The sequence below is a fragment of the Prunus avium genome, chromosome 1, assembly GCF_965620075.1.
Source record: "Prunus avium chromosome 1, drPruAviu1.hap1.1, whole genome shotgun sequence".
Classification (NCBI taxonomy): Eukaryota; Viridiplantae; Streptophyta; class Magnoliopsida; order Rosales; family Rosaceae; genus Prunus; species Prunus avium.
Window position 1 is genome coordinate 58,539,047 of NC_142284.1, and position 120,014 is coordinate 58,659,060.

Sequence of the window (120,014 nt, forward strand, 5' to 3'; positions counted from 1 at the left end):
AGTCACATTCTTTCTAGTGGATTTGCAAGGTGCAACTGACCTAAATCTTCATCATGAACCGTAAGTATTTATTTTGATATTTGTGATCATGCACTTCTATGTATGGTTTGTGTCAATTGATACTGGGTGTGTTCTGTGATCTATTATCCAAAGGGAAAGCTATCTCAAATCAGAGTAGACAATGAGAGGATCCTTGTAATTCTTTAAGAAAGTCGTCGCCATAATGACTTGGTCATTGTAAGGAGTGCAGCTATGCTGAAACATGTCCCTTTCCGAAAATTTAAAGCTGCACCAACATTTTGGAGTCTTTTACTAGTCCCAATCTCAATCACTGTGCCCATGTGGGTAAAAAGGGTTTCCTATCTGGTGGTGGATTCCCAGAGTGTAGACCCTAATCCGAACACCTTTGAGAACACCTTTGAATGTGCAGCCATTAAGTTTTATGGCCAGAGCAATAATGTATATGGAGGTTGTGTTATGTAAGGGTGTGTGGAGGATTTCGTTTTTCGAAGATGAGATTCTTTTTTCCGGAGGATTTTGCAATCTGAACTCCTTTGAATATGCAGCCTATTCCAAATCGTGTAAATTTTTCTAAAGCTGCAAGTGTTAGGGCCAGAGCAATAATGTAAAATGGAGGTTGTAACTTGTATTTATGCAAGGGTGTATGTGAGGATTTCTTTGTTTGAAAGATGAGGATTTTGTTTTCCGGAAGATATAAATATATCAAGAACAAACATGCAGGACCTAGCATTCTACAGAGGACTAAATGCAGATACAATAGAGCCTACAGCCAAAGCTGTGACCATCCCCAAGATCATAAGTCGGAGAGAGATTAGTTGTCGATGTAAAGACTTCAAAGATCAGTCTGCTGCTCATCCCCTATTTCATTCCTATATCATCTCTCTCGACTCTCGAGGCTGTTACATATAAAATCATCACGAAAAGTAAACTTCATGTGTATTGTATGCAATCAAGTAAATAGTTTTATGAACGAATGGATCGGATCGAATTGGAACACCAAAATAGTTACGTATGAGTAATGTCAGGGTCACATTTATTTCTAGAGCAACACAGCTGACATCATCAGCTCTCTTTTGTTGGACTGCATCCAAACCAAAAGCAAGACAGTGCATTAAAGTTTTATAGATCAATATTATTGATGCTCTATTGGACTATATGCTGACTTTAAGCAAGAATGCCTTTTCTATTTTGGCTTTCTGTATTTCATTGTGTACTTTGTGGGTGAGCAGTTTTGTGCACTAATATCAAATCATGGCCCCCTCCACCTAAAGGATTGGAAAATTGTCTCTCAACCCTTTCCCTTAGCACCACAATTTTTGGCCCACCACTTCTGCATAAATGCTCCTAGCTCCTTGGTGCATGGCCTTAATGGAGTTAGTGGCCCAGAAGAAAAAAAAAAACCAAAAAGGAAAAAAGAAATCATCACATCCACTTCTCTCATATAATTTATTATTATTTTTTGTTGAATATATGAATTATTGAAGTGTGAAAATGATATTGGATTCCCCGGTAAGAAATGATCATATGTTGAAGTTTCATCTCGATAGCATAAAAGAAAGAAGTCCGTCAGCACGATTGCAAAGAATCATTGCTTATTTGTGAGTGTTTCCGTGAGAATTTTGAAGAAACTGAGAATAATTACTTGTGATAGAAAAGACTTGAAAGTGCTTTTGAAAGCACATATAACAGAAGCTTCTTCATAAAGTTATTTTAACTTCTTCTTGCCATAAGTTCTTTTGGTTATATGTGAGCATTTCTAGTGGGAACACATAAAGTCGGAGGTATAAAGCTTCTTTTACATTCTTTTATATCTTTGGAAGATGTAAACGTGGATTTTGCTCCAATAAGAAGATATGTAAATTCGAATATGTAACAGTTTGGTTTCTATGTTTTCAAAATTGGCAAAATTAACTTTTGAAGTTAATGAAAATTTACACCATTAGTCTTTCTATATATGTTGAACTATCACTGTCCGTTTGGATGAGGAAAAATAAGTCAGATTTAACTATAAAAGTCGGGAATTTAAGAGGTGAAATTGACAATTCCTTTGTTTGGCAACTGAAGCACGGAATTTATTAAATGACGCGCGGAAAAAATCGTGAAAATTGGGGCATCAAATTCCCGAGTTTAATTTATACCAAAATAGGCTTCATTTCACAATTTCCATAGTGCCATTTACAAAATTCGACATACATAAATTCAAACACTGAAATCTTCAATTGCCAGAAATTGAAATGATGGAAATCTAAATTCCGTCATTTTAGAATTCTATGTAATTTTCAGTTCTTTCATCCAAACAGAGGGTCAAGGTTATTATTTGTTGTCCACGTGAAATCTTGTTAGTGCCTGTTTGGCATTGTTTATTTGGGGTGATAAGTGATTTTAAAAAAAATTTGGAAAGCCCAGCTCGTTTGGTAAACTATGAGAAAATTACTTATTGTTAAAAATTCTTGTGAGAGAAAATTATAAGGGAAAACAACTAATGAGGTGATTTCATTTTCTGATTATGCAAGAATCAGTTTCGAAGAGGCGCTGGGTTTAATGATTATGCGGGAATCATTTTTTGATTATATGAGAATCAATACGAACAACACTTTTAACAAAAAGTTTACCAAACACCAAACTGCTTTATCTCACAGCTGATTTCTCTCACAACAAATTTGACAGCGATTATTTTCACAGTACAGCAATGCCAAACTAACCTCAACTTGGTGTCTCCTCCGTGTACCCTTCATAATTTTTTGACACATGTCCTATAACCTAACCTCAACTTAACATTGTTAACTTTAAAATTAAAAAATTGAAAAATTAAAACAAACAATCAACAACACCATGATGTCTCCACCCACTTAAACCCTGGCAGCCACCCACTCCAACCTCTGTTTATGTATCTGTATCTTTCTCTCCCTCCCTCCCTCCCTTCCTCCTTCTCTATATATCGTTCTTTTCTCTACCAATCTTGATTATTATTTTTTCAATTTGCCTATTTTGATCATTCTGGGTTAATGGGTATGTGTTTCACTTTTGATTTTTGGGTTTAATTTTGTTGTTTTTGCATGTGTTTACAATGAAAGGGACTGCTCATTTGGGTATGATATCGGTGAAGGGTGGTTGATTTTTCTTGGTTGCAGAGCTTTAACCCACTACTAGATCGTGAACCTAGGGCGGCTTACGTTGGGTGGCTGGCCTAGGGTGGGGTAAGAAAGGGAGGTTGCCACCAGTGGGATGGGGTGATTGGGGTGGGTGATTGTTGGTGTTGGCTGGGCGGAGGGACTTGGTAATGGTGGCTGCTATGATTTAGTGTTTTTTTGTTTTTCAATTTTTAGCTTTTTAGTTTTTTATTTTATTAAGTTAACACTGTTATATTAAGGTTAAGTGGCAGGATACTTATCAAACATTTAAAGAGGGGACATGAAATGAAAGGGACACTAAATTGGGGACAGCGAAACCACTCCCAAGTCGGAGTCCATATAAACAAAAAATTAAATGAGTGACATGTCAAAAAAGAAAAGGTTAAATTTTAAAGTTAGACTGGCGGATGAGCAAATGGTTTAATGGTTTAATGGTTTATAATTTTAAAATTGTAAGTGTTAATTTTTTTTCAAAGAAAAAAACAGAGACCAAATTGTCACACACCCAGGGACGGATCTACAGAGGAGCAAGGGTAGTCAAGTGACCCCTGCAACGTCTGAAATCTGCCATGGAAGGGGAGAAAATTGACCCCTGCAAAGTGTTTGATGAAAGTCCCCAAAGAGCCACAATCTGCTTCTCCAGCGCGCAGAGATCTTGCGCGCTTCCCCTTCTTTTTTTTTTAACCTCGACGTCAAAACGACGTCGTTCTACTAATGTTTTTTTTTTTTTTAAAAGGCCAAAACCACATCGTTTTGTCTCACGTTTTGAAAAAAAAAAAAAAAAAAAAGGCGCAGACTCTGTTTAACACAGAGAGCCCGATACCTCCCCTCCCCATATCAGTTTCAGCTCCCATATTTGGGTATTAATTGTAAACGTATCTTGGGAATTTGTTTTCAAGTTATGATCTTTTTAGCTGGGTTTTAGAAATGTAGAAATTTGGAAATTGAATAATCACTATACTTTGCCAATATTCTGGCATAAACATGGTTTTTTGGGGCTTTGTTTTTGTTCAAATTTAAAGTTCATTTCGTTAAATTAATTGTCTGAATCATTGATTTGTGTTTTCTAGTATTGTTTTGTTTAAAATCTGTTTAAATTTGATGACCTTTCTGCCATTTTTTGTTCTAATGGCTAGAACAATAGATTTGATGAATTATTGGGCTCTGTTCTTTTTTCAAGTTTTAACTATGTCATTTGGTTCCAAAAATTGATCTTGTTTCTAGGTTTATCAGTTTCTTGAGGATTTTTGTCAATCTGTCGGCATCAATCTTGTTTTAGGATCTATCAATTTCTTGATGATTTTTGTCGATTTGTTTAAACTTGATGAATTATCTGAATCTTTGCATTCTAAAATCTCCTCCTTATCTAATTTTTCTCGTCTCTTTTTGTTTACAATTTCAGTAAAGCTAGAAACTAGGCAAGTCTTTGCAACTCAATTTCCCATGCTTTCAAGGTACATTCGTCAGATGAATGTACCTAAGCTCCGAAATCAATATCAAGTAGCCGTCGGGACGTTGAACTCTGGAAGGAAAATTCCTGGATCCGTCCCTGCACACACCCTAATTTGAAAGTGTGCAAAGTATAATTTGAACTCTACGCACACGTCTATTATATATCATATCATTTGACTTTTTAAAAACTATAATGTAGATTTCTAGTATTATTTTATACGCATGCAAATCTTATTTAAAACATGAAAAACAGACAAGAATTTTCTTGAATGATTTTATGACCATTCACATGTCTCGAGTTTGTGGAGCATCAAAATCAATTCTAAATATGGTTTGATCGGTCAGGCTCATATTGAATGATACTGATAGAAATCAGAATACATTTGAGTTCCAATTTAATTTTATATCAAATGTGTCCTCTCAGGAATTCTCTCCCACTGCCGACAAAATTTCCATACCCAGTAAAAAATGGTATTGATTTACAGATTAGTGGCCTCATGTTCGAACCCCATAACACCGTAGTAGTGTATGTGCAAGAAACTCCTTTTCCATGTAGTTTAGACTATCGCTTGAACTAAAAAACCAAAAAAACTTAGTTTAAACATAAAATACAAACTTGATTGAGTGATTGAGCTCCTTAGTTTAAATTTTTTAGTCATCAAGTAGAAATTTCATTCACAATGCTCTCTACATCGACAACATTCAAAAGATATTCATTCAATCACAGCCACACAAAAATAAAAATAAATAAATAAATAAAATAAAAATAAAAATTCAGTACATATCTGCCACTGCAACTAAAACGTCAACTACTCAGACTAAACCAAGCACCCTCAACAGAAAAACAAAATTAAAACTACGAGAGACTGCAACTCACTCGCATAATCACATTACCCTTGAGTTCGTGATCACATATTATTTGCTCCATGTAACATGTGCAAGGGAGTAGTCATCCTTACCTTAGATTGGAGTGGGCTCCAGCCCAATGCAAATTTTTGGAAATACAGTAATTTGGAGCTAATTTTTAGGAAATTCATCCTACTAAGTGGAAATTAGCCCACCTCACCTTTGCGAGAATCGGTTCATTGTACTCGAACATCATGTGAGAAGAACTTACATGTAACGGGGATGCCACCGTGAAGGTATCCCAAGTCTAACATGTGTTTCCATGTCGGAAAGTTAAAACACACATGGCAATGGCTCGGAATAGCGCCGCAGTATTATCCTGGTATAGGTAAGTTTTTCTCCTCATTAGCCACTTAGCTAGCCACCCCCACATAATAGACATAAGAAAAGAATTAAAATCCAGTCGTGTGAAAATTTCTGACTCTCCGCCCTCGAACATGTCGACACAGCAAGAACTAGGGTTAACTTTGATACACATGATACACCCCCTCAAGAATATAGCAGTACTAGCCTAGTACAGGCACTATAACTGTGTATGCAAGATTTATTTGCAATGACAAGCTATATGGAAAGGGAATTGTGTACATATAAATAGGCTAGCAAACGAAACGAAACAGCATCAGCATGTGGGGCTTTTGCTTGCCTGCACATCGCAGCATATATTGAAATCACGAGATTCATGCATACAAATGGTATTCCTACTACCACAACCTGCTAAGACTTTTGCACAGACAATGAAATGTGAATGATAGAGAAGCAAAACTCATTCGGGAAAAGCAAAGAAACAAGAATGATGATGCAGTGAGTCATATCAGTCGTCCAAAACCCCTTGTCCTCTTTATGTGAACCACATTTTATTTAAGTTGGCAGTAGACGACAATTTAGATTCCAAAACATGTATTGGGTTATAAGGAGGAGGATAGTGGGAGGATAGTGACATAATATCTCTCTGTCAATAATTTGACGGTATAAGTAATTTCTCTTTAGTACCTATAAGTTTACTGAGTTTAAGTCTAAACGACCTTTTTATCAACTTCGTAAAGTTTGGTTTTCTCACTGTTTTTATATTTATGTTGTTTGGATGAAGGAATTGAAAATTACATAAAATTCTAAAATGACATAATTTAGATTTCCATCATTTCAATTTTTGGCAATTAAAAATTTCAGTGTTTGGATTTATGTATGTCGAATTTTGTAAATGGCACTATGGAAATACCATCCCCGTCCCTGCCCCTATCCTCTATATAAAATTTTCAGAGAATTCCTGTGCCCATACCCATTGAGGGGCTACCTCCCAAGCCCACTCCGAATCCATGATTTTTATTTTAAAAATATATTTATCCTACATTATAGCACTTAAAATTCATCTTAAATAATCATTCAACTCAATTACATTCAATTGAATTAGAAAATTACCAATGGACATTAGTTGGATTGGCTCAGGCCTTTGGTGTGCTCTCAAGTGGTCCTTGGTTCAAACGCACATAGTACCTGTGTATGTGAGTTTTTCCCATTCCCCTTTCCTAATTTTGGCAACAACAAAAAAAGAGAACTACAAAATTCAACTCAAAAATTCAAAACAATCCCAATTCAATTGACAAAACTAAATAAATATATATTATATTACATAGTTGTTGATTATATTATATCATAATCATAAATAGCTATATTGTATTATATATTAACTAAAAGTAAATATATTACTCATTAGGCCAAGTATGAGGATGGGGATAACAATACCATCCCTAGCCCGTCCCTGACTGGAAATTTTTAAAATTTGGGGATCCCCATACCCGACCCCCGATTTTCCCCCAAAATTTCCCCCATTAGACCCGATGGGGATTTATGCCATTCTTATTTGGACAGAGACAGAGAGACAGAGACAGAGAGAGTAAACATTATCATGTTAATGACACAAATAATAAGGGCAAATGTTTGAGATTTTCTGCCCCTAATAGCTTTAGAGGTGCTAGTATCTATGACATATATTTTTTTTCAGGCTTCTTAGATATAGGTTCATTTTCATCAAGATGTAATGGATGTAGTCCATATGCTCTCCCTTTTCAATTGCATTTCACTCTCGCCAAGTAAGCATTTATTATGTCCATAATTTTTAAGGAATTTACAATATATGCTAATATCATAAATGGAATTATATGAAAACACTTTCCTAAAATTCAATGTTTCCTCTTATATATGTGTGTGTATATATATATGTTTCCTTATATATATATAATGTGTTTCCTTGTATAGTACATGCCTTACATGTAATAGTTTTTTTTCTTGAGTTTTCTTAAGCAATCTTTCATGGAGTTTCCTACACACACACCTGCCTTCTTGGAAATAGTTTTTTCTTGGGGTTTCCAAAGCAATTTTAATGGAGTTTGATCTCAATATACTCAATTGTGAGTATACCTGTTGTGGAGGTGTAAGTTTATTTTTTTCCTTTTTCCGTAACCTTTTAGATAAATACTTTTTTACTTAAATTATGAGTTTAAAGATCCATACCAAATGTATTATATGAGTTCAATTACCTGGACTAGAGACAATTTATGAGTATAACTATGTGCACAAGAGCTGTATTTTGGGTTTAATCACCTAGACTATAGGTAACTTATGAATTTAATTACCTGAACTATAGATAATTTATGGGTTTAATTACCTGCACAAGAGGTGTGCACCTTACCTATTGTTAAGGTATGAAGTTTCCATGAACTCTGATTACAAATTTTGAGGTTGGTTACCTTGGGAAAATTTCAAAATTCAATAAATAGTTTGCAATTAAATTCAAATAAAATATGATAAGTAATGTCCTACAAATCAATACTTACCGGTTTTACAAATCCATAATTTACCTTATTTATGTTTTAGGGGTATAATTAGAATAATAAATAAATAAATAAAATAAAATAAAATGTAAACATCAATAAATCAAAAAAAGGCATTTAATTTTATGTGGAGCAAAAGTCAAAGGACTTGGATCAACAACAACTTCTACATGGATTGCACCCAACATCTCTCATAAGAATTGAACTTATGTCAAATATTTTATTTTCTTTCCCTTGCATTAGAGGCATTTTTTCAAGATATCTGCCTCTAGAAGTTCTTTTAGAGGCGAATATTAAATATCCTTATTGCTAAAAAAAATTGGTAGTGCTACTTGAATTGGGACAAGATCACCTTGTCCATTCTGGCCTTGAGGTAGACGACTCGAACCCCTTTTCGAAGAACATTTTGGTCATTATTGACAGACACATTAACATTTAAACCTACCGTCATTTTGTCCATTCTGGCATCAAGAAGATTAGTCTGTTGTCTGGAAACACGGGATTGAGCATGAGACTGCTCAGCATGAGTCTCAATTCCCTTCTTGTTCTGCTTGTCGAAAAACCATAACAAAGCAAGGTGTGGCAATCTTCAATGGGTTGAAATCTCTTAGGAAAATTTCTAAAATCTTCAGAATCATTTTTAATTAGTTGACGACGGGTGGGAGGTGGGGGAGGGAGGGGAGTTTCCTAATGGCTTAAACTTTAGAACTTTACGAATCTTGACCTAACTTTATGAAAATCCTTCTCATTGAAGGTTTGAATTACTTGGAGTAGAATTTTGACTAATTACCTAATCTAAACACTACTGAATTTTTTTAATCAAATCAGGTCGAATTGCCTGCCAGTGCCATTAGGCAATCCAACACCTAAAAAAAATATTCTTTCAAGTTTCAATATTCTATATTGGATCAACAAATCATTACTCCTCATCATTCATTAAATCACTGACACGTAGAATACACATTTTTTTCAATAAGCTCAAATCAAATAAGAATTTAGTTTCAAACCCAAACAATATGATATTCACAAACATGTTTACATCCTTGCAAATAAAAAATGCTTAAAAAACAAAGGATCTATTAATATAGTGGTTTGAAGCAATTGCTTCTTCAGAAAAGGTCTTTTGTTCGAGTCCTATAGCATCCGTATATTGTGTGAGAATTTAATATGCTATCGTTCTTCTCGATAAGAAAGATCTTTAAAAGAAAAAAAAAACTTAAAAAAATTGCATGCATGGTTTGGTTTGGTCGGCCACTGAGGAACACAGATGAAGATATATCTTTGTCATTTAAAAGGAAACGAATACCTAGCTAGCTATTGCCTACGGGTGGCTAAGTCTCACCCAAAGATAAGATTCAATCAAGAAATATGTGGACCTCAGATACTTTCCCACAGATGCTTCAAAAAAAGAAAAAAAAACTAATACCACCATGGCTAAATCTGAATATAATAAGAAGAATTTAATAATGTGCAATGCTTATCCAGACTCCATTCATTCTCTATCTCCAACAATTGACCTCATGACATCACTATGTGTCATGTCATGTCAAGAGTCATGACGTTGCTCCTTCAGAAGATTATTGAACCTCCCAATTGTTTGCAAGTATACAGGTCATTCTCTATCTCCAAATAGATTGACCTAAATTAACCACATATGTCATGTCATGGCCGTGCTCCAGGAAAATAACAAATTTACACTTCGAAACTCCATTATAGTCAAAGTGTGAGTAAGTTAGAAATCCGATACTTTACTTTGGCACGTTTATTTATAGATAATGGAAATGAGAAGAAACGTTTCCTTCGTTTACTTACACATAATCATTTAATATGCGGTTCTATTTAAAAATACTTAATCAAATACCACAAGAAAATGGGAATCGGATCATGGATTCTTTTTCTTTTTCTCTTCTCACTCGAAGGGCAGAATTATAAATTTTGCAATGGGTGAGCTAGCTAAAGTTATTAGCTTAAAATCTAATGACTAATTTTATTTGGATACTTACTATTTTTATAATTTTTCTAGAAATAAAAGTATATATTGAGATAAAATAGTAAAAGGTAGAGAGTTAAAATCATGAGTGTTTATTAAGAGATTATGTTTTTTAATTGAGCAGACAAATTAAATATAAGATGATTATAGGCATACAAAATTGAGTGAATAATAGGTTATAAGGCTTCATTTGGGTAAGCTACTAAGCTTTTATGGGATGAATAACATTAAAATACATGTAATATATTTTAATTTTTTTTTAAAAAGGCTACTAGGCTAGAGTCCATAGTAGCCCTCTACTTAGTTCCGCCAATGCTCTCTACACACCGGCAAAGAGAGAGAAAGAGAGATAGATAGAGGGTGTTTTTAGAAATATGATGTGTTTTTGGACTATTTTATACTTTGTTATATTAAATTTCACATATTTAATATAACAAAGTATTAATAGTAAGACCAATAAGACCCACTGTTTTTAGTATGGGTTTGGTTGTAAAAGAACCCACTGTTTGCTAATTTGCTAGAGGTTAGGTGGATTTTCCTCCGAAATGGCCAAAAGCACTTCCTTTTGAATAAGGGCAAATGGTGAATTTTGATACTGATTAAAATTTGAATAACTTGATTTGTGGGATTAAACTTTGATTTGTGGTTTGATTCATATACCTAATTTGATTTAGCTCTTGATTTAAATGAAATACATTGATTCAAGGAATTAATCCAAAGGTTGATCTGTATCATTTATGATGACATATTTTGTCTTGAACTTATTTTATGTGAGACTCACAACTTATACTTGTATACTTTTATTTCTAAAATTTAAATGCCTACACATATATTGTCACCTCTACAAATTTGGGTGAAAATTAAATGATCCACATTATTACTTTTGTAATAAATACCTCTTCTGTCCCTGTTTAGAGTGACACCTTTATTAAAGAAAAGAAAAACAAACATAATAAAAGGCAAACAAGTATTTAGAATTTATTTCAATAAAATAAAAAATAAAATCTCATTACATTTTCTTATCACTTCCTCTTCTATCACTCTACCACGTGGTATTATCAATCAACGTGTAATAATATAATAAATTATCACGTTGTATTATCAATCAACCAATAATAATATAATAAATTTATCGTAGATAAGAAATATAAATATGCTTATTTAGTATTATCATTTTTTTTGGGTCGAAACTTATTTTGTATTATCATTATTCCTCTTTTGGTATTTTTTACATTGTTTTAATAAATATAAAATACATATTTTGTCTTTTTTTTTTGTTGAGATTTTCTATTTAAACCCCGCACTTCTCTTTGTTCACCCCGATACTTAAATCATTAAGCTGTGAGTTTATTATTGTGTAAAAAGATAAAAAAGGTCATCCAACTTAATAATTAACCCTAGTACATCTATACACACACCCCACACACCCCACCACTCTTCATATTAATTAAGTTTTAGAAAAATACAAACTCCTCTACATCCTATTTAAATTGGTTCAGGACAGAGGTAAAGTATAAATTGGATCAGATCAGGACAAACTCCTCTACTTGGAGAGAGGTAAAGTTGTTCTCTTTCTCTAGAAAGTATTAAATTTCAGGTTTGGGGTTCCATTTGTTTGTGTTTTTTTTTTCTGCTGGGAACAAAGAAATTTGTGGGATTTAAATAGAAAATCTCTTTTATTTCTTATTTTTTCAGTTTGGGTTTATTTAAGGGTAGTTTGGGAAGATAGTGGGGTTTTCTTAGGGCCCGTTCGGTAGAGCGTTTTCAGCATATTCTCTGTTTTCATTCTCTGAAAACAGTCGAAATATGTGTTCGGTGGCAAGAGTTTGAAAACATGAAAAATAACTTTCAGAAAACAGATTCAAACTCATGTACAAAAATTGAAAACGCCAAATTATCGTTTTCAATTTATGTTTTCATTTTCTACACAGCAAAACAGAAACGATAATCAAACCCACCACGGCCACTACTACCAAACCTCACAGACCCAGTCCCCACATCACCACCACCTATCAAACCCAGTCGACACCAACACCACCACCATCCCAATGGAATCACCACCAAACACCCAATCAAACCCACCACGGCCACTACTACCAAACCTCACAGACCCAATCCCCACATCACCACCACCTATCAAACCCAGTCGACACCAACACCACCACCAAACACCCAATCGAACCCAATACACATCATCGCCACCTAGTAAAAAGCAATCGACCCCAGCACCTCCACCACCCATGCCCAATCAAAGCACCATTACCGCCATCACCACCTGATCAGGAGGAGAGAGAGAGAGAGAGAGAGAGAGAGAGAGAGAGAGAGAGAGAGAGAGAGAGAGAGAGACAGAGAGACAGAGAGGTTGGCTGCGGCATGAAGAGATAGTAAAAAAAAGGGAAGGAAGAAGAAAAGAGAAAGGAGGGGAAGAACGAAAGAAACGGGGCTAGGAAGGAGTTTTTATCTAGCCAAAATTTTTTAATTAATGAATATAGAATATAGAATATATATTTCAATAAACCAATAGGAAACAATTCATGATTTTCTTGGTTGACCAAGAAACATATGGAAATTGTTTTTTTATGTGTTCTCCCTTATTTGTTTTTTTTTATCTTTTATTTTCGTAGTTCTACCTGTTTCGGAGAAGAAAATTCCACATTTTTATTTATCATTTTCACTTATTATTAAAGATAATTCTAGGTTTTTATAACATTAGAAATTTTTTATTTTTTATAGAACATACATTAGCAAAAATATACTTGAAAAATAACTTACATATTATTATTCTCAAATTGTACTACCAGACACGTTTTCACTGTTTTTATTTTCTGAATATGTTTTCTAATTAATATACCAGACGCATTCTTGAATCCTGAAAATGCAAATTCGTTTTCTCGTTTTCATTATCTGAAAATATTCTCTGAAAACGTTACCAGACAGGGCCTTAGAAATTGTGAAAATTTAAATTAAAAGATGGGGTGAACTTAGAACATGGGGTAAACTAAGACAAATGTGGGGTTTAAATAGAATTTTTTTTATTTTTTATAAGGGAAATAATTACGTTGTCTTTTTCTGCCAGAAGAATAAAATAAAAGATAGACCCTAAAAAATAGAATAAGAGAAAGGGGCGACCACAACAAAACGCGTGTGGTGGGGGCATTCAAATTCCTAATTACTTTTTCCACCCAAGCAAATCTTATTTATACCCCCTCGCCTATTTCATATTTTATCTCAGATACTCTGTTTCTCTCTCTCTCTCTCTCTCTCTCTCTCTCTCTCCCACACGCACCTACACAAAACACAACCCAATATCATCATCTTCACTTCTATCTCTTTCTCTCTCTCTCTCTCTCTCTCTCTCTCTCTGTGTCGTAGCAGACCCCAATAAATCTATCAGATCTTCAATACCCAGGTGAAGAATTGCTTTAGAAAGTAGGGAAATGAGGGAGGAAATGCCGTACGGAACCGAAGAAGGTGAGGGGGAGGAAGTTGGGTTTCCTAATAACACTCATAAGAGATTAGTGGTGGTGGGTTATGCTCTTACGTCTAAGAAGACGAAGAGCTTTTTGCAGCCAAAGCTTGAAGGTTTAGCTAGGTAATTTGGCTAATATATTATGTGTTAATGGACCTTAATCGAAATGATTAATCTCCCAAGGTTCTGTTTTTGTTTTCTGTTGTTCCCACGGGGATTGATTTGTGGACCGAATTTGTTCTGATATGGGATTTTCCTTCGGCTTTTGGTTTTCGAATATTGTTCCAGTACTACTGTCATTTTCGTTTGGCTGGCGAGAAAATGAAAGAAACTTGCGGAATTTTCTACCTATCAATTATTGCCGATCGAAGTCCTACGATTTTTTTTTCCTTTGGAGTTAAAAGCATACACAAGTTGTGTGCTTTTAAGTCCTTTTCACTGACCCTTTTAAAAATGTAATTACTTTTGTATTCTGAGTTTATTCCAAAACGAAAATTGTAAATATGTTGTAAGAAAATCGCTAATCTGTTTTCACATGTATTTGCGAGAATTTGAATTCCTAACAAGTTTTAACGTTTATGACTATGCTTGATCAATGGCTGAATGTTGAATCTTTGGTATTCAATACTATTAAAATAGTTTTTTTTTCCTCTGAATTTTTCCTTGTGCTGAATGGCTTTGATTCAGAGTTACCGTGACAGATTTATATCTCTGTTTTTTCAAGTAAAGGTTTGCTCATTGTGTACTTACCAAGTGTAAAATGTTGTTTGTTTAATGCAGAAACAAGGGGATTTTATTTGTTGCTATCGATCATAACAGGTCCCTTTCGGATCAAGGTCCTTTTGACATTGTGCTGCATAAGGTTGGGGAATTTCCTTTTATCATTTGACACACTTAATTTTGATTTCAATCTAGATGATGAGGATTCAATAAAATTATGTTCCCTGTAGTCTCCATTCCTACATGCACACACCTACTATTGATAGTTACCTCTTGCATCTGTAAAAGGGTTGTTATGATAAATGGGGTAGAAAACCTGACACATTTTTATCCTTTCTCCGTGCAGTTGTCAGGAAAAGAGTGGCGCCAGATTCTTGAGGTTGGTTTGTGTAAATTTTTTTCTTTCTTTCTAGTATTTAGAAAATAATACTCTGGACTGATTTTTCTTGAGACCACACTTGTTGCATAAATGCATATGCTAATCATCTGTCCAATGCCATTTATACTTCACACGGGGTAAAATAATCACTGGCATTGCTGGTCGGCAACCAGAATGTTAATGCTTAGAACTTATTCCTGTCTGACTAAATGTGCAGAGTGCTTCACTTTCCTTCATCATGAATTATGACTCAATAGTTGAGGTCGAGGCCTCAAGCCAGCAAGTGACGATGTTTCTACTTCCATGGCCATCTAGCTGAGTTTTTCAGGTTTTCTAAGCATTTTCCGTAAAAGATTCTTGATTCTCTTGAACGGGTTCATATTTCCAGGGTATAAATAATTACCCGCATTGTCAGCTGAATGGGAGATAGCTAACTTGATCTGAGCGAATTTAGAGTTGATATACCTGCCTTTGAGTGTCTACGGCGCTATACTTCTAGGATAAGGTCTGCAAAACACCCTTCCTCATCCTCTTTCAGATGCTGGTTGTGATGGCTGGTTGAACATCGGGTACCTTTAGATTTCTGTCCATCCATTATACCCTGGTAGGATTATAGCTGCAAAGTTTCCTATATTGGCTGGATTAGTTTTTTTATGTTCTACATTGTCGTTGGTTGTGCTTATGGGAGAGCTTACTAGTAATTATAAACTTAGTGTGTTGGGTTATGGATTGAATTGTTAAGCATCTCAGTGTGAACCATATACAAAATATATGTTAATTTCTGTTATTTACTTTTACATCCATGAAATGTAAGCCATAAGGGCCCGTTTAGTTCGCGGATTGAACTTCTTGGGAATAAACTTCCCATGTCTAATCCCACGAGATGGGAATAGAGGATGTTCATTCCCATGTTTGGGAACGGTGGGAAATGATGACTAGGAAATGTAACCATCTCCCATTCCCATGTTTGGACCAGTCATAATTATAGTGATTTTTGTGGGTTCTGTGATATTCATTTTGATAGCGGGTGATGTGTCCAAACACATGCTGTTTTGGCTTATGATTGTTATGGAGCAGTCATTCAATAACTACATTTTATCGTTTGTAGTGGTGACTTTCCAAAAATCCAATTTCATTTCAGTATTTAGTCTCTCTTATGTACAGCGGAGATGCAACTTCATAACAAATACTTTTTGTGAAAAAAAAAAAAAAGCTTTACAGTGGCAAAGTTTTTGTTTTTGTTTGGTTTTTTTATTTGAAAGAAACAAAACTAATGTGCTCCGACTCCCATGGAGACCTCTAATTTGTTTGATTCTCAGAACTCTCCAAAAGGTATCATAAAGAGTTTGTATGTGTCCCATGAAATTAATTTCTACTGTCAATGAGCTGTTGGTCCTCTTTTTTGGGTTTCCTTTTAGGTTTGCAGGTTTATTATAAAAGATGTTTCTTTGAAATAGTTTGTCAATCCAATTTCTACAGTTAGTGTTGTTTTCGATGCTACCAATGGTACTTTGGGATGTAGGGGTTGATAATTGTTTGCTGCAAGAGCAAAGTTTAAGTTGTTAAGGACTTGATATGGTAGAAAAAGGTATGGCATACACAATAGTATCTTCCCTCACATGTGGGTCACTTAACAACCTTGAGCTAACCAATGTTTGAGGGACAACTATACTTGCATTTGGCATATTCTGATCAGTGACCATGATTTGCTAATCAGTTTTGCTCTTTCTGAATAACTTTTCTCTGCAGTATCTAGTCTTTGGTTGATCTGTTATATTGTTTTAATAACTTGTCGAAAGAATTGTACATATTTAGCTTAGGCTTTTCTGTTCTTTATTTCTTAGGAATAAGAGGAAGAAGATAACAGTTATCATAAGCTGTAATTTATGCACTTGCATTCTACAATTTGTTAAGTTTTATTTTCTATTCATTTTTCATCAGTTCAAAAGTTTTACTAAGTGTTTGTGAGATTGTACATGGATATCCACCTTCACATGGTTCTCTGAGTAATTAGATCCTTATCTGGAAAAAAAATGGTACATTGTTTAGTACAGGACTTTTCATTGGAAAAAAAAAAGAGAGAAGAAATTAAACTAGTCTTCTTTAAGTTGTAATTTATGCACTTGCTTTCTACATTTTGTTAAGTTTCATTTTGTTTTCATTTCTTTTCTTAGGATTGTTAGATTGTACATACACCATATCTACATTCATGTGGTTTTTCAGAGACATGGTATATTGCAAAACTTTCTCAATCTATAATGCTCTTTGATCATAACTGTGGATATTGAATGGCTTCTGACAATTATGGACAGATGATCAAAGTTATCATGACTTTGAGACTTCAAACCTAAAGGAAAATGCTCATGACTGTAATCAAGAGTTTTCACTCTGTGTTGTTAGGCCATTTAGGTGTTTCACTCTTTCTAATTTGAGCATGTGTAAGCTTCATAGTATATCATAAATGTATATTATCTTTTGTTTTAGTTTTGAAAGGCCAATTGGGTTCTTCACATGTTCGACAAATTTGTCCACTTTTGAGAGTAGAAGTATTTATACAAAAACACTGGAAACTCCTGACGGTGTTCTCTTGATGAAAAAATTCAGGCTTTTGAATATTTTTTTTGGTCCACATGAAACAAGATTGGTAATCAGGTCCTGTTTTAAGTGGGTTGCTCACATCCTTTTTTCTTTTCGATTCTTACGTGTAAGTGTAGTTTAGTAACAGAAACAACTAAAAGTTGGTTAAAAAAAAGAGATACAATGATTTTAAGCGATCTTCAAATGTAACATGATTTTGATTGTAACTGATTGACAGTAACGATCGGACAGTTTTCTAAATCGGGACAAGAATGACTCTGTTGCTCCATGTCGTCCTTTTTTTGTCCATTGGTGCTCCGCTTTGTCCTTGTATGTTCTGTAAAAGACCCGACTATTAAAACCTAGCAGTGGTTTTCTTTGGGTTCCTCTCAATAGATGTGTTTTTGGAATTAAAGATGCAATTGCCATGCTTGCATTTTGAAATTTGACAATTTTGTAGTCATGCAATTTGTAGAGAAATTAGATGGACTGGAATTACATGTTTGCTTCAAATAAGAAAAAGTGATAGACATCACCTTGTACACTTTTCTTCGAAAAAAAAAACGAAAAAGGAAAAGAAAAGAGTTGTGATATATTTTGGTGGGGATCATCAGAAATGTCTCCTTTTTTCGCTGTTTTTGTTTTATGTCTTGCTAATTGCCAGCTTCCTTTCTTTTTTCTTTGAGGGGTACTCTTACTGAAATTTGGTTTAGCGATTGCATATTGTTTAGTAAATTATTTGTTCAGTAGATATACAATTTTGGTTATACTCACATCACACTCCTTTTCTCCTAATTGTAGGACTATAGGCAAACACATCCTGAAGTCACTGTTCTTGATCCACCTGATGCCATACAACATTTACACAATCGTCAATCCATGCTCCAGGCTGTTGCTGATATGAACTTGTCTGATTCCTATGGTATGCTCTGTGCTTTATGTCCTAAATGTTGGATTACCTGTGAATAGTATCTTGTTTGAAGTTTGGCTCACTTGGTTTACGCTGAGTGTCAGGTTAAACTATAAGTGTGGTGACTGAATTTTTGTCCTCAGTGATGCTGATTAACGTATTCATGCAGGCAAAGTTGGTGTTCCCAGACAGTTGGTTGTCAAAAGAGATGCATCGTCCATACCTGATGCTGTTGCAAATAGTGGGCTGACACTACCCATTGGTATGCGTATGTTGTTTTAGTAATTAGTATCATGAAACTATCAGGACCATATGCTTTAACTGTATACGTTGGTATTATGTAATATCAGTAGTTGGTATCATGTAATATCAGTAGTTGGTTTTATGAAAATATCGGGACCATAGGTGTACTTTTTTGGCTATTCATCTTTGGGAGATGTATTGACATTTTATGTTTCAGTTGCAAAGCCACTGGTCAATGATGGAAGTGCAAAGTCACATGAATTATCACTTGCTTTTGATCGATACTCTCTTCAAAAGCTTGAACCTCCGCTTGTTCTTCAGGAGTTCGTAAACCATGGTATGAAACTAAGATCCATGTAGTTTCTTATCATTGATTTCCTTAATATAACTGCAAGCATATCATAATTCTTGATTTCACTTCTCTTCTGATTATAGGAGGTGTTCTTTTTAAAGTCTATATTGTGGGTGAAGCTATAAAAGTGGTCAGGCGTTTCTCTTTACCTGATGTCAGTAAACGTGAGCTCTCCAAAACGGCTGGTGTATATCGTTTCCCCAGGGTTTCTTGTGCTGCAGCTTCTGCAGATGATGCAGATCTGGACCCAGGCATTGCTGGTGAGTTTTCCTGTCTAGGAATTGGGTTTCTTCTGTTGCATCTTGATAAACTTTGCATTGTAACTGTCTTTTCAAACATAAAGCTTGTGTTTCATTGCTGGACTTGGTTTTCATTTGTGAGCTTAAAATGTAAGTTGCCATTTGTAATATAAAAATAAAATCATGTTGGCTGGTTGTTGGTATTTTGAAGGGTTGAACCATCAACTGAGGTGTCAAATGCATGGAAGTAACAGTGAAATTTAACTAGTTATTTTTTTTTTGTTATGCATCATAACTGTAATATGGGTCTTGAAAAATTTGCTAAGCAATTACTGTTTTGCATGCAGAACTTCCTCCACGACCGTTACTTGAGAGACTTGCCAAGGAACTTCGCCGTAGACTGGTAGCTCATGCTTTTCACTATGTGGTTTGTGCCATGCCCGTGTTGATGCATGGAATTCATATAAACTTGTCCTATCTTTGTAGGGTCTGCGGCTGTTCAACTTGGATATGATCAGAGAGCATGGGACCAGAGATCGGTTTTATGTCATTGACATTAACTATTTCCCTGGCAAGTGATCTCTCTCTCTCTCTCTCTCTCTCTGTTTTGAGTTAATTCTTGTCCATTAACAATTAACTGAGTTCAGCATCTTTTTTAGATACTATGTTGATTCTATCTATTGCACTATCAGAAGTCATTTTGTATGGCTGTTAAACTGCCCTTGAATCTTGTTGCAGGGTATGGGAAAATGCCGGAGTATGAGCACATATTTACGGACTTCCTCTTGAGCCTGGTGCAGGCCAAGTACAAAAAAAGATCTGGCTGAAAAACTTTTAATTGACTCTCCTTGAGAACAAAGTGGGAGTCTGATCACAGATATAGCAGAGCACCTCAATAAGATTCTGCAGGGTAAGGTTCCTTGCTTCGGTCCCACGTACAGTGACATGTGTGGATCCCTGCTGATGGCCGAAGGAAGATGTTCGGCCGTACAGTCAATTGCTAATAGGAGATGTTCCCCCGAGAAGAATGCATCATGTACAGAGTTCTCAGAAGTCTAACTTGGCTCTGTTGATTCTTTTTCTTTCTACCTGTTTCTGTCGTTGGTAGATCATGTAAGCAGCTGCTAATTACAGAATCTAAAAAATTTATTGGGTTAATTTTTGATTTTATAATATTTATGTTTCTTTTAACATTTAGGTTGGAAAGATGCAAAATCTGATGTCATTTTCAATTTTATAATTGATGCCTCTTACATTTTTTTTTTGGGTTACAATTGAACCCTACTTTTTCGTAGGTATGAACCACTGGAATTTTTATCCATGGTTCCATCTTCTCCATTGAAATGAAGTAACTTTTTGGAAAATGAGAAATTTGCCCTTGGTAATTCATGGGCTCCTCTGGTTCTCTGTGTCCCTTTGATGTGTTTGGATTGTAATGTTCTGGTTGTGTGCTGAGGCCAGCTTTAAACTCAATGCACCCCATACCATAAAAATCTACTGGTACTTCACGAACCAAAAATTGTATCATTTTGGTAGATGGTAGAGCAAATCGTAATAAGTTAATGAAAAGGGTAAAGGACATCCTTCATTCCAGGGAATTTGTTTCTCTATCAACATGAAGCCATTAAATAGAATTCCCGAAGGAAGCAAATGGCATGACTGAACTTCAATATTGCTCTGTGATGGATTAGGTTGAGAGGTAGCCAATGGGATTGAAACATTGACCAAATGACTACAAATCCAGTACCAAGATTTGAGGCGAGGGAGAGGTGGTGAGGCAAACCCCATTACACTCTGATACTGGTTTAATTCAAGACAAAGAAAAGGTCTAAATTACTTTATATTAATTTAATCTAAACAACCCCAGACCAACTTGCCTAACCCACATAAGTTATTTCCTCATTTTTATACTAGCATGAGTTGAAAATTGAGAATAGTACATAAACAATTAATTTTAAAATCTGATAGTTCATTTTAAACCAAATCAAAATGGGGCAAGCAATGCCACCCAAACCCAACCCAAATTACATAGGCAGATAGATAAAGAAGCAGGATGAAGCAAAATGATAATAATTGGTCAAACAGAACCCAACATGCACAGAAGCTTCAAATGTCCAAAGCTCCAAAAACAAAACCAAAACAAAACATAATAATAACAACCGAAATTGGGTAAACCAAGTTCTATTCAGTGGTGGGTGGCTCTTGTGGGGAAGAAGATGAAGCTTCATCTGCAGAAGAGACCAATGTCCAGTCGGCAGGGAGAGGAGGCAGAGGAGTGTACACAGTGGGCTTGCGTTTCACGTCCCATGGCTGCGTTTTACGAGGCCGAGTCTTCCTGTGATGCGCAGTGGCCTTCTTCTGTGGCCTCGACGAACACTCAATCATCAACCCAGTACCTCCACCAACTGAGCCACGCCATGGGGATGTCTTTGGGACCCCAAACGACGCCGTCGCAGATGGGTTCTTCACAGCCACACCCACAGCCACCAATTGAGGCCCCAACACAGCTGAAACTGACATCTTCGGTTTTCACAGTGAGAAAAAGACGATGGAGTTGGGTTTTCTAGTTTCTGTACCTCTTTTGGGGATAATGTTTTGCACACATTATCTTTTAGTTTTGATTTGTCCTGGTGGGTGTGACCTTTGGTGTTTTATTTTTTGGGCCTTTTGCTTGGTTATTGGATTTGGGTCCAATTGTCTCCTTTAGGCCTTATGACAAATATTATTTATTTTTTTTTATAGAGAAAAACAATAATTGTATTAATAAATCAAGCACAAAAATCATCAGCCATTATGGTAATACAAATACATACGAAGGGGTAATACAAATATGTGAGCAAGCAAGCCCAATTGAAGTTGATTGCAAGCATTTGTTGTTAATGATGAGGAGCCCAGTGTAAGACCCTTAACAACTGAGATATGCCAAGGCATGGTGAGTGTCTTGCACCATGCTAAGGCAAGGAAGTTGTGCAACGAGTTGTGCACATGAAGGCAAGACAAAGTGGGATGAGGAGTGTCCTGAGATGAGAAAAGGCAGCAAAGGTTTTGGCATGACATAGGTAGCTAGGGCTCATCATGCGCAGTAAGTGTCAACATATGTTGACAATTGCCTTCGGAACATGTTGATAGAATTGAGAAGAAATTGTAGACAAATTGTGGAAACTCTCATCAGGTTGGCTTGGAAGCTCTCGGCTGGTGCTGTCGACAAATGTTGAAGGTTGTTGACAGATGTCGAAGGCTGTCGACATGCGATAGCAGATTATGGCACGTGCTGGGCAGCTTCTGGAAAACTCACCAAAGGACTCCTCCCACTATATTATGATTGAATTTCAATAAAAACTCACCAAAAGCCTTATCCGACTATATTATGATGTTTTCCAAGTTTTGAGCTCGATCCTAAATTAATTGGTCAAAGAAGTGGGTCACATGAAATCTCTACACTAAATGGGAGTGGTAGGAACATTGCATTGTTTTATTTATTAGATTTCAGTAAAAACTCACCAAATGATTCCTCCCACTATATTATGATGTTTCTCAGGTTTTGGACTCGATCCGAAATTAATTGGTCAAAGAAGTGAGACACATTAAGTTTCTAGACTAAATGGGAGTGGTAGGAACATTGGATAGTTCATTTGCTTAGATTTCTGTAAAAATTGAACAAATGAATCCTCGCACTATATTATGATGTTTCCCAAGTTTTGGGTCCTATCCGAAATCAATTGGTCAAAGAAGTGAGTCACATTAAGTATATACACTAAACGGGAGTCGTAGGAACATTGCATAGTTCCTTTGATTGGATTTCAGTAAAAACTCACTAACTTAATTTTTTTTCGTTACCAATATATGAGTAACATAAAAAATACACAATACATTGCGGTTTCTATTTTATAAGCCTAAAAAATACCAATACAAGAGTTACATAAAAATACAAAATGTTGGCAAAGGACCCATTAGTGTAGTGGTTTGGAGTATTTACTCCCTTAGGCAAGGACCTGGGTTCGAGTCCTAGCATCTGTGTAGTGTGTGTGAGTTTAGTATGCTATCGCCCCTCTCAATAGGAAAGGTCTTCAAAACAAACAAAAAAAAAAAAAATGTTGCATTTTCTAATCTATAAGTCTAAAAAAAACTAATATAAGAGTAACATAAAAATACGCATCACAAATGAAATATTGAAATTATGAAAATTAATTTGAGTGGCAATTCTTGTAATTTACGGGATTTATTAGCTGTAATTTGAGGTTCATTTATTGGTCATTGATCTGATCCAGATCAGGTGAAATTAGATTACCATCTATCACAACAGTAAACTAACCAAATCTCCCAAAAAAAAAAAAAAAAAAAAAAAAACCTAGGAAGATAAACTTTTAATTTATTCCCCTAGTTTTTGTAAAATTTTCCAAGCCGCCAAATATTCAAACTCACGCGTAATAACTTGTAGCCCAAGGCTCAAAAAAGAAAAAAGAAGTTAACGGTCAAAAAATCCAAAGAACAAGTTAGACGGTTATGGACTGACCCTTCTCCTCTCTCCGCACTTCTCTCTCCGTTCTCCAAACAAAAAATCAAGAAATTCTCATTTTCAAGAACCCATAAACTGTTTGATCATAGGTCGCTTAGGAAATTCAATGCAATCAACATGGGAGTTCACAGAACAATAAGCACATCAGGGCCTCGATGGGTTACCCGTGATCTTCTCCCCGGAGTCGTTTCAGCTGCAACGGTCGTCTTTCTGCGCATGTCAATCTCATCATTCTCATCACCAATTTGCAAGCCTATAATAGACCGAGTGGGTTTGATATCTTTTTTTCTAATACTACTTGTACTCGCTGCGTTGCATGTTCTTGAACCCATTGGCCAACTTTCAAGACACCTCTTTGGGATCGAAACCCCAATTGGTTATGACCCCTTTGAATCTTTAAAGAATCATCTGCAGCCTTTGGGTTTGGGTGCTCTGGTTGTGGCGTTGTTCTTCTTGGGGAATTACCAGTCTTCCGTTCATGCCACCTATTGGGGGATTTAATTTGTTCAAGGCACCCACTAAGATTTTGTCTTCAATTATCGGTTTACACGTCTTTAGTTCGTTTGGGTACAGGAAGATTTGTGATTGTTGTACATATTCTTCATTGTTGTAACTTGTAATTAATGACATACTAGTAGTGTTACCGAGGAAATGGAAACACTTACTGTGTGAATTATAAACTACAGTCTACATATAATTCATTATTATTTGCTCAATCAAGTGTCCTGTTTTCATTGTCATTGATCATCCATTTAGATACACGTTTGGTAAATCGCTGATCCGGAAGAGAGTAGGACGTTACTCGGCTTCATACCAAAATTGAACCTTCAGAGAACAAGAAGAGGGAACAAGCAACCAGTGAAGCTGAAGAGGAATTAATCCCACAATATTTCTTCCTTTAAAAAGGTAGTTTCTTCCCTCTAATGATGAACATAATCTTGCTCTTCCATTGCCTCATCCCGGCTCTATGAAAAAGCAATTCATGAATCGACATATGGGTACGTATATTTGTTTAATACAAAATTTAGATATAAGGAAAAAAAGGAAATAACTATTCTTTGATGAGTTAAAAAGTTAATAGTTAATAAATTAAATTAATGAAGCAGCACTGCACTTTATTTATAAAAAACCAACTCAGTAAGAGCACGGTCATGCAAAACCAAAGAGATTATTTTCAACACCAACTTAAGGGAGTCCTCAAAGAATATATGAGTAACTTTGGCAGTTGTAAAGTTTGGTCAAGGAAGCAGGACTGGGCTGGAGGTTGGGTTCGGGATGGGAGAGAAGAGAGGGGTAGAGGGATAGAGGGATAGAGGGATAAAGAAGTGAGAAGATAAAGAGCTAAAATTACTAGAATGCCATGCTACGTTATCACACTTAAAGATTTTGTGGATGGAAGTGGTAAAGTGAGAAAATTTCAGTTTAGGGGGTAAAGTGAGACCAAGCGTCTATTTCAGGGGGTAAAACAGTAAATAAGCCTAATGTTGTTTTCTTTCCAGTTATGTAATTTTTAAAGATTCGATTATTTGTAAACTTAAAAAAAATCAATGTGACTTTTTTAATAGAGATTTGGATGGAAATTGCCAAAAACTGACGGTATGGGCTAAATTGGAGATAAAATTTAGTATGAGGGCTAAATTGGCAGGAAAAAAAAATTCACGATGGACATTTAGACAAGCGTGATAGTTCATGGTGGTTTTCGGTAGATAACCCTTCTAATAACAGAAACATTATTGAAATATATGTACGTAAGCGTATAATATAAGTATTAAATGGGAAAATGTCAACCTAATTTCATGGAGAGAAATGTACATAATCTTTCCAAATTCAACCTAAATGTTAATTAGGGGTATTTTTGGAATCCAAAAGGTGCAACAAATTAAAATTTGAGCTTAATTAAGTAACAAGTTGATGAGTTGTATCTAGTCATGGGATTTTAAGAAGAAAAAAAAAGGTTTTTATTTTTAATTTTTAATTAATTTATTTAAAATTTATAGAAAAATAAGGTGATGGGTTGGATGTAAGAAGAAATTAATTTAAAGAGGAAAAGCTAAATTTACTATTTAAAAAAATGGATGTTACAATGGCGACAAATTTGGGAGGATTACCTAATTGATGGTGTCATCGGAGTTTAAGTTTGAAACGCACACTATGCTAGGGAGACAAAAGGGATTTGCCAAATGACTTTAATTTGATCTGTTTGCGCTGGCATATGATGAATTGTTAACTTTCTGGAGAACGAAAGAAAACGTTTCAAGTAAGTTGGATACATGTATGCATGGTTTTGGATTGGACTAAAGTGCAATTGCATATTATTCTTCCTGTCGCAAGCAATTACGTTCCCTTCCTTCCCACCAGTACTGTGAAGCCAGTCAAGAATCGCGGCCTCAACAGTGGAAGTAAGTGACCCCAATCCAATCCAATCCTACTATAAATACGACCGCCTCTGGTACCCAGCAGTAGACAAGAAAAAGAGAATTATCGAGGCCTGAGAGAAATAATAATAATGGCAAAATTGGTGAGCAACAAGCAGGTGATTTTGAGAGACTACGTCTCTGGCAGGTATCCGACCGAGTCGGACATGTATGTGAAGACAAGTAACATAAGCTTGAAGGTTCCACTTGTACAAGGACAAGGAGAAGGGCCTCGTAATGTTGTGTTGGTCAAGAACCTCTACTTGTCCTGCGATCCAATGATGCGATTTCTCATCATGGATACTTCTCATTACAAAATGAGCAAATACGATTATTGTACCCCTGGCTCTGTAAGTTATCTTTTAAATCTATCACAATTTTGTTGGTTTAATTCTTTTGGGGGTGGAAATTAATTAACATATAGGCATGAATGTTTAATATAATATCCTCTCTCTCTCTCTCTCTCTCTCTCTCTCTCTCTCTATATATATATATATATATATATATATATGCAGCCAATTTGTGGGTATGGTGTGGCCAAAGTTTTGGACTCCAGTAATCCAGAATTTAAAGAAGGTGACTTAGTATGGGGACTAACTAGATGGGAAGAGTATAGCTTCATCACAAACACTGAAAGCCTCATCAAAATCCAGCACACTGATGTACCCCTTTCCTACTATACTGGAATTCTGGGTAAGTACTAATGATACTAATTTTTTCATGCATATCCATACATATAACTAATTTGATCAAATCTCTGCTTGTCTCTCTCTAAACTATTCAAACTCTCATGTGATTATGGATCAGTCGTCGTAACTACTTTTACATTTCTTTCTTTGTGATCTGATACGACCCAATCCAATCCAATCCACTCCAATGCTGTAGGTATGCCCGGTAAGAGTGCTTATGCTGGTTTCTTTGAAGTATGCACTCCGAAGAAAGGGGACTACGTGTTCGTGTCTGCAGCATCCGGAGCAGTTGGGCAGCTTGTGGGACAATTTGCAAAATTGGCTGGTTGTTATGTTGTTGGAAGTGCTGGAAGTAAAGAAAAGGTAAACTTCTTATTGGCTTCAAATTCATTATTGCATAAGAGTAACTCCTGCCTAGTTTTTCATTTTATTTTATGGTCTTTGTTTATGAATCTTGGGTTAATTAAACTAGGTTGACCTGCTGAAGAATAACTTGGGGTTCGATGAGGCCTTCAACTACAAGGAGGAGCATGATTTAAACGCAGCTCTGAAAAGGTATTTTCCTCAAGGCATTGATGTCTACTTTGAGAATGTTGGTGGGGATATGCTGGAGGCTGTGCTGCTCAACATGAGAGAACACGGTCGCATTGCAATATGCGGAATGATTTCACAATACAATCTTCCCGAGCCTCAAGGAATTAAAAACTTGCTGCAAATTGCATTTAAGAGACTGCATATACACGGATTTACACATCGCGATTACGATCACATCGTGCCCAAATACTTAGACTTTGTGCTGCCTTACATCCGCCAAGGCAAAGTAGTGTATGTGGAAGACATAGTTGAAGGCCTTGAGAATGGTCCAGCAGCCCTGGTTGGGCTCTTCACTGGCCGCAACTTTGGCAAACAAGTCATTGCACTTGCTCACCAATGAATCATCAAATCAAAGTTAGTTCTTGTATGATCTCTGCTTGTAATTCTCTGTCTGTCCTTTGAGAAAGCAAGGGTCAGGTTGGTTTGGTGGGATTCCTCAAGCACATTATTGTAATTTGAATAAAAAAAATGTAGCAGGCCGGTGCATTGATTTAGGAGGCCCTGGACAGAAATAAAAATTGAGGTATTTTATGTTCAATATTTACCTTATTTTGAACAAAAATTAAAATTAAAGTGTCAAACTTAAGTTTGTTAATTTATATAAAAGAGGACCACTACATGAAAAGTTAAAAAAAAAAGCCCACAAAAATTTAGAATAATTTTGCTATTTTATCTCTTGGGCTAAAAGGTGTTACATGAAGCCCCATTTTTTTGGGGCCCTGTGCAGTCGCCCAGCCTACACAACCTGTGGGCGGGCCTGAAATGTAGCATGTAGCAATTGAAAGATTGTTATTATTATTTTTAATACGAACGTTCAAGAGAAGGGTGAAGTCAAGTAATGGGCCGCCAACCAAGGTGGTTGGTGTGAGTGGTTCGGCACTCTCATTCCTTAAGAGAGGTCACGGGTTCGATCCCTGCTCTCGTACGGAGTCACCACTTTGGCCAACACTTTACCCCTTACGGGCCGACCCGGTGTGAGTGGGGATTAGTCTGGGTTGTGGTTAAGGCTTAAAGGTGCCACCCATAGTTGGGGCCCATCCAGAACCACCTCATGGTTTAGACAAAAAAAAAAAAGTAATGGGCCGCCCATTTCATAGTAGCCTTGTACGAAAGGCCCAATTCTTCTTGTTCAGTTCTGTTTTATTTTAAAAATACCCTGAGTATAGCCACTCGGCTATACTATTTATAATTAAAAAAAGACCACACCTGGAGCCTTGAGCCTGTTTCGCAACGTGTCAAAAACAGTATAGCCGAGCGGCTATACGATTTTTAATTATTAAAAGGTAGTATAGCAAACAGTATAGCCGAGCGGCTATACGATTTTTAATTATTAAAAGGTAGTATAGCCGCGCGGCTATAATATTATTTAAAAAATAAATAGATCCGCCTTGCAGTGCCACATGTCCAAAATCGTATAGCCGCCCGGCTATACTATTTTTAAAGAAATAAAAGAAGTAAACACACACTGAAATCATTTTGAAATGTGTATGTCAACTATCAAACCTTTGGAAAATTTAAAATTAGAAACCTGAAATTCTTGCAATTGTTTTGACAGCATTAATAGATTAATAGGAGTATAGCCAAACGGCTATACGATTTATTAAGTGAAAATAAAAGAAAATGACCCTTCTAGTTGCATTTGTTTATACTTCATAAATATTAATTTGCTAGTATCGACATCTCCAAAGGAGATATTGAAGAGAGAAATTTCACAGTAAATCAATTTGAGAGTTCAATTTTTTCTACTAAATTATGTTATTGCACACATTATTTGTTGTAGAGAATTGCATGCTGAGGTGGAGTGTTAGGTAATTGCCTCACATTTCAAACAACACTTTATATATGAATCTTTGACCAGAGCTTCCTAAAATAATTGACATTGGTTCAAATGTTGGATCATATCAGTAAAGTTGAAAAAGTAGTGCATAATCCAGAAGCAGACACCTTTAGAGCACCTCCAGCCTTTACCCAAGACTGGGCAAAAGGCCCCCCAAGGCAGCCCAAGACAGCTCCAGCGGAAGAAAAATGGCCCGGGCAAATGGTGGGTCCCATCGAACTGGGCAAGCCCAAGGGCAGATCTTGCCTGGGCTACAGCCCGAAGGCGCTGACGTCAGCGCTGATGTTACGCTGACGTCAGCGAGTAAAAAAAATTCAAAAAAATCCAAAAAAATTTCAATTTTTTTTAAAAAAAAAATACCAAAAAATTATAGATATTTTCCCTATAAATACATAACAATTTTATTCACTTTCTAAATTGTTTATATTTTGTTGCATAATCTTTTTTTTTTTCTCGCCCTTGCCCTAGCCTTCCAAGGGTGGAACCAACTAAGGCAAGGCTGGCACTATTCATGTGAATAGTGGCAGCCCTTGCCTTGCCTTAGCCTTGCCTTTAGCCTACATGGGTGGAGGTGCTCTTAAGGCTATCGGACATGCGTCAAGATTCGAGACTCTAAAATTTCTCGAAAGCAACTTTTCCCGGAACTAACATCCCATTGTCCTATGTCTCCAACACAAGTTCCAACTGAAGAATCACATTAGCATGATTCATGAGTGAACTATCAAAAGTAGTTGCCGCACACAATCATCCTAAAAAGACAGGAAATTTATATATGATGGGAGAAAAAAAAGAGAACATAGTTTCTCATTACTTAACATAGAAGAAGAGTTTGCCAAGCGGGATGAAAATCCATGCTCATTGGAGATGAGCTCTCATTTAGTGCCAGGGCAACAGTAGTGGGCAAACCTTTGGGTATGACAACCGCGGACGTGTGACTTTGGCCAGGATCAGTGACAGTTGATTTTACCTAAACAAATGAAAGAAAACCAAGGTCAAGAAACACAAGTGCTATTATGTAATTCTGTACATAAATTTGATTCAGATTACCTCATCCAAAATAGGAAAGAACATTGTTTTGGACAAGCATGGAGAGTCAATAACCTCTATAGCTGTAGCCACAAAAATTTAATCAAAAGTTAATAACAACAACTATGCAATGTGTAAAATGACGACACACTTCAAACATAAATTAGAGGGTACCGGTACCCAACAACATCACTTGAAGAACTAAAATAAAATACCTGGGCTCTTTGCAGCATTGAGAGATACTGCTCCCGGAGAGAGCGCATCTTGTGTTACATATAAATTTTTGGCTCAGCAGAAGAAGTTGGAAGTGGATTTGATGTTGCTTGTGAAGGCTAAATACATAAGGTTAGAGCAATCTTAGAAGAAACCAGAAAGACTAAACAAAATCTTCTTTAAAAATAGAAAAAGAAAATCAGCTAGTATGGCTGATGAGCAGGAAAAATTGGTTAATGAGGACCAATACAAAAAGAATTTCAGTTTACCAGAACATATCTTACTTGCAAACTGTTCCCAGTCGATAGAGACAAAGACAAACAGTCCTGCCATTCACAAACATGATCAATGAAAAGGGTTTTAATAACTGGATTTGGACAAAAATCAGTAAGTGTAGACACCGAGCAGGATCATTGGTTAATGAGGACAAATACTTAGGAAAAATAAATTTATGTCACCAGAACATATCTTACTTAAAAATAGTTTTCAATTGGTAGAGGCAAAGGAACATTTTCCTGTGGTTCACAAACATGATCAACGAAAAGAGTCTTAATGACTGGATTTGGACGAGGGTCTTTACACTGTTACTGCTGCCAATTCAAGCTGTCAAGTTAAACACACAAGTCAGTGTCTCTCCCAATTACAAAAAACAGAAAGTGACTAAATCTTTTACTAAATATGAGAATAACAAGTACTCTCTCCCTCTCACACACAAACGCGCACAGGCATATGTATGAACATATGCAATCACAAAATAGAAAGGAAGACCAAAACTAGAGAGGAAGCATATTACCTTTGGTTGATGAGTTTATGTAATCTGTGACTTTTGATGCTAAGATACTTCAGTTTGCCACGGAAAACTGGATTTGCCTCAATTATTTGCCTGAGTTCTTTCATCATATTCTTCCTCATAAACATTATATCTCCACACATAGAGAGTGCCTTATGATCCCTGTTGGATTGAACCCATACACATGTGATGCATTTCTTTGAACAGCTCCTCATTACCTTTGGCAAAAACTTTGAAATCCTTCATGAGGATATCTAATGCCTCGGCGCAACAATTGCTGTCAAGAATGAACCAAAAACATGCAGAACATGGTATTTTTTTTATAGAGATTGTTTATGTATAGATTATAAGAAGCTTAAAAAAAATGATGTTCTCACTTGTCAATGGCCTCAAGGAAATTTTGCTTTCTGATCCGGAAATAGATCTTCGTCGAGTAGCGATTGTTATTTCTATTTCATATAGACATATTGGAAACATCAAATCAGGTTGAGAGGAAAAATGGAACTTCGTATATTATTTAGAGGTACAGCCGCGCGGCCATACGTTTTAAATATATTATTTCACGGTTACAGCCGCGCGGCTATACTATTTATAAAATAAAATAAAAAGGACCCGCCTAGCCCGCCTAGCCCGCCTAGCCCGCCTAGGCGGCCGATTTTTGGAAAACTTGAATGGCGTGTTTTTTTTCTTCAGATTTCTTTTTTCCTGGCGGGTCTGGCATCTCTGCAAATACATCAAGCTAGGGTTTTAGCGACTCAAGTTTTTCAACAACGTAAAGGCATCTCTGAAGCTCAGTATTTTCCATTTTCTGTTTTGGTTTATGTTATGTTTGGTTGCTAGGAAGCTGATGATGAACAAATATTCTCTTACCTGAATATTCAGTTTCGTGTTTCTTTTGTTGTATTGATGAGTTTAGTTACAAACTGAGATGGTCTGGTTAACTGACCCAATTGTTGAGTCATCTCTTCTCTTGAATTTTTGTTTTTAAATTTCATTTTTGTCAATTCTCAGTAATGTAATCTGGGTGAAATGCAGCTTTTGGATCCGTAAGATGGGCAAAAAGAGTAAATCAAAAACTCCCAGAGAGATGCAAGATAATACAGCTGCAGTAGAAGAGGAAAAACCCTCATCTTCGGCCAAAAAATTGCTGAATCATTGGTTGAGATTCAGTTCAGGTTTACCACTGGGCATATGAAGTCTCATCTGATCCTACTTTCTGCAACAGGAACACTTGGAGAGCAATGAGGGTGATCCTGAGTTACTTGTTTACATTCTGTGAGCATCCACTTTTGTTGTTTTATGTGTTATCTGCAGGATTTATGCACATCCATTAATATCAAACCAGCCCGTTTGGTTGAACTCATCTTCCAACAGAGAGTCAAGTGCCATGGCAGTGAGCTCAAGTTCCCATTTTTCCTAGCTAGTTCCAAAAGAAAGTCCTTTTCTGAACATAAATTATTAAATGTAACTGTATATTTCTACTTACACTTTGCAGGAAAGAGATGGGACCAGAGTTTTGGTTCCAAGTGCAGAAGGTTGATTGAGCTGTTTGTCTCCAAAGATGTATGATATTTTATGATGCTTCACTCAAACCTTGCTTTAATTTCTTATGTTAGATTTGAAATTTTATTTTGGTCACATCTCTCACAAATAGTTTTTTTTTGGTAACTGTCAAATTCATAGGTCTCTGAAGACCAACAAGTGATTGATTATATCACAGCCCAATGCAACATTTCACTGGAGCAAGACACCCTGCTTGGTGCTGGCTGCAATACAAGCTTCCCTGTCAATATAAATGACATGAGCACTGAAATACAGCCACAGCCCTTTCTAGGCAAAGAGAGTGAAGGAAACGACCATCTAAACAGTAATCATCTAGCAGCCACCTGTTGTTTCCCTAGTGGATCATGATTCGAATGTGCCATACGACATATCAGTTGATTGAATCCTTCTTTGCAGCACTTCTCCAGTGAATGTCCTGCTACATGTCACTTACAAGTTACAACTCAGAGAACAACATGAAGAATGTCCTTGTTTTTGTGAGAATTGATAATGCCCTTGTATTTGATATAGGTTATGTGTTGAGCTGAACACAAATGATCATAAAAAATTTCATCTTTTCTATATGCTTTTGCATGTATAGTGATGTCTTGTGTGATTCTTAATTGTAAATAAAGGATGGGATTCATTGCTTAAAACCAACAGATGGCAAGACCTTCGAGGTCGATGATAAGAGCAGTGATTTTTTGAATTTTGAATTTAGTATTTTTCTGATGTGAAAATATAGTAGCTAATAGTACTATAGAATGTTATGTAATAATATTTCTTCAATTCTTATACAAGTTGTTGTACGAGGATCATTGGCAAACATATCAACATATACTGAAGAGATACATATATGGTGCTTGTTGTACCTTATTTATATGATAATGAATAATGATCTAGCATTTTCCTTTATCATAGTCTTCATCATAGACATTATATCTCCACACATAGAGAGTGCCTTATGATCCCTGTTGGATTGAACCCATACACATTTGATGCATTTCTTTGAACAGCTCCTCATTACCTTCGGCAAAAACTTTGAGATCCTTCATGAGGATATCTAACACCTTGGAGCGACAATTGCTGTAAAGAATGAACCAAAAACATGCAGAACATGGTATTTTTTTTAAAGATTGATTATGTATAGATTATAAGAAGCTTAAAAAAAATGATGTTCTCACTTGTCAATGGCCTCAAGGGAATTTTGCTTTTTGATCTGGAAATAGATCTTCTTCGAGTAGCGATTGTTATTTCTATTTCATGTAGACATATTGGAAACATCAAATCAGGTTGAGAGGAAAAATAGATCTTCATCATCGACATATTGACATATAGGGTTCAAGGGTATAGCCGCGCAGCTATACCTTTTAAATATATTATTTAAGAAGTAGAGCCGCACGGCCATACGTTTTAAATATATTATTTCAAGAGTATCGCCGCCCGGCTATACTATTTATAAAATAAAATAAAAAGGACCCGCCTAGCCCGCCTAGGCGGCCGATGTTTGGAAAACTTCAATGGCGGTTTTTTTTTTCAGATTTCTTTTTTCCTAGCGGGTCTGAAATCTTTGCAAATACATCAAGCTAGGGTTTTAGCGACTCACGTTTATCAACAACGTAAAGGTTAGCTCTTCCCAACAATTCACTCTGTTTTTTCTGTGCATTCTTTAAACTGTGGCTTAGAGTGCGTTCATTTGAAATTTCTCAAATTGTCGATAGCTCTGAACAAGTAGTCGAGTTGAGGCTTTGGACAGGATGGGAAAGGATTTAATAGAAACTGGAAATCCAGATGCATTCAAACAGTATCTGTCGGAGTTTGATAACACCATTCATTTGTGGGCGACACCCAATTAGCGTCTTTCTGCATGTAAGTTCCTTCAGTATTGCCTGAAGTGTCTGAAAAGGAAGAAGTTCAAATATTTTTCCTTAAATTTGGCAAAGAAATTTCTACATATTATAACTGATCATGTGAGAATATGACACCCTAGGATGAAACAGGGTAAAGGCCTGAAGCTTCAAAGGCTATTGGTCAGTGAAATGCATCACACTACTGTTGGAAAAATGGCTCACATTTAGTATGCAAGTGAAGGAGTGAGCGACCGGTCGCAAGGTTTGGGCGACCGGTCGTTTTTACACAGATTCGAAGGCTGGAGAAATCGCAGAAAGCGACCGGTCGCAAGGTATCCGCGACCGGTCGCAATGTATCTGCGACCGGTCGCCAGTGTTGCTGTGCTGTTTTTTCCATGCGTTTTTCAAGGTGTCTTCACATGTGTCGGTTTCCTACCTAATCCCTCGAGCTTCCAAGGAGTTTTATGGGTTCTAGGATGTCTAGCAAGGTGCTGGAAAAGCTGGAGCACCATTGAATGAGGATAGTTGACTTGTTTCAAAGAGTACCTACCCTATAGCTCTAGATAGGGTGGCTGAAGTTGCAGCTATCTATGCCTAGCCTTTGTTCTGCCCAAGTTGTGGTCCAAGTCTGGAAACCAAGGGGAGAACGTGGGAGGAAAAGATGGAGCCTTCTCCTAAGTCCAAAGGCTTGTGTATTAAAGGGAAGAGGAAGCAAGACAGCAAGTGTGGTTTTACTTCTCAAGGAGTGGACAAGTAGCTGGGAGCTAGTGTGTCCAAGAGTGGTTTAACTTACCAAGGGAGGAAGAGAGAGAGGGCAATAAGTTCAAGAGAGAGCTGAGTTGAGTCTTGAGTAGTCTAGACACCAAAGGGGGGAAACACCAAGAGTTGTGAGAGTGTTCACAAGTGTATCAAAGTGTTGAGCAAGGGGTGAGAGAGAAAAGAGAGCTTGGGAGAGAATAGAGTTCTAAGGGGGTTTCTTTGTAAACCAAAGTTGTAACTTATTCTTTCATTAGTGAATTTTTCAAGAGGATCACCAAGAGGATGTAGGCAATTGCTGAACCTCTAAAATACTTGTGTCACTTTGTGCTTGGTTGGTTTCTCAAGTGTGTGTGTGTGTGATTCATCCATCCTTGTGTGTGTCACAAAAGTCCATCAACAACAAGATCATTAGGGGAGTGAGTGAAAGTGTTTGTCCATTTTCACAACAACTACTGTGTCTGGATTGTGGAGACAAATTTCAGGCATTTGCTAACAAACATGCGGGGGATGCAGTTATCAAAAGGAGCATAAAATATAATGGAAGGAACCTATCCTTGTTTTTTCTATTTCATATTGACATATTGAAGACATCAAATCAGGTTGACAGGAAAAATGTGACTGCAAAATTGTTTTTTTTTCATTGCTCAAAACTTCGACACCAGTTCTTCACTTAACTGCATCTAAAATATTGGTTTTGATCATTATTTCATCCCTTTCAATCATATTTCAATGCATTCAGATGCTGAAGAACTGTTCAACGAGCATAAAGATCAATTTTCTCTGATATGAGTAGTCGAGGTCAGTGCAAATCTATGAGGGACATCAGCGTAAGTTATGCATTTGCGGCAACAAAGGTAGATGCTTGAAGATGTATTCTCCTTTGAGACATCCAGAGGTTAGCTAAGCATATTGACAAACAAGATTTGGGAAGTTTTGGCTAGGAATAGAAAATTTCAAGAATACTATTTTTGTTGGGTTTACCTTAAATGTTGTCATGTCAAAAATGGAGATCTTCCCTCCTTTTGCTGATATGAGATAGGAATCATTCTTGGACAAATCAAAGCAGGACATAGAGTCTTCAAGGTTGGTGCTGGGAAGGTCATTGTTCATCATCTCTAAGCCACTCTTTGGTTTCCATAAATTAGGGTGAACCTTGGGAGTTGCCTGTATTCAATCAATATCATCATAATCAAATGACCAACTGTCGCTTCGGATCGAAAGGAAAGAGAGGAGAAATCTAATAGGAAAGAATTATAAAGCATGTCATTCTTTAGCACTCCACTATAATTAAGGTCATGTGGCCATTTCCAGAGAAAATGAATGCCATTTGATGCTAACACCAAAATGGCATCACCTCCATTTGTTTAGACCAGCCTTGATGTAATGAGAAGCTACCAAAACATTTTAATGGCGAAATCTGAAACTTAAATATTAGATATTCCCATGCTTATAGGCTCCCAGTGCATAGGCAGAGAAAAACTATAAATCAGTCTCGGAATTGAGAGACCTCATATTGAATTATTTATTTTTCTTTTTCTGAAGATAGACTACCTTTAGATAGAATTGCAATTACAAAACTTAAATATAGTATAGCCGCTCGGCTACACTATTTATTTTTTTTTAAAAAAAGGGAACCACCTAGCCCACCTAGGCGGCCGATTTTTCGAAAACTTGAACGGCGTTTTTTTTTCTTTCCAGATTTCTTTTTTACTAGCGGGTCTATTGCAATCTTTAAACTTAAATATAGCCCTATTTATTTAATAATAAAAAAACAAGGAACCGCCTAGCCCGCCTAGGCGGCCGATTTTTGGAAAACTTGAATGGCGTTTTTTTTGGCAGATTTCTTTTTTCCTGGCGGGTCTGGCATCTCTGCAAATACATCAAGCTAGGGTTTTAGCGACTCACGTTTATCAACAACGTAAAGGCATCTCTGAAAATCAGCAACGTGCCACGCCTGAAACCTTGGAAATTGGCAGAGGTGGGGTTGGCCCGTTCATAACTAGTGTCTTGTGGGGGAAAGGGATTGGGTGAATATAGTGTTGTCTAATTAATGTTGTCTATGCCACAATGCAGGCTGCATCCCTCAAAGAAAAGATTAACCGAATGTTGGTGGAGAGCATGGCCCATAAAGAGTGGCAGTATTCCGTTTCTGAAAAATATTTGTGGCATATAATTTTTTTATTATTATCAGAGGATCGATGATTCGGGTCTAAGGGTAATCTAATAATTTATTTTCCTCTGTATATATGCAGTCTTGCAAACGTTGATCCTATTGATGTTGCCAGAAATATTGCAGGGTTAAACCCAGAAACTACCCTAGGTAAGCATTTAGTTTATTTATATCACTAAATATTGACTGTTGTAATCTAAGTTCTATGTGGGGTTTCTTATCGTTCATTCATATTCTTTTGATATTTGCAGTTGTGGTAGTTTTGAAGACCTTTACAACAGCTGAAACTATGTTGAATGTTCAAACCCTTCGGGAATGGATTTCATCTTCTCTCGGGTCAGTGCACTGCTAGCACTTCTTCAAGTATATGAACACGTTGTTTCAGTTTAGGATTTGCTTAATAATCTTTGGGTTAATTTAAACAAACGTGAATGAGCTTGGGAGTGGGCGGAATGAATCATATTTGGAATAGCTTAATAATTTTATAATTGAATAATTTAGTCCTCAAGATGGTATGATGGAGTGAAGGTTTATTATGTCTTTGTAGTTAATCATTGATTTTGTCAGATCGATAAAATGTAAGTTTTGAAGATCTGCCTGCCCCTCTCTCTTTCTCATGATTGAGCGTAACAATTTCAGGCCTGATGCAGTTGCAAAGCATATGGAATGGTAGCAGTCATCACTAATCTTACAGTATGGCAATTTCCTTTGTTCTCTTGCCTTTAGTTGATTAAACATTCAGATTATCACTAAATTTAATTAACAATTTTTCATTATCCGTTGGTGATTCTGAATTTATGTGTTTTTTTCTCTTCGATTTTGATGGTGATGCTATTTATTGAGTTCATCAGGACGAAGGTCCTAAAGATATCCTTGTTATTTCTATTTCATATTGAGTTGATGGTGATGCTATTTAATGTTTAACTCAAGTAAATATGCATTTCATGAACCCTCATAGGGTTCCTCCTGCTTGTAGATTGCCACTAATAATATGGATACCCTCTGATTTCTTATATTTAGTTGTAGATCAGATCATGTATTGTTTATCTTTAATTTTTCTTAGAGATTCAATCCCACTTGAGCCCAAACTTATAACTAGTGATCCCGATCAATCGTCCCGACCCTTTTCTTCTTTGTCAAAGAGAGATTGGTGAGTTTTGGCTCAAGTGACAAGGTTGAAATGTGATCAAGATCATCTGGACTCAATCTAGACCCATCCTAATTGTGTAATAATCCTGTCAATATATTCATACAAAAAGGTGGCTCTTGGTGAGAGGTGGCAAAGCGAAATAAAAGTTGCACCCCATCCTTGACAGAGTTTGGGGTATGGAGCTTAGATTTTAAGTGCACTCCATTCTTAACAGAGTTGATATGTTAGGATATTGAGCTTAGATTTTAAGTTTTAATTGCAAGTTTCTGGCCATGTTCCTAAACCAGAGAGTGAACCTAAAGCGTAGGTGAGAAACAGGTGTTGATCGAAATTTACACAAGTCGCGATTGGGCAACAACACTGATTGGCAGCCAGGCACATCCGTTCCATAAGAAAGAACGAACCTTGGGCAGGAATTTTTATTTTTTTAAAAGAAAGAGTATAGCCGGGCGGCTATACGTTTAAATATATTATTTAAGGAGTATAGCCGCTCGGCCATACTATTTATTATTAAAAAAATAAAAAAGCCCCGCCTAGCCCGCCTAGGCGGGCCATTTTTGGAAAACATGAATGGCGTTTTTTTTTTAAAGATTTCTTTTTTCCTGGCGGGTCTGGCATCTCAGCAATCACATCAAGCTGGGGTTTAGCGACTCATGTTTATCAACAACGTAAAGGTAATTAGCTCTTCCCAATGAATGGTCTGATTGTGAATTTGCTACAATGTTATGAATGTGGGGTCGAAACTTGGCTCATTTACTTGATAGTATTTTCTAATTTTCATGCCATATCGTTAAGGAGTACCATTTTGACTCAGTTACTGTGGATTTCATATATGTCAATATTAAAGATCTGGGAATGGGCTTGCAGTTGCATTATAATCTGTTGTTTTTTTGTGTCACTACTGGTTGGTGTCATTTGAGGAAAGTGTTTGATCTGAATTGTTTTTCTTCTTGTTTTGCATGTGGGTAGTTTAATTAAGTGGTTGGATTCTACTTTTTACTCTGGAATCATTAGATTAGCATGTTGCCAAACAAAGTGTAGAGATTTGTGTAGAGATAAGCTAGAATATGAGAATGTGAGAATGAGAGAAGATAATTTTCTGGTTTTAGAATTCTTTCTTATATCTCACATTACTTACAATCAACACATATATATACAAGTTCCTAAGCCCCCCAAGTTAGGCAACCAACCTAGTTAGGCAACCAACCTAGTCAAGCCCCCCAAATATTGTAGGTGCCAAACATAGTAGGTGCCAAACATTAATTGACTACATAATCAACACATTAATTGACTACATAATTAACACTCCCCCTCAAGTTGGTGCAAAGATGTCACGCATGCCCAACTTGTCAATAGACTCATTGAAAACTCTACTTGACACTGCCTTTGTCAGAATATCAGCCAGTTGATTTTCTGAGTTTACGAACGGAAACTTAATCATCTTTTTTTCCAATTTTTCTTTGATGAAGTGTCGATCGACTTCCACATGTTTAGTACGGTCGTGTTGTACTGGATTATGTGCTATCTCGATGGCAGCTTTATTGTCACAATATAGGTTTGTGGCATTCACTTGTTTAATGCCAAGATTCTTTAGTAATCTCCGCAACCAAAGCAATTCACATACTCCTTGAGCCATTCCTCTAAACTCGGCTTCAGCACTGGATCTTGCTACAACTCTTTGTTTCTTACTCCTCCAAGTAACTAAGTTACCACCCACAAATGTAAAATATCCAGAAGTTGAACGTCTATCCGTGATACACCCTGCCCAATCAGCATCAGTGTATCCTTCAAGATCCATGTGTGTATGTTTGGAGAACATCAATCCTTTTCCAGGGGCAGTCTTCAAGTATCGCATTATCCGTATTACTCCATTCATGTGAGCTTCACTTGGTTGATGCATGAATTGGCTTACCATACTCACAGCATAAGCTATGTCAGGGCGTGTGTGGGATAGATAAATCAATCGCCCAACTAACCTTTGATACCTTTCTTTATCAGTAGGAGCTTGATCTGGATACATTCCCAATTTGTGATTCTGTTCAATAGGTGTGTCAGCTGGCTTGCAATCCAGCATTCCTGTTTCTGTCAACAAATCTAACACATACTTTCTTTGGGATAGAAATATGCCATGTTTAGATCTAGCAACCTCAATGCCAAGAAAGTATTGTAACTCACCCAGTTCCTTCATCTCAAATTCACTTCCAAGGAGCTTCTGTAGATTCTGCATCTCTTCATTGTCATTACCAGTAACCACCATATCATCTACATAGATGATCAGGGCCGTAAGCTTTCCACCACGACGCTTTAAGAACAATGTGTGATCTGAGCTACTCGGAGTGTACCCAAATCGCTTCATGGAATCAGTAAATCTCCCAAACCAGGCTCGGGGTGATTGCTTTAGCCCATACAGAGATTTTCTTAGCTTGCATACGGTATTAGGACCGGATGTCATAGGAATCCCTGGTGGTGGATCCATATATACTTCTTCTTGTAAGTCCCCATGAAGAAATGCATTTTTTACATCATATTGCAGCAGTGGCCAGTCAAGATTTGCAGCCAAGGATATGAGAACACGTACAGTATTGATTTTGGCAACTGGTGCAAACGTCTCCTGGTAGTCAATTCCATATGTTTGTGTATATCCCTTGGCCACTAATCGAGCTTTGTATCGGTCTATGGATCCATCAGCTTTGTATTTAACAGTGTATATCCACCGACATCCAACTGGTTTCTTCCCATGTGGTAAAGGAATCATTTCCCATGTAGAATTCTTTTTCAAAGCTTCCATTTCAATTTCCATTGCTTCAGTCCATCTAGAATCTGTCACAGCATCCTGCCACTTACTTGGAACACATACAGTAGATAATTGATTGACAAATGATGCATATGACTTTGACAATCTATGAGTGGACACATGGTTATTGATGGGATATTTAGATTTAGCATTAAGGTCAGGGCAATATTGAGGTTTAGGTTTTCCCCTAGTGGATCTAGGTGGAAGTGTATATGGTGCAACATTAGGTGGTTCAGTGATTACCTCAAGTACTTCTTCATCACTAGACGAATGATGCGATGACAGGGCAGGAAGGGTTGTATTTTGTAGTTGATCATCAGGGGCATGTGGATCACCTTCTGGTTCCATAGTCTCAAGGTCTTCACTGAGGTCAGGACTGAACAAATCATGATTTTCTTCAGAATTTTCAACTCTATGAAAAAACAACCGGTCACTAGATTCTTCACGACCGGTTGCATGGGGTACTTCGTGACTGGTTGTCAATGGGTCACGACCGGTCGCCTGGGGCACTTCGTGAGAATCTTCAACGTTTTTTTCAGCATTTGTTTCGATCTTCTCTTCAAATGACAAGTCCTTCTCTTCACTCCCCCTCTCCCCCTGAAGAGAAGGGGTCTTGGAAACCATAAAGTAAGCCAAATCTTCATGAAAAGTGGTATCCATAGTGACAAAGAGTTTTTGAGTAGGAGGATGGTAACACTTGTATCCTTTTTGATTCAAGCCATATCCAACGAACACACATCGGAGGGCACATGGATCCAGCTTACTCCGTTGATGAGAAGGAACATGAGCATAAACAACACAACCGAACACACGAGGAGGCAACTTGAGGATGGTAGGAAGAGAGATGTGATGAGCCAAGGTATCTAGTGGAGTTTGGAAATTCAAAACGCTACTAGGTACCCGATTAATCACATAGACTGCAGAGAGAAGAGCATGACCCCATAAGTGGTGAGGAACAGATTTATCAAGCATGTAGGCACGGGCAACTTCAAGTAATTGGCGATTCTTCCGTTCGGCGACACCATTTTGTTGTGGAGTGAAGGGTGTGGAGGTTTGATGGATGATGCCTTGGTCCTTGAAGAATTGAGCCAAGGCACCATTTACATACTCCCCACCATTGTCGGACCGGAACACTTTGATGGATGCTTGGAACTGAGTGGTGATCATAGCATGGAATTCACGAATTGTGGTAGTAACATCACTTTTATGGGTGAGCAAGTACACCCATGTCATGCGGGTGCAGTCATCTATAAATGTAACAAACCACCTCTTGCCAGTAGAAGAGACTTTAGCAGGGCCCCAAACATCGGAGTGAATCAACTCAAAAGGAAATTCTGTTTTACTATCACTTGATGGAAATACAGTGCGATGGCTCTTGGCCAACACACAGGTTTCACACTGAAACTGAGAATCAACTAAACCTCGGAATAAAGATGGAAACAGTCGTCGAAGGTAGCCAAATGATGGATGTCCTAAGCGACGATGCCATAGCCAAATCTGTTGTTGAGCACGTGAGTTTTGAACATGGACAGCTCGTGGTGGTGATGAGACCGTCAAGGTATACAACCCCCCTCTCCGTTTACCATGCCCAATCGTCTCGTGAGTCGTAAGGTCCTGAAACTTACAATGAGAAGGATAGAATGTGGCATAACAATTATGTGAGTCAAGGAATTTCCCAACAGACAACAAATTGCATTTAATAGAGGGGACAAGTAGTGTATGAGATAAAGATAATTTAGGGGAAAGTGATATAGTCCCTTCTCCAGCAACATTAGAAGAAGCCCCATTGGCACTAGTGATGTAAGGATAATGAGATTTATGAGATAAGGTGGAAAAAACAGTGGAGTCAAAAGTCATATGATCAGTGGCACCAGTATCAATTATCCATGTAGTAGAGCGTGTACCTGAGTCGGGGTTGGAGTCGGAGAGTAAGGCAGGAGATGGAGACTCACCGGTAGTCATGACATAAGCAGCCTTGGGTGCCATGTTGCGGGTCTTGTGTGAAAGTATGGATACGTAAATGTAGCGGAAGATTTAAAGAACACAATAGGGGTACAACAGAACAAAGTAACCAAAGGGACACGAGTTTGAATTATGTAGGGACAAGGTTATGGAAGATAAGGTTATGCATAGGCACAGCAAGGCAAGGACAAGATTTAAGCAAAGGCAAAGCAATGGCAAGGATAAGGGAAAAACAAAATTACGTAGGGATAAGTATATGCAGCGGAAGGATAAAACAACAAAGGGAACTCAACACAAATTTTGTGTTGGAACAATATAGGAGCAAAGAAGTAAGGGCAAGATTAAGTAGAGGCAAGGTAAGGCAAGAACAAGATAAGAGCAAGGTAAAACAAGGTTATGCAGAGGCAACCAAAATCGATTGCTCTGATACCATGCCAAACAAAGTGTAGAGATTTGTGTAGAGATAAGCTAGAATATGAGAATGTGAGAATGAGAGAAGATAATTTTCTGGTTTTAGAATTCTTTCTTATATCTCACATTACTTACAATCAACACATATATATACAAGTTCCTAAGCCCCCCAAGTTAGGCAACCAACCTAGTTAGGCAACCAACCTAGTTAGGCAACCAACCTAGTCAAGCCCCCCAAATATTGTAGGTGCCAAACATAGTAGGTGCCAAACATTAATTGACTACATAATCAACACATTAATTGACTACATAATTAACACATTAATTGACTACATAATTAACAGGCTAGCTGTAATCGGTTATTGTTTTCACTTATATCTGTTACAAATTGTCTTACTTTTATGCCTTTTGGTTTCTGTTTATACAGATGGCTGGAACTTTTGGTTTTGGCCGTGACGGCTGGGTGAAGGAGCTTTTGAGGAATTATTGTAACAAGAATTTCAGAAATTGAGGTCTCTTGTGGCTTTTGGCAGGTTATTCTCCCTCCATATTATGAGATTCAATAGATTGTTCTTTAAAGAAATATCCATTATTGAATAAATTCTCTGTAGATATGCCATCCTTATGCAAAATCTGACTGAGAGGCTTAGGCCCCTTGTGGGTTTGAAAGGCTGCGATTATTGTGTTATTTGGAAATTGAGTGAAGACCAAATGTTAAGAGGAACTTTTTAATTAACAGTTACTAATTCATGTTTCTTTTTGTGACTAATTTTTAGATTGGTTATTTTTTTATTTTTTTTATTTTAGGTTTATTGAGTTGATGGAATGTTGTTTTTCTGGGGCTGATGAGAACACTCAGACTAATGGAGGAAATGAACTTATTTTCCAGTTTATCCAGTCCTTCCATGCACAGATACAATGCAGCACTCAAGAACAAATTCCTGTGATCTTCTTGCCCAGCTTCCTTCTTCTCTGTCCTTAGACTCTGGGCACCTATATATCCTTTTCATTTTAGCATTTTTGTTTACTCATTCAATCATAATTACCAATTACCACCATACATATCTTGACAAAAGAAATTAATTAGTTTTTTTTTATATCCTTAACCATGGCTGCTCATGAGCAGGATTTATGCACATCCATTAATATCAAACCAGCCCATTTGGTTGAACTCATCTTCTAACAGAGATTCAAGTGCCATGGCAGTGAGCTCACAAGTTCCCATTTTCCCTAGCTAGTTCCAAAAGAAAGTCCTTTTCTGAACATATAATTAAATGTAACTGTGTATTTCTACTTACATTTTGCAGGAAAGAGATGGGACCAGAGTTTTGGTTCCAAGTGCAGAAGGTTGATTGAGCTGTTTGTCTCCAAAGATGTATGATATTTTATGATGCTTCACTCAAACCTTGCTTTAATTTCTTATGTTAGATTTGAAATTTTATTTTGGTCACATCTCTCACAAATAGTTTTTTTTTTTTTTTTTGGTAACTGTCAAATTCACAGGTCTCTGAAGACCAACAATTGATTGATTATATCACATCCCAATGTGCAACATTTCACTGGAGCAAGACACCCTGCTTGGTGCTGGCTGCAATACAAGCTTCCCTGTCAAGATAAATGACATGACACTGAAATACAACCACAACCCTTTCTAGGCAATGAGAATGAAGGAAATGATTATCTAAACAGTAATCATTTCCAGCAGCCGCCTGTTCTTTCCCCAGTGGATCATGATTCAAATGTGCCATACAACATATCAGTTGATCGAATCCTTCTCTGCAGCACTTCTCAGATGAATGTCCTGCAACATGTCACTTACAACTAAGAGAACAGCATGAAGAATGTCCTTTGTTTTTGTGAGAATTGATAATGCCCTTGTATTTGATAGAGGTCATGTGTTGAGCTGAACACGAATTATTGTCAAAAATTTCATCCTTTCTATATGGTTGATGTCTTGTATGATTCTTAATTGTAGATAAAGGATAGGATTCATTGCTTAATACCAACAGATGGCAAGACGCTCGAGGTCAATGATAAGAGCAGTGATTTTTTGAATTTTGAATTTAGTATTTTTCTGATGTGAAAATGTAGTAGCTAATAGTACTATAGAATGTTATGTAATAATATTTCTTCAATTCTTATACAAGTTGTTGTACGAGGATCATTGGCAAATATATCAATCATATTGAAGAGATACATATATGGTGCTTGTTGTACCTTATTTATATGATAATGAATAATGATCTAGCATTTTCCTTCATCATAGTCTTCATCATAGACATTATATCTCCACGCATAGAGAGTGCCTTATGATCCCTGTTGGATTGAACCCATACACATTTGATGCATTTCTTGGAACAGCTCCTCATTACCTTCGGCAAAAACTTTGAGATCCTTCAAGAGGATATCTAACGCCTTGGAGTGACAATTGCTGTCAAGAATGAACCAAAAACATGCAGAACATGGTATTTTTTTTAAAGATTGTTTATGTATAGATTATAAGAAGCTTCAAAAATGTTCTCACTTGTCAATGGCCTCAAGGAAATTTTGCTTTTTGATCTGGAAATAGATATTCGTCGCGTAGCGATTGTTATTTCTATTTCATATTGACATATTGGAGACATCAAATCAGGTTGAGAGGAAAAATGTGAGGGTCTTTTTTTGAAGAATTAAACTTAGTTTACCTCGACTGCAAAATGGTTCTTTTTCATTGCTCGTTAGTTTGGCTCCAGCTCTTCAGTTAACTGCATCTAGAATATTGGGTTTGATCATTATTTCATCCCTTTCAATTTGCTTCTCTGTTTTTCCCACCCAGCAGCACCCCACACAAAAATTTGCAGGGCCAAAATGACGTCGTTAAATAACAGAAGTCACATTAGAGTAGAAGCCATGTCTGAAAGCAATTGTAGTTTCCAATATGCATCAGCACCAGAAGAAACTAGCACATTCACAGTGTTCAAGAAGGCAAGGCTAGTGGCTCTTTTGGCGTGACCCTCAAGCTTCCTTGTAACCTGCAAAATATATAAATCAAGGCAATGACAAACTTTTCGGGTTTGCTTCATCACAACATCGAGCATGATTTGTTTTTTTTTTTTTTACAATAATAAACAAACTACCTCATTTGAGTGGAGATTGTATCGGTTGGTGCCACAGGAAAAGCCCAGAAATCACAATAACTTATATTTGATAGCTTTATAGGATTTATGGTAAATATGAGACCAGCTTATTTCTGAAGACATTATCATGTGATTCTTTTGCATTCTGTTTTTCTTTTTCTGGGTGGTGCCTTCAGATAAACAGCACAGAAAATAGATCAGTGCTTCATGTAGCTCTTCATGCTCCAAGGGATGCAGTTATACAGAGTGATGGGAAAAATGTGGTCCTTGATGTTTGGGAAGTTCTGGACAAGATCCATTTCTGAGAGTTTTCGAAGTGGATTTTGGGTAATCACTACAATTTTTTTTAGTGTCCATATTGCCTGAATTGTGAAGTAATTGGCAATTCTGGTAGGTTGGTGCCACAGGAAAAGCCCTGAAGGATGTCATTGCTGTTGGTATCGGTGGCAGCTTCTTAGGTCCTCTTTAAAAAATAAAAATAAAAATAAAAATAAAAAGGTATAGCCGCCCGGCTTTACCGTTTAAATATATTATTTAAGGAGTTTAGGTTACTTAAACGCTGAAATTCTTGGGTTAAAGGTTTTTTAAAACAGGAGTATTTACTTAAACACTGAAACCTTTGCTTGCTTATTGTTAATTAGCGTAGAGTTTATATTAAAGTACAGGCTGTTTCTAACAGAAGTTATTCATTGGTCATATAGATTACACATCGGAGACATTTCCCTTCAATGAGTAAATCAAAAGCTTTGTTGATTTCTTCAAACCTGATCTCGTGTGTCACAAACTCATCAAGTTGTAGTTCCTGATAGAATGAAAAAACCAAAAATATATATTAAAAGGATATATGTCCAAGGTATATAAGTTAGGCAAACCACCCCTACATAAACAGTTAGATGCTATAAATTACCTTGTCCTTGTATCGATTGATGAGGACAGCGATATCAGATTTAGGTTTGAGTCCTCCAAATAAGGATCCCGTGAGGGTTTTGCCAAAAATGATGTCAAGAGAGGGAAGGGTCACCTGTGAGCCCGGCTTGTCCATGCCTAAAACAACTGTTTTTCCCCAACCCTGAAGTTGAAAAGAAATGTTCAGATATTGTTTTTACCAAAATTTAAACTTGTAGCTATTTTGGCCAAAGTAGGTGGTCTAGGATGGGAATTTCCTCCTTGCGCATATATACCAAGTACATGCAGAATTTTCAAAGTGAAAGTATATTTTCATGATTTTGCTTGGAGATCAAGTTAACATTTCAAGGAAGGGCAAACAGTAGTCTAAGTAGGGATGACAATAGGTCGAATAGGGGGTGAGTATGCCATTCCCATCTCCATCCCCGTCTAAGCTCAAAACTCTTATATAAGCACATCGAACAAACTTTCCAACAGACTTCAACAAATTCCTGAAACACGTTTCTGACATATGTTTCAAAATTACTACCTAGGATGATCGTTCAATGTAAAATAATGCTCAGCATAGACTTCACAAATTATGATATATGTGGTATAGAAACTTCTGATCGATTTATTAATACATACGCGTCACTCTCTCTTCTCCGCCTCTTAATTTTAGTAACCTTGTTGAAATTTCCACTTTGCTAAGTTTTTTATTTTAAAACATAATGATAATTTCTTCTTTTGGGGTCAACTTTGCTAACTTAATTATGTCCCATATGTCAAACTTTCTTGAAAAGGAACAATCTGGTTCTAGTAGTGTTTCTTCAATTAAGTTTATGTAGTTGTACTCTTTTGTTTTTCCGTTTTCCTAATGAGGTTATTGTAGTTAGATTTCAATTACAATCAATGATAAATTTCCTAATTTATTGATGAAAATATCACACGATTCAAGCATGTGATGTAAAGATAGGAACTTAATTGAAATGGAAATCAAACTTTAGAAACATATTTGACGTAAAGATAAAACAAATCAAAAACAGTCGTTCAAATGATAAATTGACATTGAAAGATGTTGCAAATTGGTTCAAAAATCGTGAATTGCCAACCGGGTTTAGACCAGTGAAAAAGAGACATACATAACACTTTCTTGACAGGACCAAATATGTGAGAGAGAGAGAGAGAGAGAGAGAGAGAGAGAGGGGCAGACCTTTCGGCAGCAAGCGTAAGCTTCTTGCACCAGTGATATCAGCCCAACACATTCAAAGCAATAGTCTGCACCCCCGCCAGTCATTTCCTTGATCACCTGCTTCATACATGTAAAAAAAAAACTGTAAATCCTTAGCAAAATAACCAAAAATCAATCAGAAATGAAAGCCGAAGCCACAAAAGCATATCAACATCCAGTAATATAATCTTTTAATTTCAAGAATAAGTGTGCATATGAATACAAAAACAAGTAATGAAATTTCCAAAGTTTGGTGCATAGTTGTAGAGAACCTCGCTCACAGAATTATTCTCACTATTCGCAGGGTCGACAAAGTCAGTGAGCCCAAACTTTTTTCCTGTGTCAATAAGAAAAAGAACAAGTCTGCATTGATCAGATTCAGATTAAGCACATCATACATCAATTCACAGGCACAGCATAAAGTATAATCAAGCTAAGATCCAATTACCAATTTCAAATTTGTCTCGGTTCACATCCACGCCAATAATTCTAGCTGCTCCACAAAGTCTTGCTCCCTCCGCGACCTGGATAATTCAACCATGGATATGAGCCTAGAGTGAGTCAAATATGGACAACGAGGAAAAGAAGTAAAAAGAAAACAAGTTCTGCAAATGCATACAGCTAATCCAATTGAACCCAACCCAAATATAGCAACAGTTGATCCCTTCTCCACCTCTGCTGTTCTCCAAGCAGCACCAACTCCTGAAATCGAATTGAAGAAATAACAATTCAAGTCTAAATTTTGCAAACACCGCCACATCAAGTCAAGAAGAATGTCTACAAGATTAGGAATTTCAAGTCTACCGGTCGATACTCCACAGCTCAGGAGGCAGGCCCTGCTTGGTGGTATTGCAGGGTCAATTTTTGTGATATGGGCTATGTCTACCACTGTATACTCAGTAAAACTAGACACGGAGAGGAAATGGTATAAAACCTCCCCACTGAGGTCTGTGAATCTGCTCGTCCCGTATCTTGGCATAAAAATTGAGGGCCTGGGGAATTTTGTACATAGGTTGCTCCTTGTCGATTTACAATCTGCACACTCTCCACATTCTGACATGAATGTTGGGATGACGGTATCTCCCTCAGTCACCTCATTGACATCCTCCCCAACACTCTCCACAACCCTACAAGGAAATGTATATATCTCCTTCAGTTACCTCATTGACATGAATATGTTGGTATTTTTAATTGCTGTTGATTGAGTCAGATATGAAAGGGCAGATCTAGGAATTTATTGCAGGAGAAGAAAAAGTGGTGGAAGAAGAGAAAACCCATAATTTGACAAAGCATCTTCTCTTAAATAATAGCATAAATCAATGAAAAAGAAAGAGAAAACACATCATTTCACATCCTGAAAGTAATAGAGAAATAGACAATTACTAAAGAGATAGCGGTCTTTCTTTAACAATAATATGGTTTGAAAGATGAACACTGAAGATCACAAAATTCTTGGAGCTCACCCAATAGCTTCGTGACCAAGAATTCTTGGGAAAATTGCAGGGAAGTCCTGGAAAAACAAGAAGCTATGGATAAGCATCAACTCTTAATTATTGTAAATAGTAGCATACAAAAAAACAAAAAAGAGATGCTAAACAAGAACCTTCATTTTCCAGAAGGAGAGATCGCTGTGACACAGAGAGGTACATATAATTCGAATACGGACTTCATGAGGCATCGGGGGTGCCACCATGATCTCTTCGATCACTAGAGGCTCACCTGGTTTGCGACTCACAGCAGCTGCCATTTGTATTACATATTTACATGCAACGTGATCAGTTTCAGAGTCTCAGACTATTCAAAAACAATATATGCAACAAATTTAAACTAACAATTAAGCTTATCAATAATAAGAACCTCTGCATCGAATAGGCTTCCCTCGGCTTTCACTTGGCAATTTCTCATCATCCATAGTGGCCACAAGAACACAGACACACTCTCTCTCTCCTCCGGACTAATCTGTCACTCTTCCTGTGAGTGTGTATTGTGCATAGGACATGCTTGAACGGCGGAGACTTTGGTGTCCAAGGAGTAGTTTTTAACGAAAAATAAATACAATAAAAAATGACCCAATTTTAAGTTGAGTTAGGTAAAGGAAAGAGACAATGCAAAGACAATTAGGAATGAAGGAACATAAGTTTTCCAATGATGAGAATCTTACCAGCAATGAATCAAACAAACGATATAAGACATGTCACATGTGTTAATAAAGTTAAAGAAGAAAAACTGTTTGTCTTTCCAGCCGTGTTTGATATACGTTTTGGTAACTCGCGTGAATGGCATGGGTTGCATTGTGCAATAAAAAATAATGAAACTATATTGAATCAAAATAGAAAAAGAAAAAGGACATCAAGCCATATAAATGACATTGGAGATTGAAATTCACCCAGCATGACAGAGCAGATACAAAGCAAAGGAGGGAAAATTCAAAACTCTACCCAGAATGACAGAGCTGCAGCAGGTAAGTGTCAAGTTTGAGGTGGGATCAAGCTACAACTTATATGATATACAAATCGCTAATGGGATTCTGAAAATCCCAAAAATAATAAAATTAATAAAAGAATATAAAGTTGGTATATATTGTGACAAAGAAGAGTATGGACTAGTTTGTCATTTCATGTGTGCATGATGATACAAAAGAAAAGGCACAATTAATTAGGAAGAAGCTGATTTGTAGTCGAAATTTAGCGTCTAAATTCATAAACGTTAGTTTTTATAAAAACTTTCAAACTTATTTGACTCATATACCTCAAAATCAAAAACCAAACAAAGCTGAAAACCTTATCACCTGATTATCATACTAAAATAATATAAATAGTTTGTCATTACCAGATCACTTTCATTTGGGTATGAATTGGTCTATACTGTCCATCCCCTCTTGAGTACTTGTCCCCTCCGAAATAAAACAGTTGGTGTCATTTATGACTCGCACCAACCAGCACAAGTGGATGTACCAAAGAATATACCAACTTATAAGCTTAACTATGGAAAAAGTAGTATATACAAAATATTAAGACCAACTTGTTAATTATAATAAAAATTATGAATGTCCAACCATCTAGTTTTAATTTGGCATTTGGATTTTTTTTATATTTTTTTCGTCAATGGGAAAGGGGATTCAAACTAGGACCTCTTCGAACATTGGAAAGAGATGTACCACTAAACTAAGAGTTACTCATTTTGGAATGAATGTACTTCTAATAAGTTTTTGTTAACAAAAATGCTAGTCATATATAATACATATATACTACATTGTGTACCACCTCTCTAATAAAGGTGAGCCCCATTGTATTGGTGGCTCCACCCCTATTAGAGAGTTGGTACACAAGGTGGTATGCAATGTGGTATCTCTCGCATTGCTCTTTTGTTAATAGCATTTGTAAAATTAATAACGAAAGATTTGGTTAGTTGCGGTGCAGTGATCTCGATTAATCACCATTGCAATCATCTATTACAGTCACAACAACAACTTACACATTAGGAGCTGGAAATGGAAGAAAGCAATCTAACTACTCCAAATGACACAGAAACCCCATACATTGAATTAGCAACATCGATTAGAAAGGAATTGGATAGCTTATCTCCCCCGGGATATGATCGTTGTATCTACAGGGTTCCTGAGCATCTACGGTGTATAAATGAAAAGGCCTACACACCACAGGCAGTCTCTATAGTCCCATTTCACCATGGTAAGGATAAGGAAAGCCTAAAAGCCATGGAAGAACAGAAAATAAGGTACCTACAAGATTTTCTATGTCATAGTAAGTTAAACTTGGAGGTTTTTATTATCATAACAAAGGACCACGAAGCACGTTTGCGTGGTTGTTATGCTGAAACCATTGAGTTTTGCAGTGATGAATTTGTAAGAATCATTCTAGTAGATGCTGCCTTCATCATTGAGGTCTTATTGAGGTGGAGTTTCCGCGAATTGCTGGATAAGAATGACTGGGCATTTTACAGACCAGTTACAATGGCAGTTATAAATTTAGACATGCAGATGCTCAACTGCCATTCTTCATTCTTGTGGACCTTTTTAACCCAGACAAAGACAAACTCCCTACGTGTGATGAGAGTCTTTCAATACTTGATCTTTCTGTCAAGTTCTTACAGGATCCCATGTTTCGAGAGGAAACTGACGATTGGTTTGAAGTAGAACATTTTGTTGGTTTAGTAAGAGCTTTATGTCGACCGAATTTTGAACTTTCAGCAGAACTCAAAACCATCACCAAACTAAGCACGACAGAGCTACATCAAGCAGGAGTCACATTTATGGTGGGGTCAAGCAAAAATTTATTCGACATACGATTCACCAATGGGATTTTGGAAATTCCGAAATTGAAAATATCCCCGGCAATAGAGCTTGTAATTAGAAATCTCCTTGCATTTGAACAATGCCATTATGATAAAAATTACATAAATGATTATGTTGTCATCATGGATCGTTTTGTGAACACCCCAAAGGATGTGGAGTTGCTTTTTGAGCATGGAATAGTTGAAAATCTGCTAGGTGACAGCACCGGAGCTGAACAAGTACTCAGGGCCGGCCCTGGGTGATTGAAGGCCCAGGGCAAAACTCTAAGTGTGTGCCCTTTATTTATAAATTATTATTATTTTTAATTAAATAATTAATTGAGTGCTGCTATTTCCATAATCTTGTCCTATTTTCCCACCCACCATATCGTTAAAATTTTAAAGACAAGTTTATCTTTTTGTAAAATAACTTATAAGGACTTATGTAACTCATCTTAAGTGTAAATCCAGCATGGATGTTAACAATTTTAAAAAATTATTTTAGAATATTAAAAAAACATTAAAAACTTCATCACTTCCTTCCCAGGCCGCACCAAACAAGCCACCACCCAAACACCACCAGCCACCTAGCAACCACCATCTACCACAAGCCCAATAGCACCCACCCGCCCAGCTAGCTCTCAAGACACGTAATCCCCATCAAACCAAATTATCCATAACCCAGCTAGCAATTTGCAAGTATGAGAATCGATTGAAATAGCCTTCCTCACTATTTGAGACAAAAACCAAAAGCCTGATAAGAAAATCCTTGTTTAGAGAAACCCAGGGAGGAGATGCGTGCTTTGGGTGAGAAAGAGAGAGAATTCTTATGTATGCCACCATTGGCGGACCCATAATTTTTTTAGCGGATGTGCAATATTGACTAAGTATGAAAAATGGTTTTTTTGGAATAATCATTTTCTCAAGATAATTTTTGGCGGCTTTTATTCCTTATACATCAAATAAGAAAACTTGATTTTATGGGATTTTAGTATGAAGTATATATTGACTTAATGAGCCATCATTTTTAGCATAAATCGTATTTTGCACTAAAACCGATTTTTCATATTTTTATTTGGTGGGAATTTGATTTTCTAGTAGTTTTATTTGAATCCAAATGGGGGGTACTTCCTTATTTACATTGTAAACTTAAGTAAATGGAGTAATATAAAAATAAATGAAAGTAAAAGGACAAAGACATTTACTTAAATGTTGGAAATGGAAATAAGGTAATCTGTACACCAGTTGAGCAAAGGGGCAATATAATGTAGCCATACCCATTACTTTTACTTATTTTATTTTTTTATGAGCACTTATAATTTTGTTTTGCATATACATATATTTTTTTTTGTCTGATCATATACATATATATAAGCTAATATAAATTTTTTTTGGGCCCTTCTCAATCGTGGGCCCCGGGCGGTGGCCCTGGTTGCCCTGGCCAAGGGCCGGCCCTGCAAGTACTGCAGAACGCCCTGGCACAGATGGAAGGCAAATTTGAGGCAAAACTATTTCAACACACCTTGGTCAACTATTTCTGTCATTGCAGCTGTTGTTCTCCATCTCTTGAGTGTCATTATTTTACATGGAATAAAATCTTTACCTTTTTTTTTCTTTTGATAAATATAAGCGTTACTTTTAGTAGGCATGTCGCACATTTATTCCAAGAGGAAGATAATATACCTTCTCCAACACCCGAAGATTACCAAAAATCATACGGCCAACTAATCAGCACATTTATTCCAACAGGAAGAGATGATAGACATAACAAGATAACTAGGTGAACCATCCAAGGATGGAGATGTTGGGGCACATATCCAACTTTTAATACCAAAAGAAATCACCTTCTACGTCATTATTTATCAAGATTTCGACTGATGTTACTGTAAATAAAGATCACTTCTACTTTGCCACTCTTTGCGAGGACCTGATCAAGATTTGTAACTCTATTTTCTTCTCCATTTTTGTATGAAGATATTCAACCATGGTGTCTGAGAAACCTCCTCATTGTGTTCTATGAGTTCAAGATTTTTCATATGGAATATTATAAGAACAGATTCTGCAATTTGCTCCCTTTATGACGATTAGGGACAGGCACGGTCCGGATTGGATCGGTTTTATCTCAAAACTACGGCCGAACTAATTACAATATAACGGTTTGGTTTGGTTCAATTTTGACAAAAGTCATGAAGACGGTTTGGTTCGGCCGGTTTGGGCCTAAGCCCAATTCTCTTTCCTTTTTGCATTTTTCCAACATTGTTAGAGCAATTACAACCAAGAAATTCACAACTTGCTCCATACTTAAATAATTTTCCAAGTATGAAACTATCATAAAGCTCAACATGCTATAAAACTTCAAATTTCAATAACTACTACAGCTCAATTCAAATATCCATACATAGTTATTGCCTAATTAGAGTATTACACATGTAAAATATAATATAAATAAATAAATATACACATAAACGGTTCAGTTTGGTTTAGATCGGCTTACAAAAGCTCAAAATCAAACCAAACCAAACCATATACGGTCTGATTCGATTTTTAAACCGTTTGACTTTTTCTTGGTCAAAACCAAACCAAACTGGTTATTACAATTTGGATCAGCCAGTTTCATTAGTTCGCCCGAATTTATGCCCACCCCTAATGACGACTTATATATTATTAGTTTTCAAAGTGAAATTGTTTTGACTAAAAGATAGTTAAAGCTAACAAAAAAAAATGGACAGTTGAAGAAGCCTTGCAATTGGAATAGACTTCGGTTGCACATGCCAAAATGATCTCCGCCACCTCTGGTGTGGCTATTCCGCCTCCTTTTGTGTAATTTTTTTATTATTTTTACTTTCTATTTTTCATTTTGAAAGCCCTTCCTCTCTTGTATTCTCTAATGCTGGCCCATAAATCTTCTACTTCTTCCTCTAAACTTCCTCCCCCTTTGTTCTACAGCCCTCACATCTCCCTCATCTCTCTTTCCTTTCATCCCTCCACCACTCCGTCGACCCGTATCTCTTCTCCCACCAAATCTCAAATCCAAAAGTCCTCTATCCCTAAGATTTACTTGGTTTGCCACTGGATTGCTGTAGTTGTTTTACTCCATCAACCCATTCTCAGATCTAATACTTGGATCTGCACTTGTGGGCTCTGTAAATATGTGGTCAATCTTGACCACAAATCGATAGATCGCTTGAGTATGATGCTTGGGGCTTGCTAACCCAAATCCACACTCTACATATCTCCTCTCTTAGTTCCCATGGCCCTTTCTTTTCTTGTGACAGTGGCGACTTGTTTTGTTTAGGGTTAGATTTTAGGGTTTTTGCACATTTTGTGGGCTTTTGTTGTTTTGGGCCTACTATTTTGGCACTTTAGGTTGGGTTTTTATTTTGTTCAGTTTGAGCCTAGGCAGTAGTCTTCTGTTTAGAGACGAACACGCTCCCCTGGAAGGTGTCGATACTCTGATATCTAACCTGATTACTTGTTCTTGGTGTTTGTTTGTGTTTAGTTGGCTTTGTTTTTGGGCTGTTGGTAGCCTTGTGGTGTTTGCTCTTTGTTTGCTATGTCTGGCTGTTAGTAGTCGTGTTTCACCTTCTGATGTACTCTCTTTTGTTTAATGGAAAGTACATTTGACCAAAAAATAAATCCCTAATCAACAAGCAAAATGTGCTATTATTTTCAAATTGGGTTACACAAATTCAATGGGTTACGTAATTATGCATGTATTGGGTTACACGAATTGTTGTTTCCTCACTTATATCAAATTCAATACATCCATATGATCTACTAAAGTAGATCGGTATAATGAAAGCATATCTTGGTCAACGGAGTCCCAAGAAGGTAAGAACTCCAACTTGTTCGATGCGATATACAAGTGGGACTTGCACTCTATGAGCAAGCTGTGGGAAAACCGATGTAACCCAAATTGTTAATTGCTACAACACCCGTCTGCTTTTCAATTCAGTAACAAAATTTGTTTTTTCTCATTTTCTTTTAGGGATAGAGTACTCTTTGTTATTCTTATTCACATACTATTGAACACAGCGGCAGTGATGTGCGGCTGGGTTGGGGAGCCACAATGGCCGGCGACAAGACGAAAGGAGGATTTATGGTGGTAAAACATGGGTGTTGTGCAGTAGCAGGGTCGGTCTTGACTTTTGGTTGACCCAGGACCAGAAATTAAAATGAGGCCCTTTTATGTTTCATCCTCTTGAATATAGTAAACTAAAAAAGAAAAATAAGGTTTAGGGAGAAGGTTATAATGCCCTTTTTCTTTTTTGGTCAACAAAGCTTCATTAGGCAACCACAAAAGGCAAACAAAACAAGAACAATAGAGCCAAAAACCAAAGAAAAACAGAAAGAAAAAAAAAACAGAGCAACAACGAATAGGTTTCAATCAAATTATAAGAATTTGTTGCAGCATCTGGTTTTTGGAAAAAGATTTTATAAATAACATCTTCACAAAGAGAATATCTAGTATGAAATTGCAGGAACATAAAACAAAAGTAAATAAATTAAAGGATATGAATAAGAAATCTGATTGTCTTTTGAGAACTTATAGAAACCAAGAGTGGAAAATAATAAATAAATGGTGGGTTTTTGGCTGAGAGATCGAAGAAGAGTACTAATGAGTTCGAGAATATTTTTGTTATGGAGATAAGTGCCACTGGTATGAGAGGAACAGAGAAGAGGGAGTAAATAAAAATAAAAATATGTTTGTTGGTTGCTCTATAAAAGATTTGCTTGTTTTGGAAGACTTTAAATTGTAATGTTGTACTATTGAAATCACTATGTGGAAATGGAAGTGCGTAAACATATTTGAGAATTTGATCTGATAATCTTGCAAATTCTAGTAGTTCTAATTGAGCAAGTTAATGACTGTGACTTAATTGTTCTTTTCGTGAATTTGGAATATGACAAATAATTTGTAGTTGAATGGAAGTGTTAATAGTTTGAAATCCTACCTTATGTGGAAGAATAACGACCACTTTAAGTAAGTGGATATGTATTTAGAGTGGCAAAATATGATAAAATGGCAACCACCTCCTCCTGCTTGGTTTAAACTCAATTTTTTTTTTTTTTTAATGTTGAAATTGAGTTGTTTTCCAGTACTAACTACAATGAGTAATGACATCAATATGACATAAATATGACATAAAGGGTCAAAGTCAAGCATCCAAAGGAAGAATTATAGTCATCCTTCTGCAACGTGTCATGACAGGGATCCATAACCACTGACTTAACAGAATTGGTGCTAAAACGAAACAGACAGATAAACAAAATAAAAGAGGCAAAACCAATTTGAAGCCCAAATCAATGAGCGGGCCCCACGTGGTCCGTGGCTCTGCGGTGCAGGGGGAAGTCCACGTGAGGGAAGAGGAGGAGACGGGAAAGAAGAAAGCACGCAGATTTGACAAGTGTGTGCGCCGGGGTTTTGCATAGAGAGCCGGAGATTCCTTCTATAGCTGGAAGGGACCGGGGCCGAATTCGTCATTTCACAAAGCGTAAAAAAACATTTGAAAATTAAAAGAGGCAGTGCTGTAGAGACAGTGGACCTGGACCAGTGTAGGTGGGTTGGGTTAGAGAGTTGGTCAGACTCAGGAGGAGGAGAGGTGTGGGGCCCACTACATACACAGAGAGAGAAAACTTCCCATTCATCCACAATCCTCAATATGGCGTCAACTTCTATCTGAGCTGGCAGTCATGCCAGCCTGTACCCAGCTGTCTCCCAACCTCCCCCAAACAAAAATCACAATTAAAAATTCATCTCTTTCTCTCTCCTCTAGCCCTTTACACTTTCCAATTTAGAAACTCAATAAACAAACACACAGAGCACAAAACCAGAGCATCGATGGCATTGCCCTAGACTGAGGGAGAGGAGCTTCTGCTTTGCATTTACTTTGCTTTCTGCAATGGATCCCTGCCCATTCGTGCGGGTCACAGTGGGCAATCTCGCTCTCAAGATCCCAGTCGCTTCCAAGCCCGCCCGCTCCGTCGTCCACCCTTCGTCATCACCATGCTTCTGCAAGATCAAGCTCAACAACCTACCCCCTCAAAACGCCGTCGTTCCCTGTCTCCCGCCGGAGGCCCAAACCCTCGACAGCGCCGCTCAGGCAAACGGCGTCGCCGCTACTTTCCACCTTAGCAAGTCGGATCTGGACCGGGTCGGGTCCAAGTCCATATTCGCCCCCAAGCTCTGCCTCAAAATCTCGATATACACGGGTCGCAGAGGCAGCACCTGCGGCGTCAATTCCGGAAGGCTGTTGGGTCGGGTTTCCGTGCCGCTGGATCTGGCGGGAACCGAGTCCAAGCCCAGTGTGTTCCACAACGGGTGGGTCTCCGTAGGGAAAGGCGTTCTCAAAGGCGTGTTCTCGGGCCAGACCCAGTTCCATTTGAATGTGAAGGCCGAACCCGACCCGAGATTCGTTTTCCAGTTCGACGGAGAACCCGAATGTAGTCCACAAGTATTTCAGATCCAAGGCAACATTCGGCAGCCCGTCTTCACCTGCAAGTTCAGCTTCAGAAGCACCGGCGACCGAGGCACTCAAAGATCCAGGTATTATTCATTTCCCTCTTCTTCTTTTTTCCCAAATTATCTTCGTCTGTGTTAGGGTTTCGGTATGATTATTATTATTATTTTATTTTTTGCAAAGAAAAAAAGTAGATTCTGTGTTTGATTCGAGATTGTGAATGCGAATGTTTTGTGTAAAAGTTTGATACTATAATTAAATTAGAGTAGTGAAGCTCACAATTTTGTTCGCTTTACGACGGCGTTTTGCAATTGAATCCTTCAAGCGGACTCTGATCCCATTAAAGCTCTTTACGTTGATTCTAGGCCCATTTTTTATTAACCAGGTCCCTGTTTCATTCCGGAGCTTTTACAAAGTTTGTTTACTGTCGATTAATTTTTATTCTCATTTTGCCCCTTTCATCTTCTTAATTTACTTTTTTTTATATAAATATTTTATTATATTAGATTCTCTGTGTTTGATGCGTTGTTTACCAGTTGCATTCTAAATTGAATCCTTCCCATTAAAGCCTTATACGCAGATTCTGAATTGATTTTTTTATTCCCATTTTGCCCCTCTGTTCACAGGTCTTTACATTTGGACCACGGCAACTCTCGAAGCTGGTTAGGCTCGTTTGGGAGCGAGAGAGAGCGACCGGGGAAGGAGCGAAAGGGCTGGTCCATAACGGTCCACGACCTCTCCGGCTCGCCCGTAGCCGCAGCCTCGATGGTCACGCCCTTCGTGGCCTCACCCGGTTCGGACCGGGTCAGTCGGTCCAATCCGGGATCATGGCTCATCCTCCGACCCGGCGACAACACGTGGAAACCGTGGGGTCGCCTCGAGGCCTGGCGCGAAAGAGGCGGCTCCGATGGCCTCGGGTACCGCTTCGAACTCATTCCCGACACCAGCGGTGCCGGCATTGTATTGGCCGAGTCCACTCTCAGCTTAAACAAGGGCGGGAAATTCGTACTGGATCTGGGTTCGGGTTCGAGTTCCGGTACCCGACCCGGCCCAAACTCTCCGGGTTGCAGCCCGCGGGGCAGCGGGGATTTCGGGTACGGGTTGTGGCCCTATTGCTTGTACAGAGGTTTTGTGATGTCGGCAAAGGTTGAGGGTGAGGGCAGGTGCAGCAAGCCTGCGGTGGAGGTGAGCGTGCAGCACGTGAACTGTACGGAGGACGCCGCGGCTTACGTGGCGTTGGCCGCAGCCGTTGATCTGAGCATGGATGCCTGCAGGCTTTTCTCTCAACGGCTGAGGAAGGAGCTATGTCCGGACTCGGAGCTGCTCCGATGACTCGGATAGGGCTACGTCGTCGTTTTAATGGGATTTGGTCCTTTCTTTTTTTAATTTTTTATGTTATTCTGAGTTTGGTTGCTGGAGAACAAAAAACTATTTTTAATTACTACTAACAAACAGAGAGAGAGGAGAGAGGAGAGAGGAGAGAGAGAGAGCTGTGTAGTGTGTACAGTGAGAGGAGAGAGAGAGAGAGATTAGGCAGGGCACGCTTTGTTTTTGCTCGTGTGACTTGTGTTTAATTTTCCCTTTTAGTTTTTTAAATGAAGGGCTTGCTTTAGTTGGAATTTTTGTAGTCGCTGACTTGAACAATATTTTATGTTACTTTAATTTGGATTAATTAAATAGAGGAAGTGTGGATTAGCTGTAATCTAATTGATGGCAGCTAAGCACGTTAATTAATTTTTAATTAGTTCCATCTGTGTGTTTGTAAATTGTAGTATATAGCATAAAGTAGTAGTTAAATGATTAATGCGGGGAAGGGAAGGGCGTGCACGTTATGTGCTGATTCGATTTCTGTTTATTTTTAGGTACACGAATTAATTAATATTTTGTGTAATGGCTTTTAAGGAAAGAAAATTAATTTGAAATTAATATGGAAGATAGCTGTAATGCGCTTTTGATGAAGGTGGGGATTGCTTGGGGTTTGTTTGTGTTGGAGCTGGCAGGCACCATTACTCTTGTTTAAAATATTGTTGGGGGTGGTGTTTGGGTTTCGGCTGACTTCTAGAATTTGAGATATGGGTAAAAGAGCGAGCAGGTATTTGTTGGTGGAGAATCGTGAGAAATATATAAAGTGTTGAGCATAATAAAACAATTAATGGTATTATTAAATAATGGTAGGCCTAGCCTTGGGGTTAGGACAAGTACCATTGGGTTGGTGGCGTGGGTGCCATGGCTCATATGAATTTCTGTTATGCAATTTGGTTTGAAGGGGGGACCATTGATTCCAACTTTTCTTTGTTCATAAAATAATGGAGGGTTCTTGATTTGCATATCACCGATCTCATGTTTGAAATTCCATGACACATTGATATTGTGTGAGAAAACCCCCTCCTCATTTATAACTTTCAGCAACACACAAAAAAGCAACATAGAAGAAAGGGGACTACGACCTTTTCTTTATAGCTTATTATTCTATATTCTATTTTTTATTATTTCCGTTTTACAATGTTGTATGATAATCGAAATTCTGAGTAACGACTTGTTTGTCTTCTGCCTTCTATTATTTCGTTTCCTTCAAAGAAAATTGATGTTTGTTTGTTTGTTTTTTTCGTCAAAGAATTGATGTTTGTTTTATACATTTAAAAAACTGATACATGTTAAATCCTTTGGGTTAGCCCAAGTAGGAGAGAAAGGGTGGCGTATAGGTTAATTATGATATGTTCAAAGTTCGATTCCCTCCTATGTAACCGAAAAAAGAACTAACACATATTAGACCTAAAAGGATCATAATGAGGTTGCAAATGTCCTATATTTATGTTTTTAAAAAGAATCACAATGAGGTCCCTTGAATAGGAGACGTTTATCCCAAAATATCCTACATCAAAATCAAATGTCCCTTGATAAACCTCCAAAAATTTAGTTTCCTTTCTCCCAAAAAACACTCTTAGAGCTGTTTTCACTTTGAGGGGGGAGTAAACCATAGTTCTTCCTCCCCTCTCCCCTCTTCTCTTTCTCCCTTCACCTCTTTCTCCATTTTCATAGACAAATAATCGTTTTGTTATGATTTTCATCCAACCATCACAAGCGGCTACGTCTCGACGTCAAATCTCCACCTGCATTTTGACGTCGGATCTCCACCACCATCTTTTTTTGCAGTTTCTTTATGTTTGGAATAAGTTGCAAAGACTCTTCGGGTTCTCTGTGTACTATTTTATCTGTATTTTTACTTTATTTTCCTACAATTTACACCCCATTCATTTCTTCAATCAAACTCGTTTTCAGAAAAGAATCCTACGCACAGCCTCGAAATATATGTCTCTGTATTTCTTGTAAAACAGAGTTCCCTTTTAATAACTATCATTTTATTTGATTTCGCTGGTGCTGCGTTTGCTGTTCCTTCAGGTAATAGACATGGTAGCTCACTCTTTAGAATTTGAAAAATATTCTTGTTTGAGATGAGGAACATAATGAGCTAGAGATGTTGGTGCGATCATCGTGCCCATCAGAAGTTAAGGGGGGTCCTCAATGTTGAAACAAGTTTATGAGTAGACTTTTTACAAAATAAATTTTTTAGCAATTACCAAATGAGGGAATAAGCAGACCAAACACTCATCAAAAAGTAGGCAGGAATAACCAGCAATAACTTTTGGACCTCCAACTAAAGGAAAGAACTCTAACCCAGCAGTAAGTACAAAATCTTTGAAATTTGCATGAGTTGCTAGCCTAACCCTATGGCCATATTACTGCAAGTAAAGTAACGCATCCATCCATCCACATAAAATAAGGGATACAATTCCAGGATCACGCAGAAATATATGTCTAAATTTTGCCCTTGTTGATTTTTCTTATTCCTTGATATGATACGTGGGCAGTACAATGAAATGGGCCCCTTTTATCACTACACACCATGGAGCCGAAAGCTAGTTTAAGGATGTATGACCTATGGGCCTATCTATTTATTGTGACTGGCCCTTAAGGTTGGTCCACTAAGGTGAGCTGTTCAAATATGGAGTTCAAGCAAATCATAGTGCATAATTGGAGCTTAATAAGGGTTAATGTTGATTGTCCGATAAATTATGAATATGAAACGTTGATTAAATGGGATAGATCATAGATGTGTTCTTTCCATGATAGAATGTAAATAAAATTCAAGGTATTATTAGGAGAAAAATGGTCAACAATTTGTCCATGGTCAAATAACCTAAATTAGTGCAAAAGGGCCCACTAGTATAGTGGTTTGGAGCAAATGCTCCCTCCAAGAAAGGTTCTGAGTTCAAGTCATAGCATTCATGTAGTGTGTGTGAGTTTGGAAAAGTTGGCTTAAAAGTTAGCCCTGATTATTTTTGAATCATGGATCCATACCTGGTTAGCGCCATATTAAATTACCAACTAGTTAGTTATGATTGGAAAAGTTGGCTTAAAAGTTAGCCCTAGTTATTTTTGAATCATGGTTGTATTAATTACCAATTGGTTAACACTTCAGCGCTACTATATACATGTTTGTGTATATATATATATATATATATCTTATCCGGATGTTCGTACGTTATTATCATGTGGATGTCATTGTAAACATGCAAGACAGCAGGGAAAACATGCAAGAAAGCAAGGAGGGGTAGTACAACATACATAATGTCCGTAAGATAATAACGTCTGAATGTCTGCATAGGAGAATTTCTTATATATATATATATATATATATACTCATTTTTAGATTCCACTTGTTACTGCAGAAAGATATTCAATTTACAATGCATACAGCTAAAAGATTAATGCCAAACCCTTTTCATAAAGGGTAAATGGCGGAAAACCCCCCTGGACTATTTCGACTGTTGAAATGTCCACCCTGGAATTTTTTTTTTCAGCCAATTTAGCTTTCGTATTAAATTTAATCGCCAATTTCACCCATACCGTTAGGTTTTCCCCAATTCCATCCAAATGGCCGTAAAAAAAACCACGTGTTATCATCATCATCGTCTTCATCCTCACCGTTATCATCTCCATCATTGTCGCCGTCAGCACCCCCAGTGGTATCAAGCGACTCGAGGGCTCTCTGGCACTGCTCGAGCATAGCCTGCAGAGTCTTCCGCTTCATGCGAAGCTTATCCTTCTGTGAATCCGCTCTCCTCAATTTCGCATCGGCCGAGGGATTCGAACCGGAGACCTCGACCTCCATCCCCAGAACAGAAAGCAAGATCTGAAAGCCTTAAAATTTGTTATGCGATCGCCGACGAAGAAGGCCTGAGAAGGATTGGGCATTTTTCGAAGAGAAGAATTATTGGGGTGGGTTTTCTTCTGCTTCTGCTTCTGCTGATGTTGTTGCTGAAATGCAACATGTGATTGATTAATGGTGTTATTTTATTTTTGTTTTGTTGGGGAGCTATAGAGCGACGGGTTAAAAGGGATTTGAAGTCCTTGAGAGAAATTTTAGGGGTTGGCATAAGCCATCGACGAGGTACGTCTGGACTCTGTGAAGGTTTCCTCTGTACTATACCTTTTAAATATATTATATTACATTTTCCTTATTTTTCTTAATGCATTACCTTGTAAAATGTCAAATTTACCCTTATATTTGACAGGCATTTGGATGGAATTGGGGAAAATCTATCGGCAGGGGTGAAATTGGCGATTAAATTTAATACGAAGGCTAAATTGGTTGAAAAAAATTTCCAAGGTGGACATTTCAACAGTCGAAATAATCCAGGGGGGTTTTCCGCCATTTACCCTTTCATAAATTTAGGCCCGCAACAAGGATGGATATGCCTGCCATATTATCATTGATTTAGTGTTTTGCTCATTTTCAAACGAGTTTTTATCAAAAATAGCCAAAATTTACCCCTTACTTTCAAAAATGTCAGTTTTTATAAAATCTTTCAAATATAGCCAAAAACTCACATAAATAGACACAAATGCCCTTAAAAATTAAAACCCATGTAAACTTAAAAAGAAAGCTCATGTACAAGTCAGCAGTTTGCTATTGGACCTTTCAGCAGTAGGGACCATGAAGAAGATGATATTTCCTATACTTATGCAATTTACTATTGGATATTAGAAGTAATTGTTCTTTTCTCTAATGATTTTAAACAGGATGTTGAGTTTGAATATGCTAATGGAAAAAAACAAGTCTGAGGATCAACATCTACAAAGACATCCCGTGCTGTCGAGGTCCACAATCTCTCTGAGAGGGTCTGTACTTTAGCTTGAACTATAGCTTCGCTGATAAAACAAGTTGTTCACCTTCCTTCTCAGATGACGTTATTTCTCTTGAAAATGGCTAAGTATTGAATCTATGTGCAGAGACGTCGAGATAGGATAAATGAAAAGATATGTTATCAAAGTATTGAATCTATGTGCAAAGACTTTATCCTCACATGGGCCAAACCAAAAGCGTTGCATCGCTACTATATATCATCTCAAATCTACAAAAATTGTGAGGGAAAGCATGCTTTATTCCTCATCTTCAAAAGTTTACACCATAAAGTTTAAGAAAATTATAAAATTAAATATTCATCCATTGTTCATACTAATTCATAAATTTAAATAGTAAAATATTACACCTATCTACGAGGTAGGATGAAGTGCAATCGGATTCTTGCAAGTTTGTCGATAATGACCAGTTGAACCACATCTTGAACACTTATGAGTTGATGGCTCTTCTCCGCGTGATGGGATTCTCTTTTCCTTGCGCCTGCCGTACCTTTTTCGTGTAATTGGTGGTAGGACAATTCTATTTCGTACGTCATTAGGTACCACCCAATCTGTCTGATCCCCAACTGGCCAAATAGGTTTTGCATACACAATGACCAATTAATGAGTTTGTAGTATAATATTGTGTACACATTGGGTAACATGAAATTTGTCGATGCCTACATGCAGCACAAGCATGTGCACATGGTAGTTGGTCAAGATCAAACTCTCGGCATGTGCAACACTTCCTCTCTAAATTTACAACTTCAACATGACATCCATCATATACATGAAATGAGTAAACCTCAATGGGAGAAACCTGCATATTTAAGAAACAAGAAATATATTTATAATACTCCGCAATTATTTTATTTGAAATATCTTCAAAAGATCTATAGAATATTATCATGCATGTATTCCTTAAATAAAATAACAAATAAAAATATCAGCAAAATCTACAAAATAAAATGTCTGCCCACTCTGTCAAATGTCTGCATATATTCCTTACTTGCAACAAAATAAAATTTAATGAATTTAAAGTACCTGCAACGGCAACCCTTTCTTGTTGTTTTCTTGCACCAAATTTTATGCCCACTCTGTCAAATGTGAATCCATTTTGGCTGCCTCAGTTCGACGGTCATGGAACCACTTTTGAAGTATATTCATTCTTAAATACTCCATAAAATTGGTAATACGTAGTTTACGAGCATCTCTGGTGATTGAGTTGAGACATTCAGCAATATTTGTTGTCATTAGGTTGTACCGCTTCCCATTGAAGTGTGCACGAGCCCACTTTTCATATCCAGCCACATTAAGATAATCACCCACTTTGGAATCAACATTAAATATTTGCACCATAAGACGATCAAATTCATGAACAAGATATGCTTTAGTAGCTCTAAAATACAGTGAATGCGCTCTCTCATGCTTAAAATGGTTCTTAAGATTCTGACTTATATGGAATATGCATGCCCCATGATGAGCATCCGGAAATATAGTGGAGATAGCCTTACGAATGTTTTCATGTCTATCAGAAATGAAAACTAAGTCATTAATATCCCTAATAGCTCCTCGTAATTTTGTCAAAAACCAATTCCAAGATGCATCATTCTCTGAATCTCCAACTCCGAATGCAACAGGGTATGTTTGGTTATTTCCGTCCTTGCATGTGGCAACAAACAATGTCCCATGATATTTACCTTTTAAAAATGTTGCGTCAAGTGCAATTACTGCCCTGATAATAGTGCGAAATCCTCTGATGCAAGGTCCAAGTGACATGAAAAAATACATAAAATGATTATTACTGTCAGTTTCAATATGAGTTATCGTACCAGGATTTTTGGCTTCTAACATAGCACAATATGATGGAAGCATCGCATAAGATTCCTCTGGCGATCCCCTAACCAACTCCAGTGCATGTTCCCTAGCTCTCCAAGCCTTCACATAACTTATACTCACACCCATGTCCTTTCGCATATCCTCCATGATGTCATGGGGTCTATGTACTCGTGATACACTCTCGTACTTAGATTTTATGCATTGGCCAATAAGAGAACTACTTGCCTGTCGATGATGGCGATGGATAGCATCCAATGAGCACGAGTGTTTTGTAAAATATTTTTTCACCATGAAATATGAGGATTTTTGTACCTTGGATGCACGCAGTTTCCACATGCATCAATCATCAACACAACTAACTTCAAATCTTTCTTTATTGGATCTCTTCACTTTGAACTCATAATTTTTCGTCATAGCATCAAGACCCAACTTCGTTTTTATATCCTCAGTCTCATACACTTGATCTACAATTATATCTCCACTTGCATTGCATAGCTCTGTCATGTCTGATCCATGTACATTGTTTTTATCCTTGTTCCGAGCATTTGGTTTGTTGGACTTGGGCTCATCAGAGTGCACATTGATAGTTGGAACATCATCACATATATATATATAAAATACTATAAGATATTAATTAAATTAAAGAAGTTGGGGAAAAAACAAAAGTAATGAAACTAATTTTATATTTGTATTAAAAAAAAATTAAAAAAAAAAACATGAACACTTCTCCCGAATAATTAGGATTAAATATGTTAATTAACGTCATGAATTATATTACTTAATAAATAGTAATTCAATTTTTCTTTTTCTTTTTTTCCTTCAATATTCACTAAGTAAATAATAACTAAAACATAATTACTAATCAAAGTAATTAAAAAAGAGAAATACATATTATGCTACTTAAGGGGTTTGTAAAATGGTATAGCCGTGCGGCTATACTGTTTTAAAACAAATTAAAAAACTAAGTATAGCCGTGCGGCTGTACTATTTTCACATGTAAAAAAAAGGAGCCCAGTCATTAGGCGACACGTGTCAAGACAACTCTACTTTTAAAAAAAATTAAACGCACAGAGTATAGCCGCGCGGCTGTACTCATTTTTTTATTTTTTTATTTAAAAAAAAGAGGACCCTCCAGCCATTAGACGCCACGTGTCACTATACTATTTTTGAAGGAAAAAAATCGTAGTATAGCCGAACGGCTATACTATTCTAGAAGGTCTATCTATACTATTTAATACATAAATTAAAAAAAGAAAAGAGAACCCTCCAAGTTTCATTAGTTTGTACTTTATTGATATTAATTTGCTAGTTTCAACATATCCAAAGTAGATACTAATAAGCCACTGTATAATGTTTTAGTATAACTTTTATAACATATATTATTGGTATTCAATAATATACGAGAATTATTTGTATAATATGTGAACATTGTGTGAATTATTGAAAATTTTCTAAAAAATACGGGTATTAAGCATTATAAATGCGTATGTACATGTACAATACGACTATTGTACGTTTGTTTTTTCAAAACTAGTAGACATGTATAGAATACGAATGTATTATTGAAAAATACATACGTACATATATATGTATAAAAGACTATAAGATATTAATTAAATTAAAGAAGTTGGGGAAAAAACAAAAGTAATGAAACTAATTTTATATTTGTATTAAAAAAAATTAACATAAACACTTCTCCGGACGAAATTTCATCGGCATTGGTCTATGCCGGCAAATATCCGTCGGATTATGTTTATCCCGACCAAAAAACCTCTGCCGACGAAACTTCGTCGGGAGAGGTCTTTTTAAAAAATATATATATAAACTTAGGATGTTTAGGTTAATTAATTTTTTAAAATTTTATTTTTAGTAAGTAAATAATATATTTGACTGATTTGATTAGTTAAATTAGTAATTATATTTGAATTATTATTTATTTAGTGAATAATTAGTATTAAATATGTTAATTAACGTCATGAATTATATTACTTAATAAATAGTAATTCAAATTTTCTTTTTCTTTTTTTCCTTCAATGTTCACTAAGTAAATCTATATATATAAAGCAAAAGACAGAGAATGGTGAAACATTCAAAATACCAGAAAATGCCCTTGGTGAATGCAAACATTAAGAATTAAAATTATTAATTACATGAGGATAATATGGTAAATTCACACTTTTTCATATTAAAAAAAATTAAAATTAAAAGAAAAACCAAATAATGGATCCTCCTTTTAAGGAACACAACTACCCATTATCTTTTTTTAATTCTAAAATAAATTTTTTTTTTTTTTTTATAAAAAAAGCCTCTTGCAGATGCGGAAGCGCATGCAGAGAGGCTAGTAATAACTAAAACATAATTACTAATCAAAGTAATTAAAAAAGAGAAATACATATTATGCTACTTAAAGAGTTTGCAAAATAGTGAAGCCGTGCGGCTATACCGTTTTTAAAAAAAAAATTAAAAAACTGAGTATAGCCGTGCGGCGGTACTATTTTCACATGTAAAAAAAGAGGATCCCAATCATTAGGCGCCGCGTGTCAAGACAACTCTACTTTTTAAAAAAAATTAAACGCACAGAGTATAGCCGCGCGGCTGTACTCATTTTTAATATATATTTTTTTAAAAAAGAGGACCCTCCAGCGATTTGACGCCACGTGTCACTATACTATTTTTGAAGAAAAAAAATCGTAGTATAGCCGCACGGCTATACTATTCTAGAAGGTCTATCTATACTATTTAATACATAAATAAAAAAATAAAAAAAGAGGACCCTCCAAGTTTCATTAGTTTGTACTTTATTGATATTAATTTGCTCGTTTCAACATATCCAAAGTAGATACTAATAAGCCACTGTATAATGTTTTAGTATAACTTTTATAACATATATTATTGGTATGCAATAATATACGAGAATTATTTGTATAATACGTGAACTTTGTGTGAATTATTGAAAATTTTCTAAAAAATACGGGTATTAAGCATTATAAATGCGTATGTACATGTACAATACGACTATTGTACGTTTGTTTTTTCAAAACTAGTAGACACGTATAGAATACGAATGTATTATTGAAAAATACATACGTACGTATATATATATATATATATATATATATATATATATATATATGTATAAAAGACTATAAGATATTAATTAAATTAAAGAAGTTGGGGAAAAATCAAAAGTAATGAAACTAATTTTATATTTGTATTAAAAAAAAATTAACATAAACACTTCTCCCGACGACATTTCGTCGGCATAGGTCTATGCCGGCAAATATCCGTCGGATTAGGTTTATCCCGACAAATAAACCTTTGCCGACGAAATTTCGTCGGGAGAGGTCTTTTTAAAAAATATATATATAAACTTAGGATGTTTAGGTCAATTAATTTTTTAAAATTTTACTTTTAGTAAGTAAATAATATATTTGACTGATTTGATTTGTTAAATTAGTAATTATATTTGAATTATTATTTATTTAGTGAATAATTAATATTAAATATGTTAATTAACGTCATGAATTATATTACTTAGTAAATAGTAATTCAATTTTTCTTTTTCTTTTTTTCCTTCAATGTTCACTAAGTAAATAATAACTAAAACACAATTACTAATCAAAGTAATTAAAAAGAGAAATACATATTATGCTACTTAAAGGGTTTGTAAAATCGTATAGCCGTGCGGCTATACTGTTTTTAAAAAAAATTACAAAACTGAGTATAGCCGGGCGGCTGTACTATTCCCACATGTAAGCCCAGTCATTAGGCGCCACGTGTCAAGACAACTCTGCTTTTTTAAAAAAAAAATTAAACGCACAGAGTATAGCCGCGCGGCTGTACTCATTTTTTAATATATTTTTTTTTTAAAAAAGAGGACCCTCCAGCGATTTGACGCCACGTGTCACTATACTATTTTTGAAGAAAAAAAATCGTAGTATAGCCGCACGGCGATACTATTCTAGAAGGTCTATCTATACTATTTAATACATAAATAAAAAAAAGAAAAGAGGACCCTCCAAGTTTCATTAGTTTGTACTTTATTGATATTAATTTGCTCGTTTCAACATATCCAAAGTAGATACTAATAAGCCACTATATAATGTTTTAGTATAACTTTTATAACATATATTATTGGTATGCAATAATATACGAGAATTATTTGTATAATACGTGAACTTTGTGTGAATTATTGAAAATTTTCTAAAAAATACGGGTATTAAGCATTATAAATGCGTATGTACATGTACAATACGACTATTGTACGTTTGTTTTTTCAAAACTAGTAGACACGAATAGAATACGAATGTATTATTGAAAAATACATACGTACGTATATATATATATATATATATACATATATGTATAAAAGACTATAAGATATTAATTAAATTAAAGAAGTTGGGGAAAAATCAAAAGTAATGAAACTAATTTTATATTTGTATTAAAAAAAATTAATATAAACACTTCTCCCGACGAAATTTCGTCGGCATAGGTCTATGCCGGCAAATATCCGTCGGATTAGGTTTATCCCGACAAATAAACCTTTGCCGACGAAATTTCGTCGGGAGAGGTCTTTTTAAAAAATATATATATAAACTTAGGATGTTTAGGTCAATTAATTTTTTTAAATTTTACTTTTAGTAAGTAAATAATATATTTGACTGATTTGATTTGTTAAATTAGTAATTATATTTAAATTATTATTTATTTAGTGAATAATTGGTATTAAATATGTTAATTAACGTCATGAATTATATTACTTAGTAAATAGTAATTCAATTTTTCTTTTTCTTTTTTTCCTTCAATGTTCACTAAGCAAATAATAACTAAAACACAATTACTAATCAAAGTAATTAAAAAAGAGAAATACATATTATGCTACTTAAAGGGTTTGTAAAATAGTATAGCCGTGCGGCTATACTGTTTTTAAAAAAAATTACAAAACTGAGTATAGCCGTGCGGCTGTACTATTTCCACATGTAAGCCCAGTCATTAGGCGCCACGTGTCAAGACAACTCTGCTTTTAAAAAAAAAAAATAAACGCACAGAGTATAGCCGCGCGGCCGTACTCATTTTTTAATATATTTTTTTTAAAAAAAGAGGACCCTCCACCGATTTGACGCCACGTGTCACTATACTATTTTTGAAGAAAAAAAATCGTAGTATAGCCGCACGGCTATACTATTCTAGAAGTTCTATCTATACTATTTAATACATAAATAAAAAAAAGAAAAGAGGACCCTCCAAGTTTCATTAGTTTGTACTTTATTGATATTAATTTGCTCGTTTCAACATATCCAAAGTAGATACTAATAAGCCACTGTATAATGTTTTAGTATAACTTTTATAACATATATTATTGGTATGCAATAATATACGAGAATTATTTGTATAATACGTGAACTTTGTGTGAATTATTGAAAATTTTCTAAAAAATACGGATATTAAGCATTATAAATGCGTATGTACATGTACAATACGACTATTGTACGTTTGTTTTTTCAAAACTAGTAGACACGTATATAATACGAATGTATTATTGAAAAATACATACGTACGTATATATATATATATATATATATATATGTACAAAAGACTATAAGATATTAATTAAATTAAAGAAGTTGGGGAAAAATCAAAAGTAATGAAACTAATTTTATATTTGTATTAAAAAAAAATTAACATAAACACTTCTCCCGACGAAATTTCGTCGGCATACGTCTATGCCGGCAAATATCCGTCGGATTAGGTTTATCCCGACAAATAAACCTTTGCCGACGAAATTTCGTCGGGAGAGGTCTTTTAAAAAAAAATATATATAAACTTAGGATGTTTAGGTCAATTAATTTTTTAAAATTTTACTTTTAGTAAGTAAATAATATATTTGACTGATTTGATTTGTTAAATTAGTAATTATATTTGAATTATTATTTATTTAGTGAATAATTAGTATTAAATATGTTAATTAACGTCATGAATTATATTACTTAGTAAATAGTAATTCAATTTTTCTTTTTCTTTTTTTCCTTCAATGTTCACTAAGCAAATAATAACTAAAACACAATTACTAATCAAAGTAATTAAAAAAGAGAAATACATATTATGCTACATAAAGGGTTTGTAAAATAGTATAGCCGTGCGGCTATACTGTTTTTAAAAAAAATTACAAAACTGAGTATAGCCGTGCGGCTGTACTATTTCCACATGTAAGCCCAGTCATTAGGCGCCACGTGTCAAGACAACTCTGCTTTTTAAAAAAAAAATTAAACGCACAGAGTATAGCCGGTCGGCTGTACTCATTTTTTAATATATTTTTTTTAAAAAAAGAGGACCCTCCAGCGATTTGACGCCACGTGTCACTATACTATTTTTGAAGAAAAAAAATCGTAGTATAGCCGCACGGCTATACTATTCTAGAAGTTCTATCTATACTATTTAATACATAAATAAAAAAAAGAAAAGAGGACCCTCCAAGTTTCATTAGTTTGTACTTTATTGATATTAATTTGCTCGTTTCAACATATCCAAAGTAGATACTAATAAGCCACTGTATAATGTTTTAGTATAACTTTTATAACATATATTACTGGTATGCAATAATATACGAGAATTATTTGTATAATACGTGAACTTTGTGTGAATTATTTAAAATTTTCTAAAAAATACGGATATTAAGCATTATAAATGCGTATGTACATGTACAATACGACTATTGTACGTTTGTTTTTTCAAAACTAGTAGACACGTATAGAATACGAATGTATTATTGAAAAATACATACGTACGTATATATATATATATATATATATATATATATATATGTATAAAAGACTATAAGATATTAATTAAATTAAAGAAGTTGGGGAAAAATCAAAAGTAATGAAACTAATTTTATATTTGTATTAAAAAAAAATTAACATAAACACTTCTCCCGACGAAATTTCGTCGGCATAGGTCTATGCCGGCAAATATCCGTCGGATTAGGTTTATCCCGACAAAGAAACCTTTGCCGACGAAAGTCCGTCGGGAGAGGTCTTTTAAAAAAATATATATATAAACTTAGGATGTTTAGGTCAATTAATTTTTTAAAATTTTACTTTTAGTAAGTAAATAATATATTTGACTGATTTGATTTGTTAAATTAGTAATTATATTTGAATTATTATTTATTTAGTGAATAATTAGTATTAAATATGTTAATTAACGTCATGAATTATATTACTTAGTAAATAGTAATTCAATTTTTCTTTTTCTTTTTTTCCTTCAATGTTCACTAAGCAAATAATAACTAAAACACAATTACTAATCAAAGTAATTAAAAAAGAGAAATACATATTATGCTACTTAAAGGGTTTGTAAAATAGTATAGCCGTACGGCTATACTGTTTTTAAAAAAAATTACAAAACTGAGTCTAGCCGTGCGGCTGTACTATTTCCACATGTAAGCCCAGTCATTAGGCGCCACGTGTCAAGACAACTCTGCTTTTTAAAAAAAAATTAAACGCACAGAGTATAGCCGGGCGGCCGTACTCATTTTTTAATATATTTTTTTTAAAAAAAGAGGACCCTCCACCGATTTGACGCCACGTGTCACTATACTATTTTTGAAGAAAAAAATCGTAGTATAGCCGCACGGCTATACTATTCTAGAAGGTCTATCTATACTATTTAATACATAAATAAAAAAAAGAAAAGAGGACCCTCCAAGTTTCATTAGTTTGTACTTTATTGATATTAATTTGCACGTTTCAACATATCCAAAGTAGATACTAATAAGCCACTGTATAATGTTTTAGTATAACTTTTATAACATATATTATTGGTATGCAATAATATACGAGAATTATTTGTATAATACGTGAACTTTGTGTGAATTATTGAAAATTTTCTAAAAAATACGGGTATTAAGCATTATAAATGCGTATGTACATGTACAATACGACTATTGTACGTTTGTTTTTTCAAAACTAGTAGACACGTATATAATACGAATGTATTATTGAAAAATACATACGTATGTATATATATATATATATATATATATATATATATATATATATATATATATATATGTACAAAAGACTATAAGATATTAATTAAATTAAAGAAGTTGGGGAAAAATCAAAAGTAATGAAACTAATTTTATATTTGTATTAAAAAAAAATTAACATAAACACTTCTCCCGACGAAATTTCGTCGGCATACGTCTATGCCGGCAAATATCCGTCGGATTAGGTTTATCCCGACAAATAAACCTTTGCCGACGAAATTTCGTCGGGAGAGGTCTTTTAAAAAAAAATATATATAAACTTAGGATGTTTAGGTCAATTAATTTTTTTAAATTTTACTTTTAGTAAGTAAATAATATATTTGACTGATTTGATTTGTTAAATTAGTAATTATATTTGAATTATTATTTATTTAGTGAATAATTAGTATTAAATATGTTAATTAACGTCATGAATTATATTACTTAGTAAATAGTAATTCAATTTTTCTTTTCCTTTTTTTCCTTCAATGTTCACTAAGCAAATAATAACTAAAACACAATTACTAATCAAAGTAATTAAAAAAGAGAAATACATATTATGCTACTTAAAGGGTTTGTAAAATAGTATAGCCGTGCGGCTATACTGTTTTTAAAAAAAATTACAAAACTGAGTATAGCCGTGCGGCTGTACTATTTCCACATGTAAGCCCAGTAATTAGGCGCCACGTGTCAAGACAACTCTGCTTTTAAAAAAAAAAAATAAACGCACAGAGTCTAGCCGCGCGGCCGTACTCATTTTTTAATATATTTTTTTTAAAAAAAGAGGACCCTCCACCGATTTGACGCCACGTGTCACTATACTATTTTTGAAGAAAAAAAATCGTAGTATAGCCGCACGGCTATACTATTCTAGAAGTTCTATCTATACTATTTAATACATAAATAAAAAAAAGAAAAGAGGACCCTCCAAGTTTCATTAGTTTGTACTTTATTGATATTAATTTGCTCGTTTCAACATATCCAAAGTAGATACTAATAAGCCACTGTATAATGTTTTAGTATAACTTTTATAACATATATTATTGGTATGCAATAATATACGAGAATTATTTGTATAATACGTGAACTTTGTGTGAATTATTGAAAATTTTCTAAAAAATACGGGTATTAAGCATTATAAATGCGTATGTACATGTACAATACGACTATTGTACGTTTGTTTTTTCAAAACTAGTAGACACGTATATAATACGAATGTATTATTGAAAAATACATACATACGTATATATATATATATATATATATATATATATATATATATATATGTACAAAAGACTATAAGATATTAATTAAATTAAAGAAGTTGGGGAAAAATCAAAAGTAATGAAACTAATTTTATATTTGTATTAAAAAAAAATTAACATAAACACTTCTCCCGACGAAATTTCGTCGGCATACGTCTATGCCGGCAAATATCCGTCGGATTAGGTTTATCCCGACAAATAAACCTTTGCCGACGAAATTTCGTCGGGAGAGGTCTTTTAAAAAAAAATATATATAAACTTAGGATGTTTAGGTCAATTAATTTTTTAAAATTTTACTTTTGGTAAGTAAATAATATATTTGACTGATTTGATTTGTTAAATTAGTAATTATATTTGAATTATTATTTATTTAGTGAATAATTAGTATTAAATATGTTAATTAACGTCATGAATTATATTACTTAGTAAATAGTAATTCAATTTTTCTTTTTCTTTTTTTCCTTCAATGTTCACTAAGCAAATAATAACTAAAACACAATTACTAATCAAAGTAATTAAAAAAGAGAAATACATATTATGCTACTTAAAGGGTTTGTAAAATAGTATAGCCGTGCGGCTATACTGTTTTTAAAAAAAATTACAAAACTGAGTATAGCCGTGCGGCTGTACTATTTCCACATGTAAGCCCAGTCATTAGGCGCCACGTGTCAAGACAACTCTGCTTTTTATAAAAAAAAATTAAACGCACAGAGTATAGCCGGTCGGCTGTACTCATTTTTTAATATATTTTTTTTAAAAAAAGAGGACCCTCCAGCGATTTGACGCCACGTGTCACTATACTATTTTTGAAGAAAAAAAATCGTAGTATAGCCGCACGGCTATACTATTCTAGAAGGTCTATCTATACTATTTAATACATAAATAAAAAAAAGAAAAGAGGACCCTCCAAGTTTCATTACTTTGTACTTTATTGATATTAATTTGCTCGTTTCAACATATCCAAAGTAGATACTAATAAGCCACTGTATAATGTTTTAGTATAACTTTTATAACATATATTATTGGTATGCAATAATATACGAGAATTATTTGTATAATACGTGAACTTTGTGTGAATTATTGAAAATTTTCTAAAAAATACGGGTATTAAGCATTATAAATGCGTATGTACATGTACAATACGACTATTGTACGTTTGTTTTTTCAAAACTAGTAGACACGTATAGAATACGAATGTATTATTGAAAAATACATACGTACGTATGTATATATATATATATATGTATAAAAGACTATAAGATATTAATTAAATTAAAGAAGTTGGGGAAAAATCAAAAGTAATGAAACTAATTTTATATTTGTATTAAAAAAAAATTAACATAAACACTTCTCCCGACGAAATTTCGTCGGCATAGGTCTATGCCGGCAAATATCCGTCGGATTAGGTTTATCCCGACAAATAAACCTTTGCCGACGAAATTTCGTCGGGAGAGGTCTTTTAAAAAAAAATATATATAAACTTAGGATGTTTAGGTCAATTAATTTTTTAAAATTTTACTTTTAGTAAGTAAATAATATATTTGACTGATTTGATTTGTTAAATTAGTAATTATATTTGAATTATTATTTATTTAGTGAATAATTAGTATTAAATATGTTAATTAACGTCATGAATTATATTACTTAGTAAATAGTAATTCAATTTTTCTTTTCCTTTTTTTCCTTCAATGTTCACTAAGCAAATAATAACTAAAACACAATTACTAATCAAAGTAATTAAAAAAGAGAAATACATATTATGCTACTTAAAGGGTTTGTAAAATAGTATAGCCGTGCGGCTATACTGTTTTTAAAAAAAATTTCAAAACTGAGTATAGCCGTCCGGCTGTACTATTTCCACATGTAAGCCCAGTCATTAGGCGCCACGTGTCAAGACAACTCTGCTTTTTAAAAAAAAAATTAAACGCACAGAGTATAGCCGGGCGGCTGTACTCATTTTTTAATATATATTTTTTAAAAAAAGAGGACCCTCCAGCGATTTGACGCCACGTGTCACTATACTATTTTTGAAGAAAAAAATCGTAGTATAGCCGCACGGCTATACTATTCTAGAAGGTCTATCTATACTATTTAATACATAAATAAAAAAAAGAAAAGAGGACCCTCCAAGTTTCATTAGTTTGTACTTTATTGATATTAATTTGCTCGTTTCAACATATCCAAAGTAGATACTAATAAGCCACTGTATAATGTTTTAGTATAACTTTTATAACATATATTATTGGTATGCAATAATATACGAGAATTATTTGTATAATACGTGAACTTTGTGTGAATTATTGAAAATTTTCTAAAAAATACGGGTATTAAGCATTATAAATGCGTATGTACATGTACAATACGACTATTGTACGTTTGTTTTTTCAAAACTAGTAGACACGTATAGAATACGAATGTATTATTGAAAAATACATACGTACGTATGTATATATATATATATATGTATAAAAGACTATAAGATATTAATTAAATTAAAGAAGTTGGGGAAAAATCAAAAGTAATGAAACTAATTTTATATTTGTATTAAAAAAAAATTAACATAAACACTTCTCCCGACGAAATTTCGTCGGCATAGGTCTATGCCGGCAAATATCCGTCGGATTAGGTTTATCCCGACAAATAAACCTTTGCCGACGAAATTTCGTCGGGAGAGGTCTTTTAAAAAAAAAAATATATAAACTTAGGATGTTTAGGTCAATTAATTTTTTAAAATTTTACTTTTAGTAAGTAAATAATATATTTGACTGATTTGATTTGTTAAATTAGTAATTATATTTGAATTATTATTTATTTAGTGAATAATTAGTATTAAATATGTTAATTAACGTCATGAATTATATTACTTAGTAAATAGTAATTCAATTTTTCTTTTCCTTTTTTTCCTTCAATGTTCACTAAGCAAATAATAACTAAAACACAATTACTAATCAAAGTAATTAAAAAAGAGAAATACATATTATGCTACTTAAAGGGTTTGTAAAATAGTATAGCCGTGCGGCTATACTGTTTTTAAAAAAAATTTCAAAACTGAGTATAGCCGTCCGGCTGTACTATTTCCACATGTAAGCCCAGTCATTAGGCGCCACGTGTCAAGACAACTCTGCTTTTTAAAAAAAAAATTAAACGCACAGAGTATAGCCGGGCGGCTGTACTCATTTTTTAATATATATTTTTTAAAAAAAGAGGACCCTCCAGCGATTTGACGCCACGTGTCACTATACTATTTTTGAAGAAAAAAATCGTAGTATAGCCGCACGGCTATACTATTCTAGAAGGTCTATCTATACTATTTAATACATAAATAAAAAAAAGAAAAGAGGACCCTCCAAGTTTCATTAGTTTGTACTTTATTGATATTAATTTGCTCGTTTCAACATATCCAAAGTAGATACTAATAAGCCACTGTATAATGTTTTAGTATAACTTTTATAACATATATTATTGGTATGCAATAATATACGAGAATTATTTGTATAATACGTGAACTTTGTGTGAATTATTGAAAATTTTCTAAAAAATACGGGTATTAAGCATTATAAATGCGTATGTACATGTACAATACGACTATTGTACGTTTGTTTTTTCAAAACTAGTAGACACGTATAGAATACGAATGTATTATTGAAAAATACATACGTACGTATGTATATATATATATATATGTATAAAAGACTATAAGATATTAATTAAATTAAAGAAGTTGGGGAAAAATCAAAAGTAATGAAACTAATTTTATATTTGTATTAAAAAAAAATTAACATAAACACTTCTCCCGACGAAATTTCGTCGGCATAGGTCTATGCCGGCAAATATCCGTCGGATTAGGTTTATCCCGACAAATAAACCTTTGCCGACGAAATTTCGTCGGGAGAGGTCTTTTAAAAAAAAATATATATAAACTTAGGATGTTTAGGTCAATTAATTTTTTAAAATTTTACTTTTAGTAAGTAAATAATATATTTGACTGATTTGATTTGTTAAATTAGTAATTATATTTGAATTATTATTTATTTAGTGAATAATTAGTATTAAATATGTTAATTAACGTCATGAATTATATTACTTAGTAAATAGTAATTCAATTTTTCTTTTCCTTTTTTTCCTTCAATGTTCACTAAGCAAATAATAACTAAAACACAATTACTAATCAAAGTAATTAAAAAAGAGAAATACATATTATGCTACTTAAAGGGTTTGTAAAATAGTATAGCCGTGCGGCTATACTGTTTTTAAAAAAAATTTCAAAACTGAGTATAGCCGTCCGGCTGTACTATTTCCACATGTAAGCCCAGTCATTAGGCGCCACGTGTCAAGACAACTCTGCTTTTTAAAAAAAAAATTAAACGCACAGAGTATAGCCGGGCGGCTGTACTCATTTTTTAATATATATTTTTTAAAAAAAGAGGACCCTCCAGCGATTTGACGCCACGTGTCACTATACTATTTTTGAAGAAAAAAATCGTAGTATAGCCGCACGGCTATACTATTCTAGAAGGTCTATCTATACTATTTAATACATAAATAAAAAAAAGAAAAGAGGACCCTCCAAGTTTCATTAGTTTGTACTTTATTGATATTAATTTGCTCGTTTCAACATATCCAAAGTAGATACTAATAAGCCACTGTATAATGTTTTAGTATAACTTTTATAACATATATTATTGGTATGCAATAATATACGAGAATTATTTGTATAATACGTGAACTTTGTGTGAATTATTGAAAATTTTCTAAAAAATACGGGTATTAAGCATTATAAATGCGTATGTACATGTACAATACGACTATTGTACGTTTGTTTTTTCAAAACTAGTAGACACGTATAGAATACGAATGTATTATTGAAAAATACATACGTACGTATGTATATATATATATATATGTATAAAAGACTATAAGATATTAATTAAATTAAAGAAGTTGGGGAAAAATCAAAAGTAATGAAACTAATTTTATATTTGTATTAAAAAAAAATTAACATAAACACTTCTCCCGACGAAATTTCGTCGGCATAGGTCTATGCCGGCAAATATCCGTCGGATTAGGTTTATCCCGACAAATAAACCTTTGCCGACGAAATTTCGTCGGGAGAGGTCTTTTAAAAAAATATATATATAAACTTAGGATGTTTAGGTCAATTAATTTTTTAAAATTTTACTTTTAGTAAGTAAATAATATATTTGACTGATTTGATTTGTTAAATTAGTAATTATATTTGAATTATTATTTATTTAGTGAATAGTTAGTATTAAATATGTTAATTAACGTCATGAATTATATTACTTAGTAAATAGTAATTCAATTTTTCTTTTTCTTTTTTTCCTTCAATGTTCACTAAGCAAATAATAACTAAAACACATTTACTAATCAAAGTAATTAAAAAAGAGAAATACATATTATGCTACTTAAAGGGTTTGTAAAATAGTATAGCCGTGCGGCTATACTGTTTTTAAAAAAAATTACAAAACTGCGTATAGCCGCGCGGCTGTACTATTTCCACATGTAGGCCTAGTCATTAGGCGCCACGTGTCAAGACAACTCTACTTTTTTTAAAAAAAATTAAACGCACAGAGTATAGCCGCGCGGCTGTACTCATTTTTTAATATATATTTTTTTTAAAAAGAGGACCCTCCAGCGATTTGACGCCACGTGTGACTATACTATTGTTGAAGAAAAAAAATCGTAGTATAGCCGCACGGCTATACTATTCTAGAAGGTCTATCTATACTATTTAATACATAAATAAAAAAAAGAAAAGAGGACCCTCCAAGTTTCATTAGTTTGTACTTTATTGATATTAATTTGCTCGTTTCAACATATCCAAAGTAGATACTAATAAGCCACTGTATAATGTTTTAGTATAACTTTTATAACATATATTATTGGTATGCAATAATATACGAGAATTATTTGTATAATACGTGAACTTTGTGTGAATTATTGAAAATTTTCTAAAAAATACGGGTATTAAGCATTATAAATGCGTATGTACATGTACAATACGACTATTGTACGTTTGTTTTTTCAAAACTAGTAGACACGTATAGAATACGAATGTATTATTGAAAAATACATACGTACGTATGTATATATATATATATATGTATAAAAGACTATAAGATATTAATTAAATTAAAGAAGTTGGGGAAAAATCAAAAGTAATGAAACTAATTTTATATTTGTATTAAAAAAAAATTAACATAAACACTTCTCCCGACGAAATTTCGTCGGCATAGGTCTATGCCGGCAAATATCCGTCGGATTAGGTTTATCCCGACAAATAAACCTTTGCCGACGAAATTTCGTCGGGAGAGGTCTTTTAAAAAAATATATATATAAACTTAGGATGTTTAGGTCAATTAATTTTTTAAAATTTTACTTTTAGTAAGTAAATAATATATTTGACTGATTTGATTTGTTAAATTAGTAATTATATTTGAATTATTATTTATTTAGTGAATAGTTAGTATTAAATATGTTAATTAACGTCATGAATTATATTACTTAGTAAATAGTAATTCAATTTTTCTTTTTCTTTTTTTCCTTCAATGTTCACTAAGCAAATAATAACTAAAACACATTTACTAATCAAAGTAATTAAAAAAGAGAAATACATATTATGCTACTTAAAGGGTTTGTAAAATAGTATAGCCGTGCGGCTATACTGTTTTTAAAAAAAATTACAAAACTGCGTATAGCCGCGCGGCTGTACTATTTCCACATGTAGGCCTAGTCATTAGGCGCCACGTGTCAAGACAACTCTACTTTTTTTAAAAAAAATTAAACGCACAGAGTATAGCCGCGCGGCTGTACTCATTTTTTAATATATATTTTTTTTAAAAAGAGGACCCTCCAGCGATTTGACGCCACGTGTGACTATACTATTGTTGAAGAAAAAAAATCGTAGTATAGCCGCACGGCTATACTATTCTAGAAGGTCTATCTATACTATTTAATACATAAATAAAAAAAAGAAAAGAGGACCCTCCAAGTTTCATTAGTTTGTACTTTATTGATATTAATTTGCTCGTTTCAACATATCCAAAGTAGATACTAATAAGCCACTGTATAATGTTTTAGTATAACTTTTATAACATATATTATTGGTATGCAATAATATACGAGAATTATTTGTATAATACGTGAACTTTGTGTGAATTATTGAAAATTTAATAAAAAATACGGGTATTAAGCATTATAAATGCGTATGTACATGTACAATACGACTATTGTACGTTTGTTTTTTCAAAACTAGTAGACACGTATAGAATACGAATGTATTATTGAAAAATACATACGTACGTATGTATATATATATATATGTATAAAAGACTATAAGATATTAATTAAATTAAAGAAGTTGGGGAAAAATCAAAAGTAATGAAACTAATTTTATATTTGTATTAAAAAAAAATTAACATAAACACTTCTCCCGACGAAATTTCGTCGGCATAGGTCTATGCCGGCAAATATCCGTCGGATTAGGTTTATCCCGACAAATAAACCTTTGCCGACGAAATTTCGTCGGGAGAGGTCTTTTAAAAAAATATATATATAAACTTAGGATGTTTAGGTCAATTAATTTTTTAAAATTTTACTTTTAGTAAGTAAATAATATATTTGACTGATTTGATTTGTTAAATTAGTAATTATATTTGAATTATTATTTATTTAGTGAATAATTAGTATTAAATATGTTAATTAACGTCATGAATTATATTACTTAGTAAATAGTAATTCAATTTTTCTTTTTCTTTTTTTCCTTCAATGTTCACTAAGCAAATAATAACTAAAACACAATTACTAATCAAAGTTATTAAAAAAGAGAAATACATATTATGCTACTTAAAGGGTTTGTAAAATAGTATAGCCGTGCGGCTATACTGTTTTTAAAAAAAAATTACAAAACTGAGTATAGCCGCCCGGCTGTACTATTTCCACATGTAAGCCCAGTCATTAGGCGCCACGTGTCAAGACAACTCTGCTTTTTAAAAAAAAAATTAAACGCACAGAGTATAGCCGGGCGGCTGTACTCATTTTTAAATATATTTTTTTAAAAAAAAGAGGACCCTCCAGCGATTTGACGCCACGTGTCACTATACTATTTTTGAAGAAAAAAAATCGTAGTATAGCCGCACGGCTATACTATTCTAGAAGGTCTATCTATACTATTTAATACATAAATAAAAAAAAGAAAAGAGGACCCTCCAAGTTTTATTAGTTTGTACTTTATTGATATTAATTTGCTCGTTTCAACATATCCAAAGTAGATACTAATAAGCCACTGTATAATGTTTTAGTATAACTTTTATAACATATATTATTGGTATGCAATAATATACGAGAATTATTTGTATAATACGTGAACTTTGTGTGAATTATTGAAAATTTTCTAAAAAATACGGGTATTAAGCATTATAAATGCGTATGTACTTGTACAATACGACTATTGTACGTTTGTTTTTTCAAAACTAGTAGACACGTATAGAATACGAATGTATTATTGAAAAATACATACGTACGTATGTATATATATATATATATATATATATATATATATATATATATATATATATATATATATATATATATATATGTATAAAAGACTATAAGATATTAATTATATTAAAGAAGTTGGGGAAAAATCAAAAGTAATGAAACTAATTTTATATTTGTATTAAAAAAAAATTAACATAAACACTTCTCCCGACGAAATTTCATCGGCATAGGTCTATGCCGGCAAATATCCGTCGGATTAGGTTTATCCCGACAAATAAACCTTGGCCGACGAAATTTCGTCGGGAGAGGTCTTTTAAAAAAATATATATATAAACTTAGGATGTTTAGGTCAATTAATTTTTTAAAATTTTACTTTTAGTAAGTAAATAATATATTTGACTGATTTGATTTGTTAAATTAGTAATTATATTTGAATTATTATTTATTTAGTGAATAATTAGTATTAAATATGTTAATTAACGTCATGAATTATATTACTTAGTAAATAGTAATTCAATTTTTCTTTTTCTTTTTTTCCTTCAATGTTCACTAAGGAAATAATAACTAAAACACAATTACTAATCAAAGTAATTAAAAAAGAGAAATACATATTATGCTACTTAAAGAGTTTGTAAAATAGTATCGCCGTGCGGCTATACTGTTTTTAAAAAAAAATTACAAAACTGAGTATAGCCGTCCGGCTGTACTATTTCCACATGTAAGCCCAGTCATTAGGCGCCACGTGTCAAGACATCTCTGCTTTTTTAAAAAAAAAATTAAACGCACAGAGTATAGCCGCGCGGCGGTACTCATTTTTTAATATATTTTTTTTTAAAAAGAGGACCCTCCAGCGATTTGACGCCACGTGTCACTATACTATTTTTGAAGAAAAAAAATCGTAGTATAGCCGCACGGCTATACTATTCTAGAAGGTCTATCTATACTATTTAATACATAAATAAAAAAAAGAAAAGAGGACCCTCCAAGTTTCATTAGTTTGTACTTTATTGATATTAATTTGCTCGTTTCAACATATCCAAAGTAGATACTAATAAGCCACTGTGTAATGTTTTAGTATAACTTTTATAACATATATTATTGGTATGCAATAATATACGAGAATTATTTGTATAATACGTGAACTTTGTGTGAATTATTGAAAATTTTCTAAAAAATACGGGTATTAAGCATTATAAATGCGTATGTACATGTACAATACGACTATTGTACGTTTGTTTTTTCAAAACTAGTAGACACGTATAGAATACGAATGTATTATTGAAAAATACATACGTACGTATATATATATATATATATATATATATATATATATATATATATATATGTATAAAAGACTATAAGATATTAATTAAATTAAAGAAGTTGGGGAAAAAACAAAAGTAATGAAACTAATTTTATATTTGTATTAAACAAAAATTAACATAAACACTTCTCCCGACGAAATTTCGTCGGTATAGGTCTATGCCGGCAAATATCCGTCGGATTAGGTTTATCCCGACAAAAAAACCTCTGCCGACGAAATTTCGTCGGGAGAGATCTTTTAAAAAAATATATATATATAAACTTAGGATGTTTAGGTTAATTAATTTTTAAAAATTTTATTTTTAGTAAGTAAATAATATATTTGACTGATTTGATTAGTTAAATTAGTAATTATATTTGAATTATTATTTATTTAATGAATAATTAGTGTTAATTAACGTCATGAATTATATTACTTAATAAATAGTAATTCAATTTTTCTTCTTCTTTTTTTCCTTCAATGTTCACTAAGTAAATAATAACTAAAACATAATTACTAATCAAAGTAATTAAAAAAGAGAAATACATATTATGCTACTTAAAGGGTATGTAAAATAGTATAGCCGTGCGGCTATACTGTTTTTAAAAAGAATTACAAAACTGCGTATGGCCGTGCGGCTGTACTATTTGCACGTGTAAAAAAAGAAGAGCCCAGTCATTAGGCGCCACGTGTCAAGACAACTCTTCTTTTTTAAAAAAAATTAAACGCACAGAGTATAGCCGAGCGGCTGTACTCATTTTATATATAATTTTTTTTTAAAAGAGGACCCTCCAGCGATTTGACGCCACGTGTCACTATACTATTTTTGAAGAAAAAAAAATCGTAGTATAGCCGCACGGCTATACTATTCTAGAAGGTCTATCTATACTATTTAATACATAAATTAAAAAAAAAAAAGAGGACCCTCCAAGTTTCATTAGTTTGTACTTTATTGATATTAATTTGCTAGTTTCAACATATCCAAAGTAGATACTAATAAGCCACTGTATAATGTTTTAGTATAACTTTTATAACATATATTATTGGTATTCAATAATATACGAGAATTATTTGTATAATACATGAACTTTGTGTGAATTATTGAAAATTTTCTAAAAAAATACGGGTATTAAGCATTATAAATGCGTATGTACATGTACAATACGACTAGTGTATGTTTGTTTTTTCAAAACTAGTAGACATGTATAGAATACGAATGTATTATTGAAAAATACATACGTACATATATATATATATATATATATATATATATATATATGTATAAAAGACTATAAGATATTAATTAAATTAAAGAAGTTGGTGAAAAAACAAAAGTAATGAAACTAATTTTATATTTGTATTAAAAAAAATTAACATAAACACTTCTCCCGACGAAATGTCGTCGGCACAGGTCTATGCCGGCAAATATCCGTCGGATTAGGTTTATCCCGACAAACAAACCCCTGCCGACGAAATTTCGTCGGGAGAGGTCTTTTTAAAAAATATATATATTAACTTAGGATGTTTAGGTTAATTAATTTTTTAAAATTTTATTTTTAGTAAGTAAATAATATATTTGACTGATTTGATTAGTTAAATTTGTAATTATATTTGAATTATTATTTATTTAGTGAATAATTAGTATTAAATATGTTAATTAACGTCATGAATTATTTTACTAAATAAATAGTAATTCAATTTTTCTTTTTCTTTTTTTCCTTCAATGTTCACTAAGGAAATAATAACTAAAACATAATTACTAATCAAACTAATTAAAAAAGAGAAATACATATTATGCTACTTAAAGGGTTTGTAAAATCGTATAGCCGTGCGGCTATACTGTTTTTAAAAAAAAATTAAAAAACTGAGTATAGCCGTGCGGCTGTACTATTTTCACATGTAAAAAAAGAAGAGCCCAGTCATTAGGCGCCACGTGTCAAGACAACTCTTCTTTTTTAAAAAAAATTAAACGCACAGAGTATAGCCGAGCGGCTGTACTCATTTTATATATATATATTTTTAAAAAGAGGACCCTCCAGCTATTAGACTTCACGTGTCACTATACTATTTTTGAAGAAAAGAAATCGTAGTATAGCCGCATGGCTATACTATTCTAGAAGGTCTATCTATACTATTTAATACATAAATTAAAAAAAGAAAAGAGGACCCTCCAAGTTTCATTAGTTTGTACTTTATTGATATTAATTTGCTCGTTTGTACTTTATTGATATTAATGCCGGCAAATATCCGTCGGATAAAAGACATGTGTATATATATATATATATATATATACAGAAATTCTCTTATGCGGACATCCAGACGTTATTATCGTGCGAACGCTGTGTATTTTGTACTACCCCTTTCTGTTTTCCTGCATGTTTACAATAGGATCCGCACGATAATAATGTGCGGACATCCGGATAAGAGAATAACTGTATATATATATATATATATATATATATATATATATATATATATATATATATATATATATATATATATGTGTGTGTGTGTGTGTGTGTGTGTGTGTGTGTGCGTGTGTTTGTATAAAAGACTATAAGATATTAATTAAATTAAAGAAGTTGGGGAAAAAACAAAAGTAATGAAACTAATTTTGTATTTGTATAAAAAAAAAATTAAAAAAAATAACATAAACACTTCTCCCGACGAAATTTCGTCAGCATAGTTCGATGCCGGCAAATATCCATCGGATTAGGTTTATCCCGACAAAAAAACCTCTGTCGACGAAATTTCATCAGGAGAGGTCTTTTTAAAAAATATATATATATATAAACTTACGATGTTTAGGTTAATTAATTTTTAAAAAATTTATTTTTTGTAATTAAATAATATATTTGACTGATTTGATTAGTTAAATTAGTGATTATATTTTAATTATTATTTATTTATTGAATAATTAGTATTAAATATGTTAATTAACGTCATGAATTATATTACTTAATAAATAGTAATTCAAATTTTCTTTTTCTTTTTTTCCTTTAATATTCACTATGTAAATAATAACTAAAACATAATTACTATTCAAAGTAATTAAAAAGAGAAATACATATTATGCTACTTAAAGGGTTTGTAAAATGGTATAGCCGGGCGGCTATACTGTTTTTTAAAAAAATTACAAAACTGAGTATAGCCGTGCGGCCGTACTATTTCCACATGTAAAAAAAGAGGAGCCCAGTCATTAGGCGCCACGTGTCAAGACAACTCTACTTTAAAAAAAAAATTAAAAACACAGCGTATAGCCGCGCGGCTGTACTCATTTTTATTTTTATTTTTTAAAAAGACCCTTCAGCGATTAGATGCCACGTGTCACTATACTATTTTTGAAGAAAAAAAATCGTAGTATAGCCGCACGGCTATACTATTCTAGAAGGTCTATCTATACTATTTAATATATAAATTAAAAAAAGAAAAGAGGACCCTCCAAGTTTCATTAGTTTGTACTTTATTGATATTAATTTGCTAGTTTCAACATATCCAAAGTAGATATTAATAAGCCATTGTATAATGTTTTAGTATAACTTTTATAACATATATTATTGGTATTCAATAATATACGAGAATTATTTGTATAATACGTGAACTTTGTGTGAATTATTGAAAATTTTGTAAAAAATATGGGTATTAAGCATTAGAAATGCGTATGTACATGTACAATACGACTATTGTACGTTTGCTTTTTAAAAACTAGTAGACATGTATAGAATACGAATGTATTATTGAAAAATACATACGTACATATATACTTATATATATATCCCATGTTTTCACGAGGCAAGTCATTGAATTCAACATTATCTTGGAACACGTTATCAACCTCTGCATGTGGCATATCCTCAAATTGCATGTTCTCACAAAGCAACTCATCTAGTTGTGTTGTATTGTTTTCCTCTTCATATTTTGAGTCCTCAATTTCTGCATTTCCCAAGTCATTTTCTGAATCATGATATTGATCATTGTCTTCTAAATCAGCTTGAGTACCCAAGTTGAGGTCCGTTGGCATTGGTTGATTGCTTCCACTTCCATAAGAAAATATTTTACGCTTCAATGTAATGCACAGTGGAATCTTGTAAGTCCTTGAAAGACTTTCAAAAATAAAAGCTTGTTGCGTCGATTCAGTTGCATCAAAATGGATTCAGCTGCATCCTCAACTTGTGATACTCGCAAGTGCACGAGCCGTTCGGTAGTATAGCATATGTAAGTGCGAGGTCGATTCCACAGGGATTGGTGATTGAATAATCCAATTCAATTTTCCTACACAAAACAGAAAAAACAAGAAAGAAAGAAAAGAAAATAACTCAAGCAGATAAGTTCCCAAGTTCAATTAGATTAACGGATTGATTCTAGCTAAAGTATGATTAAGCCATGGTGTTTGGTCCTAACCTTGTATTCCTAATTTGATCATCTGTTGTCTAACATAAACTAAGCATTAGGAATCCATTAAGCAAAGAAGAACATTTTAAACAACCAAGTATGTATCTAATCCCTGTTGTCGAATGTCCATACATACTCTTCCTATTCATAGTTCAATTCGAATTAAAGCATGGTGTCTACTCTTAATTCAAACCAAGATAGCTAACATGCAAGCCTAAATGGTGATCAATCATTCAAACTAGCATATTAACTTATAAGCATAATGAATAAGAACAAAAACCATAATTGAAACTTGGAAACTAATCAAACTTGAAACTAAAGAAAAGAATTTACATAGCAATGAAAATTAAAGTGGAACTAAGAAAAACTTAAGGAGAATTTTAGCACAAAGATTTCATTACAACGATTGAAAACTAGAAAGAGCAACTAAGAGAATTTGAGGGAGAGAAAGGAGGGGAGCTCTAGAGAAATGTTTGAGAGCTCCCCCCCTTGGAGATGTTTTTTGAGGCTTGAAGACTTCTCTATTTATAGGGCTAAGAGGGAGGAACATCATGATGAATTCCAACACCACCATTCCTCTTTTAATACAATCCATAACTCTCACTTCATATTATCTATGTTAGTGTGGTTGGAATCAATTCCATCCCATACTTCTTTTGCTGCATCTCAAGCTTTCTTCACATAGGATTTCAAAGGTGATCAATTGTGGCTGCCTTTTGCTGCCAACCCATGTGGGTTTTCTTTTGATTGCTGGAAAAAACGATTCTTCTTAACCAGGCTTGGTGTAGGAAGGCCTGAGATTTCAATATGTTTCCAATGGGGCTCAAATTTGGATATGTCATAATAGACACCCATTGGAACAACTTTTATGAAGAATGTATTCCCATCTGAGTAGTACAAGTGTACGTTTTGGGCCTTGCAAGTTGACTGCTGAAAATAGACTGAAATTGACAATGCATTGCAGTCAGGTTGTGGGCTTGTTTTGGGCTTGATCTTCCCTCCTAAAAAATCTGGAAAAATCTGGATCTTCAAACCCTTTTAATTATCTTTCCAAGCATATGCAGCCCAACTCAAGAAAAAATCGAAAAGACCTTCAAATGTCATTTTTGGCCCAGTAACGTAGATGCTGCCGAATTTGACCTTAAGCTGCCAAAACTTGCATAACTTCCTCTAGGAGACTCGGAATCATGAACCGTAAAATGTTCCAGAAACTAGACTTCTGCATCTTTCCAATGATATAGGGCTCAGCATCTGGTTCATCCTGAGCAAGTACAGTCCAGTTCGTGAAGTTGACTGATCTGCAGACACCGTTTTGAGCTAACTTGTCTCCAAAATGCATTTAATGAGTCTCAAACTTATTACACTGAAACAAACACAAAATTTATTAAAATCACAAGTTTAACTCAAAAACATAATCAAATCATAAGTTAGAAGGGTACAAAATGATATATAAATATGCACCGATCAAATACCCCCAAACCTAGATTTTGCTAGTCCTCGAGCAAAACAATGGAAAACAAAGTTAAAAATAAAACAAGAAGTTAATTAGACCACTTTCGTAGGTAACTCGATTGCATTGAGCGTATGCAACAAGCCTTTAAACCTCTAGGCATCCCTAGTAGGAGGAGTTGTGTCTCCTGAGGGTTTAACAGATACGATACCCACAAACGTTTGACTGACTCTGTAAAACAAAGTAATTAGAAAATTTAAAAAAATTGTGTTAGTCCTTTAAGAAAAACAACAAAAAACAAAAACAAAAACAAAAACAAAACAAAAATAAGACTCAAAACAATCTTCCCGAACATTTTCTGAAGAGAAATGACTCATGCACATGACTCAAAAGTTTTAACAATAGAAGCTCAGTTTTGGTCAATATTTACAGGGTGGCAAAGTTCAAAACACAACATGCTCAAAGTGTAGTAGTGTGATAGCCAAATGCAACAAATTCCCCAATCTTAGTTTTCACACAATTTCAAAAACCATACAAAGCACAAGTTCAACTTCAAATCTCACCAAAGTTGTCCTCTCACAAATGAATCACTCAGAACAAGGCTACAATGCATCACTCAGTTATAAACATGAGATTAGAGTTAAACCATAAAGGACTTAACTCAAAATAGGAAGATGAAGAACTTGCATTAATATGATCTCAAGAAGGATGCCAAACACTTTAAAGTAAGAAAATGCATGCAATTCAACCACATGACATTTAAGATCAATTTAGGTCTTTAATATAGGTTGTAATGGGGCCAAGGGTATAAGGTGAATAAGAAATGAAAGGTATGGATAATACAAAGTCCAAGGAACTCGCAATATAAGAGCATAAAATAATTGTTTTTTAAAGGACTAACACAATTTTTTTAAGTTTGGTATAGGGCATTACAACCTAAACCCTAAACCAGATATGTCTATTATGACATATCTGGTTTTTCCAATGATATAGGGCTCAGCATCTGGTTCATCTGGTTCAATATAAGAGCATAATTGTTTTTTGGGTCTACCATAGGAGAAACACTCACAACACCCACGAAACACAAGAAATCGATTTACAGAGAGGAAATTTCCAATTATTTTTGCTAGGGGATGGATTTGCCTGGATCATTGTAAGGTACTTTCTACTCTCTTGCCAATCCCAATGGGCAACACGTCTGTATAGCCTCAACACTCCCTAATTCAACTTACAATGATCCAAGCAGACCCAAATTGAAAATATTTTATTCATCCAAATCGAAAAAGAAATACAATTAATAAGTTCTTTATCTTCAAATCAAATCCAACAAACAAAATTAATAAGTTGAATAAACTATTTCAAGTGGCCAACAAAAACCATGGAATTAAAACAAAGATGGAAGGAGAGAGAGAAAGAAAAACAAACCTGGGATTACATGGATTACAGATCAGTAAGTTGAATTTGGGACTGTTGGAATTGCTTCAGACCAAGGATACAGACGTGCGTGCTCAACAGTAGTTCGACCAAAGGATATAGACGTGCGTGTGAATCCAAAATTTGTGTAGTAGGGTTTTGCTTTTTAGGTTTATGTGGGTTTTAATTTTTAAGGGCATTTGTGTCTATTTATGTGAGTTTTTGGCTATATTTGAAAGATTTTATAAAAATTGACATTTTTGAAAGTGGGGGGTAAATTTTGGCTATTTTTTATAGAACTCTTTTCAAACAACATCAATGCCTCTACTCATTCCTTGACTAAGTACCTAATAGTGATCACGTGATGGCAATTGCATATCTAACAAACAGTGAGCATGTCTAGAGTTATGAAATGTCTGCCATCAAACTGTTTGTTCTCTTCCCTTTCGGATAAAATTGAAGAAGTCTTCTGGGTTTTGTTTGCTGTCGTTACCTTCTTGTTACATATCTCAGTGTTGTCTATTAATGAGTTGGACTGGGAATCATATGTTAATTCAAGATAGCAATAATTAACCCTTCAAAAACCCACAAAAATCTTTCAAAAGATACTGCCAAGTTGAAGTAACAAAATAAGCCCGCAGTGTGCAGTAGGCCTTGGTCATTTTGGGTCAATCGTGGCCTTCTTTTAGTAGGCTGGGTTGATTTCCTTCTTGTGCAAATTGGACATGATGCTCCAGATCATCTGATCAAAATCTATGGACAACAGCTATGAACAGGTGAATTGTTGAAACTCGAAGCAATCAGAGGTTCAAATTCCTAGCTAGATGCTAAGTCTAATTTCTGTCTCACATCAAACCTCTGGAAGGTAATAGGTAGAACTCTTGATTCTACAGATCAGTTTGATACTTCAAAAATTATTAGGTACATTACACTTGAGTACATGTTCGAATTTTCTAATTTGCATAAACTTATTGCCAGGGCTAATTGATAGCATCACATCATCTAGGCATCAGAGAAAAAGATATATACAGTTGATCATCTACCTTACTATCATGTATGCTATAGAACATCCAAGGGAAAACCCAACATGGTCACCGGAAATGATCACTCAGCTACACCTCCAATGTCGTTTGCTCCGGGTGTGACAATCGTAGGTAAAAATCTCCAAGATTGGCTAATCATCTCTATGAGGAACCCAAAGAACATGATTCATTTTGTACAGCATCTCCATTTTCATTGGTTGTCAATAGCATTGAACTTTCCACTGCTCTGTTCACCCTACCATATGCATGAAACTTCACATTAGCAACTTCCTGGTCATTCTCATTGGTGGTTTTAGGAGCAGAGCTTTTCTCAAGATCTGCAATTGCTTCTGATACAACAACACTTTCTGTTTCAGAACCAATAGAAACTTTCATTTCTTGCTTGGGTGCATCTAAATTCTCAGTTGCAGATAATGTCATACTGCAACCTGATTGCATATCCTTGGATTTGGGGTTTTCGTTCTCCTTCCCCAAAACAGCTTCCAAGTATGAGTGCCTTTGGCTAGAAGTTAGACTTGCATCCTTGTATAACTTTGCTAACATCTCTGTTCCATCAAGAGAATCAGCGAATTCAACCAGCGCCACTGTCGAATCATTGCTCATTTTTGCTTGTTCAATCGTGTTGATTGATGAATTAGTATATGCCTGAACATCTAAGTTGGACGAACCAAAATGATTACCTCTTTCTTCACCATACACAGCATTGTCAACAGCAGCATTTTTAGCTGTGCCAATATTACCAAATTTAGGGCCTGAATCATTTGTATCAACTCTAACATCTAGGATACCATTGGTCTTATTCTCTTTATCTACCTCTTCTTCCTTCACTTTTCTCAAGCTTCCGACTTCAATTTCACTGCTTAGTTTTTGGGTGTTCTGTTTCACAGCACTGGATGCATCATCACCCTTGTACTGTTCCTCTCTGGCCTCCTGGGTGTTCCTTGTATCTTCATTTTGGGCTTGATCCTCTAGCAATCTGGGAATCTCTAAATCATTTCCCTTCTCTTCATTTTCCTCTTCCCTCTCCGTATCTTCTTCATCAATCAAATCCTCTACCCCCTCAGACTCTTCCTCAGATCTCTCTTGATCATGCCCGTCTATTTCATCATCTTCAGCACCTCTTCCTTCCTCCTCACTTTCTTCATCTTTACTCTCATCTACCTCTTCTTCAGATTCTTCTTCTTTTTCCCTATCCCTTCCAATATCCAAGGAAGTTTCCTCCACCCGAGGATGGAGGCTACGCCTCCCAAGTTTTATTGTTTCATGCCCATTCTGCATCTTTCCCGAAATCTTTGCAGAGCTCTCTTCATATGCTTTCTTATCGTGGGAGTGCTTGAGCTGGTAAAGCAACCAGATGCAAATAGCAAGCAGCAGAAACATCTGAAGAGCATGCTTCACCTTGAAGCCTTTTGACCTCTGGTTCCTACTTGGTGATTGCTTCAACATGGTAAATACTTAAATACGTGTTAACTCTACCAATTAGCAGCAGCAAGTGGTAACCCAATCTGCACAAAGGGAAGTAAGAACCATATGTGAATAACCATCAAACAATCTAAACTAAACCGGATATCGGAAATGTTATTTATCATACATCCAAATTTCTACTTTAGAAACTCAACAATGCACAGAATAAAATAACCATATTCCGCAGGATCAAATTGCTGAAACTGCCTATTTGGTGAGAATGGAAAGGGTTATAAAATCTGGAATTGGTTATGGGTTGCACACAATGAAAAATATTGCACTAATTGAGTGGTGAGTTGAGTTTGGAGATTCAAAATCGTATCTTTGCATTGTTAGTCTTCCCAAACCAAGCCAGCTGATTGAAAAAAACCAACTCGAAGTCTTTGCCGACAGTGACAAGGGAAACAATAATAGGGAAAGGAAATAAACTCCATTGGAATGTATTTATGCCTGTGCAGGCTGTGTCAAAATGCATAAATAATCAAATTATCCAGAAGAATTTACCTTATAAGCAACACTCTTTTTCACCCTTAGAATGAATGTATCATCCAGCTAACTGAGGACAGCATTAAAGAATGTTAATACTACTCTTATGAAAATATTCAACAGTGAAATGAGTTGTACATGCAGCAAGTTAGAGAAGATATCAAATTTGCAGATAGAAAACAGAACACAGCTGAAACTTGAAGAACCAAATCCAGCATATACTTTTACCAGTGAACGCAAACAGAAGCAGCATCATTTCTTAGAAATTGAAATCAACCCATTGGTAAGAAAACAGCAGATGAGAATTTATCCCACACCTAACTTCAAGTTCTATGCTCACAGCGACAAGAATCCCAAAACCCACATGAAAATTTGTCATTTCTAGCTTGAAAAGGCCAAAATCCTCCCTTGAATACACTATCCAAGTGTTTATGCAAATTTTGGAAGTATAAACAAGTACTTGTACAAAATAAAAACTAGAAAAAATTAATGTTACAGGAAAAAAGAAAAGAAAAAACCAAACACGGAATGAATAAAAGAAGCTAAGATAGCGTACCAGTGACTCAGTGGAAAAGCTGAGTATCAGAACTTGAGATAAAAGGAGATGGGATTAGAGTTTTGGGCATTTGGCTTCATCTTTCATGTATACATGTATGTATGTATGAACAAGTAGCAAAATTTACCCCAACAAGAAATATTCTTCTTTTAATTACTACCCTTTTCTTCTTCTATTCAAATATGTGGTTAGAAAGGAGAGGAGGACAGTGAGTAGTTGAGGGGTGTGAATAATGTATAATCTCTCTCTCTCTCTCTCTCTCTCTCTCTCACAGGTGAAGCAATAAAAAGGCAAAACGCAATGTCACATCTGCAGGTGAGATTTTACTGAGAGTGAGAGAAGTGTAACTGTGAGAGTGTGACAGAGAGGACAAAGCATTAAAATCAAGTTGGCTTCTTTTTGGGGGCTATGGACCATGACGACTCCACACTGCCAATGCCAAATACGACATTCTACACGTATTCTGATAATGTTAATTTCTTTTGTTACTAAAATCCAAACCAATTTTTTTTTTTTTTTTTCATTTAAGAAAAGGAGGGGTGTTAGATACTTCGAGAAAAGTAATGATCTTGTTGATCAGATTGGCATCAAGTCTTACCAATGAGGGGAGATTTTGAAAGATAATTAATCAAATGTTCGACTTGTTGAAAAACTTTTACGCCAGCTTTTAAGAAATTTTAACCATTGGAGAGGGATTCGAGTAGTATCTGTGTGGAGTTCAAACATTGCTCGAGGGGTCTCAAATGGCTATGTTATTTCTAAATATGAAAAGAAAAAACCTACAGTTTTATGTTTCAAGAAAAGGAGTATACTGTATTATCTATATTGATAGTGTCAATTTATCACTTAGATTTTTTCTTTTTAAACCAATTTTCCTCATGAACTATACAAAAATGGTCAATCTATCCCCATCGTCAAATTCCTAGCAATTCTATTAAAGATACCGTCAAATAAAGTTACATTCACACCTTCGAGCGTCTCTTTCTTTACATCCTTGACGAATATGAGGTGAATGGGGTTTCAAGTCATAAAGAATATGACGTAAGAGTTCTAAAAAATGAAAGGATCAACTCCATAAAACCCCTTGAACTTTGGTGTGCTTCCAAATAATCCTAAATCCCCTTAGTACCTGTGTATATGAGTCTCCCCATTCCTAACTTCGGCCGAAAAAATAAAAATATATTTGGATATAAATAAGTCAAATAACACAACCGATTTGGTTCGCTTAATTTGGACCAATCTAAAACAGTTCGGTTTGGTTTTTAGCTGAAGTTAGACTTTTTTAGTCAGTCAACAAATTTTTTTCGGTTATTTTTAATCCGGTTCGGCTCCGTTTACCTGTTCATCGTTTTTTTGCCCACCCCTACGTTGAATCATTGCAAGGCTTATTGATGATAACAACTTCTTTTCAAACAACATTTGAGTTAGTGAGGGTGAGACCACCCAAAAGGGAGCGAAGTCCCAGTCGCAGAGGACCATCAAGCTAGACTACTCCTCACCCAACAAGAAAAGCAATAACCACAAACAAGAGGCGCGACAACAAAACAATAGAAATCAACAAACCCTAGGCCTAAGACCAGATGCACAGTTTCCACATTTATTTCATGGCACACATAACTTGAACCTTGTTTCTTTGTAAAAATCGAAGACATCCTAGTTCTAACATACGACCCAAAATCACGGTAACAATAACCAATTGTAAAATGCACTTCTTACGACCTGCAGAGCTGTCTCATGGAGTGACAGAAGTAGTAGATATTTTAAACATGCTTCAAATGGAACAATAGCAGCTACTGCTTGCTTCTAGGTAGCCCAAAATTTGACCTTGGTTTAGCAGATGCGACTTGAAAATCTACAACAATTCAAATTGTTAAGTAAATAATCAGAATAGTAGGGGAAATAAGGAAAAACAAACGTTGAAAAGCTTGCTAGGGTGAATAAAACCCACGCACATGAAACGAAATCACTGAAACTCAAGAAAGATATCATTGCTTGCACATATACCTTGAATTTGGTTGTTTTGGATTTACTGACCGCAAAAACATAAGAAACTTCTCTGCAGATACTTCTCTTAACTCTCTTCATCTACAAGAATGGTTGATTCATTGCCAATCCCAAGGTCCGTTAAAGTTGCCATTTCATCATCAAGCAACATTGGCAAAGGAGAACCCTGAAAATTTAGGAAAAAATATATTTACTGCAGCAGAAAGTGTAGGAAAAAAAATATACTGGCAAGAGTCCTTCCTTTCTACGTTCTGGGAGCAAGCAATTCTTTAGCTTATAGAATTAAAGTACTGGAGGTAGCAACTGGTGCATTTGTATTACTTTTAAAATGTTATTCCACGGAGAGGTCAAAGACATGCTATATTAGAATTAGAATTATGTATTAAGGGTAGTTTAGGGTTTTCCTCTCTTTTGGTTTTCAATAAGTTTGACATATTTTTCTCAATCAAAAGCAACCAGTGGGAATGGCAGTATAATGACACACTATTCTCAACAACACGAACTTATTGATATTGTTTAAATCAACAATAACAAATGATATCTTGTGTAACAGGGAGGGCAAACCTCTTCTTGAAGAAACAATTTCAGCTTGATAGACTTCAGCTTGAAAAAGCTTTCACAAAGAATTTTTAGCTTACCAACCTAAAAAACAAATAGAATGTAGAGTTTTTAAGATACATCCAACAAGACTTGTAATTTAGAGAAAGAGAGTGGGACTATAACCGTTGTGGCGCCTGGGAGTTTCTTCGTCAGTGACGGCTTCTCACCAATAGATGCTCCCACACATTTCAGAGTAATAGCTGAACAAAATTGTAGATTGGATTGATAGTCCTTGAAAGAAGCTAATTTTAAATATATAAAAAACAATTTGAAGTTCCTACATAGAAGTCCTGAAGCCATTTTCTGAGGGCCTGCTGCTCCAACTAATGGCTTTTCATCTTCAATTCCATGAAAAACCTTAAGCTCCGCAAACCTGTAACGAAGCAAAGGTTCATGAGATGGAAGTATTTGATTCCTTCCACTATCAACAGATGTCATTTTTGGTGGCAAACACTAGTGGAATTAATGTCCCAAACCCAGGTCACCCAAGGCGCTTGAATGTGTATTCAAGGGAACAAGGAAAATCTGAAAGGAAGTTTAGGAAAGGTAAATTATTTATTTATCCCAGCTCTTATTACAGCCCTCATAAATTTTGTGTTTCAAAAAGCGCAGTGATATGCTAAGCTGTCAATGAACATCTGCTATTAATTCAAAGCTGTGTGAATTCACAATGTCAAAAGACATCTGAAAGTAGTCAGTTTTGGTAATCTAGAGCACTGAAACTCATGATGCAAGCAACAAAGCTCTTGCACAACAAAGTAATCCAAGTTGATTAAAACAAAATGAACAAATAAACACCACACAATTTGATATAACCATTTCCAAAATAATAACACAATTCTTCAATGAGCCAAGGCTCTCAGGAACAACATAGAACAAAATAAAACTACATGGGAATCCCCTCATGATCTTTTTCTTTTTAAACAAAAAGATATAAAAGATTAACTTGAAAAAGACAGATACCTAGGATGAAGCCACTGGAGTTCTTTGCTATTTCCTTGCATTTTTGACATAACTAATCGGACATACCTGCAAACAAAAATAATTACAGTTCGGAGAGAAAAACTAACTCCTTTTTTTCTTTTGGCAAAAGACTCAGAAAGTAATTCATACATGAATAAGAATAACTTCCCTGAACCAGAATTTTAGGGAATGCTACCTTCCAATAACAACTTATTGCACTCAGCTTAAAATCATAACTGTTAGTCATGCATTTATGATCCCTTGTCACCAATCAGTGAAGAGCACAACCAATGACTTGGTCAACTATTATGCAAACCCAAAAGTTTGATTGAAAAAGGAGACAGGAAACTAAACCTACAAAAGTAGACTTAGAAGATTATCAAACACTACAAACGTGGTTTCGAGCTGAAGCATAAAAATGTTTTGATCTCTTTATGAGCCGCCTCCAGGAATACTTAAGGGCCAGCTGAGCCCTTAAAAAAATATGTGTATATATACACACATATCCATCAATTCTGATGGAAAGAGCAAGTGATGTTCAACATCTCTATTGTAGAAGTGGGTGATATGAAACTGAAACATTCTTTGTTTTGTTTTACTAAACTGTATGCTATTGAGCCAGATCAGATTCAGTAGGGGGGGGGGGGGAATCATATGCCATTCAAGCAATGGTGTGCACTGGATGAAAAAAAAGAAGAGAAATCCATGCCTTTATGACAAAGGAAAATACTCAGTTTGGGGCTCTCAGCAAAGCAGTGATCACTAAATATAATAAATAGAATTGCCATATTGAGAGCCTGAGGCTGAGACTAACAGGTCCTGACAATTAAAGAAGCAATCTTGGGCTACAGAAACCTAAAAGCCCTACATAAAAGTGTGCACTCATGGTGGTAAACTAAGCTGAAGGATGAACATGAGAAGAAAGAGGCATACCGAATCTCTGACTCTTTTCTTTCACGAGAACTAACCTGAAAGATATGTTAGACAAAACTATATCAGATTTATTATATAAGTGAAAGAAGCAAATTTGGAGTACATAGGACCTCAAGGTTTACCTCACTCCCATTCAACATTTCAACTTTAGCTAAACGGGCAACCAAAACAAATCTTGGGATTCCACCTTGTCCAGGGTCAGCCACTGGATTCTCAGAAAGCCTGATATCCTTTAATAACAAAAGAAGAATGAGCAAGCCAGAAACTAGAAAACTAGGAGAGATCTATGTGATTTATTTATGCGAAAACTAAAGAGTAAAAGCAGATTGATTTTATTAACACATAAAATCCAAAAAATAAATAAAAAAATAAAAGATTAATTGTGTCAACTAAAAATTTATCCATGTTGAAATGCCAGCCCTTCTAGCAGTCATACCTCTCCCCTTTGTTAAATGGGATCATGAGTACGACTCCTCAAAGAACAGGTAGTTGAACCCAAAATAAAGGAAGTATGATGGAGTGAATGATTTGATCAATGAACATTGTCATGTTGTTCCAAGCATTGGTAATAAAAATAATAATATAAAAACAATCCATGTCAAAAACAATTTTTTTTGTTGTACCCAATTTCATATATCCAAGGGGTGTTTGAGGAGCAAGGGAAGGAAGAGTCCTAATATGGCAAAGTTCAGACATCTACTTTCCTCTTCTTTCTTTGTCCTTTTTTGTTTTGGCCTGGTGAAGACAGCCCTTTAGTATAAATAAAGTACCGATGAAAATAAATAAATAATGAAACCAACATCTGTACAAGACATTTACAAGATCTCAGAGGACATCGAACGAGAAGTATATGTATGCACGATCTACCATTTGCACATTTTTTATTTAATATACTTAGCACAGGCAGACCAGGTTCAATTTATATTGCAGAAAAACTACAGCATGCATCAATAGAGGCCAGATCCTCAATGTTGAAAGTCACCAGGTCTAATAACACAAATTTCAGACAAAATCTTACCACTAGTTGTGGGAATGAGTTTAGCGAATCAATAGAGGCCAGATCCTCAATGTTGTTGCCACCTGGAGCATGTTATGAGTAACCAATAAGTCACTGGACTCATGACACAAATAGCAAATGAAGGTTGCATGAGTGCTAATACAAGAGTTGTGATAAGTTACCAAGAAGAAGGCAACGCAAATTCTGAAATGGCTTATGGCTTTCCTCACATGAGTCATAACCATTTAGCAGTTCATGCATCATTCCATCATCAGGATAAAAGACTCGAATCAAACTGTTATTGCTCAAATGAAGCTGCTCCAAGCTGAATGCAGAGGCCATTTTTTAAAAAATTTAAAGAAAATATGGCAACCTCAGAGACATTTATACTTGCAGATATTTTTCTACTTAAAGCGCTACCGATCAATCTAACTAGCATCCTATGATTTTTGTACCAGAGGTCAATAACCCAAAAGTAAGTACTTGCATCTCCTACCAATACCAACAGGTGTAACATAGAGGTTTAAAGCTCTCTTGGCAGCATCTACACTACGCCAGGTTCGCTATTTTCATGTAAAGCGCTGTACCCACTCAACCACTATAAGAGGGATCATGCCATGGAGAGAGTAACTAGCACGGCTAACCAATAAGTCACTCATGTGCAATTCTTACTAAGCCAAGCAAAGGATGGAGATGAATCTATATCCGTTGGTCACAAAGTGAAGACATCCCCCAAACCTATCTTTTTTTATTGAATGGAAACATTTTGTATTCAAAATTAGAAACGATCAAAAGAGAGGACAATTAGAACACAGACAAAAAGAAAGAAGCAATAGCCAATGAAACAAACACAAGGCCACACAACACAGAAAACATAACAGCCAATCAAAAAGACAACCCCTTAAGACACTATAGACAGCAGATCCCCCAAACCTATCTTAAGTTCTATGCTTTTCATTTCAATCATTTGTCAGGACTCAGGACCAACCCAAGATTCGTTCCAACCCCACCCCCTCTCCAATTTCAAAGTAATTACTGTAGTGGAAGGAACATAAAATTGTTACTAACCTTCTTAGCTGTGAAAGTTTCAAGATTTCATTCCAATCAGCTATACAATTGTCTTCCAAATTCAGAAGGCGCAAATAATCAAATCCCTGAACTGCAAAAGATGATGCAGGCTGGAAAAGAAGGCAGACCAAAAGCAGAGCTATACAGTCAAGATGCATTTGTTTAAGAATTTATATAAAGACAACGAAAAAAATTATATAACTAAGGAAAAAAAAAATTGAAACTCCGAAACATTTTCATTGAGAAGAAACAAAATGATTTACTGGTTTTCGATGAACCAACCATTGCATCTTTTTCTTTGCCATTTACGGGTTAACCTAGTGATCCATAATTTACCATTTCTGTTTGGTGAAGGGTTTGCCAAGTGTTAGATGTTCAGATTTTACAAACCTAAAGTGAGCTAGCTATTAATGTGATACTCTATTCTATTTATATACTTTCTGAAAGTATCCAAGTGTCACATCTTACACTATTCTCAGCTAGCTATTAATGTGACACACTATTCTATTTATATACACAAACACACAAAATCACCTACAAGGCGCTGTGGATGTCTCAATCGCATTGATCACATTGACCACATGGTGGAATCAGTGGATCAATGGCATTGAAGAGCATTGTACATCCCAGACATTACACAGGCGAAAATCCTCTTACACACACATATATGGCACAATGAAACACAAGATAATAAAATCTACTGTTAAAAGTAATATATTTCTCGTGGAAATATACAACCACCAAGAATTTCAGATAGCATACCTCTATTGTGCTTATTTTATTCCCCATCAGATGTAGTTCTTCAATTTCTGGCAAAGACTGTTTGAGTATTTCAACCTGCCACATCAAACAGACAATATCGAGCTATTTGGTATAGAAAAGCAAATAGTAAAAAGAATAAAGAATAAAACTAAAATGGTGTAGGAGAAAAAAAAAAAATTAAAAGGCACCTGGGTCCAATTTATGCCAATATTGTTTAGCACTAAAATGCGGATGCGTTTTAAATGTGGCAACCCAACCATATCATGTGCCATTAAGTTGTAAGATAAATTGAGGGCAAAAAGATCTGCCAATTGTTCACAGATTGTGCTGACATCCTGCAAGCAAAGATTAATTCAAATACAGTAAAGGTCAGCCCCCAGCACTTAAGAAACAAAGCCATTAAAAAATAAATTAGTGCATGCAAACATGTATGCCAAGAAAAGCTCTATTTAGTGAGACTAGAAGAGTGCACTAACAAGTTAACAAACACACATGAGATCACCAAATTGGCTGATTATAGTACGAAATTAACAATAAGTCAATCAAATTATTTTAATTGTATTAAATGTGTCCGTTCAAAGCAAAAGGACAGATAGACAGATTGAAATTTATATGGTTAAAATCTTCAGGGAAGTTGGTATTCCCCACATTTCATCCTTCTTTGCTGAAATTGGAAGCTACAGAACCTTGCCTTGCAAGGTTCAAGTTTTTGCTTGGTTAGTTGCCTATAGAAAGGTTAACACCTGCTATATGATTCAAAGTAGGAGACCAAATGCTTTGTTTTTCTTATCAGTGGTGTTAAAGTTTGTAGAGCTGGTAGAAAAAGTACAGATCACCTGATTCTTCACTGTCCAATAGCTTTAAATCTGTGGCTGAGATTGTTTAGAGAAGGACATGTAAGTTGGGTAATTCCAGCTGGTTGTGCTTCATTATTTTGTGAGCTTTTCGGGGTGGTAAGCAGGTAAAAGTTCTGAGCGGCTGTAGGGTGCTAGCAGTTTTTCGAGTAGTTTAGTAAGAAAGCAAACAAAACTCTTTTTAAGATCTCAATCTATGATGAAGAAATGATAGGTAGTTCTTTGGTTATAGCTTTACAGGAGTAGTTGCACAGTGCATTCAAGAATTAGCAATGTCTCTTAAAATCATCACGTTAAACTTCAAGAAACTGCTATTATTCACCATTTTCATCATGGATGCTAACATTCTAACAAGTTCCAGAGGAAAAGTCAAATATGTAACCATCCTTTAAAAAATGCCAGTGGCAGACTGAAATTTTCTAATAGTAGAAAGTAACAAATACCAGTATCTCCTTTGAGCATTAAATTATAAGTGAAACAAGGGAAAAAGCACTAGTCCATAAAACAACAGGTAAGAACCAGACGAGTAAATGCACAGAAAATGATAATGCAAAAGCAGTAACAAAACACAATGTATCCTGTTTTTCAAGAATGTGCTAACACACTACAACTACTTCCTAGTACGGGAAACAAAGTGGATTTCGATGGCATTTGCATGTACCTTCCATTCTGAAATTAGATTTCCAGTCAAGTCAAGCTCCTTTAAATCTGCAATAAAAGCATCATCATTGTTTTGGATGAGTATATATATTAGTTTACACATGCGCACAGACAAGTGTGCAGTCTGATTGTGTAATAGATTCTATTAATATTAAGAGCGAACTATTCATGAAGATTGGACTAGACTTGAACAAGAATACACATGACATGGTAGTAAGTATATATAGAAATGAACGCACACTATCTTGTTTCTAGCTTATTCTAAGAGAACCACTCATGAGTCCTGAAGATGGGATGGAGCTAGGGTGGAACTGGAATAACAGGAAATAATGTACTTAGTTGTTTGGACCCTACCGGGATCCAATTTCAAACCTAAAAACTGATGCATATACTTTTGTGGAGGACAGGATCTCAATTGTAAAAAATTAAAAACTCAGCCATTTGATTTCATAAGGACTTGAAACCTTGAACAGAAAATGAGGAGAAACATCTGCACATTTGCAGAAAGACAAAGCTCAGCACACAATTTTCAGGATTAGTAACTTCTTATCTGACAGATAAAAGCATAAACCAATTCATGCATACAATAAAATAAAAAATAAAAAAATAAAAAAATGGCTAAGCATTTAAATCCTTGGCCTTAAGCCTTATTATGACTAGAAAATTAGTCAATCAGTTAAAATAAATTTTTGAGCTTCAAGGTTCCACTATCTAATGCATTTGGATAAAGCATAGTTCTTCCTTCATTGAATTGTTAAGTTCATAATGGAGACGAATAAAACTTACTAGGCACATTAGTACTGATATCACATGGGACTCCAGGAGAGCTAACACCCAAATAAGATACCGATGCACTTGTCAACTCCTCTAATCGACTTAGCTTGTCTTGAATTTTGTCTTTGCCAACAAGTTGAACATTTACACGCTTGTTGCTCGCTGAAAGGACATACATTTCATCTACGACACAAGAAGGAACGTAATAATAAGACAGTATTTCACAGTTTCTATGAATGTTACCCATTTCAAGCAAAATGCACATACCAAGCATTATCTTATTAGCCATTATACCAACTGGAAATTCATATTTGCAAAATGAACCAAATATTCAAGCTAAATTCACATTTAAAATAATTTCCATTTATGACTAAAATCTGAGAAATGCTATACAAGTTAACAACTAAATATAGCATCATTATACAATACCAAGTTTCACACAGAACGTTTCAGTAAATTTCAAAAAAAAAAAATTCTATAAAAAAAAATGCAGTTCATTTCCTGCAGTTTGCAACATTTGCCACTGTTTTCCTTTTTTTTGTCTGAAATTTGCCACTGTTTTCAGAGCAACTAACTGAGCAAAAATGAAACTGATAAAACAGAGACATACCCTCTTCTTCTTTAGTCGTGTCACCTCGGTATCTGAGCTGGAGAGCTTGCAACAACGAAATGCCAGAGCTGAGATTCTGGGACCGGACAAAAGACCCGGATCGTTCAGACCTTGCCTGGAAGTATCGAACCCCATTGATGGTCCCATCGTGCTTGCCCTCTCCATTGTCCCAATCAACTCCGACCCATGTGCCCGAATAGCCTTGGACAGGTCCCACATACCTCACCGTCCCAATTCGACATGGATCACCTGATGAGTGGACCCGCTGCCCAATTCTGAAGTCAGGCTTTGACTCGGATGATTCTTGCATTTTCTTCTCTTTCTTTTGCAATGTAGTCTTCTGGTTATGTTGTGTATATCTGAAGCAAATAACTAATTGAGGAGGATGATTGAATGTAAAGCTCGATGGTGAGTGAATGTTATCTTGTTACCTAAGCTAAATTAGGCAGAGCAATGACTGACGCTAATCATCCCCTTTTAAGTTCGGCGTGAATTTTTAACTGATGGATTGGCCAGGTTGGGCTTGGATACGGATATAGACAATACTATGAAGAGATCTGAATGAAAACCCATCATAAATAAATAAAACTTGATACACCTTGAGCAAAGTTGTAAAACTTTTGTAGACAGAATGTGAATGAAAACCCATAAAAAAATCAACCCAGATCATAAATTAAAAAAACTTGATAAACCAGCATTCTTTTGTAGAAAATCAGCATTCTTCATAAACTTCTGTAATACCCAATTCATAAATAAATAAAAAAGACAAAAATTCTATAAGACCCATCAACATAAAATTCATCCTACAAAATCAATGACTATGAAAATACATAAATCAAAACAACTAAAATTGGGAGTATTGACCTGAACCCAATGAACAGTGTGGTCCCTAAATGCCATGAACCCATTCAACAAGATAAAATTAATTAATGAAAAAACTAAATCAATAAACAAGGATGTACCTGATGCAGATGAGATTACAAGAAGCAGAAGATGCTGGAGGAGCACAGGAGGCGCCTTGACGCCGCTGCAAGATGGTGAGAGGTGAGAGACTGAGACTGAGACTGAGAGAAAGGGCGTGCTGGGGTTTTTTTTATTTTTTTTTTAAAGTTGTTTGAAGTGAGGCACGTCAATGGCATACAAGGGTGAAACTGTAAAAACGGAGAAAATCAACAGTGACCGGGGGTTGGGTTTTGCCTCTGGCTTTCGTTTCGTTTCATTTCCTCTCTCTCTCTCTCTCTCTCTCTCAGTGACCTGAGCAACAGCATATTTACTCTGTATCAGCGATCGAATCGATCTTCGCATTCATGGATACTTCAAACCTCACTTCGCTTCCAGAGGACACTCTCGAAGACAATGAACAACGAGCACCACAGCAACCCCGACCTCTCTCGGCCTTTGACTCCCGCCCCGATCGCCCTCCCACTCAGTGAGTTGTTGTTCTCAACTCGCCCCCATGCACTTGAAGTTTCAACTTTTGGGGCTTACTCATCGCAATGCAATGTTTTTGTAGGACTTCTTCACAAAAATACTCGGCTTTAGATTGGAAGGGGTTTTTCGACCAAGAAGAAGATATTAGAATTCCGGACTCGGATGATGTGAGTCTGTTTAGAATTTTGAACTGTCTGATTCTGCTACAATTTCATGATCTTCTAATGTGCTTTTCCATTTCAGGTTTTTCATGTATACACTGCAGGAACAGAGGGCCCAGTTGTTTTCTGTCTGCATGGAGGTGGTTACTCAGGGTATGTTCAAGTTTTGGTTTTTTTGTGTTCTTTTATTCTTGTTAAGCTGAAACATCTTCTATTTGTTTCTGGGTTTAATTTTACATGGAAAGCAATCACTTTCTGATGTGATAAATTATATTTGCTCAAGTGATATATAGTTCACACTGCCCTCCATCTATAAGCTGATGATGCCTTTGCAACTAAGAATATATGTGTTGTGACATTGCTAGACTGTAGAACTTGTGAAAATGGTGAAAATAGCCTTTCCTTTTCGAACCTCCTAATGTACCCAACACAAAGAAAATCAACGAACAGCATAGTACTGAAGTTTATGCTTTGCACATATATGTACCATGTCTCATGACTCAGTTATAATGATCAGAGAGTGCTTGCATACATTACATGTTTTATTTGTGTTATCTATTGTATATGTGAAGTACTGTCAAACAAATGTCACGAAAAAATCTCTTTTAGTGGTCATTATTGATTGCATGCAGCTTCTTTTTTCTCCTGTTTTAGTTTTAGTTTTTTTTTAAAATATTTATTGTCAAAAGAAGCATAAGTTTGTTGATACTCTTTACTTCTTTTGGGTCCCTTGTTTATATCTTTAGTTGAATTACTTATCTGAGGTAATCAGAGGAAGCAATAAATAGATTATTTCCCATAGGCAGCCTTGACATATTCTTCAAAATTTCAAATTGTTCTAGTGGTTTCACCATACTCCAAATGTCTTTGGTAAGGTTCATATTTACACATGTGACATTGTAGGCTCCATGTATATTATTTATCTTTAGATGATTAATTATTGGTAGCAAGTTACTATAGATTTGGTTATCTCGTCTTTATTGTTTTTGTTGTTATGTCTAATTACGGTCAATGAGTTTGGATGACACACTGTTAAATATCAGAAAGTGTTCATATCCTTAGGTAAGAAACTGAACTCTTTCGATTTGTTCTATTTTGGGGGAGAGTAAACTGTTTTTTGGTTTAGTTTATTTTGAATTATCCCATAGTTTTACCAAGAAATGCATGGTATCTTTGATGTTAACTATTTTCAGCATATCTGCTTTAGTTTTTCTGGCACTTTTTTTTTTCTTCTCCTTTTATGCTTGGGTACTTCAAAAATCTGGTATGCTGTGGTAGATTACACAGTTTATTTTCCCAGGCTCTCTTTTGCCTTGTCAGCAAGTAAGATTAAGGAGAAAGCTCGGGTAGTTGCCATGGACTTGAGAGGACATGGAAAGTCAACCACAGAAAATGAGAACGATCTTTCTGTTGAGGTAAAAGTACATTCAAAAGAGGTTTGCTCTACTTGATTTATTCTTGTTAGATCTTCTAGGATATAGTTCCTATATAGGTAGGCTTATCTGTCATGCTATCCACTCAACTAAATTGTAGTTCTTTATTTGCAGACCATGTGCAATGATGTTCTGGCTGTTGTGAAAGCAATTTATGGAGATTCACCTCCTGCAATTGTGCTTGTCGGCCACAGGTTGTGCTTTTTTAATAATTACCTTTGAAGTATTCATTGTAAATCATCTTCAGTTGTGACGTGTTTCCAGAAACAAAAGGAAATTCTAACACCTAATGGGTGTATCAAAGAAGCTAGTAATCAACTCTGTGGGTTTTCTCCTTTTAATGACATGCATGATCATATTTATGAAGCAATTTAGAGTTTCTGGGTTAGAAAGCATATAATCTCTCTTGATCATCAATAATGTGTAGCTTATTTTGATGATAGTGATATCAGGTACAGGAATAGACAATTTGATATTATTGATAGTTAAAAAATTCAAATTTTCATTTTCTCAAGCTCTATATATTACAAAAAAAAATTGCCACTTCGAAGGATCTCTAAGGATTCCTTGTGTTCCTAACTTTCACGTGAATTGTTGTCAACTCATGTCACTGTCATACAGTATGGGAGGGTCAGTTGCTGTGCATATTGCTGCAAAGAGAGCATTGTCTAGCTTGGCTGGGCTGGTTGTTGTCGATGTTGTAGAGGTTTGGGTTTTGCAAAATAATTATCTCAGCTTTGTTTGTGATTATTTATCTATGGTGGCATAATGGCAGTCAACTTACGCTGAAATTTGCGAATATTTCAGGGAACAGCTTTGGCTTCATTGATTCACATGCAGAAAATCCTATCAAGCAGGGTGCACCATTTTTCAAGCATTGAAAAAGCGGTACCTACGATATCTTCAAATCCTAATATTTCCTAACTTCTATTTACCTTGACTTGAAGCACAATTTTTGTTCAAAGAGTGCACTGCAATTAGGGCATCAGATTAGAGGGATGAAAAAATTAATACAAAGATTCTTAATGTCCAGATGGACTTATTTTATGAGATCAAGGCTTTTATGGCTATCTAGGGAAAATATCAAAGTGCATCCTTGAACTTTGGGGCCATGCCAATTTCCTCCTTAACTTCCAATTTGATCAATGTAGATGCTGAAAAATCAACCAAATCCATTACTAAAGTACAGCCGTGTGATTTCATGTTATGACTGATTATTCTGAACTTGAGAGTTTATCTCCTTTCAGATTGAATGGAGTGTAAGGGGAGGCTCTTTGAGAAACATTGAGTCTGCTCGGGTGTCAGTACCTACGACATTAAAGTATGATGATTCAAAGAAATGGTAAGTATTCAAAATTTTCCGCTCCCATGACCCATTGTTGTCTTGTTTTCGTCAAGTTTCTGTTAATCCTAGTCTTGCACATAACAGGCACAGTTTTGGTATTATTCTGCAGTTACATTTATAGAGCACGATTGGAAGAAACAGAACAATATTGGAAAAGCTGGTATGTAGAAATTTTTTTGTTAATATTCTCATATAAAATTTGGCATTATGGTCAGGGTCATGTCACTACTCGTGGATATTTCAATTAAAACCAAACTCATCTGCAATTTATGTACCATCTATGAGTTAGAACATTCATTCTGCATACTAGTACACAATTTTCTTGTTGAATTGTTTGGTTGCTGAGTCCACAGAGCGTAGCATGGCTTGCTTGTTATTACAACCTGCTCATATAACTGATTCATGCTCTGTTTGGTACTCATAAGCGCTAAAGCACTTCTTTTAGAAGCAAATCATGGAAATGCAGTTGGAAGCGATTCCTAAGGAAGCACCTTTGATGTGCGTCTTCTACAAGCACTAAAAGGTGCTCCTAGCTCAGAAAGCTTTTTAACTATTTGTGCAACTACCAGAAACGCTTTTGGTTATCTGAAAGCGCTTTTATCACTTATAGAAGCACTGCCAAAGATTCCTGTATTTTCAGATTCACGCTAGTTGGATAGAGGGGCTAGAGTTCTAAATGAAACACATCACTCAAACCTATCATTTGTCTTATAATATTTTCTAACCATGGAAGCATTTAGGTACCACATATGGAGATGCTTTTATTTATTTGTTTGTTTGTTATGTTTACCTTTATTCTTTGTGCTAGGCATTGTGTCACAACTTATTTCCTATTGAAATCAGTAAATATACTTACTCAAATGCAGGTATGAAGGTCTTTCAGAAAAGTTTTTGTCATGTCCCGTTCCAAAGCTCCTGCTGTTAGCTGGAACAGACCGACTGGACAGGTTCTTTTAATTTAACTTGCAGGATAACCTGTCTATTTTATGTAAATGGAATCGTTTTCTTTTGGGAAAAGAAAAAAAAAAAAAAAAAAAAAAAAAACCTATCATTGTGATGCTGTTTAATCAGATTGATTTGTGATGACACAATTTAGTGATGTTTTTTTGTTACCCCAACCCTGAATGTTTGCATAGGGTACCCATGTTGGCACATTATAATTTACGAAATGCGTAAAGGTTTAGGATTTGTGTTCTTCTCACAGATTAAATTTGAGACATGACAAACTAGGAAAGGAATTCTCGATAACGGAAGCTATCTGTCTTTAGGGTTTATCCATTTCATGCATGTGGTTAGATTGGAAAGCTTGGTATTGTTTGGTTATGTTTGTGATTTAAGAGAACTTTTGTTTCTCTGTTTTTTGTGTTTGCTTTCCACATTGTGGCTATCTTGTCCACTTCGTTTGTAATTTTATTTTTTTCAGCTATAAAATTTGTTTCTTTTAAAAATTTTAAAAAGAATATATATATCTTTAATTCTTGGCCATGAATTTAGACTAAAACTTTGTAAGGACACACTGCAGTACAAAAACATCTTAAACGGCTGATGTTAAAATCGCAAATTGTTCGAGTTTCCTATCCTGAGAGTTATCTGATTGTTTGTCACAGAGCTCTGACAATTGGTCAAATGCAAGGCAAGTTCCAAATGGTTGTTGTAAGACATACTGGGCATGCCATACAAGTATGCGTTCTGCCATCTTCAGTGGAAATTGTTTTGTTTTTTTAAAATACTTTTTCTTTGTATAAAGTATAAAGGTGATTAAAACTGTGATGTCCCAAACTTTTGCAGGAAGATGTACCCGATGAATTCGCGACACTAGTAACTAATTTTATATCTCGTAACCGCATAGGCCCTCGCGGAGTTGAGGTTGGTATCCACATCCTCATTTAAACTAGTTTGTATAATATCAGGAGATTTTCTTTGTTTGTGATACTTTTGAGTCATAAAACTTTTCTGTTTCCTTCAAAATTCAGTATCATACCTTTAAATATGTGCATCCATTGCCATGTTCCTCACAAACAGTGATTTGATGAACTGGATAGGGATAGGGATGGGCAATGGGTATTAGGTGTTAGGGATGTGGTAATTGGGGTGGTGGTGGTTGTGTAACGGACCAGCGCAGCCCATCTCATAGTCCAAACCAGCACTGGTATTCTCCAACCTAACCACCTAGGTCCAATAAATTGGGTGAGATGAGGTCAAATGGACCCATTTGTGGGGTTTTAACTCAAAAGGTCTCTGTAAAAGTAGTAGTTAACTACTCACTTTTAACTTGTAGCTTATTGTAGTACTTCTCAGATGTAGGATTATGCCTATCCACGTCTTTGACTTGTAACCCCAACAGTGGTAATGGTGGGGGTACCCATGGGTACACATTTCCCATCCCTGGATATGGATGCTCCAATTGACAAAAAATTTCTATAATCTTGGGTTCAATTCAGGAGCCATCTATAAAGACTTTTTTTTTTACACATTTATAGCCCCCTTAAATAAATAAATACCGACTCTACTCCATCTGTACGTCTCCTTCCTCTCCTCCACTCAACTCTCTTCTCTTCCTCCGATATCCTCTCCCTTTTTCTTCTCTCTTCAACTCTTCTCCATCATAACCAGCCAGGAAACATAAATTTTAATACGATATGGTGCATAAAACTATGAACATGAGTAATTGTTAACAGGTTCATATCTATTTTGAGTTTAACAATGATCAACTGCTGTTTAGGTCTTCTCATGGTACTGAAATGTGCCATGTACTTTCATGTATAAATTTATGGGTCCTCCTTGCCTCCTTTTACATCTCTAATTATATGATACATTTTGTTGCAGATTCCAGGACTCCGTCGGCCATCCCAGACCAACCCTTGAATCAGTTGTTCGGAGAATAATCAATGACGTGTGTCTTCATACTAACACAGAGAAATCGCATATTTGGATTTTATTTGGAATTCTCTTCTTCTTGGTTGGTGAATGTGGTGGGCAAGCATTTAAATTGATAAAATGATAATTGCCATTAGGTTAAATATGTATATCAGTTAAAGAAATGTTGGAGTGTGTTTAGAAATAAAGATATTACAATCTATTATCCTTCTGGTTACGTAAATAGCCTGAGATTAATCCGCCTGCTAATTTTGCTTTCTTCATTCGGTTCAGGCAAACTCAAATTTAGATTAAACCCCTTGAGTTTATATGGAAACAGAGGCATGCATTTCATCTTTTAATTGTACACAAATTGAGTGGTTCGTTTTGGCATTATGAATTACATTCACTAGATGACAAATTTTCAATTACCAAGTTCTCCCCTACATTACTGAACGTTCACATTTTTAACATTTAAAATTGGAAGGTGTTGCAACAAAATCATTTCTTCTAGGCTGTATCAATGGTAGGATAACAAAACCAAACATAATCGCTGAGAGGGGAAAAAGGACCATTTATTAACTGCTGCAATTTGCAAGCAGCACCAGAGCAATCAAACATAAAATTTCACTACACAAATCACCAGAAAAATGTTTAAAACCCGTAATTTTAAGTTGCTACATACAAGAACGTAGCAGTAAATTTATCATTTGTAAAAATGGTATATCACCGAATTCATGAAATCTAGTCACAGAAACTAAATTGAATTGAATTTACGTTTGCCAATTACAGCAACCTCTTCCTAGAAAAGCAAAAGCAAGCTCGACATGCAAACGAGAATTGCAGACCTAGACAGTCCAATTTATTGGCAAAAAAATATAGTACTATCCGCCTTGTTTGAAGGGACCTCCAATTACTGCAAAAAGGAAAGGTGGAACTAGTAAAATGAAAAACTGCTTATGCAGTAGATTGCTTCAAATATGCAATAAGGTCAGCACGATCTTGTGGCTTCTTCAATCCAGGGAACACCATCTTGGTACCGGGGATGTACTGCACAAAGAGATTTCACAAGGATCAGGTTGACTGTATAATAAATATAGAACTAAATATGTCTAAAAAACAAACACTGAAATTGTCAATATCCCAACCCACTCATGCAAGGGAAGCTTACAGCCCCTCAACGAAACACGAAATATCATTAAGAGTTCTGAATGCTTGAGTGAAAACTAATTTAGATAAAATAATAAAATATGATATCTTTGTAGTATTTTTCCTGTCAGTCTGCCAACCCGGCTTCCAATCTCATTCATTCAGAGGAACTGTTTTACCAGAGCAAAGAGGAAATCTCTGCTTTTCCATCCTCACTTATAAATCAAATGGTGATTAAAAAAACTTTTAAACACAAACCTCATCCCCCTTTCAATAACACTCAATTTCTTTCACTTTCTGCAATTTGTACAATGTGATATCCATTAAGTAAGAGTTCTCATAGACTCTACATGGTTACCATATGTAACCCAAAATGCTTGAATGAAATTGGAGGGAATATGTACCACTCTAAGACTACACCAAACATCATGCGTGTAAGACTACAGCACAAAAAGAGGGAAAAAGAAGTGTGATTTTGTTGCAACTACAGCTAGTATGTACCTAACAAATTACTGTGTTTTAGGCTGTGGCTATGAGCACCCCATGAATCCCATGAGCCATGAGATAGACGAGGTGGATTAAGTAAATTCATACCTTCTTGGGGTTCAGCAAGTAATCATACAATGTCTTTTCTTCCCAATTCACGGCCATGTTTTTGTTAGCAGCAGAATAGGAGTATCCAGGAGTTGTACCAGACTGCCTCCCGAAAAGGCCATTCAGATTGGGTCCTGAAAGTTTTAATAATCTTAATTAGACAACTTTAATAATAATCTTTAATTGAACTGAGAACGAGCAAAACTGTATGAGTACAAATTCCCCATTGATAGAGAAACTGAACAATCAAGTGCATCCACATACATGTCAAATTATAAATGCAAGTTTATACAAATGACAATCCAGGATTCCGGATGCAACATATTTGTATACAATCACTAAGACAGCCACTTAAAAATTAAATTCATAAAAGGAAAGTATCAATGGTGCGCACCCAAATTTCATCAAAATGTTGAAAACAAAGCTCACCCATCCATCAAACCAACAAAACATCTATAGCTTGCCAAACTGTATACAGTTGCTAAGACAGTAATTCAAAATTTAATGTCAGCTAAGCATTAAGCAAAGAATCAACGGTGCAACCAATTTTCATTAATCCGGCGCGACGTATCTAGTTCCTTAACAGACCACTAGCCCTAAAACTTTCTTAAAAGTAATTTACAGAAATAACCTCATACATAGCAATAAACTACAGTAGCAACCAAAGAGACAAGCACAATCAGGTGTTGCATAATATACATAGCTGCTTAGTTTAATATAGCTTTCATTTCTCACTAAGATGGAAAATCATAAAGAACCATTCATATTCTAAGACAAACACGAAAATCTCGATAGTTTTCTCACGCTTTCTCAGCTACCAAACAGGAAAATTATAAATCAAAACAAAACGACGAGTAACCTGATAAAGAAGCCGATCAGATCTAAAATTACACACAGAGATCAAACAATCCATAAAAAAAAATAGAAACTAAAGCGAAAATCTATGATCAGGGCAACGCGTACAAAAAAAGGCTTATAATTGTCAGATCCAAACAAGGCACAATCAATTATTAAAATCAATCACCAAAAAAATACACGAAATCTGAGATTTTGCGAAGGATAGATGACAAGATTACCCTGCTTGTGACCGGCGCCTTTCTCGACAGTGTGGCACTGAGCGCACTTCATCTTGAAGATCTTCTCCCCGGCCTTTGCATCACCGGGTGGTGCTTCAGCAAACGACGCCATTTCTGAAGAGAGAAAGTGAGAGGGTGAGAGCGAGAGATTTAGGGTTTGCAGACGAGAGAGTTTTGATTTGCGAGAGACGCACCGCAGCGAGCTTTCTAGGAAGCAATTCTCAATTTATTTATTTTTAGGGCACAAGAATACTCTAGACGAACAAGCAAGGAGGGAACGTGGTGTGCCGCAGGCCCTAGGTTTTGATTACGTGGCGCATTTTTAGTGGCCCATATTTTTTATTGTTAATTTTGTAGCGTGATGCGCGTGTAGATCGTTCGTGTGGAGGCCTTTTTTATATTCAGCGAAAAAGGGTAAGTCTTCGGACGAAAATGCGGCCTTTCCACAACGATAAATTCGACGTGTACTATTCTCTTTCTTTTTTTTTTAGGAAAATTAGACGTGTGCCATTGCAAATCGCAATCATGCCATGGGTGCAAGTTGCGTTGAGGCCTTTTTATTTTGTATTACTGAAAAATAATGATGAACAAATTGGAGTATAAAGAATCTCATTGCTAATATTTTCAATAGAAGACCCACATTATGATTAATTAGTGTTCAATTAATAAAGCAACATTTTCCATATGATTAGTCGCCTTTTTCATCATGTAATACAATGTCCATGGGGAAGTCTCTTTGTCCGTATTGGGTTGCAGGTTTAGGGTTTAGGATGCAGGTGGCGACGCCTGGGACCCGATGAACCAGGTCATCCCTTACTAAGTATGAAGGGCTAGAGTTATCTCTTGTTAAGCGAAAAGGACTCGGGTCACCCTTCTCATTCTTGTCATGGTCCGGTGAGTGCCTACAACAAACAGAAAGGGTCAGCATATGTTATCAAATCTTAATCGAGTCCTAGACTTCCACTCATAATTGGGTAACGACTTCGGGAGTTCGGAGCAGTCGGATGACCATACTGGTGAACTGGATGAAGAACCCCAACCAGAGCAATTCTCAATTACCCTAACACTTCTTTTCTTGGAAGAACAACCATTCTTGGGAATGTCAGAGTATAGGTGGAAGTGAAGTTTCAACCTACACTTGTGAGCCATGGGATCCAGGTACTCGAAACTCATTCTTAAAGTTTCTTTTTATAGTATCATTCAAGATAACTCAGTCAGTTCGGATAATAATGCAAAGTTTCAAATTTAAAAAGTAGTCTTATGTGAGGAACTAAAACTCCAAGCCTCATTCAATTTTTGAAAATGGATAATGATATCCCCCACGAAGTTAGCCTATAATGCAAGATGGGATCGGGATTGATTTTGCCCGAAAAACAAAGTCATAACCTATGCATTTCACAGAACTCGAAGTTGAGGTGGCTTTACTCACCCAAGTAGGTGAAAATAAGTCAAGTGCACGACTAATATAAACCCAAACTTAGATATTACAAGGAAGCAAGGCATGTCTAATACATCCGCATATAAGGTTCACTCAAGAGTCCATCGTCAAAAATAAAGTACATTCCAAATAAAGCAAGTGTCTCACATCACTGAAATTCACTATGTCTACCTAAAAGTATACTCCCTGATATCGTAATTATGAATGGAGATGTTGTGGCCCGTGGTAACTAAGGCGACATCACCTGTGGCGAGAGGTGCACGATGCACTGCATATCGAGGAGAAGGTATGTCTAAGGGGTTCAGCTCGAATATGAACTCGTAATCTACGATCCCGATCCTCATCTCCCTGTGATTGGCGTTGGGACCCGCCACAACTCTATGGTGAAGAGGTTGTTGTCCTTGCACCCAACCATGCTCGAAGTGTTTAGTGGATTCCTTATA

General features: G+C 35.1%; 9 protein-coding genes, 1 long non-coding RNA gene and 2 pseudogenes across 19 annotated transcripts; 6 read left to right on the forward strand and 6 right to left on the reverse strand.

Annotated features, from left to right (window-relative positions):
- The first annotated feature begins 13,563 nt into the window (after positions 1–13,563).
- LOC110772105 (inositol-tetrakisphosphate 1-kinase 3-like) lies at positions 13,564–21,747 on the forward strand. 3 transcript variants are annotated; one of them, XM_021976501.2, is made up of 10 exons: positions 13,564–13,920; positions 14,578–14,659; positions 14,864–14,896; positions 18,275–18,395; positions 18,553–18,645; positions 18,844–18,963; positions 19,062–19,238; positions 19,565–19,620; positions 19,704–19,788; positions 19,956–21,747. In XM_021976501.2, the coding sequence occupies exons 1-10, from the start codon at positions 13,766–13,768 to the stop codon at positions 20,042–20,044; spliced, it is 1,011 nt and encodes a 336-aa protein (XP_021832193.1). In that variant the 5' UTR covers positions 13,564–13,765; the 3' UTR covers positions 20,045–21,747. The 3 variants fall into 3 exon arrangements, with proteins under 3 accessions (XP_021832193.1, XP_021832195.1, XP_021832196.1); XM_021976503.2 differs by lacking the exon at positions 13,564–13,920 and adding an exon at positions 15,114–15,224; XM_021976504.2 differs by lacking the exons at positions 13,564–13,920; positions 14,578–14,659; positions 14,864–14,896 and adding an exon at positions 15,232–15,465.
- Positions 21,272–21,822, reverse strand: PSRP6 (plastid-specific 50S ribosomal protein 6). Its single transcript, XM_021976431.2, has one exon. It carries the CDS (start codon positions 21,735–21,737, stop codon positions 21,399–21,401), a length of 339 nt encoding a protein of 112 aa, XP_021832123.1. The 5' UTR covers positions 21,738–21,822; the 3' UTR covers positions 21,272–21,398.
- Positions 21,823–26,180: 4,358 nt separating this feature from the next.
- Positions 26,181–27,968, forward strand: LOC110772057 (2-alkenal reductase (NADP(+)-dependent)-like). The gene is made up of 4 exons (XM_021976432.2): positions 26,181–26,497; positions 26,663–26,840; positions 27,033–27,199; positions 27,309–27,968. Exons 1-4 carry the CDS (start codon positions 26,240–26,242, stop codon positions 27,768–27,770), a joined length of 1,065 nt encoding a protein of 354 aa, XP_021832124.1. The 5' UTR covers positions 26,181–26,239; the 3' UTR covers positions 27,771–27,968.
- A 16,783-nt stretch (positions 27,969–44,751) lies between these two features.
- Positions 44,752–46,098, forward strand: LOC110772058 (uncharacterized). Its single transcript, XR_002528971.2, has 3 exons — positions 44,752–45,139; positions 45,242–45,309; positions 45,438–46,098. It is a non-coding gene; the product is annotated as an uncharacterized LOC110772058 (long non-coding RNA).
- A 1,497-nt stretch (positions 46,099–47,595) lies between these two features.
- Positions 47,596–51,209, reverse strand: LOC110772060 (alcohol dehydrogenase-like 7). Of its 3 annotated transcripts, none has more exons than XM_021976436.2 (10): positions 51,024–51,209; positions 50,770–50,906; positions 50,630–50,676; positions 49,971–50,293; positions 49,786–49,868; positions 49,615–49,690; positions 49,448–49,503; positions 49,149–49,247; positions 47,958–48,119; positions 47,596–47,852 (listed from the first exon to the last, which is right to left on the reverse strand). In XM_021976436.2, the coding sequence occupies exons 1-10, from the start codon at positions 51,076–51,078 to the stop codon at positions 47,733–47,735; spliced, it is 1,158 nt and encodes a 385-aa protein (XP_021832128.1). In that variant the 5' UTR covers positions 51,079–51,209; the 3' UTR covers positions 47,596–47,732. The 3 variants fall into 3 exon arrangements, with proteins under 3 accessions (XP_021832128.1, XP_021832126.1, XP_021832127.1); XM_021976434.2 differs by having other exon boundaries at positions 47,597–47,852; positions 49,439–49,503; XM_021976435.2 differs by having other exon boundaries at positions 47,602–47,852; positions 49,149–49,244; positions 49,439–49,503; positions 51,024–51,208.
- Positions 51,210–52,656: 1,447 nt separating this feature from the next.
- LOC110772051 (UPF0481 protein At3g47200-like) lies at positions 52,657–55,451 on the forward strand (annotated as a pseudogene).
- A 3,760-nt stretch (positions 55,452–59,211) lies between these two features.
- LOC110772059 (formin-like protein (DUF1005)) lies at positions 59,212–61,579 on the forward strand. Its single transcript, XM_021976433.2, has 2 exons — positions 59,212–60,003; positions 60,544–61,579. The coding sequence occupies exons 1-2, from the start codon at positions 59,360–59,362 to the stop codon at positions 61,247–61,249; spliced, it is 1,350 nt and encodes a 449-aa protein (XP_021832125.1). The 5' UTR covers positions 59,212–59,359; the 3' UTR covers positions 61,250–61,579.
- A 4,896-nt stretch (positions 61,580–66,475) lies between these two features.
- On the reverse strand, positions 66,476–68,356 carry LOC110772053 (uncharacterized; annotated as a pseudogene).
- A 26,817-nt stretch (positions 68,357–95,173) lies between these two features.
- On the reverse strand, positions 95,174–98,095 carry LOC110756007 (uncharacterized). 2 transcript variants are annotated; one of them, XM_021957375.2, is made up of 3 exons: positions 97,864–98,095; positions 97,326–97,377; positions 95,174–96,862 (listed from the first exon to the last, which is right to left on the reverse strand). In XM_021957375.2, exon 3 carries the CDS (start codon positions 96,801–96,803, stop codon positions 95,499–95,501), a length of 1,305 nt encoding a protein of 434 aa, XP_021813067.1. In that variant the 5' UTR covers positions 96,804–96,862; positions 97,326–97,377; positions 97,864–98,095; the 3' UTR covers positions 95,174–95,498. The 2 variants fall into 2 exon arrangements, with proteins under 2 accessions (XP_021813067.1, XP_021813068.1); XM_021957376.2 differs by lacking the exon at positions 97,864–98,095 and adding an exon at positions 97,536–97,857.
- Positions 98,096–99,411: 1,316 nt separating this feature from the next.
- PFI (tubulin folding cofactor E / Pfifferling (PFI)) lies at positions 99,412–109,202 on the reverse strand. 3 transcript variants are annotated; one of them, XM_021957330.2, is made up of 18 exons: positions 109,051–109,202; positions 108,520–108,645; positions 108,089–108,447; positions 107,491–107,661; positions 106,706–106,752; positions 105,379–105,525; positions 105,191–105,265; positions 104,429–104,538; positions 103,543–103,685; positions 103,382–103,443; positions 102,486–102,593; positions 102,364–102,398; positions 101,431–101,496; positions 100,749–100,840; positions 100,591–100,667; positions 100,432–100,509; positions 99,868–100,033; positions 99,412–99,715 (listed from the first exon to the last, which is right to left on the reverse strand). In XM_021957330.2, exons 3-17 carry the CDS (start codon positions 108,396–108,398, stop codon positions 99,935–99,937), a joined length of 1,620 nt encoding a protein of 539 aa, XP_021813022.1. In that variant the 5' UTR covers positions 108,399–108,447; positions 108,520–108,645; positions 109,051–109,202; the 3' UTR covers positions 99,412–99,715; positions 99,868–99,934. The 3 variants fall into 3 exon arrangements, with proteins under 3 accessions (XP_021813022.1, XP_021813023.1, XP_088103047.1); XM_021957331.2 differs by lacking the exon at positions 108,520–108,645 and having other exon boundaries at positions 109,051–109,201; XM_088246921.1 differs by lacking the exon at positions 108,520–108,645 and having other exon boundaries at positions 108,089–108,460; positions 109,051–109,169.
- A 45-nt stretch (positions 109,203–109,247) lies between these two features.
- Positions 109,248–115,558, forward strand: LOC110755985 (esterase/lipase/thioesterase family protein). 2 transcript variants are annotated; one of them, XM_021957332.2, is made up of 13 exons: positions 109,248–109,517; positions 109,602–109,686; positions 109,763–109,833; positions 110,981–111,095; positions 111,228–111,307; positions 111,735–111,819; positions 111,921–112,001; positions 112,361–112,455; positions 112,568–112,618; positions 113,325–113,405; positions 114,066–114,138; positions 114,247–114,324; positions 115,285–115,558. In XM_021957332.2, exons 1-13 carry the CDS (start codon positions 109,396–109,398, stop codon positions 115,321–115,323), a joined length of 1,056 nt encoding a protein of 351 aa, XP_021813024.1. In that variant the 5' UTR covers positions 109,248–109,395; the 3' UTR covers positions 115,324–115,558. The 2 variants fall into 2 exon arrangements, with proteins under 2 accessions (XP_021813024.1, XP_021813026.1); XM_021957334.2 differs by lacking the exon at positions 114,066–114,138.
- A 423-nt stretch (positions 115,559–115,981) lies between these two features.
- CYTC-2 (cytochrome c-2) lies at positions 115,982–118,363 on the reverse strand. 2 transcript variants are annotated; one of them, XM_021957343.2, is made up of 4 exons: positions 118,134–118,363; positions 117,058–117,191; positions 116,718–116,721; positions 115,982–116,364 (listed from the first exon to the last, which is right to left on the reverse strand). In XM_021957343.2, exons 1-4 carry the CDS (start codon positions 118,243–118,245, stop codon positions 116,306–116,308), a joined length of 309 nt encoding a protein of 102 aa, XP_021813035.1. In that variant the 5' UTR covers positions 118,246–118,363; the 3' UTR covers positions 115,982–116,305. The 2 variants fall into 2 exon arrangements, with proteins under 2 accessions (XP_021813035.1, XP_021813034.1); XM_021957342.2 differs by lacking the exon at positions 116,718–116,721 and having other exon boundaries at positions 118,134–118,354.
- Between the last annotated feature and the right edge of the window lie 1,651 nt (positions 118,364–120,014).

What these genes read in the sequence shown, in the direction of transcription:
- LOC110772105 (XM_021976501.2), top strand. Translation starts at nt 13,766, where the DNA reads ATGAGGGAGGAAATGCCGTACGGAACCGAAGAAGGTGAGGGGGAGGAA. An exon ending in TTGACATTGTGCTGCATAAG is followed by an intron (nt 14,660 to 14,863) that starts GTTGGGGAATTT and finishes TTCTCCGTGCAG; the next exon opens with TTGTCAGGAAAAGAGTGGCG. An exon ending in AGGAACTTCGCCGTAGACTG is followed by an intron (nt 19,621 to 19,703) that starts GTAGCTCATGCT and finishes CTATCTTTGTAG; the next exon opens with GGTCTGCGGCTGTTCAACTT.
- PSRP6 (XM_021976431.2), bottom strand. Translation starts at nt 21,737, where the DNA reads ATGTCAGTTTCAGCTGTGTTGGGGCCTCAATTGGTGGCTGTGGGTGTG.
- LOC110772057 (XM_021976432.2), top strand. Translation starts at nt 26,240, where the DNA reads ATGGCAAAATTGGTGAGCAACAAGCAGGTGATTTTGAGAGACTACGTC. An exon ending in ATTATTGTACCCCTGGCTCT is followed by an intron (nt 26,498 to 26,662) that starts GTAAGTTATCTT and finishes ATATATATGCAG; the next exon opens with CCAATTTGTGGGTATGGTGT. An exon ending in GTGCTGGAAGTAAAGAAAAG is followed by an intron (nt 27,200 to 27,308) that starts GTAAACTTCTTA and finishes TAATTAAACTAG; the next exon opens with GTTGACCTGCTGAAGAATAA.
- LOC110772060 (XM_021976434.2), bottom strand. Translation starts at nt 51,078, where the DNA reads ATGGATGATGAGAAATTGCCAAGTGAAAGCCGAGGGAAGCCTATTCGA. An exon ending in AGAATAATTCTGTGAGCGAG is followed by an intron (nt 49,248 to 49,438) that starts GTTCTCTACAAC and finishes ACATGTATGAAG; the next exon opens with CAGGTGATCAAGGAAATGAC. An exon ending in TCAATCGATACAAGGACAAG is followed by an intron (nt 47,853 to 47,957) that starts GTAATTTATAGC and finishes TCATTCTATCAG; the next exon opens with GAACTACAACTTGATGAGTT.
- LOC110772059 (XM_021976433.2), top strand. Translation starts at nt 59,360, where the DNA reads ATGGATCCCTGCCCATTCGTGCGGGTCACAGTGGGCAATCTCGCTCTC. An exon ending in CGAGGCACTCAAAGATCCAG is followed by an intron (nt 60,004 to 60,543) that starts GTATTATTCATT and finishes CTCTGTTCACAG; the next exon opens with GTCTTTACATTTGGACCACG.
- LOC110756007 (XM_021957375.2), bottom strand. Translation starts at nt 96,803, where the DNA reads ATGTTGAAGCAATCACCAAGTAGGAACCAGAGGTCAAAAGGCTTCAAG.
- PFI (XM_021957330.2), bottom strand. Translation starts at nt 108,398, where the DNA reads ATGCAAGAATCATCCGAGTCAAAGCCTGACTTCAGAATTGGGCAGCGG. An exon ending in AAATGTTGAATGGGAGTGAG is followed by an intron (nt 102,399 to 102,485) that starts GTAAACCTTGAG and finishes CATATCTTTCAG; the next exon opens with GTTAGTTCTCGTGAAAGAAA. An exon ending in AATTGTTTCTTCAAGAAGAG is followed by an intron (nt 100,034 to 100,431) that starts GTTTGCCCTCCC and finishes CTAAATTTTCAG; the next exon opens with GGTTCTCCTTTGCCAATGTT.
- LOC110755985 (XM_021957332.2), top strand. Translation starts at nt 109,396, where the DNA reads ATGGATACTTCAAACCTCACTTCGCTTCCAGAGGACACTCTCGAAGAC. An exon ending in GAATTCCGGACTCGGATGAT is followed by an intron (nt 109,687 to 109,762) that starts GTGAGTCTGTTT and finishes TTTCCATTTCAG; the next exon opens with GTTTTTCATGTATACACTGC. An exon ending in AGAACGATCTTTCTGTTGAG is followed by an intron (nt 111,096 to 111,227) that starts GTAAAAGTACAT and finishes CTTTATTTGCAG; the next exon opens with ACCATGTGCAATGATGTTCT.
- CYTC-2 (XM_021957342.2), bottom strand. Translation starts at nt 118,245, where the DNA reads ATGGCGTCGTTTGCTGAAGCACCACCCGGTGATGCAAAGGCCGGGGAG. An exon ending in AGGCGCCGGTCACAAGCAGG is followed by an intron (nt 117,192 to 118,133) that starts GTAATCTTGTCA and finishes TAAAACTTTCAG; the next exon opens with GACCCAATCTGAATGGCCTT. An exon ending in ACTTGCTGAACCCCAAGAAG is followed by an intron (nt 116,365 to 117,057) that starts GTATGAATTTAC and finishes CTCTTTGTGCAG; the next exon opens with TACATCCCCGGTACCAAGAT.